Raw genomic sequence first — 142,340 nt, forward strand, 5'->3', positions numbered from 1 at the left:
GCACGGTGGGTCGGGACGCGATGCCGGGGGTCGGAGAAAGCGATGTCTTCCTCGTTAGTATAGGACCTGTCACCTGTCCTCACCTGTCACGCGGGAGACCGGGGTACATCAGGACGCGCATTGAAGTGAAAGCAGGATGCGCTGCGACATGCACTGTGCAGATCCCGCCACACTAAGAGGTGAGTGGGTCTGTTTGATCACAGCGCTAGGCGAATCCCCAATCCCCTTTTGTGCGTGGCGACAAAAGAAGTCTGTTTCCGCCCGGTTTCAAACCAGGGACCTTTCGCATGTGAGGCGAACGTGATAACCGCTGCACTACAGAAACAGTGGTCAGATGTGCCCAGCGGCCCAGCGCTGAGCTTCGCCAATGCGATTCGGCTGCTTCCAGTGCCTTTATTGGAGTGCGCTGATGGACCGTGCTCTCTCTCCAGAGACCAGCACGCCTGTCATGGATGGAGCAGGAAAGTCGGCGCCACATTCTACAGCCCTCTCCACACAATCGACGAAATCGGGCTACTGAAGTGGAGAAAATCGCCTCTCCAGAAAGTGCAAATATCATTTTGGAGAGTATAAATCGTATTGCCGAAGGTCAGCCCTGTCTACCAGAGTAACCCTCCCACCTCCTGCAGCGATTATCAGCTCGTCTCACAGGCCAGAAGTTTCGGTTGGAAACAAGCGCCCCCTCTTCTCGCACGTTTGAGTAGTTTTAATGCAGCTCCTTCGTACACGGTGCTGATCTTTCGGAAAGCAGGAGGCAAAACTGTCAAGTTTTCATACCGGGAGTCGAACCCGGTCCACCTGGGTGAAAACCAGGAATCCTAACCCCCAGACCATATGGCAGCGAACAGCCACAATGTTCCAGGCATCATGCAAGCAAACTACATAAATATGAGAAAACACGAAAGAGAGTTGTCACTCAGAGTGTCGAAGGGTCGAGGTATACTGGGGCTCAGTTGAAATGCAACGTCAGGACTTTTCCAAATTATGTCACACGAAGAGAGCGCAGCCTTTTCCGCTCTGCCACGTGTGTATCGGTAACTCGCCGTGATCGTATAGTGATCAGTACTTTGCATTGTGGCTGCAACAACCCCGGTTTGAATCCGGGTCACGGCAGAATAGGGGCGTCTGCTTTTACTACTTGCACGAATGAAGGCAAAAAAAAGCCAATCGATGTGAACGAACGGCGCTTTGCAGAGGAGTACTGCCTGACTGGATAGTTGATGAACGACAGAGGCCACTCCGACCTCTTCTCGGTTTTTTCAATGACTTACTAAGGATCTTCTTCACATTCGCCCATGCAGGGGAAGCCAGTTACACCAAAGCAAACGCAGGAAAGTGCAATTCAAGCAGAGACCAGGAGGGACTTGTTTACACCGAGAGTGGTCGGAGAATGGAACAATGCGCCGAGCCCTGTTGCTGGAGCCGATTCTTGATGAGATCTTGGGCTCACTAAGAGGCCCCCTCTGGATGCTAATCTTTCTGTTGTTCTTGCAGGTCCTGGGCTGCTTTTGATCCAACAGAGCTCGTCCTGGTCTGTCGGCACAGCCCAATTGCAAACGATCGGCTCCGCATACAGAAGAAACGTGCGTTTGGTACAAGAGTGCACGAAGGCACCGGAAATACATTGGGAACAAATGACCAGTTGCTCAAGACCTCTGTGAAGTAGGAGCGTGGAAAAAGAGGCAGTTTCCTGAATTCTAAAAGAGTGGTTCTACACATTCTACTGGGCCCAATTTCCCCGGTTTGAAACCGGGCGGAAACAGGCCCATTTCGTTTGTTGCCACGCACACTGTTTGGGGATTCGCCTAGCGCTGTGATCGAGCAGACCCACTCACCTCTTAGTGTGGCGGGATCAGCACAGTGCATGTCGCAGCGCATCCTGCTTTCACTTCAATGGGCGTCCTGATGTACCCCGGTCTCCCGCGTGACAGGTGGGGATACTCGCCACTATACTAACGAGGAAGACATCGCTTTCTGCTTAGTGTGCAAAACACTTGCAGCATTGTGGGTGCTGTGGTTTAAATGCTATTGGTTTGTGAACAGAATACCCCCATCCCAGTGCATTGTGCCACATTAAATAAACGCACGAGAAAAAGAGATTCAGAAAGCAAAGCTGTGTAAAAAATCAGTTTGAACATCATGGCAGCTGTTTTTAATAAGATGCTGAGTAAAGAATATTTTAATCTTCCTGCTGTCAGTAGTATTGTGAATATAGTTGACCCTTACCTGAATGAAAACAGGACGTAAAGGAAGGGTTTCAGAATTCAGGCAAAGCTTTATTCCCGTGCTTACAGTCTGAGTAATTGGAGACTGCACTATTCTGTTGCCTATGGTCATATACGGGTTTTTCGCATGAAGCCATATTGAACAGTATTTCTCGCGTTGTGAACTTGTTTATACAGCGGTCCCCCGGATTCCAGTTAGTGCGTAATTACGCATCGATGAAAAACCGGAGGTTTAAAAAAAGATAATTAGCTCACTGATACTTTGATGTAGAGGCTGTGGAAATATCCACATGCCGTGGTCTTTAAAATGCATTTGGTTTGAAGGCGTTCTGTGCTTCCATTGCGAAGATATGGACAAAAGAATATTCGTGCATGGTCAAAAAAATGTCATAAAAACGAAAAAGTAAAGGCTGAAAAAGCATTCACAATGTATTTTATACACAAACAAAGTATTCTCGCAACTCTAAGAGGTTTCGTGTAAACGCTACAGGCGTGCCAAAATCGTTTTCGAACTTCAAGCTAACTTTACCCCGGTCTCTCCAGCGCCCCCTGCCTAAAGTGACGGGTCCCTTTCTCAGCCCGGATCACAAGTGAGACACCAGCAGTGGTCCTTTGCAGGTTTCTGTAGTATAGCAGTTATTACGTACCCCTACCACACGAAAGGTCCCCGGTTTGAGACCAGGTAGAAATCTGTGCAAATATCATCTTGGAGAGTATAAATCCTATTGCCGAAGGTCAACACTGTCTACCTTAGGTAGGTAGGTAGATGATATTTGCACTTTCCGGCGAGGAGATTTTCTCCACTTCAGTAGCCCGATTTCATCGTTTGTGTGGAGAGGGCTGTAGAATGTGGCGCCGCCTTTCCTGCTCCGTCCATGACAGGCGTGCTGGTCTCTGGAGAGAGAGCACGGTCCATCAGCGCACTCCAATAAAGGCACTGGAAGCAGCTGAATGGACCTGCCTTTAGCACTCAGTAGTGATAACACTGTTGATATAGACAGAGAAGAAATGTAAAATGAATTGATGATCTAAGCTAAAATAGCTCTAACACCCCTCCTGTAACAGTGTTCGTATTCATAGCAAGTAATATTCTTTTTCAACCCCGAACGTAGCTTTTGCATTAAGTGTTATGTAACCATTATCAATTTTGGTAGCTTCTGGAGAGCGCACTTTTCCAAACTTAAGCTTATAAGAACTTTATTTAAGACGCACCATGGCCAAGAATCGTTCATCGGGACTAGGATTAACATCAAGTGAAAGTACTCCAAAATAAAAGATTTGACCGAAAAATTAAAAGAGTAGACAAGTATTAAAACAACACCATAACTTCTTGACTTCCAATCTCTTTCCTGGTTCAGGCCATGTAAAATGACATAATCAGTGGAGTCATGCCGAGGTTGTGAGTTTAAGCCTCACCTGGAGCAGCCAGGTTTTCTGTCTTGACAGGTAAACAGTGTTTTGTGTTATTTGCTAAATGGAGAGAGGATTCTGTGTTAATTGGATCCTCCTGGGAGAGGTCAAGATGAGAAGTTCACGAGGCTGGTGGTAAATATCCTGTCCAGGAATATCGTGGCTGCAGGGGGTCAGATCTATAGATGTAGTAAACACATTAGTGGAGACGCTGTGTCTGCTCTCTGTGTGAGAGCCGGGCAGGAAGAAGAATCTGTGGTCTGGGAAGAAGAGACACTCTTCAGAAGAGCGGCGCTTCTCACAGGAGAGAATGAAAACAAAATCTTTTTCAGGGACGCTGATTGTTCTCTTTGGGGGAATTTAAAAGGAGCTCATGATGCAACAGTAGCGCGTCTGACTCCAGATCAAAAGGTTGCATGTTCAAATCAAGTTGAGGTCAGCTGATGTGCTTACAGGTTCTGCTGGTGCTGAACCTGGAGATCACACCACATAGGAAATCTGAATGAAATAACAGAGCAGTACAGAACACGCAGTCAGGAGCTTATGCAGCGAATCATTTTGAAAAGGCACACTGCACATCCGCGGAACATGACGTTCGACTTTAGAGGCAGTAACATCAGAGATTGGAAGTTTCAGGCCTCTTTTTTATTACAGGTTCAAGCAAACCTGAAAGTTAGGGAGTGTTTGATCACTTTTGTATGAAAAAGTGTCTGAAGCCTGTAATTATTATTTGCCCTTTTTTAATTGTGTTTGAAAATCACTCCCATGTACCAAGACCCAGTATATTCATGTTTACTTAAATGACTAACGCTATTGTACATTAGCTGGTGTTTTTTGTAACGATTTGCTATTTCATGCAGGAAAGAAAGGGAACCAGACCCAACGTTTGCTTTCAGGTGCGGTCTATTTACATAACGGACATCTATTTCTGAGGAGCCTGATTTAAATCACACAACCCCGGTAGAAGTCGAATCGACAATCTTATAAACCGAAATCAGACGCGTTATCCATTAAACCACTAGCCCGTCACGTAAATGAATTGCGCTTTGGTGAGTTCAGTGCCGCTATTTGTACACTACCACATCTACATTTTCTAAGTGAGAAAAGTGTTTTCTATACTTTTATCAGTTTTAAAAAATCATCACTTTTAAACAGACAAAGCATTTATGTGTCGCTCTGAATTTCTAATTGATTTAGAATTCAAAGAAAATAGCGTTTTGTTCCACAACTGCGTGAAATTATCACGTCTTTCATTCTACTTCTCTCTTGTAGTAAAGCAGACCTTGCTAGGTGAGCATTTGCTCCGTTAAATTAGGTCACTTTTCATGTTAACTCACTTCTTTTAAACACAACATTTCCTGGTGCAAGTTTTCTCCATAAAAAAAGACATTTTCACTTACATGATTTCTGTTTTTTTTTCATCAAATAGTACAGAAAGTACAGAAAGAAGAAAGAAGAAAGAAGAAAGAAAGGAAACGTGTCGTAAATGAACTCTGTCACCCGTGGAAGATGTCAAGCGCATTGGACATGAAAAGTGCCCGATAAAAGCCATTTCTCGTCGTTTCTCTTACAGTCAGGGATCCTATTGCGTGTAAAGGAGGCAAGGTGCTCAGCGCTTACTGAACGCAGGCTCAGAGCGGTGTGTCCAAGCGGCAGTAAAAGAGGAGAATTCTGCCGGCGCCGTGGCTTAGTTGGTTAAAGCACCTGTCTAGTTAACGGAAATCCTGGCTCCAAATCCCAGCAGTCCATCGCCTGTGTTGCACTAGACACCCCGTAGATCATCAAAAGCGTACTGAGGTTCTTGGTAATGAAGTTGCCGCATAAAAGCCATTTCACATCCTTTCTCAACTTGCTCAGCGAGCAGGCTCACCACACACTGAAGGAAGATGTGACAGAGTGTCCAAGTGGCTGTAAAAGGACAACACTTTGCCGGCGCCGTGGCTTAGTTGGTTAAAGTGTCTGTCTAGTAAACAGGAGATTCTATGTTCAAATAACGGCGGGGCCTTTCTTCCTGTCTTCTCGCACCATTTATTGTTATAGACAACATGCTTCTGCATTATGTTTAAAGGAAGTGTTCATTTCATTTTTGGCACAACTTGTTTTTCAAGAAATCCACACATTGCAAAAGATAAAGTGCTCATCTTTCTTATCAATGCAAAAGAATTACTGCCAGCTGGCAAGAAAATGACAACGATTTGTTTTAACTTAAGCCAAAAATCTGTGAATGTAGAAAAAATACGACATGTGTCAGTTTCTATGCCACACTCAGTCAGGGTGTCCTTCAGTTAAACACAACGTTGGTAGATCAAACGCACCCAGAGACACACTTTGAATTAATCCGATCTAAACATTACCATCTCTAAATGTGATTGAGTTTCTTTCCACGTCCTTAGCCATCTTGATGTTTGCAGAGATTTTCAACTTTTGACACGAGTCAAACTACAAGTAAATAGTTGAGTACCTAAGTCAATATCACCGGGAATGTGAATATAAATGTAAACATCAATATTTCTGCTGTCTCCTGAGAAACACAAGTATAGAGTCAAAACATAATAAATAATGCTAAAAAATTATTCAGTTAACACCCAGATGTGACAAAACACATTTAAGACTTACAACCCCTTTAAATACAGATGCAGCCATTCAAAGTGTGCGGTACAGACACGTACCGCAGGTAATTGGCTGCGGTATCGCGTATCATGACGCAAGATGACGCGGTTCATGATTGGTTGACCGACAGGGGCACTCGTGGTCCATTGGTCTGTCGTAGAAAGACTTACTGTAAACGTCTTTACTGTGCCCGTTGTAGATATTGAATTTTACCACTGAAGGGAAAGCTTAGTAGCTGAGCATAAAAAGAATAGGAGCATACTGTAACGCGTGTGAAGGCCATAAACGATATTAATTTTGGAACATAAACATACAGTATATAGCTGGTCTTGGTACTTTAAAGAAAAAAATACACACCAGTATTCCATTTCTCCCTAAACATTTTAAGCTTCGAAGTCCTTAACTAACGTGATACCGGAGTCAACAAGCATTCTTTTAGAATTTGATTAAAAGGCAATATAATATGGAATCGCGTATCTCAAGAATTTAAAAACGGTATGATTATAGCCGTGTGCTGCGACAGGGCTGTGTAGGGCTGTTTCGCCTGCCTGATCATGCGAGCTGTCTTGTAGCCTACTGGTCTAGGTGCGTGACTAACAACGCACAGGTTGTTAGTCACACACTTTTCTTTTAACAAACATTTCTTCGAAAAAATAGAATAGCGATATTATGGACAATCAATTGACTTTTATATTTCAAAATATCGCAACATGATCGATATTTGCGATATTTTGAACATATCTTCCCTTCTGACAGCGGTTCCTGCTTCTATTGTGTGTGTGTGTGTGCAACAGAGTAAATTTTTATAGAAAAATGGAGGCTGGACAGTATGCGTTATAATATAAACATTTATATTGATTTAAATCGTGTTCTGATTTAAATCGCAAACGCGTGTTTAATTATGTGTCAGGTGGGTCTGTGCAAAGCTGTGCACCGCATCTGCTGCCGCAGGTCCCACTCGTAGTCCGGTCTAGCCAGCGGTGCCGACCCATCTCCGGGCGGTGGGCCAAAGACCAGGTCCACCGGGGTTCGCATTTCCCGGTCCAGCATGAGCGAGGCCGGGGTGCACCCGGTAGATTCCTGGACTGCGGTCCGATAAGCCCAGAGCTCGAGGGGGAGGTGGCAGTCCCAGTCGCGTTGGTGCTGGGACACCAGGGAGCCCAGCTGGATGGCGAGCATCCGATTAAACCGCTCCACAGACCCGTCACTCTGGGGATGCAGCGGGGTGGTCTGCGTCTTAGTGATCCCCAGGCGCTGGGACACTCTGGCGAAGACCTGGGACTCCAAGATACACCCCTGGTCACTGTGTAACTCCTCCGGCACCCCCAGTCTAGCAAACATCCCCTCCAGTAGTGCATTGGCCACCGTGGGGGCACTCTGGTCTGGGAGGGCAGTGGCCTCAGGCCACTTCGTGAAATAGTCCATTGCTACAAGGACATAGTGGTTTCTGGCCTCGGTGCACGGAAACAGGCCCAAAACGTCCACCCCCACCCACTCCATAGGAGCCCCCACCTGGTGTTGTTTTGGGGGGTCCCCGAGAGCGCTCAAGGGGACCTTTCTGCGCCACGCACACCGCACACATTTGACAATACTGCTCCACGTCCCGGTGGCAATGACCCCAATAAAAATGGCCTCGGAGACGCTGCAGGGTTTTTTTACAGCCGAAATGCCCCACGCCTGGCTGGCCATGCACCACTCTGAGGACAGCCCCCTGGAGCGACTGTGGCACCACCAGCTGCCACCGTATCTCACCACTGGAGAGTGCCTGCCACCCCCGGCGCAGCACCCCATCCTACAGGACGCAGAGGGCCTTGACGGACTTTGGGTGCTGGGGGAGCTCCTCTCGCGCAGGCCGCGCTCCTGCTGCCTTCCAGCGGAGCACTGGCCCCACGTCAGGATCAGCTGCCTGTCGCTGTGCCAGGTCTGACATGCCTACCCCCAGCAGCCCCTCCAGGGCTGTGGCCGAGGTGCTCGCCTCTGTCACTGTGCAGACGGCTCCCTCACGCTGCTCCTACCGGGCGCAGTAGTGGCAGTCCGCAACCTCACAGGGGCGCCGCGAGAGAAAGCCGACATTGAGATGGCGAGATCCAGCACGGTGCACTCCTTAAAGTGGAGCAGCCAGGTGAGGGACGCATGGACGGTCCTCAACCGGAATCGGGTCCTGAACAGGTACGGCCTGAAGTGGCGGACCGCCACCATCACCGCCAGCAGCTCACGACGGGTCACGCAGTAGTTCCGTTCAGCCTTATTCAAAGCCCGACTGTAGTAGGCAACTACCCGCTCCCCATCTGGCCCCTCCTGTGCCAACACCGCGCCCAACTCTGAGACACTCGCGTCAGTATCTAGGATATACTGTAACCACGGATTGGGGTAGGCTAGCACGGGGGCCCCCACCAGAGCTTCACGTAACCGACCGAAAGCCGTCTCGCAGCCCGAGTCCAAGTTAAAACGGCGGCCCTTGTCGGTGAGGCAGTGCAGCGGGGGAGAGATGCTGGCAAAGTCCTGAACGAACCTCCGACAATACAAAGCCAACGCCAGAAAGCTACGCAGCTCTGCGACGGTGCGGGGAGTCGGCAATCCCCTCACTGCAGCAACCTTACCTGGGTCTGTAGCCACCCCTCGCGGTCCAACAACATGTCCCAGGAAGCCCCCTCCCGCCGCAGGAGCTCTCACTTGTGGTGGTTGAGCCTCAGGCCAGCACCGCCTGGAGGTTCGTCAAGGCCTGGTCGAAACCCCGGGCATGAACCAGCAGATCGTCCAGATACAGCACACACTGGTTCCACGGGACCGATGCCAGCACCCTCTCCATCAGCCTCTTGAAAATCGCCGGGGCATTGCATAGGCCAAAGGGAATTACAGTAAAGTGCCAGAGGCCCTGGCCGATGGAAAAGGCCATCTTCGAGCGAGCATCGGGAGCGAGCGGTACCTGCCAGTAGCCGCAGCGGTGGTCCAGGGAGCTGAACCAGGTCGACCCTGTGATGTAGTCCAAGGCGTCGTCTATCCTCAGCAGTGGGTAGGAATCTTTCCGGGTTCAGCTTGCGATAGTTCACGCAGAACTTCCACGAGCCGTCTTTTTTTCAGAGCAGTATAGCTGGCGCCGACCACAGGCTCGCGGAGGGCTCAATCACCCCCGCTGCGGCCATCTCCCGGATCTTTTCCTCGGCGGCGGTAGAGGTCCTCAACGGCGCGCCTCGCTTCCACGCAATGCTCGGCCCCCACCACCGCCGACTTGTCAGGCCCCCCGGGTGATTCAGGGGCAGGATCCAGCTCGCAGGCCCGTTCCGCCCCGGCTACTGCCAACGCCACTGCCTCTTTTTCCCCCGGCTCCGGCAAGCCCGTGTCCCTCGGCCTTTGACAGGCCTGCCCTCCACCAGGTGAAGTCGCTCTCCCTGCCACACCAACTCCTGCCGGCCCAAGTCCAAACTGGCCCCCACTCGCTGCAGCAGGTCCAGCCCCAGGATGCAGTCCTCCTGGATGGGTGCAAGGTAGCAGGCACACCGTCGCTGTACCCAGACGGAAGGCAAGCACCTATTTCCCCCGGACTGCAGCGAGCTGTCCCGTCACGGTCCTTAGCCGCAGGCCAGAGGCCTCCCATCCTGGGGGGTTGGCGCCCTCGGTGTCGGGGAGGACGCCCGGCCGGAGTATGGTTACCGATGAACCGGTGTCGAGCAGGGCCAGGCAGGGTTGGTCCTCGATTCGGCAGTGGAGGTACAGGCCCCGGCTACAACTAACTCGCGTGCAGGGTGCCGGTCTTCACAGCGCTCTCCGGAGCTGGGGTTGAGGTGTTCCAAGGGCGGCCATCCCCGCGCTGAGCCACCCCGTTCCCGTTTCCCGATGCCGATCTAAGTGTGCGAGGCTTTGGGGCCCGGCAGTCCCGGGTTCGGTGTCCCCTCTTCCCACAGCGTTGGCAAAACCAAAACCGTTGGTCAGCCGGCAGGGCGCTCTGCATCCGTGTAGCAAGGGCCAATGCCTGCCCCAGCGAGGCCTGTGCCGCCAGCTGTACGTGGCGCCACAGCTCCTCAGGTGAGAGGGCCTTGAGAACAGCCTGGAGAGCCATCTCCCGCTGCGCCTCCTGGGGGAAAGCTGGGTATCCTCGGCGGGCGAGGAACATGACATCATGCAGGGCACCGGTCTTCACAGCGCTCTCCGGACCTGGTGTCGGGGAGGATGCCAGGCCAGAGTAGGGTTACTGATGAACCGGTGTCGAGCAGGGCCAGGCAGGGTTGAGCAGGGCCTCGAGGTACAGGCCCCGGCTACAGCCGACTCACCCCACGGTGGCGTGTGGGGGTTGAGGTGTTCCAAGGGCGGCCATCCCCGCGCTGAGCCACCCCGTTCCCGTTTCCCAAAGCCGATCTAGGTGTGCGAGGCTCTGGGGCCCGGGCTCGGTGTCCCCTCTTCCTGCAGCGTTGGCAAAACAGCTTGCGGGGCTGTTCCGCGGGGGTCGCTGTCCAGGCTGGCTCCTCTTCCCCCTCACTGGACTCCTCCGTCGCTGCCTCGGTCTGCTGGCAAAACAAACAAAACCACACAAAAACCAAACACAGGCTATACACATGAGGAGACCGACAGAACACTTACACATGACTAGGGTGGTAACTCGTTAACTTCGGGCTATACACTTATAGAGCTATACAGGACACTAAAACTACTATCACAATATTTACAGTGCCTTGCGAAAGTATTCGGCCCCCTTGAACTTTTCAACCTTTTGCCACATTTCAGGCTTCAAACATAAAGATATAAATTTTTTATTTTATGTGAAGAATCACCAACAAGTGGGACACAATTGTGAAGTGGAACGAAATCTATTGGATTTTTGAAACTTTTTTAACTAATAAAAAAATGAAAAGTGGGGCGTGCAAAATTATTCAGCCCCCTTGTGTTAATACTTTGTAGAGCCACCTTTTGCTGCGATTACAGCTGCAAGTCGCTTGGGGTATGTCTCTATCAGTTTTGCACATCGAGAGACTGAAATTCTTGCCCATTCTTCCTTGCAAAACAGCTCGAGCTCAGTGAGGTTGGATGGAGAGCGTTTGTGAACAGCAGTTTTCAGCTCTTTCCACAGATTCTCGATTGGATTCAGGTCTGGACTTTGACTTGGCCATTCAAACACCTGGATACGTTTATTTGTGAACCATTCCTTTGTAAATTTTGCTGTTTGTTTGGGATCATTGTCTTGTTGGAAGATATATCTCCGTCCCAGTTTCAGGTCTTTTGCAGACTCCAACAGGTTTTCATCCAGAATGGTCCTGTATTTGGCGGCATCCATCTTCCCCTCAATTTTAACCATCTTCCCTGTCCCTGCTGAAGAAAAGCAGGCCCAAACCATGATGCTGCCACCACCATGTTTGACAGTGGGGATGGTGTGTTGAGGGTGATGAGCTGTGTTGCTTTTACGCCAAACATATCGTTTTGCATTGTGGCCAAAAAGTTCGATTTTGGTTTCATCCGACCAGAGCACCTTCTTCCACATGTTTGGGGTGTCTCCCAGGTGGCTTGTGGCAAACTTTAGACGAGACTTTTTATGGATATCTTTGAGAAATGGCTTTCTTCTTGCCACTCTTCCATAAAGGCCAGATTTGTGCAGTGTAAGACTGATTGTTGTCCTATGGACAGACTCTCCCACCTCAGCTGTAGTTCTCTGCAGTTCATCCAGAGTGATCATGGGTCTCTTGGCTGCATCTCTAATCAGTCTTCTCCTTGTCTGAGCTGAAAGTTTAGAGGGACGGCCAGGTCTTGGTAGATTTGCAGTGGTCTGATACTCCTTCCATTTCAAGATGATCGCTTGCACAGTGCTCCTTGGGATGTTTGAAGCTTGGGAAATCTTTTTGTATCCAAATCCGGCTTTAAACTTCTCCACAACAGTATTACGGACCTGCCTGGTGTGTTCCTTGGTCTTCATGATGCTCTCTGCGCTTTCAACAGAACCTTGAGACTATCACAGAGCAGATGCATTTATACAGAGACTTGATTACACACAGGTGGATTCTATTTATCACCATCAGTCATTTAGGACAACATTGGATCATTCAGAGATCCTCGCTGAACTTCTGGAGTGAGTTTGCTGCACTGAAAGTAAAGGGGCCGAATAATTTTGCACGCCCCACTTTTCATTTTTTTATTAGTTAAAAAAGTTTCAAAAATCCAATAGATTTCGTTCCACTTCACAATTGTGTCCCACTTGTTGGTGATTCTTCACATAAAATAAAAAATTTATATCTTTATGTTTGAAGCCTGAAATGTGGCAAAAGGTTGAAAATTTCAAGGGGGCCGAATACTTTCGCAAGGCACTGTACATATGCAGATACATATCATCGTGCTGACCCTCAGACTCCCCCCGGCTACAACTCCCAGCCTGCTCCGCGGTACTATGAGCACCTAGGTGCGCTTCCTCCTCTCCACCGGGCGAGGGCGTTGAAGTATTATGCTATTGGCTTGTTTGTTTATTACCAAATAGATTCACCGCTGTAAAAACAAACTTTATAGTTGTGTTCAGAGGCTATTGGGAATCTTTTGCATTTGCAATGTTTTTTTAGGAATACGTATTTTGTTTGTGGCAATGTACACTTTTATTGTTAAACGGGGACTGCTGCCCCAGTGTCTCCGACCAGTTATTAAATCTCCGTCTCAGAAGAAATTATTGCGGGTACTGCAAAATGTGAGAAATTCTGAGACCTTCACAAATTCGTGAACATTGTGCAAGTCCTGTATGGTCGACATGTTTGTGGAGATCAGCGCAAGGCTGCTCTCATCACGGGTGAGAGCTCGCGAGAATTTTGATGTAGGGGCTGCCCTTCCTGCTGACTGGTCACGGTGGGGTCAGTTGTAATGAACTGAAAGCAGCGCCCCAAACTGGAGTTCAGCCTTAAGACCAGTAGCAACAAATGTGGCCACTAAAATTAGCTCCCTGTTTAACTTGAATTGCCTTTAGTGTTCACAGCATGAAGTCGGCAGAATAATTTCTTGGTTAGAATGTTTTTTCTTTCCAATTACAATGATTTTTTTTTCCTTTTGTCTGTTTGCATATCATACATCAGCTCCACTGTTATACTCCTGTTTTTTAAATTATTTCATATATTTTCTCCTGTGATTCCTCATATGGTTACATTAATTACGGGTTTTCTTATCCATTCAGCCCTGTTTGCTGGGTTTTTAGATGGTCTAATTTCCAGTTTCGTCTCCTATATGTTCCGATCATTTGATCGCAGCTCTTCTGAAAAAAGGTCTTTACACCCTGTATCATTCACACCACACTGTCTTGCAGACGGTAGCTGCGGTCACCCACTTTATCTATCTCTGGAGCTGTAATCGAGAGCATTATCAGATATGGTATTTCAGTGTGGTTCGGTCATCTATCAGTTCATTTTAAATGGCAAATGACCAGCCTCATCCAGACAGCTTTCAAGGTCAAGGGAGTGAAACAGCAGCCCTCCCTGCAGGCCATCTTTGAAAAATCCCTAATCAGACAGGCAGGAAAAATGATATCAGATCCTTCCCACATCCTCAACCCTGAATACCAACTTCTTCCTTCTGGCAAACATTTCAGGGCTCCCAAATCTAAGTGAAACGGATACAAACATTCCTTTGTTCCATTATGCATTACAGCTGTCAACACAAAAATGTCAAGGATAAACAATTTTGACTCTTACAACCCACTTGGGTGCAATATGTTCTGTGATGTGTTATAAACGTTACATGCCGTTATGTGTTCTACTGTACATATGCAATAGAATAATGGGCAATGTCTTTCTAATTTATTGTAATAGTGTAACGCTTACGGCCGACAGGCACTGTGTAAGAGCTGGCTTACCAGAGCGGTGACGTCGCCGCCCTTCCCTGTGATAGCAGGACTACAGCTAGTGGGCTGTAGAGAGATCTCTCTTTGGCTCACCGGGCTGGGTCCCTGCTGAGTGATGTTGGAATTCTGGGTTTGAGCCCCTGATGGTGGGGGGGCGACCTAAACCCCTGTTGTGTTACAATAGTGTAATGTGCAATGATTTCCTTTTCTTCTCTCTTTCTTATTTTGCATGCTATTTAAATGTACAGGAGTGCTGGTTGTCTATAAAAAAATTGCCTCAGGGGACAATAAAAGTCTTATCTCTTTGCTGGAATTTTTTTTCCCATCTGTTGAGAGAATTGAAGTGTGAAAGAGCGTGAGGTGTTAAAGTAGCTCCTGTCAGGTTTATTATATTGCTGTTGCTTTGTTTGAATATACTGTTATCTGTTGTGGGAATTTAAAAAAAATCATCTGTGTTAGTGTGGGCGTTGCTCTGTAAATGGCTGAATTAGCTTTTAACTCATCATTCTGTACGGTACAAAACAGAGCAGAAGATAGATAAGACTAAGATAAGATTGATCCCGAAGGGAAATTGATGTGTTACTGCAGTCCAAGACAAGCCAAAAAAAAACAGACACCAGAATAGACGAAAAATTAAAATGCGTACATCAATACAAAATAAATATAAAAAAATCACTTAAATAGAAATATAAAAGACTCTTTTCACAGATCCCAGGCTCTTACACAGTCGGGTCTCTCTAGGGGGGCGGCGTTTATTTGAACATCTCTCCAGGCTCCGTTCTTGCGCCTGTGTCTTTTGTAAGTCTCTTTTCAGCGAACTCAGAGCAAGAGCTGCTGCCCTCTAGTTTTTACTGAAGTAGGGGGACGAACTGACATCACCTCTTCATGTGGTTTAAGCAACTGGAGTCACATTAGAACGTCCCCAGATAGGGTGGACATAATATGGTCACTACTGTCATGAGTCTGTTATGCAGCTGTCGCTGGGAACATTTTAATATTTAACTGAAACTGCTTTCCAGTGAACATTAATACATGCATGAACTAATACGAATGTCATTTAGTAACGGCGAACTTCACTGTCTGTCTTTGTTCGTAGCCGTATTACAGCTGGTGAATGTAGAGCCATGTGCGATGTGAGGGCGTGGTGTGTGAGAGTGGGTTTTCAGAGATCGTGGGGAGCAGAGCGATCTGAAATGAAGAAAAGGCACGTTTAACTGGGGTGTAAACCTGAAATGTGTTCAGTTACCTCTGAGTGTCAGTTGAATAGATGTGTTGTCTTTTGTTATTTGGATGGGACTCCACCCTCTTGGCTCTCAGGGTAAAGCAGGGATATGGAGAAAAGGTTGTTTAGTCAAATGGAACGGTACGTTTCTGGAGAGAAGCCAGGGTCTCGGCTTCCACCACAGGGCTGGTCGGCTTGTTCCACACCCCTGCCCCCCTCTGTGTACAGAAGACCCTCCTGTCCTGACTGGAGAAGCTCACCAAGCTGTGGCTGGAGAGAAGCGAAGGAATAAGCTTCAACAACACGGCCGGGCAGCTTGTTCCCCAACCCCTACACCCTCTGTGTACAGAAGAGCTTCCTGTCCTGACTGGAGGAGCTCACCCAGCTGTGTCTGGAGAGAAGCCAGGGTCTCGGCTTCCACCACAGGGCGGGGCGGCTTGTTCCCCACCCCCGCCCCCCTCTGTGTACAGAAGACCCTCCTGTCCTGACTGGAGAAGCTCACCCAGCTGTGTCTGGCGAAGGAATAAGCTTCAACAACATGGCCGGGCAGCTTGTTAACCAACCCCACCACCCTCTGTGTACAGAAGAGCTTCTCTGAGTGGAGGAGCTCACCCAGCTGTGTCTGGAGGGAAGCCAGGGTATTGGCTTAAACCACAGGGCTGGGCAGCTCGTACCACAGACGGCAAAGGAATCAGACTGCTCCAATCGAGACCATTTTATTGTGCAGTTCCATTATTTCATGCCATACAGATGGGGATCAGGCACATGAATTACACCGTGTGTGGGGGATCCCAAGTATGACATTGTGGAGGTATGTGACAGTCACCCCCCTCACTTAAGCTGTCCAGTTTCCATTAATGAACATAGTCAAAAAGGTGCATTTGAAATGTTCTGCAGTCACACTAGAAACATGGACATAACCAAACCCCCCTGCTGTAGATTAGCAACACCCTAGCCTTGATCCTAGTCTGCATGATAACCCCTCACCAGAACCCCAGGGGCAGGGAAAAGCGATTCCCATCCTCCATGACATCATAAATCACCACATGACATCATCAAGAAACTAGACAGATGGCCAAGCAGGGACCCCATTATAATGCAGGAAGCGCAGAGGCCGTGAGAGAGCTCTTCCTGGTCCTTGTCCTCCTGCCTCAGACTCCGATGGCCATGTCCTGGGAAAGGCTCAGCTGCTCCAGTTCTTGCAGGGCCCGGTCGTACTCCCTCTGCAGCTGCTCCGCAGACAGACTGGAGGGGCGCAGGGCCAGGAAGCTGTAGGCGTCTTCGCAGTGAGAGAACTTCTCCCCCACACTGGAGCAGCAGGCACACAGCACCTGGAAGGACTGGGGTGTGCGTGTGCGTGTGCGTGCGCGCAGATCAATTGTGTGTATGTGTTGCATTGATGTACACAGTACAAATGTGTAGTGTGTATACAGTATAGTTGGGTGTAGAGTGTGGTTGTGTGTATTGTGTATACAGATCAGTGGTGTGTAAAGTGTGTATGCGTTGATGTATGTAGTACGAATGTGCATGCATGTGTAGTGTGTCGTTGTGTGTATTGTGAATACAGATCAGTTGTGTGTACAGTGGGTGTATGCGTTGCGACGATGTGTACAGTATCAATGTGTGTGTGTGTAGTGTGTATGCGTTGTGTTGATGGATATAGTACGAATGTGTGTGCGTGTGTAGTGTGTATACAGTATAGTAGGTTGTAGAGTGCGATTGTGTCAGATCAGTTGAGTGTATGCATTGTGTTGGTGTGTACGGTGTGATTGTAGTCAGAATGTGTGTAGTGTGCATTTGTGCACAGTGTGTAGATGTGTGGAGAAAAATGGCAGTTATTAACTCTAAAATGAATGACTGTCCTAAAATATCATAGTTTCCTTATTTCCAGCTACTGTAGACAGCTACCCGTCTGACTGACGGAGGCTCCCACTGAAATTCGGGAGAGAAAATCACACCACCGATCTGCCCCCCTGCCCCTCCACCCACCTGCTCTGCCTCATCCAGGCTCTTCAGGTACTCCTCCTTGAAGTCCTGGATGTAATCCAGGAAGCTCTCTCCCGCCTCTGTCTTCTGCCCCAGGCTGGCGATGGCCACCCGGGCCGTATCGCAGAAGTTGTGCAGCCTCAGCAGGATCTGCTGGACACGGGACAGGCAGCGCTGCACCTCCTGCAGCTGCTTGGGCTTCCCGAGCTTCCCTGAGGGAGAGGGAGAGAGGGAGACGGGTGGGCAGCAAGCAACAGGCACAAGGCAGGGTTCACCCTGGACAGGACAGCAGTCCATCACTCACACACCCTGGACAGGACACCAGTCCATCACAAAACACACACACACACTCACACACCCTGGACAGGACACCAGTCCATCACAGGACACACACACACACTCACACACCCTGGACAGGACGGCAGTCCATCACAGGACACACACACTCACACACCCTGGACAGGACGGCAGTCCATCACAGGACACACACACATTCACACACCCTGGACAGGACACCAGTCCATCACAGGACACACACACACACTCACACACCCTGGACAGGACACCAGTCCATCACAGGACACACACACACACACCATGGACAGGACGCAAGTCCATCACAGGACACACACACACACACTCACACACCCTGGACAGGACCCCAGTCCAGGACCAGGCATGGACACCCCCCTCAATCGGCACGCTTACCTATTTCCACCAGCACCTGGGAGTAGACGGCCTGCATGCGGTTGAGCTCAGCCGCGTTGTCCCAGATCTCCCGGGTGAGGCGGTTGTCCTGCCCATAGAGGTGGCGCAGCTCGCCCTCCAGGGCGCTCAGGCGGGCGTTGTTGCTCTTGTCACTGTAGGCCCAGCAGCCGCCCTGGCGCCGCCTCTTCTCCACCAGCTTGTCCTGGATCTGCCGGCCCACCCGGGCCTTTTCCTCGTTCAGGCGGGCCAGCCGGTCCTTCAGGGCGTGGGCCTGCGCCCGCAGTGCCTCCGCCTCCTGCGTCTTCTTCTCCCTCTCCTGCTGCTCGCTCTCGCGGACCGCCTTCACATCGCTGCAGGTGCTGGCCACGCTGCCGTTCAGGCTCTCGTACCTGCGGTCGAGAGAGAGAGAACAGGCAGGAGGAACTGAGTCTCTTTAGTCTGAAGGGAGGGTCCCACACTGACAGGCCGGAGAAACTGAGTCTCTTTAGTCTGAAGGGAGTGTAAAACTATCTGAAACCGTTTGAAAGCGGAGAACAGAAAACACCTCTTTGCACAAAGTGTGGTGGGGGTGTGGAACAACCTGCCCAGCTCTGTGGTTGAAAACTGGCTACTTTCACACCATTGCAGCCTCGGATCCATTAACCATTAAAACAGGCTAGACCGGTTAGAAATGAAAAAGATGACTTGGCCCTTCTTATGTTCTCACGACAGAGAAAAACGAGTGCCTTGGGGGGGAACGAACGTGAGACTTGACGTATCGTTCAATAGGCTTTATCCATTTGCACAGCTGTTCAGTTCAACCCTTCCATCTTGAGGCTGACTGAACTCCGATTAAAATGATGAGAATGAGATTTAACCCCCTTCCCCAAGAGAGCATCAACAGACCCAGCAGTCGCAGCTGGAATTCCCCAGAGAAAATAAAGATGCGTACTTGTCCACGACGTTCTGCACGTCGGAGCACATCTTCTGGATCAGGGTCTTGGACAGCTCCAGGCTGACCCGGGCCGACTGCATTTGCTGGTCCCTCACCGCCTGCCGAATTGCTGGGAACACTCGTTTCATGATGTCGGTCCCCACGTTGGCACACTTCGGGCGGGGGGGGGGAAGAACCGGAAATGAGAGAGAAAGGTAAAGTTACTTGTTCCCTACCCCCACCACCCTCTATGTACAGAAGAGCCTCCTGTCCTGACTGGACAGCTTGTTCCCCACCCCCGCACCCCTCTGTGTACAGAAGAGCCTCCTGTCCTGACTGGAGGAGCTCACCCAGCTGTGTCTGGAGAGGAGCCAGGGCATCGGCTTCAACCACATGGACTGGGCAGCTTGTTTCACACCCCCGTCCTTTGTGTACAGACGTGCTGCCCCCCCCCCATCAGTTTTAAATACACTTCCAGGCAGTGGTCCACTACACGAGCATTACTATTAGTGCTGATGGGCCAGCAATAATGATATTTAAAGGGTATGTTGCCTACCTGTAAAAACGTAGCCGCCGTGGAGATGCACAGCTTGCGCGACTCCGTCCCCCGCTGGTGGACTTTGGTCTCCAGATCCGGGTACTGGCAGAGGCTGAAGTAGGACACCTTGAACAGCATGGCCGCCTTCTGCACCACGGAGACCAGCTCCTGGAGCTGGATCACCGACTGCACCGCGTGGAAACCGGCCTGGACTGCGGCCGCGAGCCGGTGAAAACAGCCCGGCAGACGGATAAGACGGGAGGGGAGGAGAGCGTTCAAATGCAGCTGCCTCGGCCGCTGCAGGAAAAGCTCGTCCCAGCAACAGGGAGGAAAGAGCTGGGAGTTTGCGCCATTCCCGAAGGGGGAACCACAGCGCTGTTTTCACTTAAATCCAAAAATAAAAATTAATTTTCTAGAACATCGATGAGGAAATGGTGGTAACCGAGATCTAATAAGCGGGTCTTTTAGTAGTAACGAGTAACTTTTTTTACTAGTTGTTTGAGGACGCCTCATTGTTTAAGGCTGATAATTCGGCCCTTTTCCGCCAGAGGGCGCCCCAAGTCCTATCAGACTTCCATCATGTCTACGCGTTCCCACAGTTGAAGCCATTTGGACATAAGGAAGAGATTCCCGAGGATAATATAACCACCCGCGGCTGTTTTGGGGGGCATTCATCTTCGATTTTGTAAATTAGATCTCACTTGACGCTGCTCAAGAACGTCATCCTTGATTTTCTCAGACTTCCGTCCTTATAATATAACGGGATGAGAAGTTCCTTCGTTTAACAGCGTCTGATCTTTAAGCCGACTTGTCACGCACATGGCATGCAGTCGGTGATCCTTTTTTCAACCTCGGAGGTACCAACACACCTACCTTTGTTCTCCGCCATTTGTGTTGCTGATCTTCTTTACTTCTGGAAAAGAGAGAGACGGAGATCAAAATGTTTTTTTTTTTAAATAGCTTGGTTTCTCCCTCCCTCGTCTTTTTAAAAAATCTGTGGTCAGTATCTACTCTTCCTTTCCCTGCATCTCTGTCACCCTAAGCGTCAACCAGGCGGGGCTCCACACTGGTGGGGGGTGGAGGGGATCCCCTTGACCCGGAGAGAGCTGGAGAGTCCGGAAAGGCGCTATATAGGTGTAAGGGGGTTGAATAATATGACCTGTACCCCCCTTTTGGGTAAGAGGAAACTTTTTCCAGGGTCCTTCATTATAGGGGCAGCTCCAGCGTGCGTGTTTGCTTCTTCGCTGGCGAGTAGAGGGTCGCTGGTGTGTTTCTGCCGGTGCCTCGCTGTATCTAATGAATTAATTCCTTATATACAAAGGGGCGGAGCGCGGAGCAGTGACTCTGTGCCTCAGGGTCTGCCGGTTCCAATCCAGGGGCCGGCAGAGGAAGCCCTTCACCCCAACTGTTCCAGAGGTGCTGTATAAATGGCCGACCCTGCGCTCTGACCCCCAGCTCCCTGTCTGTGTATCTCACGGAGAAAAAGCTGGGGTCTGTGAAAAGACACATTCCTCATGCAAGAAATTGTATAGGGCTAGTTAAAGTAATCTCATCTTATTTTATAGCTGCTGCCTCTACCGCGTTTGCTGGGGATCGGAGTGAAGTTGCAAATTCTTACTGAATGACAGTTCTAGTGCTCTTCACGCCAGACAGGGGAACCCGAAAGAAAGCCACGCGCGTGTCCCTTTTTAATCCTTATTGCGTTACGCATCGGTCTTTAAAACCCCCCACAGACGCAGATCTGAACCTTTCTGATTGGAACAGGAACCCCGAGACACCCCACAGCCCTGCACCGTGAAAGAGTGCGGCGGGGATTCATTCCACGCAGAAAAGCAGAAACGGACACACAGGCTGGGTTTTTTTTTCTGTCCACGTTTTGACGTGGAATTAACTTTTAAGCCTGCTTAAAACACACACACACACACAGGACAGGACACCAGTCCATCACAGGACACACACACACACTCCGTGCTCGCGTAGGATCGGCGCGTCCGTGTGACCCTGGATCGTGGATTAATATCGGCGTACCCACCCCGACACACAATGCAGAGCAAAACCCGCAAACCCGCAGGCCAGCCCGATCAAACGCGGCAGGACCGGCAAGCTGATCGCGCGATGCAGCGGCCACGCAGAAGAGGACCGAGCTCAAATACGCACCGAGGAGCTGCTGGAAACGCGCGGAGCCGGCTGCGCTTCTGAAAAGGGTCTGATCTTCGCAGCGTGAAAGCAATAAAAGCGTGCGAGAGGAGGAGGAGGTGGGGCAGGTTGGTGATACAGACCTGTGTGCGCGCGGCCCCGCCTATCCCCTCCCCTCGAACCCCTCACCCCGCGCGACACTCAGCCTTTCCTGCTGAAACGGGTGATTTCTGAAGAGGTGGCAGTTTTCCAGACCAGTCAAGATAAGAAACAGACGCCGGCTTTCCTCAACCGTCCGCTGTCCAACCCGGCTGTGTCTCTCGGGGCGCGTTCCGCCTTTCGCTTGCGTGTGAACACACCTGCATCCACCTGGGGCCCGTTCAGCCCGTGGGACCCCTCCGCCCCCTGTTTGATGGTGAGGAATTAATTGTTCCGAGGAGCTCATCCAGCTGTGTCCCGAGAGAGGCTTCAACAACAGGTTGGGCAGCCTGTTAATAATAATTAATAACTCCTTACACTTCTATAGCGCTTTCCTGGACTCTCCAGCTCTTCCCAGGTCCGGGGATCCCCTGCAGCCCCACCTGGATGATGCTCCAGTCCGCTCAGCACACAGCAGCTCTCAGTGGGGAGGAGAGCAGAGGGATGAAGCTAGTTCAGAGAGGGGGGTTATTAGGAGGCCATGATGGGTAAAGACCAGGGGGGGAATTGGGCCAGGACACTGGGGTAACACCCCTACTCTTTCCCAGAAACACCGTGGGATTGTTAATGACCACAGAGAGTCAGGACCTCGGTTTGACGTCTCATCAGAAGGACAGTCCAGTGTCCCCGTCCGTCACTATACTGGGGCATCAGGACCCACACAGACCGCAGGGTGAGCGCCCCCTACTGTCCCCCCTCACACCTCTCCCAGCAGCAGCCTCAGCTTTCCCAGGAGTCTCCCCTCCAGGTACTGGCCAGGCTCACACCTCCTGAGCTCCAGTTGGGGGGGGGACTGCCAGCTGGCCACACCCCCACCAGCCTTTGTGTAAAGAAGCGCCTGCTGTCCAGTTTTAAACCCACTTTCGTGCAGTTTATACCCCAGCCCCGGGTTGTGCTTCACCATGAGCAGTATGATACTGGGGAAAAACTGAAACTGGACGCCAGCCAGACAAACTGAATCCTTATTTTTTAGATTGACTTCTGCACTCGCAAATGCTGACTGTTAACATACCCAAATGTGATTTTAAGAAGTTCCCCGATGGCCTGAGGCTATTTGGATGACATTTTGTTGAGATAAAGACGAATTTAATGGAGCAGGAAACAATGATCCGCAGACCTCAATTGAACCGAGCCTATAATATAAATTCAATCAGACTTTCACTCTTTTCCAGGATTCAGCACCATACGTACTGATGGAGTCTGTGAACAGAATCAGTGTGTAACCCTGTACCCAGATAGTGGCAGGAGCTGTGAACTCCTGCTGCATTCACATGCTAAGCTCTAACCTTCACGCTGGCTTGAGCACAGATGCTTCTCACTTCCTGTCCCAAATTCCCAAATGGGGAATGTTTACACTAAACTCCTGACAAGAAAGGAATGTTTTAAGTTCTTTCCGAGTCCTGGGAGTGTCCTGAGAAAGCTACCTCGAAGACAGGAGGGGGAGGGTGTAGAGAAACGTGTATAAATAAGCTGTGTTGAGGCATGTCCCCTCTGAGCTACTACAACTACTATAGTCCTTATTGTGGTTCCTTGTATGCCTACTATAAAGCTTGGCTGGACGAACGGACACTTCAGGCTCGAATCTCTTGGTTTCTACAATGCCAGCTGATCTGCTGGAATATCATCAAGTATAACAGTGGCTAGGACTTCAATGATCGTTTATGGTGCGTATTTTCATATCTGTACTTTGTTAAACACAACAATATGATCCTAATAAAGCTAAGAAGATCTGGTCTTTTCAGTATTTAGGAGTTAATTGATCAGAGGAGCTCATCAAGCTGTGTCCTGAGAGAAGCCGGGGTTACCGGCTCCCAGCAGCATAGCTGTTCCCCACCCCCACCCCCCTCAGTGTAAAGCAGTGTCTCTGTTTCTCAGTTCCATTTGCCCTTTCACGGAGCTCCTGTTTCTCTTATCTTTTTCAGACATCCGCTGGGTTGACGTCGTTCCCGGGGCCTCAAGGAAAGGCATGCTAAGAGCATCCTGCTAACAGGCCACTGCTGGAGGGGGTGGGAGTGTTGAAGGCCAGAGGCGTGTTCTGGCATGCCCCTTCAATAGCTTCAGATCACTCCAGATCATCTTACTGTGGCTACTGAGGTGGACACACCCCTCCTGCTCATGTCCTCTGGCGTTCTGTGAGTGTGTGAGCTCAGCCGTCTCCGTATTGAGAACAGGTTTTTGTTTTTTTACTGTCCTCCGGTTTGATATTTTCCCACGTTAGTATTAATTTAAAATGATGCCAAAAAAACTAACTTGATTTTTATTGTGTTCCAGATTCTTGTAAAGCAGAGTTTTTATGATTTAGTTATTTATGTTTATTATTGAGCCCACTCCTGAAAGGTAAAAGGACTTATCTTCTGTAGGACTTCTGTAGGACTTGTAATCCAAACCTCCAGACATCATGAATGTAGTAGATGATATCAGTCTGAAGTTGACTCCAGCTGTGGAAATCCTGATATTCAAACATACTGTACACTCATCCCTCAGGAAATGGGTACCTTGCTTACGAGTACTGAGTACTCTGTCACTGACAAAACATGAAACAAAACATTTTACTGTCAGTGTGGGACACCCCCTTCAGACTAAAGAGGCTCAGTTCCTCCAGCCTGTCAGAGTGGGACACCCCCTTCAGACTAAAGAGACTCAGTTCCTTCAGTCTGTCAGTGTAGGACACCCCCTCTGCACACACACACACACACACACACACACACACACACACACACACACACACACACACACACACACACACAGAGCAGTCCTTCCAGGTGCTGTGTGCCTGCTGCTCCAGTGTGGGGGAGAAGTTCTCTCACTGCGAAGACGCCTACAGCTTCCTGGCCCTGCGCCCCTCCAATCAGTCTGCGGAGCAGCAGCAGAGGGAGTACGACCGGGCCCTGCAAGAGCTGGACCAGCTGAGCATCTCCCAGGACATGGCCATCGGAGTGTGAGGCAGCCGGCTCCTTCCCCACTCTCCCGGCAGACTTTATTCATCCAGTAAAATTCAGGTGCTACAGCAGCCAGGCACAGTCAACACAGCACAGTACAGATGTAGTAATACAGTAATACAGTAATACAATACAATAACTAAATTAAATGGAATAAAGAATTACAAACAAGACAGAAAAGGCACACAAAGCAAAAAAATGAATGTACAGAACACAAGGAAGGTGTAATAGACAGTATAGATATTACAAACTCCCAAGCACATTGCAAAGAGTAGGTAACTATTGAACAGTTGTGAATAATAAATGAATTGCCCATTCCACTTCCACCTATTGCACTATAAACCAGATGTAGACAGAGCGCCAGTAACACAGAGCATCAGTTGTTACAGAGGAATCAGGTTTCAGGAGTACAGGTATGGTGTTGCAACAGGTCAGTGCCCCTGCCCCCGCCCAGACATACTGTAGTTGGGTTGTAAAGTCTTATGGCAGAAGGCACAAATGATCTTCTGTAATGGTCCCTGTCGCACCCTGAGTACCGGGAAAAGCTCTTTCACAGCTACAGCGCCTCTGCTGTTTCTGCAGGATAGTTAGTCACTTGGCCCTGCTAGGCAGTCTGTTTACTTTATTGATGTTAAACAATCAAGCAGTGTTAAACAACTGGAGGACCTCACCCAGTCTTTTCTCAGGACACAGCTGGACATCAGCTTCAATGATAGGGTTGAGCGAGCTTGTTCCCCACCCCCACCACTCTCTGTGTAATGAAGAGCCTCCTGGCCTGAATGGAGGAGCTCACCCAGCTGTGTCTGGAGAGAAGCCAGGGTATCGGCTTCAACAACAGGGCTGGGCAGCTTGTTCCCCACCCCCACCACCCTCTGTGTAATGAAGAGCCTCCTGTCCTGGCTGGAGGAGCTCACCTAGCTGTGTCTGGAGAGTAGCCAGGGTATCGGCTTCAACAACAGGGCTGGGCAGCTTGTTCCCCACCCCCACTACCCTCTGTGTAAAGTGGCGTCTCAGTCTCTGAGTTCCAAATGCCCTTTCAAGGAGCTCCTGTCTCTCTGCTCTTTTTCAGACGTCCGCTGGGTTGACTTCGTCCCCGGGCCGGAAGTAAAGACATTTTGAAAGTATAACAGAGGACAGTGCTGGAGGGGATGGGAGTGTAATAGACTGGGAACATGCTCTGTCAGACCTCTTCGACAACTGTAAATCATTTCCTGCCAAAATCGAAGCTCAAGTCTGCACAAGTCTCTGGCACTCTGTAAGTGAGTGAACCTAGTCGCTTCTATCATTAATTTCAACTGGTCAGGACCTGTATTCAAATATTGGGTCTTTTTTTTAACATGATTTTAGAACAGGTTTTGTATTTAATTGTCCTCCATTTTGGCATGTTTCTATGAATTTGAAATATGTTTTCATGTTGTACAAAAAAGTAACTGAATTATTTATTGGTCCCAATTCTCATGAGCGAGTTTTGTGTTTTTTTTTACTATTGCACCCACTCCTGAGCAAAGCGTTTATTTTCTGTAGCTTACAGTCGAAAGCTTCAGACATCATGAATCAAATAGGTGATATCATTCCGATGTTGACACTATGGCTGGAAATCCTGACATTAAAAGTCGGACTAAAGAGACTCAGTTCCTCCAGCCTGTCAGTGGGGGACCCTCCCTTTAGACTAAAGAGACTCAGTTTCTTCAACCTGTCAGTGTGGGACCCTCCCTTCAGACTAAAGAGACTCAGTCCCTCTGGCCTGGCAGTGTGGGACACTCCCTTCAGACTAAAGAGACTCAGTTCCTCCAGCCTGGCAGTGTGGGACACTCCCTTCAAACAAAAGAGACTCAGTCCCTCCAGCTGGCAGTGTGGGACATTCCCTCAGACCCTGACATGTACTCTGTCTGGTTGCTGAAATCGCCATACATTGCTGTTAACACACATGACTCTGGTGATTTCACTGACACTTCACAGAAAAGGCTCATGTGAGCCCCTGTCCACACAGCTGCGTACATTAGTGAGAGAAACACTGGGGGCTGCTTGTGTCAGAACACTGTAATAGGGTCTGCAGGAATGCCTCCTGGTAGAGGTGTCTGCCGAAGGGTGTGGGGGCAGAGCAGTCAAGACCCGGTGCATCGCCCCCTCGACTCAACTGTCCTGCCCCCTCAGTTTTGGACAAAAGGACTTTCACCTACTTAACTCGGGCCCTAAAAAAACAGATGTGCTTTGTCAATGGTCAGATAATGAACACGAACCCCCGATTTGCAGGTCCTGCATCGGGCTGTCTGATGTGCCGGAAGGGCTATCCGTCCATGAACAGCACCTATTCCATGGTGTCTGCATTCCTGGGTGTCAACATTATTATAAAGCAGCTCGAGAAGGTTTCCTCTAGGTAACAGGTAAGGACAGGTAACGTGAAGAAGGCTCCACGGCCCGAAACGTTGCCTTTCTTTCCTTTGTGGCAGGGAATAAGCCCATTACCCGTCCCTTTGCAGCATTATTACGATCTCGAGGGCTCGGGTGGACCGATGCCTTGCAAGAGTTTATCCTAATACTTAAGAGTTATTCTATAACGAGGACCGTAGTTATCGGAGTCTGTGCCTGCTGTTTTCTTAATCTGGAGGGGGGACTCCTGGGAAAGCTGAGGCTGCTGCTGGGAGAGGTGTTAGTGGGGCTGCACACTGGTGGGGCTGGAGGGGATCCCCATGACCTGGGAAGAGCTCTGAGTGGAGGGTCCAGCAAGGTGCTATATAAGTGTAAGCAATTATTAATTATTATTATTATACTTCAGGACATACAGCTCCACTTGCCATTATTATTATTATTATTATTAACGATTCAGAACGTCGGTGCATTTTGCTACTCCGGGCAATAATAACAATAATCGCGCGGGCGCTGGTGAACGTGAAACCGGGCTTCGTCGCTCAATGCCAGATGGCTCATCGGTATCTTGATCACGACCATCAGGGGCCTGGTTGTGAAATTCTGCTGGAGCAGTCACAGCGGCTCTGTTTCACTCCCCCCCTCCGAATTTCAGACGGCCCCCCTACAGATTTTTCCCCTGGAGCAGTCTGAGTAGGGGCGGGGTTCTGCAGCCCTGCGAGCCTTATATGGTGTTTCTTACCTGTTCGGAGCACTATAAAACAGGCTCAGAGAAGGGCACACTTTCAAAGTCCTCCGGGAAGAGCTGAGAGAGCTTCGTACAGCCATGAGTCTAAAGGCTTTTTTTATTAATATGCTCTAGGATGCCTTACTATATCCATTTAGGCTCCGTTGTCCCATCTGCTGCCTTTCCCATATTCTTTCGATTTGAACCAGTCAGGCTTGCAGTCCTCCTGTCTCTCCTGGTCTTAATGTGGGGGGAGGGGTGTGTGTGTTCTGTCCGCTGGTCAAAGAAAATGATTAGTTGTTAAGAGGAGACCAGATGCTCGTTTTATGAAAATTTGCACACCATTCCAGTGAGCTGTGAGGCCGCTAGAAAACGCGGCTGAAACTTGTGTAGACTTGAAATCGGTGTGTGCTTTCTCCACTTGATACCTCCCCAGTAGGGTATCTTAAGCAATTTGTTGGTCTCTCAGCTTGTATTGTAGTTCATCTCAAACCCAGCTGCTCTCCATCGGCGGTGTTCAGCTGGTGTTCTGGCATAGGAGCGGCATGGGGTGAGAGGGAAATAACTTTATTATTTTCTTGATATTTGCCTAAAAAAAAACATCCTCTTTCTCTTTGCAGGACAGACGTTTAAGTGCCTAACGTCGCCCACAAACCTGCTTCAAGATGTCTCAGTGTCGCAGTAAGCGTGTTCTGATCCGTTAACCCGATTCGGATATTGTGATTCTCCGACTTCAGCTGTGGTTTTTGACCCCTTGGTGTCTTATGGAGGTATAATGAGGCTTTAGGATTCACGAGCTGAACCACAGTGAACTGTCTTGATTTCAGTTACTGAAGGTGTTTGCACAAGGCAGATGTGCAGAAAGTTTTACACAGACTCAAGGGCTCAAGGTGTTCATGTTGGACACTCTGGTTTGGGAGGGTTTTGACATGGGGGACGTGGGGGTGAAGAAAATATTTAAAAAGCCTTTTTTTTCCTGAATGTCTCTCTCAGACCTAGTGCCTGCGGATCAGCAGCTGATGAATGACATGGAGATGTTCAGGGATATGCTCCCGGCCGCCGAGAAGACAGCTTTGCTCTTCCACCTGTCCTACCTGTGTCTGGCCACCCACCCTGAGCTGGAGAGGAAACTGAGGCTCAAGGCCACCGAGAGCCAGCAGCTGTTCGCCTCCTCCGAGGTCCTGCCGCTCCAGGTGGGTCTGTGTCTCTCTGTGTGTGTGTGTGTGTGTGTGTGTGTGTGTGTGTGTGTGTGTGTGTGTGTGTGTGTGTGTGTGTGTGTGTGAGTACCTGCTGCTCCAGGTGAGTCCGAGTACTTACAGCTCCCGGTTTGTGTGAGTGTGTGTACCTGTTGCTACAGGTGTGTGTGTCTCAGTTGTGTGTGTGTGTGTGGGCACCTGCTGCTACCGGTGTGTGTCTCAGTTGTGTATGTGTGTGCACACATGCTTTGACAGGTGTGTGTGTCTCAGTTGTGTATGTGTCTCAGTTGTGTGTGCAGAAAATTTAATGAAATTTAAAATCTGGAAAAAATATCATTTTCAAAGGGTTCTACAAATGAACTTGTATCCCATACATTTAGTTGGGTCTTGGGAGATCACTGGGAGGCTTCCATAGACTCCTACAAACTCCTACATGGACTTTGCATATTCTCCCTGTGTTCATGCAGGATTCCTCTGGGTGCTCCAGTTTCCTACCATAGTACAAAATCATACTGGCAGGTGCATTTTCCCTGGTGCATGTGTGCGTGTGTGTCCTGTGATGGACTAGTGTCCTGTCCTGTCCTGTCCAGTGTGTGTGTGTCTGTGTCTGTGTGTCCAGTGATGGACTGGTGTCCTGTCCAGGGTGAACCTGCCTTGTGCCTGTTGCTTGCTGGGATAGACCCCAGCTTCCCCCTGTGACCCTGTACTGGAGAGAGCTCTGAGAAAATGGATGGATAGTCTGCTGTAAAATACATCCCAATCCTAAAATCTAGATCCGGGGTGTCTTCCCTGTTGAAATAAAAGCGCTGGAGACTCTTGAGACAGCAGAGGGGTCAGGATTGCGAAACAGAGATAACGGTGCTGGCGCTTGATCTCGCTCACAGTGCGCCAGTACGGGGACCAACATCGTTGGCACCATGCTGCCGATGATCCGGATGGCCGTGAAGAAGAGGAACGTGGCGCTGGCCAAGAAGCTCCTGGACAAGTCGAAGGGCTGGATCGAGGACATCTGCCACCAAGTGGACCGATCGGTGGAGAAGTAAGACCCCCCCAGAGCTCCAGCTCTGCCATGGGGGAACCCATCATTGCAATTAGCCAGAGATCCTGGGATATCAGGATTCATTCCAACCGAGCGGCTTACTCCACCCTCCCACCACCCTTTGTGAAAAGCACTTCCTGTTAGGCTTGAATTATCCGCTCCCATACTGTCTCGGGAGCTGCCGTTTGCTTCATATTAGGCCCAGGGTGCCCGTTATCGTTGTTCTGACACCACTGAATACCTTATTTTACCAACTAGGAGAAAGTACTGCGGGATCCTCTTCTGCTGTTGGCATCAAATGCATGAGAATGCATCAACCCAGTCAAAACTCTTCATCGGTCACCCAGTAACCTCAAAGATCACAAACCAGAAGTAGCACAGGGGATGAGAGGCAGAGTAATTTATAAGATCACTTTATTAACCCTATACAGTTTCTTGCATTGGGAATTTGTCTTTTCACAGACTCCAGCTTGCTCTCCATGAGACACACAGATAGGGAGAGAGAAGCTGGGGGTCAAAGCGTAGGGTCGGCCATTTATACAGCACCACCTGGAGCAGCTGGGGTGCAGGGCCTCGCTTCTCACCAACAGAGTAGGATTGCCCTACAGTATGCACACATACAGTCCATAGGAATTCGTATTGGCCCCGTTCTCTCAGGAGGCACACAGTACAAAAAGACGGCACAGTGTGCATGGCACGTTACAAAACGGTAAATAACGACAGTCATGACAGCCCACCATCATGCACAACCCAACACCAACAACGGGCAGTGCTGGACAGTAAATGCGCAATAACTTCAGTAACGCCAGCAAGAAGAGCACCAGTGTGCAGCCCCACCTGGATTATGCGACAGCAGCCATAGTGCACCAGAATGCTCACCACACATCAGCTTTCAGTGAGGAGGAGAGCAGAGGGATGAAGCCAGTTCAGAGAGGGCGACTATTAGGAGGAAATTTGGCCAGGACACCGGGGTTACACCCCTACTCTTTTCGAGAAACACCCTGGGATTTCTAATGACCACAGAGAATCGGGACCTCAGTTTTACATCTCACATGAAAGACGGCGCCTGTTTACAGTATAGGGTCCCTGTCACTATACTGGAGCATCAGGACCCATACAGACTGCAGGGTGAGCGCCCCCCTGCTGGCCCCACTAACACCTCTTCCAGCAGCAACCTTAGTTTTTCAGCAGGAGGACATCTCCCCCCCCCCGTCTCTCGGCTCGCTGGCTCGGATTCTCCTGTCCCATATGGTCTCAGTGGTGGGGGGCTGCAGGCTTCCACACAAGAGGGGTCACAGTTCCCCACCCCATCTCCTCTTCCAGGTATGAGAATCTGAGCAAAGGCGTGGGCGACACCTGCAGCGACGTGGTCAAGACCAAGGCGGACAAGGATCAGCAGAAGAAGGAGAAGACTGCGGAGGTCCAGGCCCTGGAGGGACAGTGCAGCAAGCTAGAGGCCTCGGTCAAACAGCTACAGGGGGAGAGGAACCAGCTGGAGACGGACATCCAGGACAAGAACAAGGAGCTGCAGGGCCTCATCAACAGCATCGGGGAGCGGGACCGCAAGTTCGGCATCGTGGCGGCTGTGGTGCCCATCCTGGGCGCCATGATCAACACCATCCAGAAGGCCACCAACGACCCCAAGGACAAGGCGGCCGTTGAGTCCCTCAAGGTCCAGCTGGAGGAGCTGCGCAGCCGCAAGGACGCCAAGGTGTCGGAGCTGTGGCAGAAGGAGAAGGAGCTGATCCGGCTGCAGCTGGACTACGCCAAGGTCCAGATCGACATGGGTAGGCGGGCAGGTTGCCGGATCGTTGGGCCACTGGGACGTGTTTTATGCAGGGTTTTGGCTTCAACAACGTGGCTGGATGGCTTGTTCCACACCCCTACCACCCTTTGTGTGAAGAAGCTGCTCCTGTCCTGACCAAAGTCCCGCTCTCGGCTTCAAGTCCATAGTGAAGTCAGGATTTAGGGAAATGTGTTTTGTTTTTTTATGTGATTGTTTGCTTGTAACAGACCTGAGCTGTCACCAGAGTTGAAACCGGTAGGCGGGTGGGTTGCCGGACCATGGGGGGCCACTGGGATGAGGCTTGTCTGCCGGGGTGAGATCGCGGCCTTGGCAACCCCGATTCCCAATGGCAGTTTAGGACAGGCCTGTCCCGGTCCGGCAGCTCGGTGCACGAAAACGTCCTGTTTGTAACCTCCAGGCTCGGCTGGCAGATCGGTAACTGACTGAGAAGCAGATCTCAGCCAGCTGCGTCTTGACCGAATTCTTTGTGTTGGCTTCAGCAACATGGCTGGGCAGGGTGTTCCCCACTCCCCCCACCCTTTGAGTAAAAGAAGTGCCCCCTGTCCAGCTGCGTCTTGACCCAATTCTGGGTGTCTGCTTCAGCAACACGTCTGGGCGGGGTGTTCCCCACTCCCCCCACATTTTGTGTAAAGAAGAGCCTCCTGTCCTGACTGGAGGAGCTCATCCAGCTGTGTCTTGAGAGAAGCCAGGGTATGGGCTTCAACAACACAGCTGGGCAGCTTGTTCCCCACCCCCACCGCCCTCTATGTAAAGAATAGCCTCTTGGTTTTATCTGCACCCCTGCAGAGTTCTTCACTTTTCAAGGGATGGTTTTATCCCCAGGTAGCAACAAATCAATATGAACAACAAAGGCTAATGAAATGTAACTTTCTCTGCAGTAAGCTTAAAGGCCTTCAGCACTAGTCCTGTCCATAGCTAACCAGAGACTTGGAGAAATGCAGTAACGTTTGTAATAATGTGTAATAAACACTGTGATAACATGTTAATGAGTTGCTTATAACAGACCTGAAGTGTCACCAGAGTTAAACAGCTTCATTCTCGAAATCCGCTCTTTTTTTCCATCTAAAAATGACATCTGCCTCTTGATCCAGCCCCTCCAGTAATACCTGTTTTCCTCCTCTGCCTCCCAGGATCCATTGGAGATCCCAAGATGCTAGCGGAGGTCCAGAAGTGCCTGACCAAGATCCAGGAGATCCTGCTGCAGATGAAGAAGTTCTGGGAGACGACCGGCTTGGCGCTGAACAACCTCAAGCAGAGGACCTTCGCCGGAGAGGACATGCTGGACTTCCTGGAGGACTGCGAGATGGACTTCCTGTCCAGCCTGGATAAGGCCGAGCCGGTCAGTGTTGTTTTTTTTCCCAGAGTGATTCTGTAGATCAATCTCAGAGCGGGGGTGGACAGAGCTGTCCTGCCTGGCGGGTTGAGCTTCTCTGATCTGGTACCTGTTGGCCCAGATCTTTGTCCTGCACACCCCAGACACTCTGACTTGTCCAGACATTGTGCTGCAGCACCAACAATCCTACAGGCAGCCCCTGAGCTGCCGATGCAGTGGTTACTGTGGCTTCTGATGGGTGCAGTGCTTGTCCTGTATAGGCGCAGGTGGTGTCGTGGGGAGGCTGTTCTGTCATCACCCTGTCAAGTGGAATAAGAAAAACGAGAGTCAAAAGTGTAGCCTAAGGCGACGGAGACCAAAGGCTACGAGATTGAAGAGCAAGGTGGGAGGTTTCACAGGGGACGCAGGTGATCATGAGCTTTAGCTGTGGATCAGAGAGTAGTCATGTGCTAAACATCCAAAGGGCCCCCATTGCCTTCTCGGCTAGAATTCGGTCAGATCCTTTCAGTGGTCAGGGATAATCTTGCGGGTGGATTATCCCTGCAAGGGTTTGCGAGACATGTGGACCGCCCCCCAATGCCTTCTGGGATAGAGGTGCGCCCCCCCGAGCGAGCAGATGATTCCTGGCGGGCTGATGGGTGCGTTTTGATTCCGATTGGTCCACGTTATCTCCAGGCCTTGGTGCGGCAGGGATAAATCCTGTTGCTCTCAACTGCGCTTCACTGAACGGACTCAAACCCCCTCTTGCACCCAAGATGGCAACTGGCAACCCACTGAAGCTATGCATGTGTGAGCCTGGTCAGTACCTGGAGGGGAGACTTCTGGGAAAAACTGCTGCTGGAAGAAGTGGTAGTGGGGCCACCAGGGGGCACTCACCCTGCACTGGACTGTAAACAGGTGCCGTCCTTCTGATGAGACATAAAACCGAGTTCCTGACTCTCTGTGCTCATTAACAGTCCCAGGATGTTTCTCGAAAAGAGTAGGGGTGTAACCCCGGTGTCCTGGCCAAATTTCCCATTGGCCCTTACCAATCATGGCCTCCTAATAATCCCCATCTCTGAACTGGCTTCATCACTCTGTTCTCCTCCACACTGAGAGCTGATGTGTGGTGAGCGTTCTGGCGCACTATGGCTGCCGTCGCGTCATCCAGGTGAGGGCTGCACATTGGTGGTGGTAGTGGGATTCCCCATTACCTGTAAAGCTCTTTGAGTGAGGTGTCCAGAAAAGTGTTATATAAGTGTAAGCACTTATTAATTTTTATTATAAGATCTGCTGCTATTTATCCCAACCACGTGGGTCTGATTGGGGAAATGGAGTCACGTGGTTCAGACAACAGCGCACAGCAGAAGGATCGCCAGCAGCAGGAGCGTTTCTTCTCTGCCCCGCGGCAGTGAGATCTCATGTTTCCCCGCACCACTCGGCTCAGCCTCACGTCTGTGCTTCTCCTCCCCTTCCCCGCAGATCTGGAAGAGCTTCTGCAATGTCTGCATGCACGTCCGCGGGATGTTCATCCTGCAGTCCAAGGAGGCCTACAGGTTCCTGGAGGTCAGCCCCTCGGCCCTAAGCCAGGAGCAGTGGCAGCATGAGTACGACAGCGTGGTGGTGCAGCTGGACAAGCTGAACCCCCCCACCCTCCGGGAGCTGTCGGACCAAGATGCTGGGAAGGCTGTTGAGGGGCCGAAGTAGGGCGGTGCTTCAAGTCGGGGGGGCTGCTGGGATATCCACCGCTCTGAAGGGGTCGACTTCTCCCTTCGCCCCCACCATGGGGTTCTTGGGGCTCCGGCGATGCTCTTCACACGCAATAAAAAGTCGATCAGCACCTCTTTAGTAGTGGCTTTTTTTGCTGTGATTATCTGTACCAGAGGCTTGACCCCTTATTTCTGGGGGGGCGAGGAATGACGTGCCTTTCGTCGAACCTCTGTATGGTGAAGGCAGATGGGCCTCGAGGGGCCCCTGCTTTCAATCCCCTGCCCATCAGCGGGTCCTCTGCTGTCTCGATCGTGTGGTGCAAGAGGGGACGAAGGTCTGACAAAGATGGCAGCTCGTGTCTGAAACTACATTTCCCAGAATGCATTGGGGTGGGGTGTGGGGGTTGACCTGTGCCATCCTCCGTCACCTGACTGATTTGGAAGCAGACCATTGGTCAGGTGACTGCTTCAAGACAGGAAGCTGAGGACTCTAGGTCTGCTTTCTTCCCGCTGGTTGTACTTCAGATATATAGAACAGCATAGTGCCTTACAGCGCTGCGGCCCCAGTTCTGACTCCCGGAGTGCTCTATCTGTGTAGAATATGTATGATCTTTCTGTGTCCATGTGGGTTTCCTCCCACAGTCCAGAGACATGCTAGTGGGTTCATTGGCATCTAGGAAAATTGGCCCAGGTGTGTCACCTTAGTCTTTTTCTACATTTCTAAATCTCACAGTGTTTTCCTGCTTGCACAATAGTGGTAGAAACCATGAAGTTAATTCTTACGATGGGCTTTAATTCAGACCTCTGTCTGCTAATTAGACACCCCACCATCCCGATGCTCAGGGCATGACCATGACTCTCCCCCCCCCCAGCTGCCTGTAAAACACAGGAGGAGGAAAGAGGCTGGTTCTCTTTCGTCTGGAGTGATTCATGGGGGGTTTGACTGGATTTGGGGATGGGGATCGGGGTCCAGTCTGTTTACGGAAATAAGCAGCCATCACATTAATAATTCAGTAGATCACACATATTAAAAGAACATGGCATGCTGTAACCTTTCACAGAGAACATTTCAGCTCCCATGAGAAGGTCTGATGGTACCGGCTGCTCTGATGAAATCCGCCGACATTGTGAATACATCACGAGTATTCATACATACAGTACTAGTATTGAGAAGTAATTGTGAAGACATCCCCTGAGTTGGCTGTTCGTCGCATGAAATACTAGTATCAGGTGCCCTAGTAGTTTTCCCTATTTTGGGCAACAGCCATATAACTCCCAGCTGGCAGCCCCACTGAAGCTCAGCAGGTGTGAGCCTGGTCGGTACCTGGATGAGAGACCTCCTGGGAAAAACTAAGGTTGCTGCTGGAAGAGGTGTTAGTGGGGCAAGCAGAGGGTGCTCACCCTGCAGTCTATGTGGGTCCTAATGCCCCAGTATAGTGATGGGGGACACTATACTATAAACAAGCGCTGTTCTTCAGATGAGACGTAAAACCAAGGTCCTGACTCTGTGGTCATTAAAAATCCCAGGGCATTTCTGGAAAAGAGTAGGGGTGTTACCCCAGTGTCCTGGACAAGTTTCCCATTGGCTCTTACCAATCATGGCCTCCTAATAATCCCCATCTATGAATTGGCTTTATCACTCTGCTCTCCTCCCCAGTGAGCGTTCTGGAGCACTATGGCTGCAATCGCATCATCCAGGTGGATGCTGCACATTGGTGGTGCTTTGAGTGGAGTGTCCAGAAAAGTGCTATATAAGTGTAAGCAATTATTATTATCCCTACTGAAACGCACAGCCCTGCCGAGACCCTTACAGCCCAGAGTCTTAGCCCCTACTCAACAGAGCCACAAAGTCCAGCCCCAATCTCTTTACTTATCAATGTGCGACTGTCACTAAGGATTAAACTGAAAACCAGCTTGCACTCAGAAGCAGGATGTGATCCCCCCAGCCTCTGACACTGAGCCCACAGTCTTAAACTCCACACTACAGAGGCACACACTCCCAGACTCCCTCTCTTCACACTTATCAGTGTGTTGACATTTTAGGAAGAATTACACTGAAAAACCACAGGTCTCATGGAGGATTTGAGCCCACCACCAGTCAGCCACAAGCCCAGACTCTTAACCTCTGGACCATAAAGCTCAACCCCTAACTGTTGACTTAGCAATGTGTTACTGTTGCTATGAATTATACTGAAAAACAACATGCAATCACAGCCAGGACTTGAGCCCACAACCAGGTGACTGTGAGCCCACAGTTGTAACCGGTGAGGTACAGAAGCACACACTCACAGGACCAGTCTCTTTACTGATCAGTGTGTTGACATTTCAGGAGGAATTAAACTGAAAACAAATCATAAATCTCATGGACTGAGACTGAGCCATGACTCCATACTTCACCTCTACATTAGAGCTTCTGACAAGCAAATCTCTGTACTGATCACCGTGTTACTGTCACTAGGAACTAAATTGAAAGTTAACATGAGGACACAGCCAGGACTTGAACTCCTTACCCTCAGGCTGAGAGTCCTGCTCGACAGAGACAAAAGCCTTGTGACTGAGTCTCTTTACTTATCAATGTGTTACTCTCAGGAAGAATGTGATTGGGGTATTACATTCCCCTCAGTTTGAATCAGCTAGCTGTGTCAGTTTCCTTGTTCCTTGCCTTCCGGTATTAGAAGTCTCTGCACAGTACCTCCGTGCAGTTTCCCTTGTGCTGCCTGTGTCGTGTCCAGGGTCCAGTGGGAATCAGGAGCCCCCTCTGTTCTGTCTCAGGTCTTTTTATCCCACTCCTATCCAATCCCTTTCAGGGGGTTTTCTGCTGTCCCTGTCAGAATCGGGTTTGCTTAGTATTTTTCCAGGAGGAAGCTTGTGTTGTTTGAGGGGTGTGGGAGTGCCGAGCTAGGTGTCATGGGACCTTATCAGTTCACCCCTTGGTCTGGCTAAAACTGGCTCATCGATTCCTCACACCTCCAAGCCTTGATACCTAATTTCTTGGGTGTGACCGTTTTTACTGACTGTTCCTGCTAGACGGTATTCATTGGGACAACTGCAGTTGCCCCCCTTGTGTGAGAGGCAACATTGACACCATCCCGGAAATCAACATAATCTAATCAATCACAGCCTGTTTCTGCCTCCGTGGCCCACATCCTGCAACACTAATCAACATAACCCAATCAATCCCGGCCTGTTACTGCCTCAATGGCCCACATCCTGCGACACACACTTCGAATTAGCTTTGACCTAAATACTATCTACTCTAAATGTGATTGGGCTTATTTCAACATCCTGATATATGCAGAGAATACAAGCTTTTGGCACGAGTGAATATAAATGAAAACATAAATAATATTCAATATATCGCAATTTTGTTTTTTTTTTTTAATTACCTGGGGATACTCAAATCAGGAGTGTAGAAAAGAGCACTGTGCAGAACATGTGATAAAAGTATTCTTTAAACAAAAAGTGAAAATAGTGAATTTGTCTTTCACTTAGACGTTCATCGGAACCTCAGTAAACGATAAAGCAGAGGCTCATTTTCTGAATTCTCCTTGCATCTGATTGTCTTGCTTCAACCTTTAAATTGTACACTGTGTAGACGCTTCACTCTTCCTAACACAATTAAAGAACCACAGGCAAAAGTGCCTCTCAGGAGTTTAGTTCAATGGTAGAGCACTTGCATCGCATGTATAAGGCTTTGTTTTCTTTTGCCACTCTGGATTTATTTTTAAATGCTGTAGCGGCAATGCTTGTTAATAAGACAGAATTAAGTGTTGCTGTGCTTTCCCAAATGAGGCCTCATCTCTCCCTACATCACTGTGGTGCCGCCACAGAGAAGCTATTCATGCAGGCTGATTTAAATATGTTTTCTTTTGATAAGGGACAGCTCCCAAAGGGGGATGCACTTAGCTAAGCCTGGCTATCATGATCAATGGTCATCCATTGGCGCCTATCTGTCTAGGGAGTGCCAGATGGACATCTGGACTGCATTCCTAAGTGTCAGGAGTAAGTGACTCATATCTCACCTTGATCAACCAATCAGGGACTGGTAGGGCCGAGTAACCCACGTGGGACTCTAATGCCCATGGAACTTTCAGCCAATGAATGAGCTGAAGTTCCTCCAGGTAAAAACAGGCAACACAGAGCTCCAGGAGAATTCTGTGGACTTTTCTAAAGGGAATTCAAAGGAGAATTCCAGGGCAGGACGGCCCAGGAGCAGAAGGCTCCCAAGGGCAGGACATTCTCGCAGCGTGCCTCTTGACTATCCTGAGACTCAGCCCGGACAACCAAGGAACGGCCAGTGTGTCTGAGTGCCAGAACTTTCCTTTGTTCTAAGAGTCTAGAGCGGAGGTTGCCAGAGAGTAACCAGAGGATCCACCCAAGGTTAGCACCAGCAGCAAGCCCCGTGAACAGGTCAGAACTGTGGACAGCTGAATCACTATTCAGAACTAGCTCTTCATCAGGAACGAACCGGTCCTCTTCCTGACTTGCTGGGACCCACAGTCATCTTTTCTCCTGTGCACAAACTTTGCTAGTTAAAGCCAACAGTGAGCATCAGCAGCGCACCGTCGCAAGCTGCACAGCACAGCCTGGCACGAGCCAGAGAGCGCGGATTGGACAGCAACAGAGTGCAACTGTTTCTTTGTGCCCGCAGGAGATCTGAATCCCCAGAGATTGGATGAGTATTCAACTTCACTGCATTACTGCTCGAGAATTCAATTGTTATCCCAACCAGTTGATATCAATTTAATTCCTAAGGGTTATGTACTTGTTTTGAGTATCTAATGTAGAAGTTATAACCAAGTTCATTTACGACACAGTCTAAATGAATGATATACTGAACGTATGTCCTCTTGATATATGTAACACTTTGTAACTGACTGGATATATACCTTTTGTATTCTGATAACCCTCTCGATAAGATCTGTTAGGTTTATATGCATATTCTATGTATTAATAAATGTATCCTCGTGTATTAGTACCTGTGTGTGTGCGTTGTTTGAGTTATATCACATGGTTGGATTCTAAAGCCATCAAAAGAATCAATTTTGTGATTTACTGCTACAATTAATAATTGTCCCAGTAAATGCCCAAACCCTACAGAACTGGTGCCTTCAGAGAGCACACTACAACGTGATATCTTATCTTAAAGAGATGCTATTTTTTAAACAGACCAAATGAAAGACCTAGTAGCTAAATACAAGTAGAAAACATGTGAATTTAATTTAGAAAATGTGGACCAGAGCGATGTATAGTATTACTAATAGCAGCACAAAGTTCACAGTGGTGTCATTAGAGTATCAGGGTCAGTGGTGCAATGGATAATGCGTTTGACGTTGGATCAGAAGATTGTAAGTTCGACTCCTACCTGGCTCGTAAAGTTTTAAACCACACTTCTCAGCCGTTGTAGGGACATTGCCAATCAGCCACAAGAAAAAAAAAACATAATTTGTGCCTTTATTAAAAAAAAAGGAAAAACAGAGTAGTAGTTTATGTGGTAATTTCAGGTAGAATGTAAGAACTTAAGTTTACTAGTCCCACAAAATACTTGTAACCCAAAAACACAACAACCACAATGCAAGAAGCCTTCCGGGAACCTCGGTAAATCACTGTAGTAGTCTAACGACTACAGAAAATAAAATTAAAAAATACTAACGGAATAACTTCAAAACAAAAATAACATTAAAAACAAATCTGGGAAACAACAAAAAATCCAATGCGAGAGCTTTTTCAAGTCTTCGGTACCCCATTGTGCTCCCTTAGTCCCAGTAGACCTCTCGTCTAAGAAGATATCTCTCATCTATCTGTGTACAGATCAGCAGGGGGTCCACAACTGATGGGAAATTAAGTAGTGACCTGCGTCGGCATGCGTAAGCTGCAAAGGAAAAAGTATAGGTTTATTCCATGCTCAAAAGAGAAGGAAACACGACGTGGACCCTTCTTCGGGTGTGACGTGGAATAAACCTTTACCTGTTCCTTTGATGTTAATTTAGACCGGATCTCCAGCAAATACCTAACAGACTACAATCCCGTTAGATAAGGTGTTAAGGACGACCTATAAGTAGCAGTAGCTAAAGTGGACAGTTGCTAAAGACACGCCACACTGCTCCAGGTGAGGCTCGAACTCACAACCTCGGCATGACTCCGCTGTGCACTGCTGTATAAGTACCGCGAGCTGACCGATTGCGCCACTGGACTATTTGCCCTTCACACACTGACGTTGCACAAACACAGGGTGAAAACGATTTCGGTATGTTTTCCGTCTCTCCGTGGGAGAAAGGGACAGTAAAAGAGCGAGGAAACTACAAGGGAAGACAATGAAAAAATAGTGCTCACTGCAAAAGAGGGAGGAGAGAGATGGTCAGACACGTAAATCAGCCCGGCGGATTTACACTACAAATTTGTCATTTGTAGTGACATTTATGAGTCTTCATGTGTCTGAAACTGTCCAGTTTGTATTTTCGTTTCAAAAATCCAGTAAACTTGAATAAGACAAGAAGGCACACACTGCACATCTGCGGAACATCACGTCCGATGTTTACAGTGACATCAGAGATTGAAAGCGAAGTCGTTTTTTATTAAAAGTTCAAGGAAACCTGAATATGTTTGCTCGACATATTTCAGAATCACAGTAAAATGTAGTACGATTGCTGCACAGATCTGCAGTCTGCAATTAGAATACGGTTTGTGCGTTGTATAAAATATGTCATTCAAAACTTTTCTAAAACTGCAGAGATACATTTCGGATTGCGTCTTCATGTAAAAATAAAATATCTATTTTATTTGACGGGCGCTATAAGCAGAGTCTGAAGCCAGCTCCACAGAAGAACTATATTCAGTGTGCCAAAAAAGTGAGTATTTCACTAAGTGAACAATTACTGTACATCATAATCATATTTGTTTTACTTCTCCTGCCATTGCAATTTGTGCAGATTTTTTTTTATTTATTTTCAAAATGTATTAGCCTTGATGGGAAAGAAAATTAGACTGTGGGCGCGGTGGCCAAGTGGTGAGGCGTCGGTCTCGTCAACCAAAGAGCACGGGTTCAAACCCCGTCCGTGCCTGGTTTGCTTACCACGTCATACCTTTATCTAAATAGTCAATTGTCTTGCAATGTAGAAATCTCTGTAATAATAAGAAAAGAAAAGTAGTTAATAATCCTTTGACAAAGTAACGGGCATCCTCCACTGCTTGTCAGGATGGCTGAGTGGTCTTAGGTGCCAGACTCAAGAACTCAATCGTGTGTAGTGACAGTTGTTATTCACAACCCGGATTTCTATGGAAGCCCGTTTCCGCCAGGGAGTAAAAAAAAAACCGCTATGGTATCTCAGAATTCCGACTTAGCAACTCAGAATTGCGACTTAGTAATTCAGAATTCCGGCTTTATATCTCACATTTGCGACTTCGAAATAGCCCATATTCCAATGTCTTTCCTTTTGTTATTGTAACGGATTCGGGTTCTAGGGCTTGTGCCCTCGCAGCTCCCACCCTAGTTCGTGCCTCACTGCATTGGCTCGAATCCAGGTCTTGGCAGCTGAGCTAAAGAAGACCTTTTTTAAGCAAAAAAGCACATACAATGAGATACCATAGCGCGTTTTTTTTACTCCCTGGCGGATACGGGCTTCCATAGATTTCCCTTCATGTTCATTAAGATGTGTAATTTGTATGTTGCTTATATAAGAACAGTTTCTTCAAAAGTTCTGTCAATTAACAGTGGAGAGCTAGCCGATGTACGTTTTCATTAAAACTCTCTTTAAGGCGATTACAAGTATCTTGAGCAAATCTGCGTCATATTAAAAAAAAAAGTTTAGCTCAAGATGCAACAGGAGTATAAATGAATTCTCCCGCCCTACATTCCAAGATATGGAATCTTATTTTTCTTAAAGTTTCTGAAATTGGTCATTATTGGAAATTGCCCGGTGATATCGACTCAGGTAGTCAGTTGTTATGTGCTGTAATTCGATACATGCAAAGCATTTGTATTCCCTCAAATTATTAATAAGGTCAATAATGTATTAAACATTGCATGCCACTTTTTCTCTAGGTGATGTTCACGATGGAACTTGAACCATCACCTTACTATCATTTTAGTACCGACCTGACCGCAGTGAGCAATGGTACGACAGAGACTCCAACGGGTCGGTTTTCTCCTTTTACAGTTTTTGGGAAAAAAATAATCTGTACTGTGCCTTTGATGTCATTTTATTTTTACAGCAGCCGCATCCGGAAAGTTTTTTTTTTTAGGTTTAGGTTTAGGTTTTTTAGGTTTTCTGATTATATCTCTACTTTACTTAAATACCTTAGTGACAGGCGATTCTTTCCGATATTTGTTCCGGCGCGGTTATTGATCCCATACTAAAGATTATTTTTATAAAGAACATATCACCTGCAAACTGTTATCGGGAAAGTTTTATAATATTACTTTTTATTTTAAAAAAGTAAATTTATGATAATCCATATGATTTCTTACCAGCGTGGAGCTCGAATTCACAACCCCGAGATTAAGTGTTTGGTTATAGTTGCGCCACAGAAAAAAAATGAAATCTCTTATTTATATTAAATACTGCGGCTCCTGACCTTTTCTTCTCGTCAGAGAAGAGGTCTGTCTGGTCTCCAGATTATCAACTATAAAATCAGACCGTCCTCCTTTGTAAAGCAGTGTTGGTTCACATTGGTTATATACCGGGGTAAAGTTAGCTTGAAGTTCGAAAACGATTTTGGCACGCCTGTAGCGCATTCACGAAATCTCTTAGAGTTACAAAAACACTTGCTTTGTGTATAAAATACATTGTGAATGCTTTCTCAGCCTTTACTTTTTCGTTTTTATGACATTTTTTTGACCAAGCATAGCAAGGTTTCCTGTCTCCTTTTACAGTTGGACGATAACATACCAGATTCACACTCACCTTTTTTCTATACATACATTGTCATTGATCTCTACAGTACTAAACACATCATACTGAATTAAAGGTTCGGAAATATATGTTTCTTGTCTTCTTACGCAGCTCGACAATAACAAAGCAGATTTACACTCACCTGTTTTTATACAAACGGGATGTTTACAGTGTTAATTACAGTCCAGATTCAGAGCGAATTTTTACAAACCGATATTTTACACAGAAGATTGACACAGCTTTGCGTTGTGAATCTCTTTTTCTATTGGTTTTATTGAATGTGGCACTATTAGACAGGCAATGCACTGGGATAGGGGGAACTGTTCATGAGCCAATAGCATTTAAACACCCACACTGCTGCAACTAAGTGTGTTGGGTAGCGCACACACAAATCTTCATTTACAGAGCTCCTGTAGGCTTTTTTTAGTGTCAGCCAGTACTCAGGGAAGAGACATTTGCAACCCATTCGACAAGGGTTAAACACACACAAGGGCAGTAAAATGTATGACATTACATGGACAGATCTGAATGAAATTTCAGGCTATTGAAAAAAGTAAATTATTAAATAGCCCAGGACAGAAGACAAGACTGACAAGTAGCCCAAGTTTCTGTCCGTGAAGAAACAAACTTGCCACTGCCACCAAACAGAAGTAAAATCTTGGGTTCAGTTTAGTGTTTTGGGCTTTCATATGAAGGTAAACAGAGCTTTCACTGGGCGATTATATCAATTTATTATATCAATTTATTAGGAACTAAACATCTTACAAACTACAACTCCCATAAACACCCTGAGCCACTTTCTGATGGCATCCCAGTGCCTATTCCACCTGGCTGATGATGTCAGCGGGTCCCTCCCAGTTCAGGCAGCTTTACAGTCATCGGCGCGTGCAGGAGAGACTCACATGGGATTTCATTTTTAATTCATTTCAGTTTATTTTCTCAAAATTTGAAAAAAAAACACGAGAGGGTTTCCAGAGATATTTACAAGTCAGGAGTACAGCAGGCTGGTAGCGGGGAATATCTCCCTCTCTCGTAAATGTTATTTTCCTGTTTAAATCTTTTACTGTAATATAACATGTTTAAACATGACACAACATCGACATCATCTTAAATTACTATTAGATTTTTGACATCATCTCACTACCCACCGTTAAACCTGTCTCCCAGTATGAGCAGTGGGACAGAGAGCTGGGAGAGAGTCAGCCTGTGTTCATGAGTCAGTGACGGGTTTAATCTCCACACTGACAGCAGGGAGCAGCTCAAGGTCTTTATTACGATCCACAGTCCTGAAGACAGGATAGATCTTCTCTCCCTGAGTGAAGACCATGTCAGTGAAAGTGTAGAGATGAGCTCTGGACTCCACTGTGTAAAAGGAGACTTTCCTCTCCTCAATATCCACACACACCCCCACCTGCAGACTGCGGGGGAGATGGGTCACAGGGTCAGTAAGAGCAGATAAAACAGAGAGGTAAGAGCTCAGACACCAGTAACCCTGCTGGGGAGAGAAGCTGAACCCCCCTTGCCTCTCTGCAGACTCTCTGGTCACTCCTATTGTCCACCAGTCATTCACCTCCACCTCCCAGTAGTGTCTCCCTGAGGTGAAGGCCTCCCTGCTCATGACACAGGACCAGTGATCAAATCTGTGAGGATTGTCAGAGAGACTCTTCCTCTGTCCCTGTCTCACTCTCTTCCCATCCTCAGACAGGCTGAGAACACAGTGAGCTGTATCAGGGTCCAGAGTCACAGCAGCTGGGGAATAAAACAGCAAACATCACAACAGGCTCCTGCCGATTACATTCCAACTCAACTCCATTATACTGTGAAATGTCTTTATTTAGGAGTGCTGGGTCTTCAAAAGAGAAGTCTAAGATACCTCAATCGTATATATATGGTACTACAAAAAATCGATGGCAACTAAAGAGAAAAGTGAAGCAGCTGGAGGGGACGTGGAAAGAGTACTGGAGAAGCGCCTGTCTGTTAAAACGGTTTATTTCAAATCCCATTTTAGCAGCTCGTTCATCTTCTCTAAGACCATTTTCCTGATGACGCAGAATAAAACAGTGCTGAATTCAAAGACTGTATAATGCCCGTTTTTACACAAAAACAATATAATTACAAAACCACAATCTTGCTAAAATATAAGAAAACCTTCACACTTACTTTAAAAATGTGAAGAAATATCCAAAGTATTCAATTTAAACCAGAAATAACACATCCAGAAACCCAGAGAGAAACAGAGGCGCAGCATTCAAGATGGCATTCAGGTGGGAGGTAAAGTTTAGAGGCTGAGGAGTTTTTTTGAGTTTTTCATGACCTGAATGTTATTTTTTTGCTTTTTTTGACTACAGAAAAATAAGGACATTGTTGCAACAGTGAAGAGTATCTGTAAAAGGACCCTGCCGGACCAGGAGGGCGTGATATCGGCCATCAACACTGTTCACAGGCTCGGGAGAGCGAACATGTCTGGGCAAGTGTGCCCCAGATCGATTAAAATACAGTTCACCAAGAGGACGGCAAAGGATATACTGTGGCGAGCGGCGAGGGGGAATGAGTATTTGAATGAGAACAAACTGAGATTTGCAGAGGACCTGTCTGCCGCAGACAGGAGCACCAGGAACCAGCTGTGGCCCCAGGTTGAAGCTGCCAGAAGAGAGGGGAGGAGAGCCTACTTTGTGGGAGCGAGGTCCTTTGTGGAAGGGAAGGAGAAATGCTCCCAGTGACTGCTCAGTTAATGATTATGTTTGGTTTTATTTGTTATAGCAGTTTATACTAATGTTTATTTAGTGTTAGTTTGGAATGTTGTAGTTATGTATTAAGGACTGTTATAGTTCTGGTTCTTGAAAAACTCAATAATTTAGACAATCTTAGAGTTAGTTATCTGCATTTGTGTATGTGTTTTTCATGAATGCCAGAGGTACTCGAAGTGTTTTAAAAGAAAAGCTTTTTTTTTTGTTTTGTAAAAAAGTGAGTGCTGATTTTTATTTTATACAGGAAATGCATGCATGTTGAAACATTATTTAAATTCTATAAATAATTGAGAAATAATAAAGCAAGTAAAACATGGTATATGTAAAAAATAAAATTTGATCACATAATTTACTTCATTACCTCTGGTGGTTAAATGTTTTTTTCTGTTGTGTTTTTTATCTCTTGTACCTGTTTCTGATCCTCTGGTTGTAGATGTATTTGTAAATTCTATTCGTTTAATAAAAAAAAAGTTTTGCGAAAAAAAAGAAACAGAGGCGCTCATACTGACTTCAGACTGTTTGCGCTCAGCTGTCCGCCTCTCTGATAGGACACACCAGATGTCAATCAGTGAGCTCTGACCACTGAGAGACAGGGGGCGGGGCTTATACATGTTCATTGTGAATGGGGGTTTTGATCAATTCAATTCAAGAAGCTTTATTCGGATGACCAATGAACACTGACTTAATACTCTCCTGATATTTAATACTTAAATACAAACTCTTAATACTTAATACATATAATAAATACTCTCCTTCTATTGTCTGCTGATCAAAGAGATTCTTCTCAGTTCTTATGTTTTTAATCCTGGAGAATAGAAAGGCTGTAAAAAAGAGCCTATCCAGTATAAATAGTAGACATATATTGGGCATGGCCTGGAACAATAGGTATCTACATGTGCTATAATTTGAATAATCATTTTTGAAGAAATGAAATGTGTTTTTTTGGGGTGGCGGATATTTCTTTCTAGAGTGTGTACTGAGTACTGAGTAAGATATATATAAATCTGATGTTTCAGACTTAATGTCCAGATGGTCCCTTAAATTCAGACCCTGAACCAGGCCTGGACTTTCTTTACTGTCCAAGATATTGCAAGATGTTCAGGCTACAAACACTCCAGGTGGAAATGACCTTTGAGGAGCTGGGGGTTAAAGAGGTTCAACATCCTGACTGTATCATCATTTTAAACACAAAAAGCAACAACATGAGCTGTTTAGCAATAACGTTTATCTGCCTGATAATGTTTATTTTTCCCACAGCCTGAACGTACTCTATATAGAAGCCCATCCTGTCTGTACTCTGTTTGTATGAACATCCTAATAACACAGTCAGAGGAAAGAGGGAAACAGACGAAGAAAAGGTGATTTTATAAATATAAACTCTTATATGTTTCTTCTTGCTGACCGATCAGCCTGGTTGACATGTAAAGAGAAGCAGCCATTTCTCAGACAAGAGGGAGGCCTACAGGCCCCAGAGGAGCCCCTGTACCAGAGTCCCACTGCTGCCTCTCACAAGAGGGAAAGAATACTGTCATTATACCATCCTTTTTTCCACAACCTTTAACAGTGTTTCTCCTTAGGATTTGAATAGCTTGTTATTATGAGACTGGCTCTGCTCCTGAATTCTCCTGATATTCCACAGTTTTTCCAGTCACTGGTTCTGCCACATTCAGTCTGTAGACCCTTATTCAGGAGTGAGCAGAGACCAGAACACGTGGCCTTCAGGGAAAATTAGTTTTCTATACTATCAGTCCAGGAGAGACTCATACTGGCCATTAGATTGAAACACAGGACGGAGATAGAAATACCACCATGAAACTTTGATTGATCTTCACAGCCCACATGTAGGATGTTACAGAATTATGAGATTGAAATACATCTCCTTCTGTTTACAGACCATATCACACTAAAGAGACCTTCTGGACTCAAGACCTCAATAACCCCAGACACTAGGGCTTAAAACAACACCTCTTTCTTCAAGAAGAGACAGACCTACCTGCAGCACTGCACAACCACTGCCATTCTGAAACACAGAGATAAAGACACTGTTTATCACAGACACACACTGGAGCACAGAGATACAGACACTGTTAATCACAGTCACAAACTGGCCTCCATATTGAGACAAAGATGTCACTACAGTTTTCATTATGAATCTTATAGTACCAAAATTCAGGGGTCAGAGGTAATGAAATTCACTAGAGACCAGTAATGCTCTCTTGAACTGGTTTCTTTCAAGAGACTAAAAGTTAAAATTACAAGAGAACTTCAGACATACAGTATCAGTATTAAAAATCAGGAGTTCAGCTTCGTTCACACTGAAACCAGTGTGAAACATCCTTTTTATTGATCATGTTCTAAGAACTGAAAGAAAAACATTAGTAATATAGACGTTTTTCAGAATGGACTACTGTGATGTGTTATTTTAATGATACACTGTTAGTGTTGTCCAGGTCTTTCCTGATCCAACAGAATTGCCCTTTTGGGAGCTCCCCAGTTTAAATACCGCTCTGTCCTCCACACACACTCTTCCCCAGCACACTGGCAGGGTGAGAGCTGGAGCCCAGCAGGAGCTGTGATTTTACACACAGTGGACTTACGCAGGACAGGGATGGGGCTGCCTTCACCTGTACAGAAGAAAGGAGAGGGTCAGTACTGAGCTGTAGTGTCCTGGTGGAGAATAGACAATACTGGGGTTATACCCCAGACAGGTGAACAGGGCAAAGGTCATGTGAAGATATAGTTTATAGTGTTATAGTGCATGGGTTATCAGGCTGTGCTGTTCCCTGGATTTATGTCTAGTATCTCTGATGGAGATCGAGCACCAGTGTGAAAACAGCTCACAACCAGCAGCTCACTGAGACCCAGCAGTGTGAGCCTGGCCAGTACCTGGAGGGGAGACTCCTGGGAATGCTGAGGCTGCTGATGGAAGAGGTGTTAATGGGGCCAGTAGGGGGCACTCACCCTGCATGCCCCAGTACAGTGATTGGGACACATGATATTATTGTTATTATGCAAGATCACGAGGTCAGCAGTGAAATAGTGTTCTTACCATCAGTTGTGTTATTATTGTAAGAAAAGATTTTGTAATCTCTGTTTATTAAAATGCTTCATTGTGTAGGACTCATGATTTGTACCCATGACATGTAGTCTCCTACAGAGTGTGAGCTTTTTGTAGTAAAAAGGTTTTGATTTAGGTTGGGTGATTTTATAGCTTTATCAGTCCAGCACAGACATGACTCCACTGGCTGAAAGACATGATCACTGTGAAAGGAGATGAGGAATATGATGTGAACCTGCAGTGAAACTCAGTTTACACTGATTCGCATTCTCCTTACTCTTTTATTGGTGTATTTCTCACCAGGAATCAATATTCATTAATATTAGCGCTCAATAGCAGTACTGTGTCTGTAACTTCAACAGGAAACAGACCTATCTGCAGCACTGCACAGCCACTGCCATTCTGAAACATAGAAACACAGACAATCACAGTCACAAACTGGACCACAGAGATACAGACACTGTTAATCACAGTCACACACTGGAACACAGAGATCCAGACACTGTTAATCACAGACACACACTGGAACACAGAGACACAGACACTGTTAATCACAGTCACACACTGGAACACAGAGACACAGACACTGTTAATCACAGTCGCTCACTGGTAATAACACGTCAGTAAAGTCATTACTGTCAGTCAGCAGTTTCACACAGTGTACATACGTGATTTAGGGAAAAGAGCTCGCTTCACAGGATCTGCAGAGAGAGAGAGAGAGAGAGAGAGAGTAGATCTTTATTGTACTAAAGACTGTTATTGCTTCATACCTTTTATTATACCAGAGTTTATACTACAGTCTGCAGTCAGTTCATTTCAGGATCCCCAGTCTCCACTGCAGTGTGGATCAGAGTCAGTGAGGTGAGCAGCAGTGGCTGTAAGACTGGAGTCTCACTCAATAAAACTGAGCAGCACAAGGCAATAAGACACACAGACACATCACAGGACACCCTGGAGTCCGGAGCTTGAGCCATTGAGAAAGATAAGAAACACAGTCTGTCCACAGCAGTGAGCAGTGATTTCATAAAGAACCAGCAGTGATACTGAGAACTGATCAATGCTCAGTCATATGCTTCTCATTGTTGTGTGATCTCTCACAGCATGAGTGAGCTTTACCAACAGTGACCAGTAACATTGTCTGAGTGACCTGTTCCCACAGAAACCAGTATCACTGACTGAATGACCTGTACCCACAGTGACCAGTATCACTGACTGAGATACAGAGATGTCCTGTTCACTGGACACACTGCCTGATCTCTGGACATCAGCTAGACAGTGAGAGGTGTCAATGATCCTGTCCAAGCTACTAGCCAGCAGACTGAGGACCATCCAGCCCCACATCATCAATAGTGACCAGACATGTGGGGTGGGACAGCGATCCGTCAGCTGGAACCTCCAGCTCACGAAGCATAACGGAGGCATGTAGGATGAAGCTATTTAACTAGGTAGCCTGGTGGGGTTTCTCCACGGTAAAAGTGCACTGGACAGGACAGAGAGCCCTGTAAAGGGGCTGAAGAAAACCCAGAAAACCTGTTCCTTAGTGCTCCTGTTAAGAAATGGACAATCGCAGTTTCAGAGCCAGGACTGCAGCCAGTGGTAACACCCAGGAGGCTTGGAGGGGCTCTTATTGTGTGAACCAGCCTCACTGACCACTTGCAAAATGGAAAGATTGATAATGAACAATCAATCTCTTAGAGACTATTTAAATTCTGTTGAAGTGTTGTTGTTATAATTGTATTTTTTTGTATGAAGTGTGCTGTACACATTGTTGTAATTAAGTGCATTTTCTTAAAAAATGACCCCCACTGGATTTTCTGTCTCTGTCCATCTGTGTGTTTCTTACACAGAGTTTCTCTGATCCACACAGAGTGACTGTCTGCAAGCTTGACTTTCTGAATTCAGACGTGTATCAGCAAGTATCAGAGTGTGAACCAGTGTGTGTGTCAGAGTGTGTATCAGTTTATGTATCACTGTTTCTGCTTTGTGTTTGAGCTCCAGGTATATTTCAAGGGGGAGCTGTTGCGAAAACAGACTCACAGTGTAAAAGCTCTGCTCTGGACCTGGGTTCTGGAGTCAGCAGACTATAGACTTCAGTAACTGGGGAGACACACAGAGAAATGTCTCATCAGGGCTGCAGTAACAGATTAACAGGAATAACAGAGCTATTCTGCTTCACTTGGGCTGTAGCTCCTATTGTAACAGGACTGATCTACTGGACTGAGACTGTAGTCCCTATGGTAACAGGACTGATCTACTGGACTGAGACTGTAGCCCCTATGGTAACAGGACTGTTCTACTATACAGGGACTGTCGCTCCTATTAAAACATTCCTGTTGAACTACATACAGCACAATTTAACAATACAGTTACTCTCATAAAGACTTGTGAGACTAAAACTTTAAAGATATTTCACCTAGAATTTGAATCATTGACTGGTAAGCTGCTCTGATAAATACAATCACTGAACAGAAAATCCATTAACAATATAAGAGAAATTCATAGGCTATCCAGAAAGACATCAGTGTGTTTCACCACTAACCTGTCATGGAAATCTTTATTGATTCCTTCTTGCAGACGTCCTCCAGTCGTTCTTTCAGTCCAGAGACAGGTCTCCTCACTGCCTCAGGAGAGAAATGTGGACGGACAGGGATGCTGGGTGAGTGTCCAGCTCCAGGAGGGACACAGACAGACTGGAAATTCTGCAGCAGGGAAGAGAAAGAGGAGTTTCCAGTCAAACACAACACACATTCCTGGGGAGAAGCCAGGAGCAGCTCTGTGTGAGAGACACCCTTCTGTTCTGCAGAGTCACAGAGCAGTGATGTTACCTGGAGGAAATGGATGTGATCCTCTGTGTGTGAGAACTGGTTCAGCTCAGCATCTCTCCTCTTCAGCTCAGTGATCTCCTTCTCCAGTCGCTCTAGAAGTCCTTCAGCCTGACTCACAGCAGCCCTCTCTTGAGCTCTGATCAGCTCTGTAACCTCAGAGCGTGTTCTCTCAATGGAGCGGATCAGCTCAGTAAAGATCCTGTCAGTGTCCTGTACCGCGGTGTGTGCAGAGCTCTGAGGGAGGAGACACATTAGATTATTACACAAGAAAACACTCAAAGTACATTACGCTGTATGTTGTGTTTTCTAAGGGTTCTGTCCAGTGTCCAGCTTTGGAAATGTGTGTCAGTGCGTCCACTTCTCTGGTCAATACCCACTCCGAGTGACTCCACAGCCTGTCTCAGCTCCTGCAGCTCCTTCTCTCTCTCCTGAAGTCTCTGCTGGGTTTGTGTCTGTGTCGCGCACAGCTGCTTCTGTGGAAAAAAAAAAGAGACACTCTGGACATTTCTGCTGTAATAGAATCACATCACAGAGACACCCGTTAGAGTCACCCTGGAAAATTCACACTCTGTATTCCTGGTGTCTTATCCACACAAGGTGTGTTTCCTGGTCCTGTCTGACACACTCCTGTTCCAAGTCTAATCTACACCCGCAGCATGTGCAACGCAGCAGAGCACGAGTCTCCACCTCCTGCTCAAGTTTTACACCTCACACCTGGGTCTGCACATCAGTATGTGAAGTGAAATATAGAAACATATAAATTATATCTTAAACAGAATGTAGAAAATTCAGTTTTCATTCCAACAGCTCAATATTGTGTCCTAACTGCTCTCTGCACCTCAAAGCAGAGGATTTCAGCAGTGCTGATGAGCCCAGTTGCTACTAGTTTCCTCCTGCAGTCAGTGGAGACCCTGTGGCTGACATGCTAGACCACTGGATGAGGTTCTGGACCAGGCAGACCATGTGTCCGACCACATCTCACATCTTGTCTGCTTCTGGGGAAATTCAGATCATTTCAGAGGAGAAAAGGAAACGTTTGTGTCAGATCTGACTCCAGCAGAACCCAGCATGAGTCTTGTATTTAATAAAGTATTTGAAGGTAATATACCACAGTTAAGTGGTTTATGTGTTTAAGATCCACCACCTTCCTATTAAATCCCATTTCCAGCACTTTATTTCAATCCTGTTTCACTGCTTTCTGCCCCATAGTCCTCACTATAATAAATTAATCCTTGAGCACTAATGTGGTACCAGTGGCCTTCACAACTTCTGCTGTTACCCCTGTGTGAGAAAAAGAATCATGGCTCTGGACAACCTGAACAACTTTCACCCTGTATCATTTTTTGCAAAAAGTTTAGAATGTGCTGTTAAATTTCTTTTACTTAATCCTCTTTGACTCCAATGTGGTTTCAGACAACTTTACAGCACAGAAACTGGCCTGCTCAAAGTCACTAACGATCTTCTAATATCTCCCGATTCTTTCTGTCCTCATTCTTACTGAACGCAGTGCTGCTTTCGACATCTCATGACATCTCACTTTCTTGTCTTGAGACTGTGTTTGGAGTTTCTGTCACTGCTCTTAAATGGTTCCAGTCTTAACTCACTGATCACTTTCACTTTGTCTCTATTGGGGATTGTAGCTCTTAAATTGGACCTGTTAAGTCTGGTCTTCCTAAGGGGTTGACACTGGGCTCCCTACCCTTCAGCGTGTATGAGTTCTGATGATACTTAAATCTGCAGTACAGTACGTCCATACTAAACTGACACTGACATGTCTCTGCTCTAATTGCTTCTCTGACATAAACACATGGATGACTCACAATTTCCTTCATTTAAACTGCGACAAGACAGAAGTCATGCTTCTTGGCACACCAATGCAGTATCCTTATCTGTGGATGACACTGTACTGGAATCACAGTCAAAATTGAAGAACTTGGGGGTAATATCTGATCCAGGCTTGACATGTGCAACAAATTGTCAAAACATCATTCATCCGCCTCAGAAATACCACCAGGCTGTGTCCTATGTCAAAGCTAACTGTTGCTGAAAAGCTGGTCAACTCTTTCATCTTTACTCATATTGACTACTGTAATGCTCCACTTGCTGGGTATCTAAACCCACATTCAACAAACTACAAGTATGTCCTGAATTTGACAGCCAGAATCCTGACCAGGTCTAGTGCAAGTGGAGTCCTTGCACTGGCTTTCTATCAGGTTTCATGTCGACTTCAAATTCCTCATGCTCCCCTAAAAGTCTCTGCATGGCTTGACACCACCTCACCTCACAACCTTTACTCTTCTAATTCTGGTCTCCTGTCTGTCCCCCAAGCCAGCACTCTGGGTGACAGGGCTTCTCCTGCTGCAGCCCAGAGCTCTGGAATTCTATCCCTATGGATATCATAGAGTCACCTTCCCTGAGTTCTTTCAAATCCAGACTCACAATCTTCTATTCATTAAGAGTTTTAATTTAACTGGGTCTGTTTCTACCCCTTTGCTTTTCTGCTGTTTTTCCATCTCCCTTCTACCTTCTCCTCTCGCTGTGCATTTTTTGTGCTGTAAATTGCTTTGCCACTTTTAGGCAAAATAAAAATAAAGTTTATTATTAATCATACAGTTCTGGTGAAATTAAATTAGGACTTCATTAATGAGGGTGCAGTCTGTTCTAGAGGTGTTGAGTGTGCTGTGCATTAATGAGGGTGCAGTCTGCTCTAGAGGTGTTGAGTATGCTGTGCATTGATGAGGGTGCAGTCTGTTTTAGAGGTGTTGAGTGTGCTGTGCATTAATGAGGGTGCAGTCTGTTCTAGAGGTGTTGAGTGTGCTGTGTAGTTGTACAGGTTCATCGGTGCTAAATGAGGACAGTAAAGAGGGAGACAGTGAAAGTGAGGAGGAGGAGATCGTGAACAACAGACAGAAGAACAGGAGACACTTCAGAGATGCAACCAGTGTAGATCACAGCTGAGTACATGAGCAGGACTCAGCAGTGGAGAGATCCAACATTACAGATACAGTAAATACAGTCTGGAGATCACTTAGAGCCCCAAATATCCCAAATATCCTTTTTTCATTTTACTACACTTTAAAAACAGACTCAAAGTCTTCACCTGTTTCTCTGTCCTTCCTGCTGCAGCTGAGACAGTATCATGGCCTCTGTGTTCATCCATTACACAAAGATAACAAACACACTTCTGGTCAGTACGGCAATAGACCTTCAGCAATTTGTGATGAGTGCAGCAGATCTTGTGTTGTAGTTATCCTATGGCATCAGCCAGCTCCTGTCTGTGTCCAGGGTGGAGCTCATTGTGTAGATTGTGGTGAGTCTGACAGTAAGAGGCCAGACACATCAGACAGGATTTCACAGCTCCCCTCTCTCTCCCAGTGCAGACATCACACAGTACGTCTCCAGGGTCAGCAGGACTGTGAGCAGGAGGAGGACCACTGCACCCTGTCTCCTTCAGTTTCTCCACCACGTCAGCCAGGATGGTGTTTCTGTGAAGATCAGGTCTTGGGGTGAAGGTCTGTCTGCACTGGGGGCAGCTGTAGATCCCAGTCCGATCTTCCTGATCCCGGCAGTTCTTAATACAGCCCATACAGTAACTGTGTCCACAGAGCAGAGCCACTGGATTCTTCAGCAAATCCAGACACACTGAGCAGCTAAACTGGTCCTGAGAAAATGGGAAAGTGCCTTTTGCCATTTTTCTGACAAGTAAAAACTGCACAGAGAGGAGCAGTAGAGACGGAGCTGTAGTGAGGCTGTTTCAGTAAAACTAAACTGATCTCTGAGTTTCACTTCCTGGATCTGCACAGAGCAGCAGGTGTGTGAGTATTAGAGGGTGTGGTTGTTAGGGGTTGTGATTAGGTTTATTAGGGGAGTGGTTTAGAGCTGGAGTTATGAAACAGGTTTGGTGGTTGTTGTTTGAAAGAAGGTCTGGTGTTGTGGGGGAGGTGTCTTATGGCGTCATTTTGGACTCAGCCTGACAGATAAAAGGTTTTTAAATAAACTTGAATGTTAGTAGCTGCTCATGTGGAGTCAATCCAGTGGTTTGTGTTCCCAGTAATCAAAACAGTAAAATACTAACTCACTCACACACCATGAGAAGATCAGAGCATGATGGTGACAGACAAGAGGAGGCCAGCTGGCCCATCCAGCTGTTTAATCATTGGGAGTTATTTGGCTCCAGGATCTCCTCCAGCTGTGTTTTGACAGAGGGGTGTCACAGCTCCACATGGTGCAGAGGATTTCACTGTCCGGGTGTGAAAACTTACTGCGAGCAGTCCAGCCTGTTGTGTCTCTCTTTCCAGGCCACTGAGCCCAGCCTTCTGCCTGGCTCTGCCCTGCAGCTTGTGGGCCAGCAGGGTACGTCCAGGGCTTCAAGCTTCACCTGCGCATTGACCCCCTCTGTGAGCCGCACAGACCTGTGGAGCGCTGCAGAGAATCACGAGCCCATCGCTCCCCAATTAAAGAGCTCAGGAGTTTCAGAAATGGAGCAGGCGTTACTTTGAAATGAGCAAACAGAAAAAGCAAATCATGACCAGACATAGTGCAGAGGAAGAATGCAGGACTACCTGTTAAAGCTTAGGTATACAGAAAATCACAGAAAGCTGTGTTATAAAAGAACATGTGAACACTGTTCAGTGTTTACATAGATACTGAAATGAGATAAACATATTTTAGTTGTATTTTAATGGAAACCTATAGAATGTAAAAGTATTTTAAATGTTAGCATTGAACGGTGTGTTGGATGCACAGAAAGAGAAGCAGTAGGCAAACAGCCAGCATCTCAAGATGTTCATATTCAAAGGCAATATGTTTAAACAACAAACTAGCTGTGGATACTGATGTCCCAGAGAGGTGGAAAGGCTGTTTCTTTAAGCCAGCTCTTTAAAATTTATCCTCAGTGAGAAACTTCTGCCATCTCATAGTGAGTTTCTTTTTTATAATCTTTTCACGTGTGATGTCATTAAGTACAATAAGCTCCTGCTTTGTTTAAAGATGGAAAATAAAACTAACTTTTCAGGAAACGCTACTTAAGGATAATCAAAAGACGTGAATTTAAAAGAAATGATTTACTTTGCTTGGTTAATTTAAAAAAAAACTTAGTTATAAAGGGAGACGCGCTCCAGACTGCAGAACATTCATTCTGAACTGCTGAGCTCCACACCTCCTCTTTCTCTCTGTATTGCCTCTTCTCTGACGGACCTCAGTGGGTGGTGCGCTACTGTCTCAGCGACCTGCTGATCTGGAAAAGAGCTCAGACCACAGCTCTGAGTGTCCCTGTCCTGCTCACTGGACTTTTGTCAGTGTGACAGTGGGTGAACAGGAGTTTTGAGTGGCTGTTCTAATGATTGTTCTGAGCTGTGTTTGCAGATCTTGTCAGCACAGGGTCAGGATCTGTCAGAACAGAGTCACACAAGGTCCATTGTGTAGTGACATAAATAGCATCAATTTACAGATTAACTTCATGAGTTCAGGCACATGAAGATTAAACACAACTTTCATATAACTAAAATAATCAACAACTCTCTGGCCAAAATAAATAATAAAAACAATTAAAGAGACAGTAAAAGAAAACAGGTTTCAAACTCTGTTCCCACCTGCTCTGCTGCCCTCGTTCACTGCTCAGACACAGACTCAGCTCAGTGGGAATGTTGCTCTGCAGGCTGGGTGAGTCTGTGCTGAAAGAACAGGTCTGTGCTGAAAGTTTAAAAGAAGGAAGTGAACTGTGTCCCTGTAGCAGTGAACAGCAGTTACTGTGAATAAGATGGAGGATTAAACAGGAGAAAACACTTCACCTTACAGGTGTTAGTTGTACCTTGTACAACTTGTATTGGTTTTTTTACAGAACAGCTCTGAGATGACAAAGTGAGCAATCAGGTAAGAACTAAGTCTGAGAGACACTCCTCATGGAAAGCGGTATGTTTGCTCTGGATACAGATCTCAATGAAAATGTCTGCAAGATCAGGGCTTCTGTTAATGGGAACATGGCACAGTGACAAGTCAAGGTCATTATGTGTTTCAGTAAATTGTACTGCTCATGTCTTTCAGAGACATTTGATCTCTTTATTCATTTCAGAGATAAGAGTGTTTTTATACTTTACAGTGTTTCTTTGTTTCAGAGATGGAGTCTGACCAGTCACAGTGGCTCTTTTTGACTCTGCTTTTTCTCCACCAGTCCTGTGTCTCAGGATCAGGTACAGTGAGACTCTTATTGTTGTTTTAATCAATAACCTGACCAGAGCTCTGATTTCACATTGATTACTGAAAAGTTCAATACAGTTTTGAATTTCTGAAGATGTTAACATAAAGATTGTAACATTTAAAATCTGGTGTTCAATCTCTTAACTATTATTGTGTTGTAAGAATGTGATGCAGTATAGAATTACTATAATAGTGCTCTGGGATGGAAGGCCTGAAGTTGCAGGTGTGTCATGAGGTGGTGGGTTGCTGAATCATTAATATATTTTAGTAAATATCAGCAACATAGCTGGTAGGGAGAATTGTGTTTAGAGATGAGACATAAAATTAATGCAATAACATCAGAGCAATGACATCAGGAATGGTTGTATGACATGTACTGTCTAACCGGATGTATAAGTTGTTAAGACATTAAGCCACTTTGTTGTAATTATCACTCCTGAACTCTTATTACAAACCCCATTGATTTTCAAACATAATACACACAACATTAAGAATATAATATTTCAAATACAAATAACATCACATCTATAATATTTCCTCACCCTGCACAAACCGCAAACATGGCTGGAATGAACAGTCTGTTCTTGTCATCAGCCTTTCTTCTGCTCATGATGTTGTGTGCCAGTCTGGGATCAATGTCCTCCACTGAGTCACTCTGTCGTCAGACCCCTGAGCACCTGTGGGATGAGCTGAGAGACCCACAGTCAATCATGGCCAAGTCACACTGCTGACCTGAGAGCTGCTTCACACTCTCTGCCAGTCTGTGTCTCAGTGTGGGAGTTAATGTTGGCTACATCAGGTACTCATCACTTACAAAGGGAGTCCTGGAGTGACCCAAACCACACAGGACATTACAACATGTCAGAAGTGTGTTTATGAAAGATGGAGTGATGATACAGCCAACACTTGTAGAAGGAACCTGACTGGATCTTACCTGTTGTTCATCTTCATACTAGGTTGTATGTTTAGATGTTGGAGAATCTTATTTTATATTTATATTGTAACCTGAATCAACCATGAGTTGAATCATTCAGGTCCCTGTAGACTACATCCTGCTGAACCTCCTGTGTTTAAGGGTTCAGATTGTGTTGGAAGTATTAATTAATCAGCAGTTTAATCTGGGTTCTGTATGTGAAGAGTTTCAGTTTATAAAGGTGCAGAGAGCAGAGAGAAACACAGATAAAGAACTTGATTCAACCCCCTACTGTCACTGCAGAGTAACAGACCCTCAGTGAACACAGTCACAGCTCTTCTATCAGTGAGTGAAGGTGAGGATCTGAGGGTCCTGGGTGACAGATCCAGACTCCAGTTTGCAGCAGATGGTGAGATGAGACTCATTGATCTTCAGTGCTCCTCATTCACATGTGGGTCTGAATCAGTGATGAGCTGTTTGTAGAAAACACTGTGTGTCACTGAGCTGCTCTGCTTTATTCTGCCAGTGATCTACAGTTTGTCATATGTGTCTGTGTTGAGGCTGAAACTCATGTCAGCTGTGCTCTTTCTCTTTCAGAGAGGTTTCAGGTTCTCAGTCCAGCTGTTCCTGTGTTTGTTTTCCCTGGTGAAGATGCTGTCCTGCCCTGTTATCTCTCACCAGACATCAGTGCTAAGGATCTAGAAATCAGGTGGTTTAGAAAGGATTACAATGAACCCATTTGTTTGTATAAATTAGGCTTCTATAACTTTAATAGACAGAACCCAGCCTACAGGGACAGGGCTGGTCTATTCCTGGAGGAGCTCCACAGAGGCAATGTGTCTTTAACACTGAGAGATGTGAAACGCTCTGACCATGGGCAGTACAAATGCTTTATGGTGTCTGAACAGATGGATGATGAAGCTATTATTGACCTGGCTGTTAGAGGTGAGTGTCTTTCTCTCAGAATTACATTTATGTGAATCGCTGATCATTTCAATGATGATAGCTGTTAGTATTTCCGTAATTCACTTGCTTTGTAACCGTAAAAATGAGCAATTGCACATGATGAGTTATGATACCATAAATATAATAATGACTTAAGAGAACAGTACTAACATGTTGAGCTCAGTCAAGAGATCTGAGTTTCAGAGTCAAGTCCACATTGACAATTATATGTTAATTATATGTTAAATATAAATATATATTCTGTTTAATTGCTTCTTAATATTCTGTCTATTCCAAATATTTATCCATACATTTTAGGGGACTGACTATGTATGTTTATCTTCCATAGAGGAACTCCCTCATATCAGGATTGGTCTTTAGTAAAAAAAAAGATAAATCTACACAGACTGTGGTAGGTGATTGGCTGGACAAAATGACCGATAGGTGACACTTGGGTGCATTAGTTGTGAGTGAAATGATTGCTTCGTTTAATCTCTTTATCAAGCAGGTTTAAATCTGCTTAATATGGAATATGGAATATTAATATGGATTTTTACAGCTAAAGGGACATTTTGGTAGCTGAGCATAAAAACTTGTGGGAGCATAATGATAATTGACAATATTAATTTAGGAACATACTGTGGTTATTTTGGGAGTTTTGACATGCTCTTCTTGACTATATTAAGTTTATATACTTTATAAAAAGCAACATCAATATTGCATTGCTTTTCCATAATAATTGCGCTCGTTATCGCAGTAAAAAAATTGTACTTTTTAGAATCCACTAAACAAGAAATATACTGTAATATGGAATCGTCAATCTAAATATATAAGGCATCGCTGTGAGGATTTAAATATAATATATTTATTTATATAGCTGTTAGTATTTCCGTAATTCACTTGCTTTGTAACCGTGATTCATTTTTAATTTGACCCATTCACTTACTTTTGAAACACTTTTTAAGCTGTTCATTTTAGCTACAGCATGTTTCTGAGTGGTCTGGTGGTACAGTGGGTTTGTCATGTGACCTGAGTTCAATACCTGCTTAGAGCATACTCCTTTTTAAAAAATAAAATAATACATATTGTGTATTAACAATTATTTTATATATATATTACATTTATATTTGATGTTAAGTGATATTAACGTAAGCTGAGGTCCTGTTAGTGTTTAGTTCAGTTGAGAGGTTTGAAGTGTTTTTGAGTAGGAGTTCTGTGGTCTAATTGGTGGCAGGAGGGAGAACGTGATGAGGAAAGGGGGAGAGCAGGAAGTAGAGAGAGAGAGAGAACGCATCTGGTGGGGATGCAGAGTTGTAAGCTGTTCTCTAATAAACTGCCAAGAAAATGAATATCCATCTCCATCCCGCTCCATTCTGGACCGACAGAGTGTTGACCACTGTCATACGAATCCTACAGTTAATGGAGTTTTTAATGAAAGTTCGGGAGGAATGAAGGCAGCCGCGCTCATTCGACACAGCTGCTGCAATTCTCACTAATCCTGACGTAAGCAACCGGTCTCAATAAATATCAAACATCACCCTCTCCTCTTCCTCGTTCGTTTTCTGCATGGTTTGTTTTCGCCTAGCTCGAATCCGTGCTCCCTTCTCATGGATCTACAAATCCGCCGCTCCGATGAAGACCTTTTCTGCAGCGCAGGAGACTCTCCTACCCTTCTCGTCCAGTCCACCCCCCACAGCACCCCTCACCTCCGTCTCATCGCCTCCCTCAGCCGCCATGCCACATCAGCGCCGCTCATCTCCCAGCCAGTCCTCACAAGATCCAACTCCTCGCCGAAGACTGCGTTCCGCCGTCGTAGTCCCTCTCTCATTACAAACCCAGCCTTCCCATTCCTCCACGGCAAAATCTCCAAATAACCCCCGCTTCTCTCGAGGATGTCCCTGCCGCCGCGCTTCACGCACATCGGCTCCCCCTTCTCCTGGATCATCTCTCGCGACTTCCAACCGTGGCAAGCCTCCAGAGGATACTTCGAAAACATGGCGTCCATTTTAAAAGAAACGCTTCCAAAAAAAAAAAAAAAAAAGCTCTGTTTTTCCTGTACTTAACCGCAGTCTACACAAGGAAACATCAACTCCCCAGCTTCCCCCGGCGCCCTCTGATGACATCACCCGCGCCGCCGCCACTCATCCCAACGTGAGGACCCCAAGGCCGCCCGCGCCTCTGCCTGTCGCATCTTCTGTCTTGTCCTGATATATCCGTGTCTGTCTCTTCTCCCAAGCAATCCATTCCTCTGCTGAATAACTGCACCTAGCCTCTTCCACCCAGCCTCCTGCCCTAATCTCCTCGCTGCGGCTCGCTTTCCGTTACTCTCAAATCTTCTGACCCTCACTCCGCTTCAGTCCTTCGAATTTTCGACTTCTGTTTGGCTTTCAGCATTTTCCGCGACATCACGTGCTCCGCCTTTCCCCAACGTCGTCAGGAACTCGACGATTACACGCACAGCATCCCCGATCTATCTGTCCTTTTCGAGGGCTCCCTGTTCTACGATTACCATAAGCAGTTCTTGGCCGAGGCCGCTGCCCGCCTACTCCAATGGAACCAGCGCACCTACTGGGGAGCCCTTGACATTGAGCTTTATTGCCGCACTTTCACCGGTGTCCAAGCTCTTTCCTGCGACTTCCGTTCCTCTTGGACAAATTCATCAAATCTTTGCCCAGATACCGTCCGCAAGCCCAACCCTGACTTTGCCCCTTCTCCCCCACAGCATCTATTCTCCCGTCAGGTCTTCTTCAAACCTTCCCGGTCCAAAGACGTTCGCGGTTGCCCCATCGTGATGATCAGGGGCCAACAATTTCCAACATCTTCAATTCCTCTACATATACCTCTCTCCTTCGTCGCTTCTGCGGCGAAGCTCATGCTCGCTCGCTCTGCCTGCCCCCGCCGGCCCTTCCATGCTTGCTCCACCTTCAGCATTCCCAAAAGACTACTGGCTTTTCCGTCTACCCCAATCGACATCCCCACTCTTGCTTTCAGCCTGCTCCGTCACCCTGACCCCTCTTCCACCCACATCTTACTCGACGGCCTTTCCTTCGGATTCTCACCAGGCCCGTGCACACTTCCTTCCTTCGTCTTTTGCAAAAATTTGCAATCTGCCACCGCCGATCCCCAGTCCGTTGATTCCTTGATTCCTTGTTTCATGATCGGCCCACTTGACTCTTCCCCATTCCCTGCATACCACATCAATCCCATTGGTATAGCGGTCCATCTGGGCACCTAGCTCGCTAAGGCCAACATCTCCAGTGCTGTTTAAGTTATGCCTCCTGACCCAGACCTCTGGCACCTCTTCAGAGTTCATTGGCGGAACAAGTTCTTCGCAGTCCGCCTTACCTTCGGACGTAGGAGTAGCCCAAAACATTTTTGGTACCTTAGCCGAAGCTCTCGGCTGGATACCGTCGAATAACTATAAGTTTCCTTTTCTCGTCCACCTTCTCGACGATTTCCTTACCATAGACTTCCCTCACACCCCAGCTGCAAGAGCCTCCTCCACACTTATTTCCATTTTAGGAAACTAGGGGTACCCCTTGCCATGGACAAAACAACTGGCCCCTCTCATATAATCCAATTCCTCGGGATCACCCTCAATTCCATCAATTTCTCCGCTTCCCTGCCTCGCGACAAAATCGACAGGATCCAGATGTATATCTCTATCTATTCTTCCGCCAAATTTCGCACAAAGAGGGAACTTCTCTCTCCGCCCGGCCACCTCAATTACGCCATGCATATCATTCCTCAAGGACGGTCTACCTTCTCGACCTCGCCTCTTCCGTGCCCTCTCTTTACCACCACGTAAGCCCTTAGCCAACCGTAAATCCGAGCTCAGGCTTCGGAGCTTCTCTTGGCCAACTGGAATGGCATATCTCTCTTCTACGATGACCTCCTCTCTGACACTGAGGATATCCAGACGCAGCCCCCTCAGTCGGTTTCAGAGGCTATTACAAAGGCCAATGGTTTGCGGCCCCTTGGTCTCCTGATTTCTCTCCAATCCCTCTCGCCAACCAGTCATCAGCCTTGTTAGAAATATTTCCAATTGTCGTTGCTGCTTCTCTTTGGGGCCACAATTGGAAACAAAAACCGTCCTCATCCATTTGGCCATCCATGCAGTAGTTCATATAATCAACAAAGGAAGGTCTTCATCCCAATCCATCATGAAATTCCTCTGCCGCCTTAAATGGATTTCTCTCACATCAATTCATCCGCGCAGCTGCTCACATTACAGGCCACCTTAATGAGATAGCTGACTCTCTCTCTCGCTTTCAGTTCAGGAACTCGGCACAAGATGCAAGACCGAACCTCTGCACAGTACCTCCCTATTCGGAGCTCACGTTCCTCTGAATCATCCTTTCCATCGCTATCTCCAGCTGGCCCAGCAAACTATCCTCTTAGGGATCGCCCCTCGAACTCTCAATTCTTACTGCACTGCCTGGAAGGGCTTCCAATCCTTCCACCTCTCCGCGAACAAAAATTCCGTTCTTTCGATATTCTCACCGTATCATCCTTCGTTCGCTATCGTAGAAACTCACTCAAGGCACGAGCATCCACCACCAAAGTATACCTGTGCGGCATCCACTCCTTTTCGGCACGATCTGTCCATCCCTTATCTACCCTCAAATTACTCTCCTTAAAGGCTTTCGGTGGCTTGAAAAAACACTTCCAAACCTACGCGTACCACTTGCCTCAGACATCCTTGAATCCTGCATCTACGTTGTCAGGTCAGGTTACCACTCACCCTGGGTCGACCGCCCTCTTGAATCTTTATTCTTGTTAGCCTTCTTTATCTCCCTAAGGTGCTCCTAAATTACCGCTAATTCCACATCCTTCGATCCTTCTTCTCAACCCTGCTTGTCCAACATCTCCATCTTATCTTCCAAGACACTGACCTTCTATCTCAAGAAAAGCAAAACCAACCAACTCGCATCCGTCACTCTCATCTATTATTTCAAACTCTGTTCCTACATAAGCCCTTACGAGCCTCTATCCCATTACGCACATCTTCGCACCTCTGCCGGAGCTTCGCCTACTGTCCCTCTGTTTGCAAATGAGAAGGGCCGTATCATGATACCCTCCTAAACAATTCTCTGGGCACTCCTTTAGATCAGGGGCCGCATCCTCCGGCTGCGCTCGCAAAGGCATACCAGTATCTCATCAAGCAACTCGGCCGTCGATCCTCCAAGGCTTACCATGCATACATTAAAACTAACCCCGGTATCCTCAAGCAGGTACTTTCTCTCCTCAGCTGAATTGGCCCAATAATCTTTTGTTTTTGTTTTTCTGCACTGGTGACTGGGGGTCCCGCTTGGTTCTTTTGGGGGGTCCTATCCTCCCCGTCCAACGGCCGGGAGGTTGGCCCCCAGCCAAGCGGGTTACGCCAAATCTCCACATCACAATAAACAATTCTAATTTCTCCCAAGCTTTCGGCTGCTGTCATTCCTCGTAAACACAATAGTGAAATAAAAACAGGAATGAGCAAACTCAGTTGAATACTGTCAACATTGGAAGTAAAACCAGTTCAACCAGTTTAATTCAATTCAAAACACTTTACTCAGTGGGGCAATTTAACATAAACCTTTACAACAAGCCATAAAACAAAATTGTACATATTATAATTATAACTGAGAAGACCAAAGAGGCATTAAAAAGACCACTGAAACTATAATAATGAATCTGATCATTATTGACAATTTAATAATAATAATTATTCTTAAAATGCATAATTAGAGAAACGAAGTTTCAGATGTACTGTAAATAACTTTGCAAAAAAATAACGAGCCTTTAAACAACAGGCAAGATTGCAGTTTGTGAACATTTTCACAACTTTAACTTAAACAATATCTGGCACATGGTTTTAGAAACTTTAATTTGAATAAAGATGATCCCAGGTGTAAGTTATTTAGCATTATTTAACATGCATCAGTCAAAGCGTTCTGAAGTCTCTCAAAAATATAGAAATGTAACAAAATGGGCAACCGATTCTTTTAATGAAAGTAAAAAAATAAGCACCAATAGCATGTCCACAACTAACTTAGACGTTGCATGACTTTAAACACACGACAAAACGGGCTTTGATAATTATTTATGGGTTTAGATAGTTCTTAACACTTTTTATCCACAAAAAATGGGTGATTTTGGGTGAAACCCTGTGTAAGATGTACGTTTTTCTTTTACTTGATAATTAAACATTTTAAACACACTACCAGCACTCATATTACCCTGCAACTCACAAATGGTAGCATACTGAAGCTAAGCAGGTAGGAGCCTGGATAGTACCTGGATGGGAGACCTCCTGGGAAACACTAAGGTTGCTGCTGGAAGAGGTGTGAGTGGGGCCAGCAGGGGGTGCTCACCCTGCGGTCCATGTGGATCCTAATGCCCCAGTATAGTGACGGGGACGCTGTACTGTAAACAGGTGCCGTCCTTTGGATGAGATGTAAAACCGAGGTCCTGACTCTCTGTCGTCATTAAAAATCCCAGGGTGTTTCTTGAAAATAGTAGGGGTGTCACCCTGGTTTCCTAGCCAAAATTCTCCATTGGCCCTTATCAATCATGGCCTCCTAATAATTCCCATCTATGAATTGGCTTCATTACTCTGCTCTCCTCCCTACTGATAGCTGGTGAGTGTTCTGGTGCACTATGGCTGCTGTTTCATCATCCAGGTGGATGCTGCACATTGGTGTTAGTGGAGGGGAGTCTCCATTACCTGTAAAGTGCTTTGAGTGGAGTGTCCAGAAAAGTGCTATATAAGTGTAAGTAATTATTATTATTACTTTGATTTTGTAAACCAACACATACATTGTACAGATAAAAATGACATTTATTCTGCACTCTTCCTGTGGTGTGAAGCAATCAGCAGGTCATTGAGGAAACAGAGCACTAACACACTCTAATGATTAAAATGACAAAACATGGTGTCTGAAAACACAGACATAGACATAACACCATACGTCAGTGTAGACATTACAGGGCATACAGTCAGTGAGACGGTGTTGATAGTACAGCAGTGGGGGGTGGTCAGCAGGTGGCGATCAGTCCGTGTGCTGTCTGGAATTCAGTAATCTAATAGTCTGTGGGAAAAAAGTATTCCTGAGCCTGGTGGTGCTGGCTCGCAGGCTGCGATACCGTCTTCCAGAAAGCAGGGGTGTAAAAAGATTGTGAAAAGGGCGAGAGCGGTTTTTGATGCTGGTGTGTGCTCTCCTGACACACTGTTGTAGATGTTCTGGATTGTGGGCAGAGAAGTCTTGGTGATGGACTGGGCTGTCTTCTCCACATGCTGCAGAGCTCCCTGGTCAGAGACAGTGCAGGTCCCATACCAGATAGTCATGCACCATGTCAGGATGCTCTCGATGGCGCACCTATAGAAACTGGTGAGGATGGAGGGTGACATTCCGGCTCTTTTCAGTCTCCTCAAGAAGTGGAGACACTGTTGTGCCTTTTTGAATAAATGTGATGTACTGTGGGTCGAAGAGAGGTCTTTGTATATGTACACTCCCAGAAACGTGAAGCTGTGCACTAACTTCACCGCTGAACCATCCACACACAGTGGAGTGTGGACAGCCTGAGTCCTTCTGAGGTCAACAGTCATATCCTTGGTCTTGTCGACACTGCAAGCTGCTCCACTTCATCCCTGTAGGCTGATTCATAGCTGTTAGTGATGAGACCCACAACTGTGGTGTCATCAGCATACTTGATGATATGATTACTGCTGTATTTGCCAACAGAGTTGTGGGTTAGCAGAGTATGCAGCAGTGGGCTGAGCATGAAGCCTTGCAGTGCACCGGTGTTCAGAACGATGGTGCTGGAAGTGGATCCTTACAGCCTGGGGCCTGTCGGTGAGGAAGTCCAAGATCCAGTTGCACAGTGGAGTCTTCAGTCCCAGAGAGGACAGTTTGTGTACCAATTGTTGGGGGATGATTGTATTGAATGCTGAACTGGAGTCTATGAACAGCATTCTTACATAACAGTCTTTACCCTCCAGATTGATTAGGGCCAGATGTACTGCAATGTCAATGGCATCTTCGGTGGATCTGTTGTGGCATTAGGCATACTGGTGTTGGTCTAAAATGGTTGGGATAGAGGCCTTGATGTGTGACATTTCCCTCACGACTTTTCATCATGGTTGCAAATCTCGTTTTGGGCAGTGAAGGTACAGTGAGGTCGCCTCATTTTGGAAGCCAATCAAAGTGGAGCTCACCGGAATAAGAGGAGGAGCGCCGCACGAAAGTAAACAAACAAACCACAAGCAGGAAACATCGAACAAAGATCTGTGATAGCTCCAAAATTCGAAGAGCCTCTCCTTCATTTGCAAAGTCCAAAACACTCGGTTTCCTTCCTTCTTTGCAGCCTTAATTGCTCTTCAATGTTTGTGGGCATTGTATGCAGTGTACTTCCGGTTGAGCGCTCATTGGGGATTGACTGTGGCACACACAAGAGCCCACCCCTACAACTCGCGACTCGCTACGAGAAAATTAAACCCATTTGCTGCAGGCAGTCATAGGGGCTGTGAACTGAGCCGCTGGGGGGTGTCACTTTACATGACTGACAGTAACGGGCACGCACTGCAACTGCCTACAACTCACTGTGATTTCTTTAGGATTATGTAAATGGAGGCTACAACTTAAAATCGTAGGAAAAGTAGTGTAGTGTGACGTCGGCTTTAATAGCTCTGATGAGTCATTGCTTTGTGCTCGGTTTTTTTGTTTTTTTAAAAATAGTCTTTTAGTGAAAGCTGTACCATCTCTGTTGGATTTATGTCAGGGGATTCAGTTGAAGTTTTACCCAGTTTCCTCTCTCTGCTTTAAGCCTCGCTATTGCTGCTGTGTTTCAGATCGTTGTCCTGAAAGATGTGTTGCTCCTTGATGTTTAACCACCACTTCCTCGAAGAATTCACGATCCATGTGATGTAGGGCATTGTGAATGAGTTAGACTTTGATACAGTACAAATAAATGTACTGTATCAAATTCAATGTGCTGTAGTGGCTTTAAAAACTATACAGCATCAAGCTGTATGCATGTGGAACTTCTTTGTTAAAGTATACAAACTACAGTATGGAAAAACTTGTTTTGAAAAAACAGGACATTTGATTGATGATTGCCTTATGTTAAAGAGTGAGAAACAATGAGATCGGAGGGCATGCTATTGAAATTTCATCGCCACCCCTCAAGCAACACTGTCTATTCTACATAACCAACACAGGGCTGTGTAACACTCCTAACCTTTGTGATAACTGAAGAAGTATGGAGCTTCAAAGTGAAGTGTAAAGTGGCTGGAATACAGTAAGAGTTCAGTCCAAGCTGAAGAGAAAAGACTTGGTGCATCTCCTCTATCACATTTTAGCTTAGAGGTAATTGATTATTAAAGTTATTAATAATATCTTCCGTATAGCATTAAAAAAGAGGTGATACACAATGAAAAATTCCCCCAGAGCCACACAACATTGTCCATGCCCTTCTTGTGTCTAATAACCCTGTTACACAAGGAAACAGCACATAAGTCTTTGTTTAAAGTTAATCGGCACATACGATCTCTGATGGAGTATCAGAGGTCACTTCATGGACTTCCTTCTTTGAAATAAAAAGTGCTGTAATAATGTACATTTTATCACAGTCTTCAATGCTTCTAGTTCAGCAGGATTTTCACAACAAGCACATTGTTTAATGAGGGTGACATTACCCACTATAGGACACAAGTTTGAGTTGGAGTGTGTGTTAATAAAACAGAGTGTGTTTTATTAAAGGTGTAACCCGTCTGTCTTCACTGTTATGGTACAGTTTCAACATATTGATAAGCTTTTCACCTATTTCTGTCAATTGCAAAAATAACCCTTCTTCCTTATACAATATATACAGTTTGGTTTAAAGTTTTAAAATCAAGTTAAACTGTTGGCTGATTACTGGCTGCTGAAATTATGGATTAAGCCAAAATATAGATTTTCTCAATTCAGATGTAAACCTGAAGGAGGTACATTGTTTTTACAATAAGCTATAATAGTGGACTATTTTTATGTATTCAGCATATAAGAAACAAACCAAACATAAAGCTCTGATCGTGCTTTGAACCACCTGGCTACAGTGCACTACATTACAGTGCTTTGCCCATTATCACAAGGAGAATAAGATTTAAAAAAAAAAGAAACAAATGTCAAAATGTGATATTTTAGCTGTTCAGTTACACGATTCCATATAAATATAACTATCATGTCGTATTAAATCAGTACAACTTTTTTTATAATAACAGCAAGTGGTGTTCTTGCTACGTATTCTTTAAAAAGTATAAAACGTTATAACGTTTAATGAAGTACAATACGTTTTATAATGTTAGAACAAGCACGTTAAAACCAGAACCCACTGAAAATTACCAAGTTAAAGACTTTGATGCATAACATATTTATGAAGAGGGTAGAATAATATTGTGTACTTTTGTCCAACTGAGAAATCTTGCTTTTATACAATATACCTACTTTTTAATTAGTTTAATGTTTAATATGTTGTAATAGAGAGCTTTAAATGATTAAAAGTCTAAACACTATACAACTTAAGTTCTGTAATTAGAAAAAGATTGTCCCTCAGCAGTGACCAGGATTTGAAATATGGCATTTTCTGGCATCAGCCTAAATGCTGCCTATTACTTTAAACTTCCCCAGCTCCACCTGGCAGTGTTACAAGGTGTAACACCTTTATTTGACCTTTATTTCTCTAGACCTTGAGGAACACGCATTGTGATTTGTATTTTGAATGGCTGGATCTCTACAAAATAATACAGTTTTTATTTTTACACAGTAGTCCAGCTACACAATAATTCACTGGATAAGACTGAATTGAACAACTTTCTAAGTTCCTTAATTCTGATCAAATCACAGTGAGAAACATTGGAATGTATTGAAATTACAGTGGCAAATTACAGAGTCCTTAATAATCACTGACTTCAATCAGCTGATTTTTCAGTCCCAGTGTGTATCCATACGGGACTTTTCTAAAAGCCATCATGTTTCACAGTTATCACAGTAAATAAAAGAACTCAGAGTGTAGTGAAGAACCACACTACACTACACAAACCCCTGGTCTGCACAGGCAGGTGTCACGGACGTCCGAAGGGACAAACCGTGGGGAGCAGGAGAGCGGAAAAAGACCCATATGCGTAGCGGCGAGACGGGAAAAAGGCCCGGGCTCATTAATGCAAAGAGTTCAGGAATGCCGTATAGAAACCTATGCCCTCAGGGAGCGGATGTGGGGCGCCCTGGTGCTAGGCGGGTCTCAGGACATCCGAACATCAATGCTGAGCGAGGACAGAGTGCAAGACCCCGGAAATATATAGCCCAAGGGAAAGAGAGGGACAGGAAGGACAGCAGACTGGAAACTAGGGACAGGACAGAGAAGGAGCGCCCTCTGGCTGCAGAGGGCGTGACAGCAGGGACATGAGAGAGCACTGAGGTTCCTGTGTTGTGATGTCAGCTTAGTCCTTACATTAAGACACTCAGTGTGAATACAGAAAAACACAACACAGTACAACACTGCACTACACACACTCCAGTCTGCACAGGCAGGGACATGAGAGAGCACTGAGGTTCCTATAATGTGATGTCAGCTAAGTCCTCACATTAAACAGCTTACATTCGAAGCCAAAAAGATCAGTTTTGGTCTCATGATACCATGAATGTGTTTTTTGTCACTCTCCCATGAAGCCCACATTTGTGAAGCAATTATCGATTGTCATGTGCACAGTGTCTCCAATCTCAGCCGTGGTAGACTGATTCCTTCAGAGCTGTCACAGGCCTCTTGGTGGCCTTCTTGATAAGCGCTCTTCTATCCTAGATACTCAGTTTTTGAGGACACCAGGTTCTTCACAGTTTCAGAATTGTTCCATCTTTTCTACATTTCTTTGTAATGGACTCTGCTTTGTGGGATATGTGATCTCTCAGAAATTCTTATACCTTTCCCCTGGTTGGTGCTTTTCCACAACCCACACACACTTTGAAAGTCCCATTGTCTTCAGGTAGATTTGTTTGGAGCTGTACTTATCAGTTGTGGGAGCTGTATTTACATTTGTCCTGAACTCATGTGAAACACTGAAATTGCACACAGGTGAATTCTATTCAACAAATTATGTGACTTCAATAGACATCTAGTTGCACTACAGCCTATTTAGGTGAGTCATAGCAAAAGGGGTTGAATATTTAATATTCTTTTTCAATCACTTGATTTATGTTTTATTTTCAAATTTATGAGGATCTGTTGAATACACAAAACATTCCGACATTATGGAGTGTTTTGTGTCGATCAATGACAAACAATCACAAATAAATACATTGTGATTCTATATTATAATGGTTAAATGTGAAAAAGTCCAGAGTCAGCATGAATACTTTTGACAGCCATTTTAAATTGCAATGTACTTTGTGTTGAGTTGTATTGTACCACACTGAGCTCTTATTTGCTATGTAGAGCTGAGCTGTGTTTTATTGTGTTGTGTTGATAAGACACAGCAGTGAAATAATGTTGCTGCTTTTCTGGGAGCAAAGACAGGAGCTGAGACACTGAGTGTATAAATGTGAGGACTGAGCTGACATCACAACACAGGAACCTCAATGCTCTCTCATGTCCCTGCCTGTGCAGACCGGGGGTGTGTGTAATGTAGTGTAGTTGTGTGTTGTGTTGTTCTGTATTCACACTGAGTGTGTTAATGCAAGCAATAAAGTGTACATAATCCCGAGAACACTGCCCCTACTGTGAAGCATGGTGGTTGCAGTATCATGCTATATGCTTCACTGCATCATGGCCTGTGATCGCAGAAGGAAAACTGGATGCAGCAGAGTCCAGAAGAATCCTGGAATAAAACCTGCTGCAGTCTGAGACTTCAGAGGAGATTCATCTTTCAGTACGACAGTGACAAAAAACGTACAGCCAAAGACACACTGCAGTGGTTTAAAAAGAAAACAGGTCAATGTTCTGGAGTGGCCCAGTCAAATCCTGGACCTCAATCCAATCAAGAACCTGGAGTTGGCAGGAGTTGGAAACTGCTGTTGACCAACTTTTCCCATCCAACCTGGGAGAGTCTGAGCAGTTTTGCAAAGATGAATGGACAAAAATTGCAGTGTCCAAATGTGCAAAGCTGGTAGTAACTTTTCCAAGAAAACTCATGACTGTAATTTCTGCCAAATGTGCCACTATCAAATACTAACTCAAAGGTGATGAATACTTAGGCAATCATTTTCCATTTTAGGAACAAAAAATGGATTTATTCCATACAGGTTTAAGAGCCGAAACGTTGTTTCCTTTCTTCTCTCTTCAGCAGGGAATTAACCTTTACTTGTTCCTTTGCAGCCGACGCATGCTGACGCAGCTCTCTACTTGAACATGTTCCATTTTCTATTTATAATTAATTTAGGAGAATCTGAAGTATTTTGTTTTCACTTTGCCACTTTATAGTATATTTTCTGTCAATGACAATAATATCCAGGTAAGTACATTATGATTCCATACTGAACCACAATAAAATGTAAAGAAACGTCCAAGGGGGTGAGACAAGTACTTTTGATACTCACTGTACATGAATTACACACTTTATACCTGAATGTTAATGTGGTGTTGACTTTTTAACCTTTCTGTGTTTGTTATAAAAAAGTAGGCAGCTAAATTTACTCCAGTGTGCTTTTATCAGCTGTTAAATTTATTCTGTTGTGTTGAATCTACAGCCCTGGGCTCCCAGCCCTCAGTGTCTCTCCTCTCCCCTGGAGGAGATCAGGCCCAGCTGCTGTGCAGATCAGAGGGCTGGTTCCCTCAACCTGCAGTGATCTGGACAGACAGGGATGGAAACGAGGTGACATCACAGCTGCACACAGTGGACATGGACAGTCAGGGGCTCCTCAGTGTCAGCAGCTACATCCCAGTCAAACAGGAGTCCAACATCTTCTCCTGCCTGGTGAGAAGTGCTCTTCCTATGCCAGACTGGGGATCTCAGCTCCACATAGCCAGTGAGTATTAAACATGAAAACTGGAGCTCACCTGTAACACAGCTGAGGTATAACACACACCCAGGGCATAACACACCTGGGCCACCGAGCACATCTTGCACTAGGAGCTTATTATGAAAGAACTCCACTCTAAACCCATTATAAAATTCAGCACCATTAAACAATCTGTGAAACACAGTTAAATTAGGAAACAGAAAACTTTCTGTAAATGTTTTGTCTGATAATCAAGTAAAAATGAAAAATCTTGAAAAATACAAAACTAAATCAACTCTACAGCTGTGAGTGTTCCAGCACTGATCTGAAAGCATAAAAGTACATTGTGAACTAATTACTTACTATAATGGTGGTAAAAAAGAAGCGCAACTCTCTTTGTTGGACTGAAATTTCAACGTTCATTACTGAAATAACAATAAACAAATGAGAATAATAGGAAAACCAAACAGTACAACAACAAAAACAACAGGAGAACAATAGCAAGTGTGAACATTAACAACAGTTGTCTTGCAGCCCTTCAGTATCTTGTGTGACCGTCTCTTACAGCCCCACTGCTTGACACTGCTGGCACATAGAGCCAATGAGCCTCTGAACCTGCAGTTGCGGGATGGTATCCTATTCCTGCAGAAGGGCCTGACGAAGCTGCTGGCCACTGGCAGGCAGAGGGTCACGTCTCTGGATGGTGCGATCCAGGGCATCCCAAAGGTGCTCTATGGGGTTCTTGGACATTCAATGTCCTGTTGGTCTGCTGAAACCTTCTCTGCAGTCGGGACACAGTGGAGCGACTTACTCCATAGTGTCTGGCAACTCTGGCACTTGACATGCCTGCCTGCAGCAGTGTGGCCTTTTTCTTGCAGTGATCTGAAATTTGAATTAAGGCCTTTTTAAAGGCGACCTGAACAGGTATTGTTCCACCTGGACCTCGTTGGGTAAATGTGCACCTAACGAGCATTTGTGTGATTGACAAGTTGCAGTGCCTCACTGCACAAACTGTATTGCTGGTCAGAGGGCTTAAATCAAATTGACACATTTTTGTGAAAGTACACAAGCTATAACTATAGTATTCTTATTCCAGAAAATGTTGCGTTTCTTTTTTCCATCAATATATATGTGATGAAGGAGGAGCTCAGCACCAGTCTGTTCAGATGAAGTGAACCTGTGTGCAGGAGGGGAGCAGGCTGGAGAGGGAACAGGCGGCGTGGTGTGTGCAGTAAACACACAGGAGTGAGGACAGGCAGGCACAGTCCAGGGTCTTGGTCCAGTGAAACAAGGGTCAGATCCTGGAAACATACGAGTGAAGCAGGAGAATCCAAAGTCAAGGAGGCAAACCGCTAAGAGTAAAGTACAGGGGAAAATCCAGAAGATTAGATCAGGATGGAGCAGGGTTGAAGCTAAGTAAACACAGAGGAGTATAACAGGCACAGGCGTGATCTGGGAATGAGGTGTAGTCAAGCCAGATCAGGAATCCAGAGGGAAACAGGTACTGCAGACTTGAGAGTCCAGAAGACTGTCAGAGCAGACTTAAAATAACCTGACCCACCTGATGCAATCTGTCAGGTAATCCAGGTTTCCTGTCTGATTGCATATATACTGATTGACAGGAGGGGCATGGTCAGCTGCTATCACTCCATGACACTACGTTCATTTAGCTTATTCTGAATATCAATCCACTTATTTATCTGTTTTTCAGGGGACTTTTTCCCTCCACCCTCAGCATTTGGATGGATGGTGACATTCTTCCTAACAGTAGCTGTAACTATAGGAGCATCAGTACTTCTGCTGATCCAGTGGAGAAGAATGAACAGTATGTGCTCATTAAATATTCTGTATGTGTGTGTCTGAATATCTGTATTAGAATGAGTTTAAAATCCCACTATATGACAAAGTGTGAGCAACACAGGATACCTCCTCTTGGTTAAAGGGTCAGTGTACACTATATCTAGATCTGCAGACCCCAAGAGAGTGTCAGTGCAGAAGTTTGTGTCAGTCTGTGTCAGTGATACTGACTGTGCCTGTTTCTTACAGCAGAGGAGACACTGTGGGAATCTGAAATATATTATATCAATGCAGTAAATGGTGAGTAAATTAATGTGTTCTATGTATGCATTTTGAAGTGTGTCCAGATTAAATAATTTAAGTTTCTTCCTTTGTACCTTACTCACATTATGGAAAATAATTTTCTCAACATTACTTAATTTAATTTAAAAATGCACTGAAAGTAATTAAACAATTTAGTCAAACTGCAATTACAAAATGATAGTGTTAAAAGATTATATCAGTTTAATTATGTTTGTTTCATATTAGTGTGCTTTGATTGTTTAATTCATTCTTTATTATTTACAGGAATTCCTCTTCTTCAAGCAGAAATGGGTAAGAACCTCAGACTGGACTGACTGCAGTTTTCTCTACAGGACTGTGGTGTCAGTGTCTGAAAGGCATTGATCTACACGGTGCTGAAGAGCAAAGTACTGGACTGTCCTGTACTGAAATTAATTCAACTGAACTTGTACTTCCTACAGTATCTCATACAGGTGTCTCTTCCCCTGTAACACAATCAGACTGTTATAGTAAATACAGCTGCTGGAAATGGATCGACAGTGTGACAGATCCTGTGAATTAAAGTAGTGATGTGATGATTGTAAGGGACTCCAGTGCTGCTCACTCTGTCAGAGAAGTGAGCTCTATTAACACACAGACACAGTACAGCTGAGGGGCAGTGATGTGAACACAGAGAGTCCACCTCACTGAGCTGTTAGGTTTCATTTATTTCAACATGTCCCTCGTGTGAGCAATAGGGTGGCACAGTGGTCAGTTTTGGGTTAGGTTCTGGACCTGTTGTGCTATCCCTGTGGAGTTTGTATGTTCTCCCCATGATTGAGTGGGTTTCCTCTCACAGTCCAAAGACATGCTGGGATACTGGTTAACTGGCTTATGGGAAAGCTGGCCCTGTTGTGAGTGTGTCTGTTTCTGTCTGACCTGCGATGGACTGGGGTCATGTCAGGGGTACCCTGTCTTGTGCCCGATACTTGCCTGGTCAGGCTCTTTACTCTCCACTTCCCACACAGTGGATAGAGATGGGCAGATGGACGTTGCTTCCTGTGTCTGTTCTCCATTCTTGTCAATGAGATCATACGCTGCCCCTGAGCTGCTGTGAGGAACAATAGCAACAGGAAACAGACATCAGGAGTCACAACTGTAAAGAAATTGCAGTTCAAAGATCCCTTTTAACACTGGTCACCACAGATTCCCTGACAGTTCATACTGACATTGTCTAATTACAGTTATATCAGGTGTTCAGACTTACCTGTCAGGTCAGTCTGGTGTACAGTATACATATGCAGTGTCAGCATATCTGCGCCATCAGTTTCCTCACCACAAGGGTGTTTGTGTTTTACTGAGGCTCCTGAGAAGCACAGCTCAAGTACATGTGAAGGCCCAAACCTACTATCACTAATGGTCAGTCTTAAAGCCATTCCTGTCATCCTTATAGAACTGGGAAAGTGATCTTCTGTGTCTGTGTCTGTGTCTGTGATCCACAAATACAAACATTTATTAATTATATTATAATTCTATTTTACAGCAAAGAATTGCACTGATGTTTACTTGGCTCCACTGTATTAGAGCTTCAGTGCCCTGTCTGTATCAGACTGATACTGTCTGTGTGTTAGTCTTCCTGGATCAGGCCTGGTGTGGAGATGTGCTCACCATGGTGTGTGACTGGTCATCTCTCACCGTCCAGCTGATGTCCAGAGATATGGCAGTGTGATCGGTGAGCAGGACATCTCTGTATCATAGGCAGTGATACTTGTCACTGTGGGTACAGGACACTCAGACAGTGATACTGCTCACTGTGGGCATGGGTCAGTCAGACAGTGTGAGAGCAGTCAATACTGTAAATACAGAAAGTCAATGACAGCTCATCACTGTGGATAGCAGACTGTGTTTATGTTTTATTTTCTCTATAGTTCAAGCACCAGAGTCCTAGGTTGTCCTGTGATGTGTTTGTGTGTCTTATTGCCTTGTTCTGCTCAGTCTTATTGAGACTCCAGTCTTACAGCCACTGCTGCTCACACTCACTGACACTCTGATCCACACTGCAGTGGAGACTGGGGATCCTGAAATGGACTGACTGCAGACTGTAGTATAATTTCTGGTATAATAACAGATAAGAAGCAGTAATGTTCTTTAATACAATAAATAATTACTCTGTCTCTCTCTCTCTCTCTTCAGATGCTGTGAAGCGAGCTGCTATTCCTAAATCACGTATGTACACTTTGTGAAACTCTGCTGACTATCAGCACTGACTGTACTGACATCTTATTACCAGTGCGTGACTGTGATTAACAGTGTCTGTATCTCTGTGTTCCAGTGTGTGACTGTGATAAACAGTGTCTGTATCTCTGTGTTTTAGTGTGTGACTGTGATTAACAGTGCCTGTGTCTCTGTGTTCCACTGTGTGACTGTGATTAACAGTGTCTGTATCTCTGTGTTCCAGTATGTGACTGTAATTAAAAGTGTCTGTATCTCTGTGTTCCAGTGTGTTACTGTGATTAACAGCGTCTGTATCTGTGTTCCAGTGTGTGTCTGTGATTAACAGTGTCTGTATCTCTGCGTTCCAGTGTGTGACAGTGATTAAAAGTGTTTGTATCTCTGTGTTTCAGAATGGCAGTGGCTGTGCAGTGCTGCAGGTAGGTCTGTTTCCTGTTGAAGATACAGACACACTACTGCCATTGAGCACTTATATTAATGAGTATTGAGTCATAGTGAAATATATCTCTGATGAGAGAGGAAAGAGAAGGTTCACAGCAGGTTCAGATCATATTCATATAAAAAGCTTCAATTTCTTTCACAGTGATCATGTTGTCATTCAGCCAGTGGAACATGTCTGTAGTGACTGAGCTATAAAATCACATAACTTCATATATAAAAACCGTTTTACACCAAGAAAAGCTGGCAGTTTTTTGGGGGAACTGCATGTCTTGAGTACAGATTGTGACACAATGGAGAATACAGAACATTATTGAACATTATTGAAATAATCACACAACTAATGGTAACTGATCATCATGTACAGAGTAAGGGCTTGCAAAATCACAGTAACAACACTCTTGCACTGCTGGCCTGGCCTCATGCTCACACACCAACACCACCACATTATACCAGGAAACACATTTCAAATGTGTAGTAAAGCATTTGAACAGTGGTGTAGATATGTATTGTAATCAAACAAAGACAAACAAATATTCCACACTGAGATTCAGTTTTTACATTATAAAACCATAAACTGTATTTATGTGTGGCTTCAGACACAAGTCCAAAGTCACACCCCCTTTTCTGTTCTTTTTTAAGCTAAATAACCCTGAGTCACTCTAGATGAGACTAAATATAACTGAATAACCCTGATCTACTCTGAATTCAGCTGGAGTGCTCCTCAGTTACTCTGAGTACAGTGAATAACAGACTATCAGTGTCAGTGTGTTCGTCATTGTAAAAGAAACAAAGATATTTTGCAGTTAGAGACAGTGTACAATTAATGACACAACAGTGATAATTAATGTACTTCACAAATAAACTAGTACTAACGTGTGTGTGTCACTGTGTGTGTGCGAGAATATGTGTTAGAATCAGTGTCATTGTCAGTGTGACTTACCCATTGATTTATATATATAATTTATAAATCAGCTTTCACAATATTTGTCCTTCTCTCCTGTTCACAACACTACATCACACTACACTACAGGATTGTCTGTGCTGGACACAATGTCCACCAGGACACTACAGCTCAGTACTGACCCTCTCCTTTCTTCTGTACAGGTGAAGGCAGCCCCATCCCTGACCTGCGTAAGTCCACTGTGTGTAAAATCACAGCTCCTGATGGGCTCCAGCTCTCTACCTGTCAGTGTGCTGAGGAAGAGTGTGTATGTAGGAGATAAGGGGTATATGAGGTGTAAATGGTGGATGTTGCACATTGGTGGTGGTGGAGGAGAGTCCCCATTACCTGTAAAGCGCTTTGAGTGGAGTGTCCAGAAAAGCGCTATATAAGTGTAAGCAATTATTATTATTATTATTATTATTATTATTATTATTATTATTATTAAATGAGGGATGTGTGACTGTGATTAACAGTGACTGTATCTCTGATCCACTGTGTGTCTGTGATTAACAGTGTCTGTATCTCTGTTCCAGTGTGTGTCTGTGATTAACAGTGCCTGTGTCTCTGTGTTCCACTGTGTTACTGTGATTAACAGTGTCTTTATCTCTGTTGCAGTGTGTGTCTGTGATTAACAGTGTCTGTATCTCTGTGTTTCAGAATGGCAGTGGCTGTGCAGTGCTGCAGGTAGGTCTCCTCTTGATGACACAGACCCTGGTGTCTTTGGTTATTGAGTCAAATTTCAGAAGGTCACTTTTAGGTGATCATTCCTGATCTGTGAACAGAAATAGATGTATTTCTTTCCCATACAGTATCTGTGTAACATTCTACATGGATTCTTAGTGGTATGCTATGAAGATCAATTAAAACTTCAGGTTAGGAATTTCTGTCTCCATCCTGTGTTTCACTCCAGTTTCCTGTATAAGTCTCTCCTGAAGTGGCTGACAGTGTAGAAAACTCATTTTACCCAAAGGTCATGTGTTCTGCGGTCTCTTTTCACTCTTTCATGAGAGTCTACAAGTTGAATTTGGCAGAGCCAGTGATCCTTGACTACAAACAGTCTGGGAGCCCAGAGGGATTCCTTCTGCCAGAACACTCTGACAGTGTTACAGGACACTCAAATGTGCACATTTTAATGGATGTGTTTACTGAAAGCTGTAATTTACGGTTCATGGAATGGTGTCACCACAGCTCCCAAGGGCTCAGGGACAGATGCCTATAGCCCCTCAGTCAGAGGGTATTTATATATACCCCCTGAATAGGTTTTTTTTTTTTTACAGAAGCAGTGTTGGTGTATAGATGGACAGAATAAATAAATGAGAGGAACAACATACCTATACATATTTGGTCAAGTGTTAAGTCACAATATGGCTACGGGTATGAAAGAGAACTTGAATCTGTTGGTTTTGGAGTTGGGGAGTCAGTACCTGCGTTCCGATGGGAGTAATTGGATATTATTAAATAAGAGGTGTGAAGGATCATTACATATGGATCTTGCTTTACACAAAGCATGTGAATGCTAGAGAGGGCTGAAAGATCAGCACCAATGACCTTCTGACACATTTTCACAAGTCTCTCCAGTTTGTTCTTGCTTCTCAGATTTATGCTAAACCAGCAGATCAGGGTAAAAGTTAGAACAGATTCAAGGAGGGACCGACAGATCAAAACCAACAATGAATCATCAACTTTTAAGTTGAATCATCAACTTTTTAACCTTTTAAAGGTTCAGGTCAATATTGACTTTAAAGCTTAACTTGGAGTCCCCAAGGACTAGTACTCATGGACTTGCTCTACTAGATCTTCCCCAGTGTAGGTGAGGGTGGGAGTGTGGGTATATTTCCTATTAAGTCATATTAAGTCAAGACAATATCATGTCTTTGGTCTTGGACACATTCAGCGCGAGGAAGTTTTGTTCACACCAGGGGGTAAACTCATTAGCAGTTGGTTAACAATGACAAAGTCATCTGCAAATTTGATTATATGTCTAGAGTGGTGACGGCTCTTGCAATCGCACAAAGAGTAAGAGGGACAATGCACATCTGGGGACCCTGTAGAGGAATGCTTTTTGTTAGATTAAACATTGTTGATTCTCACCCTCCGAGTTCTGTCTGTTAGGAAATCAGTAATGAGACAATGAGGGGCTCTTCTCAGGGCAGGGGGCATATCTGTGTGTCCCAATAAAGCTCAGTCAATGCTGCTGCGCACAGGCCATATTATTGCTTATATTGCTTATATAATACCAGACATTAAAATATTAGGAAGTACTGTTCCCTTGCGGGCCGACCACATGCCCCAGGAAGGTAACCTCCTCCTCAGGAGCTCGCATTTCCAAGGGCTGAGCTTCAACCTGACCCGCCGGATGCAAGCCAACACCAACCGGAGGTTCGCCAGAGCCTGCTGGAAATCCCGGGCATGCACAAGAATACATTCACTCCGGAGACCGATGCCAGCACTCGCTCCATCAACCGCTCAAACATCGCCAGAGCATTACACAGACTGAACTGCCAGAGCCCTTGGCCAATGGGGAAGGCTGTCTTCGGGCGAGCCTCGGGGGCGAGCAGAACCTGTCAGTAACCGCAGCGGAGGTTGAGCAAGCTGAACCAGGAAATGTAATCCAAGGCATCATCTATCTGCGGCAGCAGATAGGAGTCCTCTGGGTGACCCCGTTCACCTTTTTGGAATTGCCACAAAACCTTCATGAGCCTTCTTCTGGACCACGACGACCGGAGTGGACCATGGGCCTGTGGAGGGATTGATGACACCCCCACCATGCCCATCTCCCGAACCTTCTGCTGCGCGGCTGCCCACTTGACCTGGGCCATCTGCCAGGTGTCAATTTCATACTGCATGAGAACTGTGCGGGTCCAGTCCTCCTCCCTTGCCGTGAGACCAAGAGACAGAGACCCGCCGCTGCTGGTCTTGCATGAGGCCCTCGCTGCAATTCCTCAACAGCTGCCCTACAGCACACTTTGTCTCCTCCCTGCATTGCCCCCAGTTGCTGCCCTATCAGATGCCCAGGCAGGCAGCTCGGAAGCCAGCCCCAGCATGCTCACCCCAGGACTCACAGCTCTTGCTAACCCTGGCCTCCGCTTCCCGCTCCGGGCAGCCCACGACCCCTGGACCCCTGGACACCCCCTGCCCTGCCCCCGCGAGACGGATTAGGTCCCCCTTCCCCACCAACTTGCTGGCCCACGTCAATGCCACCACCCACCTGCTGTAACCAGTCCAACCCCAGCATACAGCCCTCATGGAAGAAGGGGTGTTTCACCCTTGCAGCTCCAAACTGCACGGTGAGCAGCCACTTGCCGAGGACCTCTGCACACTGTCCTGTCACTGTTCTGAGACGCAGGTTGGTGGCTGCCCATCCAGCCTAGCAGGACAGCGGGCCGGGTCAGGGTGATTTTCAAGCTGACCAGGGACTAGCAGGGTCAGGAGAAACACACTCTGGCTGTGGCCACGGTAGCAGGTGGAGAGGGGTTAGTGTCGTTCAAGGTGGCCTGCCCCCCTTTAGGCTGCCCTGCTCCTGTTTCTTGACGGCTTCCAATGGCCCTGGGGCTCCGGGGCTCTGCACTCCTTCTCTCCGCAGCAGTGACAGGTGGCCCGCTGTCACTGTTCCGCTGGTGTCTCCTCCTCGATTCCTCCGATGTGGCTTCCAGCAATGCAGCTATCTTTCTCTGTAGGTATAGGAGAAAAGGAGAGAGATGTGTAGAATATAATAACTCTGACAAATGCAAAGGAATTATAGAAGGAATTCTGGACAGGTTATTGTTCATCCCCAGGATGGTTTCAAGTTCAGTTTCTAGGTGGCTCCATTTCTTTCACCTTTACTGGGTCCGGTTTGATGCCGTCACACACAACACTGTATTCCAGCAGATGAAGGAACTGATCACAAGGGAGCCAGGACCCATTTTTACTTACTACAACCCAGACAAAGAGCTGCTACATGTCAAAGAGCTTCCTGGATGCAGTACTCCTGCAACAGAGTAAGTCAATTGCCTGTGAATCAAATCACTGACAGCCACTGAGCAAAACTATGCTCAAATTGAGACGGAGCTGTTTGCTGTTCTCTTTGGAAGCTAATGCCTCCATCAATATGTGTACAGTAGAAGGGTCATCGTAGAGTCAGACCACAAACCCTAAGAGTCCATACTCAAAAATCCCCTCACAGCAGTCCCACCGTGCCTCCAAAGAATGATCTTACAGCTACAAAGATACGACTTTGTGATTCTGCATTGCCCAGGTAAAGACATTCCAGTAGCTGTCACACTATCCAGAAAGTCCATAGCCTTCAATGATGAATCACTGAATGAAGGCATGGAGGCTCAGGTAAGTGATGGAAAACAAGACCCAAAGTTCATCATGCTCAAACAGCTAGTCCAAACAGGTTGACCAAACAGGTGAAGAAAATGCCCGGTGCTCATCACTGAATACTGGAACCACAGAGAGAGGAGATCTCGCTGATCAATGGGATCCTATTCAAAGGGGAAACAATAATCGTGCCACACACTCTGAGACCCCGAAATGCTTCAGCTCATACAAATCGGTCATATGGACATGGAAAAGAGAAAACAACGAGCCAGAGACCTCCTTTTTTGGCTTGGAATGGGGAAACAGATAGAGGCCATTATGGATGAATGCCCCACCTGCCTACAGCACAGCAAGTCCAACCCAAAATAGCCAATGATTTCACATCAGATTCCTGAAAGGCCATGGCAAGTCATCGCTACAGATCTGTTTACGTGGAACAGAGAAGACAATATAGGAGCTGTCGATTACTACAGCAGATTTTCTGAGCTGGAAAGACTCCACTCCACCACTGCAGCAGCCATGAGCTGTAAACTCAAAGCAATGTTTACAAGACATGGAGTATCTGAGAAAGTAATATCAGACAACAGACCAAAGAACAGCTCACAAGAGTTTTATGACAGCATGGGATTTTGTGCACACTACAACAAGCTCCCACTACGCTCAAAGCAATGTATTTTCTGAAAAAAACAGTACAGACAGCAAGGTCAATACTTGAGGAAGAAGCTGAGAGGAAGGACCATATCTGAGTCTACTGAAGCACAGGAATGAACCAGTTGATGGCTTTAAGTCACCTACACAACTCCTTATGAGCCGAAGACTGCACTCAATCCTTCCTACCACAGGTAAGCACCTACAGACACAACTTGTCCATCCTGAATGAGTACGCACCAAGAGAGAACAAAGCCAAGTGAAGCAAAGGCTTTACTGCAAGCGGAATGCAAGACCCCTACCTGCACTGGAACAAGGCGCTACCATTCGTTTCCAACAGGAAACCGGACAGTGGAACCCTGCCACAGTCATCCAGCCTATGGGAGATGAACTGTCTTACCTCATACACACCAGTGAAGGACAAAGCTATCACCGCAACCGCCGTCACCTCCTGAGAGCAAAAGAGGATCAATCTACATCTGAGCAACAGCACCAGCCAGACGATGAGCCCACCACTGATCAGGAACCACATCGGAGCAGAGACGAGCCGGAAAAGAACCCTGCCAAAGCAGACACCCAAACACTTACTTACCTCCCTACCAGGTCTGGTCACAGAGTCAACCTGAACGTCATTCCTGACCTACTGTATGAAATGTAACAGGTGGAGGTGGATTGCTGCCCTCAATTAACACGTGTACAGTACACATTCATCTATTTTCCAAACCGCACCCAGGGTCACAGGGGAAGCTGGAGCCTCTCTAGGTATGCAATGGGTGCAAGGCATGGGATGGAGGGTCTGGCACCCGACATGAGACATAACCCCGCTGCCCCGAGATGATGAGCCTCATGCTCTACCAGCAGAGCTAGCCACAAACGTACGCGTTTTCTTTAAAAATATTGTGCTCAATGTTAACAGAAATGTACATGCATTCATTAAAATTGTTGTGCTGAATCTAAATAGTGAGACAAATATGCCAGAACATTGTTCTTGCCATGACGTACGATGCTCATAATGTACAAAATGTGTTGACTGTAACATGAGAATGTAAATAAGTGGAACAATTTGAAATACTTATAGAAATATTTAAAATACGAAATAAAGCTTTTGAAATATGAAGCATTTGAAATCTTTTATGTTCTTAATAGATAACATTATTCATATGTTGAAAGAGTACATTACAGGATGCTCACATTCCAGTTAATGTTGATTTAGTAATATTGTTTGCATTTTCTTATTTACAAAAAAAGGGAGAATGTAATATTTGCCATGTATGCCAATCTACATGTGTAGCTACATTACCCATAAGACCCTGAACTGTGTGACATCAGTTGAACTAAGATGGCGGTTAAGTAAAAGCATATCCATTCTCCAGGTCTCTTTATTGAACTATGAAAGTACAAGAACAGTACACAATAGAACATTACATGATGTTTGCTGTTTTATTCCCCAGCTGCTGTGACTCTGGACCCTTATACAGCTCACTGTGAGCTCATCCTGTCTGAGGATAGGAAGAGAGTGAGATGGGGAGAGAGGAAGAGTCTCTCTGACAATCCTCACAGATTTGATGCCAGGCGTTGTGTCGTGAGTAAGGAGGCCTTCACCTCAGGGAGACACTACTGGGAGGTGGAGGTGAATGACTGGTGGAGAATAGGAGTGACCAGAGAGTCTGCAGAGAGGAAAGGAGAGTTCAGATTGTCTCCACAGGACGGTTACTGGTGGCTGAACTCTTACCTCTCTGGCTTCTTTGATGAATTCTCCGCTGTCACTGACCCAGTGACTCATCTACCCCTTAGTCTACAGCCCAGAAAGCTGGGGGTGTGTGTGGATATTGAGGAGAAGAAGGTCACCTTTTACATAGTGGAGTCCAGAGCTCATATCTACACTTTCACTGACATGGTCTTCACTCAAGGGGAGAAGATCTATCCTGTCTTCTGTACTGGGGATCGTAATAAAGACCTTGTGTTGCTGTCTGCTGTTAGTGTGGAGATTAAACTTTTCATTTTGCCTGAAACTTGCCTAGCACCAGGTCGCCTCACGTCCGCTACCTGAGGGCATAGGTTTCTATACAGAATTTCCTGAACAGCCGAGTCCGGGCTAACCCGTCTTGCCGCTACGCACAGGGTCTTTTCACTCTCCTGTCATTCCACAGTTCATCCTTTCCAACATCCATGACAGAATGTTGAGCCATTTTCGACCCCGCGAGCGCCGTCTTTTGTTTTTTCCGCAGCTTTTTTCTTTTCTCTAGGCTTTTTTTTCAGTTCTTCTATTCTAATCGCGGGATGCTACTCCTCACTTCCGTGCCTGTGAGCTGGTCATTCTGTGTTATGCCTTCCGCACATACACTCCTGATTACCTGGCTTTCCTCGGGTTGTCTCCCCTGATTGAATGTTGAGCTGGCTCTCCCATCCTTATTGCTGGATATCACTCCGGTCTTCCGTGTCTGTGAGCAGGTCCTGTACCTGGCTTTCCACAGGTAGATCACTCCGATATCAGTGATAGGATGCTGAGCTTTTTTCCTCTCCCTTTCTAATTGCTGGATATCACTCTGGTCATCCGTGTCTGTGAGCGGATCCTGTGCCTGGCTTTCCTCGGGTTGTCCACTCCGAGATCAGCGGTAGTTTGGTGAGTTTTTGCAGTTCCTCCATTCTTTTTGCTGGATATCTGGCTGGATGTTTGTTGTGGTTTGTGCTTGTGTACTTGTCTTTTTGTTTTTAGTCTCCGGAGCTCTACTCGACCCCCCCTTCCTCTACCCAATAAAGGTTAATACCCTGGAGGAGGGGGCAGCTTTCAGCAGTGGACTCCCGGAGGTTTCCTTTCGGTTAAATTAGGTTTTTCCTCCCCCCAGTGCTGTGCAGCTCATTTATTTGTTTTGGCGTCAGGACCCGCCCATGAAGGGGGGGAGGGGATACTGTCACACCTTCTGCAGCCAGAGGGTGCTCCTTCTCTGTCCTGTCCCTCATTTCTTGTTCTTTGCTGTCCTTCTGGTGTTTCTCTCTCTCTGGTGCTATATATTTCTGGGTCTTTCATTTTGCCTTTGCTCAGCATTGACGTTCGGATGTCCTGAAACCCGCCTAGCACCAGGTCGCCCCAAGTCCTCTACCTGAGGGCATAGGTTTCTATACGGTGTAGCGGCAATGCTTGTTAATAAGACAGAATTAAGTGTTGCCGTGCTTTCCTAAATGAGGCCCCATCTCTCTCTTCATCTCTGTGGTGCAGCCACAGAGAAACTATTCATGCAGGCTGATTTAAAGATGTTTTCTTTTGATAAGGGACAGCTCCCAAGTGGGGATGCACTTAGCTAAGCCTGGCTATCATGATCAATGGTCATCCATTGGCGCCTATCTGTCTAGGGAGTGCCAGATGGACATCTGGACTGCATTCCTAGGTGTCAGGAGTAAGTGACTCATATCTCACCTTGATCAACCAATCAGGAACTGGTAGGGCTGAGTAACCCACATGGGACTCTGATGCCCATGAAACTTTCAGACAATGAACGAGCTGAAGTTCCTCCAGGTAAAAACAGGCAACACAGAGAGCCTGGAGAAAGACTATTGGAGAGACTATTCTGAAGGGAATTCAAAGGAAAATTCCAGGGGTGCGAGACAATTCCAGGGCAGGACGGCCCAGGAGCAGAAAGGATCCCAAGGGCAGGACATTCTCGCAGCGCACCTCTGTACCATCCTGAGACTCAGCCCGGACAACCACGTAACGGCCAGTGTATCCGAGTGCCAGAACTTTGCTTTGTTCTGAAAGTCGAGAGTGGAGGTTGCCACGAGTAACCAAAGGATCCACCCGAGGTTAGCATCAGCAGCAAGCCTCGTGAACAGGTCGGAACTGTGGACAACTGGATCACTATTCAGAACTAGCGCTTCATCAGGAACGAACAGGTCATCTTCCTGACCTGCTGGGACCCACAGTTATCTTTTCTCCTGTGCACAAACTGTGCTAGTTAAATCCAACACTAACTAGCCGGCCAGTGAGCATCAGCAGCGCACCTTTGCAAGCTGCACAGCACAGCCTGCCACCTAGCCAGAAAGCACGGATTGGACAGCAACAGCCTGCAACTGTTTCTTTGAGTCCTCAGGAGATCTGAATCCCCAGAGATTGGATGAGTATTCAACTTCACTGCATTACAGCTTGAGAATTCAATTGTTATCCCAACCAGTTGATATCAATTTAATTCCTAAGAGTAATGTACTTGTTTTGAGTATCTAGTGTAGAAGTTGTAAGCAAGTTCACTTACGAAACGGTCTAAATGAATGATATACCAAACGTATGTCCTCTTGATATATGTAACTCTTTGTAACTGATTGAATATATATCTTTTGTATTCTGATAACCCTCTCAATAAGATCTGTTAGATTTACATGCATATTCTATGTATTAATAAATGTATCCTCCTGTATTAGTACCTGTGTGTGTGCGTTGTTTGAGTTATATCGCATGGTTGGATTCTAAAGCCATCAAAAGAATCAATTTTGTGATTTACTGCTGCAAATAATAATTGTCCCAGTAAATGCCCAAACTCTACAGAACTGGTGGCTCGTGAGAGCACACTACACTTGTATATTTTTAATTTGTGATTCATAGTTTTTATTGCAGTAAAAGCATCACATGGAACGTGAGACTGGGCTCTTGTGGTGCTGCAGCCCTGGACCACTAGGTGTCGCTGTGCCCAAACCCTGTCTTTTTACAGCCATTCCTCTTCGCACTTTAGTCATAGAAGTTACATTTACAATCATGTTATATTTTTATGTTTTTTGAGAGACTTCAGAAGGCTTCAACTGATGCATAAAAATGTAGCATCGTGTGTTCTCACGTTATGAACTCACTTACACCTGGGATCTGCTTTATTCAAACTAAGGTTTCTAAATATGCAGCCAGGTACTGGATATTGTTTAAATAAAAGCTGCGACACTTTTCACAAATTGCGATCTCTTAAACGCGTGTGATTTGAAGGCTCTTTGTAATTTTCGCAAAGTTATTGACATCTGAAAAATCGTGGTCTCAAAAACAGTCATTTTAATAAGCGAAGGTTATGAAAACCGGAGAAAACAAATGACTCTGAACTACAGTATAGCAGGGTTTCCTGTCTCCTTTTACAGTTGGACGATAACATACCAGATTCACACTCACCTTTTTTCTATACATGCATTGTCATTGATCTCTGCAGTACTAAACACATCATACTGAATTAAAGGTTTGGAAATATATGTTTCTTGTCTTCTTACACAGCTCGACAATAACAAAGCAGATTTACACTCACCTGTTTTTATACAAACGGTATGTGTTAATTACAGTCCAGATTCAAAGCAAATTTTTACAAACCGATATTTAACACAGAAGATTGACACAGCTTTGCGTTGTGAATCTCTTTCTCTATTGGTTTTATTGAATGTGGCACTATTAGACAGACAGTGCACTGGGATAGGGGGATGCTGTTCATGAGCCAATAGCATTTAAACACCCACACTGCTGCAACTAAGTATGTTGGGTAGCGCGCACACAAATCTTCATTTACAGAGCTCCTGTAGCCTTTTTTCAGTGTCAGCCAGTACTCAGGGAAGAGACATTTACAACCCATTCGACAAGGGTTAAACACACACAAGGGCAGTAAAATGTATGACATTACATGGACAGATCTGAATGAAATTTCAGGCTATTGAAAAAAGTAAATTATTAAATAGCCCAGGACAGAAGACAAGACTGACAAGTAGCCCAAGTTTCTGTCCGTGAAGAAAAAAACTTGCCGCTGCCACCAAACAGATGTAAAATCTTGGGTTCAGTTTAGTGTTTTGGGCTTTCATATGAAGGTAAACAGAGCTTTCACTGGGCGATTATATCAATTTATTAGGAACTAAACATCTTAGAAACTACAACTCCCTTAAACACCCTGAGCCACTTTCTGATGGCATCACAGTGCCTATTCCGCCTGGCTGATGATGTCAGCGGGTCCCTCCCAGTTCAGGCAGCTTTACAGTCACCGGCACGTGCAGGAGAGACTCACACGGGATTTCATTTTTAATTCATTTCAAGTTTCATAATTTGAAAAAAAAACACGAGAGGGTTTCCAGAGATATTTTCAAGTCAGGAGGACAGCAGGCTGGTAGCAAGGAATATCTCCCTCTCTCATATATATTATTTTCCTGTTTAAATCTTTTACTGTAATATAACATGTTTAAACACGACACAACATCGACATCATCTTAAATTACTATTAGATTTTCTCACTACCCGCCGTTAAACCCGTCTCCCAGTATGAGCAGTGGGACAGAGAGCTGGGAGAGAGTCAGCCTGTGTTCATGAGTCAGTGACGGGTTTAATCTCCACACTGACAGCAGGCAGCAGCTCAAGGTCTTTATTACGATCCACAGTCCTGAAGACAGGATAGATCTTCTCTCCCTGAGTGAAAACCATGTCAGTGAAAGTGTAGAGATGAGCTCTGGACTCCACTGTGTAAAAGGAGACCTTCCTCTCCTCAATATCCACACACACCCCCAGCTTTCTGGGCTGCAGACTGCTGGGAAGATGGGTCACAGGGTCAGTGAGAGCAGATAAAACAGAGAGTTAAGAGCTCAGACACCAGTAACCCTGCTGGGGAGAGAAGCTGAACCCCCCTTGCCTCTCTGCAGACTCTCTGGTCACTCCTATTGTCCACCAGTCATTCACCTCCACCTCCCAGTAGTGTCTCCCTGAGATGAAGGCCTCCCTGCTCATGACACAGGACCAGTGATCAAATCTGTGAGGATTGTCAGAGAGGCTCTTCCCCTGTCCCTGTCTCACTCTCTTCCCATCCTCAGTCAGGCTGAGAACACAGTGAGCTGTATCAGGGTCCAGAGTCACAGCAGCTGGGGAATAAAACAGCAAACATCACAACAGGCTCCTGCCGATTACATTCCAACTCAACTCCATTATACTGTGAAATGTCTTTATTTAGGAGTGCTGGGTCTTCAAAGGAGAAGTCTAAGATACCTCAATCGTATATATATGGTACTACAAAAAATCGATGGCAACTAAAGAGAAAAGTGAAGCAGCTGGAGGGGACGTGGAAAGAGTACTGGAGATGCGCCCGTCTGTTAAAACAGTTTATTTCAAATCCCAGTTTAGCAGCTTGTTCATCTTCTCTAAGACCATTTTCCTGATAACGCAGAATAAAACAGTGCTGAATTCAAAGACTGTATAATGCCCATTTTTACACAAAAACAATATAATTACAAAACCAAAATCTTGCTAAAATATAAGAAAACCTTCACACTTACTTTGAAAATGTGAAGAAATATCCAAAGTATTCAATTTAAACCAGAAATAACACATCCAGAAACCCAGAGAGAAACAGAGGCGCAGCATTCAAGATGGCATTCAGGTGGGAGGTAAAGTTTAGAGGCTGAGGAGTTTTTTTGAGTTTTTCATGACCTTAATGTTATTTTTTTGCTTTTTTTGACTACAGAAAAATAAGGACATTGTTGCAACAGTGAAGAGTATCTGTAAAAGGACCCTGCCGGACCAGGAGGGCATGATATCGGCCATCAACACTGTTCACAGGCTCGAGAGAGCGAACATGTCTGGGCAAGTGCGCCCTAGAACGATTATAATACAGTTCACCAAGAGGACGGCGAGGGACACGCTGTGGCGAGCGGCAAGAGGGAATGAGTATTTGAATGAGAACAAACTGAGGTTTGCAGAGGACCTGTCCGCCGCAGACAGGAGCACCAGGAACCAGCTGTGGCCCCAGGTTGAAGCTGCCAGAAGAGAGGGGAGGAGAGCCTACTTTGTGGGAGCGAGGGCCTTTGTAGAGGGGAAGGAGATTCGCTCCCATTGACTGCTCAGTTAATGATTATGTTTGGTTTTATTTGTTATAGCAGTATGTAGATTAAGCCGGCCCAGGGACGCCAAATAATGTAGGGAAAACGGGTTCAGGGACGCCAAATATGTAATCATAGTGGCTCTCTGAAGGCACCAGTTTTGTAGGGTTTGGGCATTTACTGAGACAATTATTAATTGTAGCAGTAAATCACAAAGTTGATTCTTTTGATGGCTTTAGAATCCAACCATGCGACATAACTCAAACAACGCGCACACACAGGTACTAATACACGAGGATACATTTATTAATACATAAAATATGCATGTAAATCTAACAGATCTTATCGAGAGGGTTATCAGAATACAAAAGGTATATTCGATCAGTTACAAAGAGTTACACATATCAAGAGGACATACGTTCAGTATATCATTCATTTATACCGTTTCGTAAAGTGAACTTGGTTACAACTTCTACATTAGATACTCAAACAAGTACATAACTCTTAGGAATTAAATTGATATCAACTGGTTTGGATAACAATTGAATTCTCGAGCTGTAATGCATTGAAGTTGAATACTCATCCAATCTCTGGGGATTCAGATCTCCTGCGGGCACAAAGAAACAGTTGCAGGCCGTTGCTGTCCAATCCGCGCTCTCTGGCTCGGTGCCAGGCTGTGCTGTGCGGCTTGCGACGGTGCGCTGCTGATGCTCATTGTTGGCTTTAACTAGCAAAGTTTGTGCACAGGAGAAAAGATGACTGTGGGTCCCAGCAAGTCAGGAAGAGGACCAGTTCGTTTATGATGAAGAGCTAGTTCTGAATAGTGATTCAGCTGTCCACAGTTCCGACCTGTTCACGAGGCCTGCTGCTGGTTACTCTCTGGCAACCTCCACTCTAGACTCTTAGAACAAAGGAAAGTTCTGGCACTCGGACACACTGGCCGTTCCGTGGTTGTCTGGGCTGAGTCTCAGGATGGTCAGGAGGCGCGCTGCGAGAATGTCCTGCCCTTGGGAGCCTTCTGCTCCTGGGCCGTCCTGCCCTGGAATTCTCCTTTGAATTCCCTTTAGAATTGTTGAATCTGAATCTGAATCTGAATCTCAATCTCAATCTCAATCTCCCAGGCTCTCTGTGTTGCCTGTTTTTACCTGGAGGAACTTTAGCTCATTGATTGGCTGAAAGTTCCATGGGCATCAGAGTCCCACGTGGGTTACTCGGCCCTACCAGTCCCTGATTGGTTGATCAAGGTGAGATATGAGTCACTTAGTCCTGACACTTAGTAATGCAGTCCAGATGTTCAACTGGCACTCCCTAAACAGATAGGCGCCAATGGATGACCATTGATCATGATAGCCAGGCTTAGCTAAGTGCATCCCCCTGTGGGAGCTGTCCTTATCAAAAGAAAACATCTTGCATGAATGGTTTCTCTGTGGCTGCACCACAGAGATGAACAGAGAAATGGGGCCTCATTTGGGAAGCTCAGAAACACTTAGTTCTGCCTTATTATTAAGCCTCGCCGCTACAAGTATATACTAATGTTTATTTAGTGTTAGTTTGGAATGTTGTAGTTATGTATTAAGGACTGTTATAGTTCTGGTTCTTGAAAAACTCAATAACTTAGACAATCTTAGAGTTAGTTATCTGCTTTTGTGTATGTCTTTTTCATGAATGCCATGAAAAAGGTGAAGTGTTTAAAAAGAAAAGCGTTTTTTTTGTTTTGTAAAAAAGTGAGTGCTGATTTTTATTTTATACAGGAAACGCATCCATGTTGAAACACTATTTAAATTCTAGCAAGGAAAACATGGTATATGTAAAAAATACAATTTGATCACATAATTTACTTAATTACCTCTGGTGGTTAAATGTTTTTTTCTGTTGTGTTTTTTTTCCCTTCTACCTGTTTCTGATCCTCTGGTTGCAGTTGTATTTGTCAATTCTATTCGTTTAATAAAAAAAAAAACTTTTGCGGAAAAAAAGAAACAGAGGCTCTCATACTGACTTCAGACTGTCAGCGCTCAGCTGTCCGCCTCTCTGATAGGAGACACCAGCTGTCAATCAGTGAGCTCTGACCACTGAGAGACGGGGGGCGGGGCTTATACATGTTCATTGTGAATGGGGGTTTTGATCAATTCAATTCAAGAAGTCTTATTCGCATGACCAATGAGCACTGACTTAATACTCTCCTGATATTTAATACTTAAATACAAACTCATAATACTTAATAAATACTCTCCTTCTATTGTCTGCTGGTCAGTCCAGTGAAGATCAAAGAGATTCTTCTCATTTCTTATTTTTTTACTCCTGGAGAATAGAAAGGCTGTAAAAAAGAGCCTATCCAGTATAAATAGTAGACATATATTGGGCATGGCCTGGAACAATAGGTATCTACATGTGCTATAATTTGAATAATCATTTTTGAAGAAATAAAATGTGTTTTTTTGGGGTGGTGAATATTTCTTCCTAGAGTGTGTACTGAGTAAGATATATATGAATCTGATGTTTCAGACTTGATGTCCAGATGGTCCCTTGAATTCAGACCCCGAACCAGGCCTGGACTTGCTATACTGTCCAAGATATTGCAAGATGTTCAGGCCACAAACACTCCAGGTGGAAATTACCTGGGGGTTAAAGAGGTTCAACATCCTGACTGTATCATGATTTTAAACACAAAAAGCAGCAACATGAGCTGTTTAGCAATAACGTTTATCTGCCTGATAATGTTTATTATTCCCTCAGCCTGAACGTACTCTGTATAGAAGCCCATCCTGTCTGTACTGTGTTTGTATGAACATCCTAATAACACAGTCAGAGGAAAGAGGGAAACAGACGAAGAAAAGGTGATTTTATAAATATAAACTCTAATATGTTTCTTCTTGCTGACCCATCAGCTTGTTTGACATGTGAAGAGAAGCAGCCATTTCTCAGACAAGAGAGAGGCCTACAGGCCCCAGAGGAGCCCCTGTACCAGAGTCGCACTGCTGCCTCTCACAAGAGGCTGTGTGTCTGTGAAACTGGAGGGGGTGAATACTGTCATTATACCATCCTTTTTTCCACAACCTTTAACAGTGTTTCTCCTTAGGATTTGAATAGCTTGTTATTATGAGACTGGCTCTGCTCCTGAATTCTCCTGATATTCCACAGTTTTTCCAGTCACTGGTTCTGCCACATTCAGTCTGTAGACCCTCATTCAGGAGTGAACAGAGACCAGAGCACGTGGCCTTCAGGGAAAATGAGTTTTCTATACTGTCAGTCCAGGAGAAACTCATACTGACCATTAGATTGAAACACAGGACGGAGATAGAAATTCCCACCATGAAACTTTGATTGATCTTCCTTCTGGACTCAAGACCTCAATAACCCCAGACACTAGGGCTTAAAACAACACCTCTGTCTTCAAGAAGAGACAGACCTACCTGCAGCACTGCACACCCACTCCCATTCTGAAACACAGAGATACAGACACTGTTAATCACAGTCACACACTTTAACACAGAGACACAGACACTGTTAATCACAGTCACACACTGGAACACAGAGACACAGACACTGTTAATCACAGACACACACTGGGACACAGAGATACAGACACTGTTAATCACAGACACACACTGGAACACAGAGATACAGACACTGTTAATCACAGACACACACTGGAACACAGAGATACAGACACTGTTAATCACAATCAGGCACTGGAACACAGAGATACAGACACTGTTAATCACAGTCACAAACTGGCCTCCATATTGAGACAAAGATGTCACTACAGTTTTCATTATGAATCTCAAAGTACCAAAATTCAGGGGTCAGAGGTAATGAAATTCACTAGAGACCAGTAATGCTCTCTTGAACTGGTTTCTTTCAAGAGACTAACAGTTAAAATTACAAGAGAACTTCAGACATACAGTATCAGTATTAAAAATCAGGAGCTCAGCTTCATTCACACTGAATCCAGTGTGAAACATCCTTTTTATTGACCATGTTCTAAGAATTGAAAGAAAAACATTAGTAATATAGAAGTTTTTAAGAATGGACTACTGTGATGTGTTATTTTAATGATACACTGTTAGTGTTGTCCAGGTCTTTCCTGATCCAACAGAATTGCCCTTTTGGGAGCTCCCTGGCCCCAGTTCCCCAGTTTAAATACCCCTCTGTCCTCCACACACACTCTTCGCCAGCACACTGGCAGGGTGAGAGCTGGAGCCCAGTAGGAGCTGTGATTTTACACACAGTGGACTTACGCAGGTCAGGGATGGGGCTGCCTTCACCTGTACAGAAGAAAGGAGAGGGTCAGTACTGAGCTGTAGTGTCCTGGTGGACACTGTGTCCAGCACAGACAATACTGGGGTTATACCCCAGACAGGTGAACAGGGCAAAGGTCATGTAAAGATATAGTTTATAGTGTGACAGTGCATGGGTTATCAGGCTGTGCTGTTCCCTGGATTTATGTCTAGTATCTCTGATGGAGATCGAGCACCAGTGTGAGAACAGCTCACAACCAGCAGCCCACTGAGACCCAGCAGTGTGGGCCTGGCCAGTACCTGGAGCGGAGACTCCTGGGAATGCTGAGGCTGCTGCTGGAAGAGGTGTTCATTGGGCCAGTAGGGGGCGCTCACCCTGCATGCCCCAGTACAGTGATTGGGACACATGATATTATTGTTATTATGCAAGATCACGAGGTCAGCAGTGAAATAGTGTTCTTACCATCAGTTGTGTTATTATTGTAAGAAAAGATTTTGTAATCTCTGTTTATTAAAATGCTTCATTGTGTAGGACTCATGATTTGTACCCATGACATGTAGTCTCCTACAGACTGTGAGGTTTTCATAGTAAAAAGGTTTTGATTTAGTTTGGGTGATTTTATAGCTTTATCAGTCCAGCACAGACATGACTTCACTGGCTGAATGACATGATCACTGTGAAAGGAGATGAGGAATATGATGTGAACCTGCAGTGAAACTCAGTTTACACTGATTCGCATTCGCCTTACTCTTTTATTGGTGCATTCCTCACCAGGAATCAATACTCATTAATATTAGCGCTCAATAGCAGTACTGTGTCTGTAACTTCAACAGGAAACAGACCTATCTCCACGCACTGCACAGCCACTGCCATTCTGAAACATAGAAACACAGACACTGTTAATCACAGTCACTAACTGGACCACAGAGATACAGACACTGTTAATCACAGACACACACTGGAACACAGAGATACAGACACTGTTAATCACAGTCACACACTGGTACACAGAGATATAGACACTGTTAATCACAGACACACACTGTAACACAGAGATACAGACACTGTTAATCACAGTCGCTCACTGGTAATAACACGTCAGTAAAGTCATTACTGTCAGTCAGCAGAGTTTCACACAGTGTACATACGTGATTTAGGGATAGGAGCTCTCTTCACAGCATCTGCAGAGAGAGAGACAGAGAGAGAGAGAGAGAGAGGGGGGAGAGAGAGAGAGAGAGTAATTATTTATTGTATTAAAGAACATTACTGCTTCTTATCTGTTATTATACCAGAAATTATACTACTGTCTGCAGTCAGTCCATTTCAGGATCCCCAGTCTCCACTGCAGTGTGGATCAGAGTCAGTGAGTGTGAGCATCAGTGGCTGTAAGACTGGAGTCTCACTCAATAAGACTGAGCAGCACAAGGCAATAAGACACACAGACACGTCACAGGACACCCTGGAGTCCGGTGCTTGAGCCATTGAGAAAGATAAGAAACACAGTCTGTCCACAGCAGTGAGCAGTGATTTCATAAAGAACCAGCAGTGATACTGAGAACTGATCAATGGTCAGTCAAATGCTCCTCATTATTGTGTGATCTCTCACAGCATGAGTGACCTGTCCCAACAGTGACCAGTAACATTGTCTGAGTGACCTGTTCCCACAGTAACCAGTATCACTGACTGAGTGACCTGTACCCAGAGTGACCAGTATCACTGACTGAGTGACCTGTACCCACAGTGACCAGTATCACTGACTAAGATACAGAGATGTCCCGCTCACTGGTCACACTGCCTGATCTCTGCACATCAGCTAGACAGTGAGAGGTGTCAATGATCCTGTCCAAGCTACTGGCCAGCAGACTGAGGACCATCCTGCTCCACATCCTCAATAGCGACCAGACGCGTGGGGTGGAACAGCGATCCGTCAGCTGGAACCTCCAGCTCACGAAGCATAACGGAGCCATGTAGGATGAAGCTATTTAACTAGGTAGCCTGGTGGGGATTCTCCACGGTAAAAGTGCACTGGACAGGACAGAGAGCTCTGTAAAGGGGCTGAAGAAAACCCAGAAAACCTGTTCCTTAGTGCTCCTGTTGAGAAATGGACAATCGCAGTTTCAGAGCCAGGACTGCAGCCAGTGGTAACACCCAGGAGGCTTGGAGGGGCTCTTATTGTGTGAACCAGCCTCACTGACCACTTGCAAAATGGAAAGATTGATAATGAACAATCACTCTCTTAGAGACAATTTAAATTCTGTTAAAGTGTTGTTGTTATAATTGTATTTTTTGTAAGAAGTGTGCTGTACACATTGTTGTAATAAAGTGCATTTTCTTAAAAAATGACCCCCACTGGATTTTCTGTCTCTGTCCATCTGTGTGTTTCTTACACAGTGTGACTGTGATGCACACAGAGTGACTGTCTGCAAGCTTGACTTTCTGAATTCAGACGTGTATCAGCAAGTATCAGAGTGTGAAGCAGTGTGTGTCAGAGTGTGTATCAGTTTATGTATCACTGTTTCTGCTTTGTGTTTGAGCTCAAATACAGCCAGGAGATCAGTTATCCTAAATATCCATTTTACATCTTGTACTAGACACTCAATACAGACTGAAATTCCTCACCTGTTTCTCTGTCCTTCCTGCTGCAGCTGAGACGGTATCATGGCTTCTGTGTTCATCCATTACACAAAGATAACAAACACACTTCTGGTCAGTACGGCAATAGAACTCCAGCAGTTTGTGATGAGTGCAGCAGATCTTCTCCTGCGGTTGCCCTGTGGCATCAGCCAGCTTGTGTCTCTTCAATGAAACAGCTTCATAGTGAGGCTGGAGGCGAGTCTGACAGTAAGAGGCCAGACACACCAGACAGAATTTCACAGCTCCCCTCTTTCTCCCAGTGCAGACATCACACAGCACATCTCCAGGGCCAGCAGGACTGTGAGCAGGAGGAGGATCACTGAGTTCTTTCTCCTTCAGTTTCTCTACCACTTCAGCCAGGATGGTGTTTCTGTGAAGATCAGGTCTTGGGGTGAAGGTCTGTCTGCACTGGGGGCAGCTGTAGATCCCAGTCTGATCTTCCTGATCCCAGCAGTTATTAATACAGCCCGTACAGTAACTGTGTCCACAGAGCAGAGTCACTGGATCCTTCAGCAAATCCAGACACACTGAGCAACTGAACTGGTCCTGAGAAACTGAAATATTGCCTTCTGCCATTTTTCTGACAAGTAAAAACTGCACAGAGAGGAGCAGTAGAGACAGAGCTGCAGTGAGGCTGTTTCAAGTGAAACGAAACTAATCTCTGAGTTTCACTTCCTGGATCTGCACAGAGCTGCGGGGCTGTGAGTGCTAGGGGGTGTCGTTGTTAGGGGTGTGATTAAGATTATTAGGGGGAGTGGTTTAGAAACAGCTGTGATTTCTTTGGTGGTTGTTGTTTAAAAGAAGGAGGTGGTGTTGTAGGGGAGGTGACTTTTGGTGTCATTTTGGACTCATGCTGACAGAGAGAAGTTTTTTTTATGATTTTTTAAGATGTCAGTAGCTGCTCATGTACAGAGATTAATGTGAAGTCAATCTAGTGGTTTGTGTTCCCAATAATTAAAACAATAAAATACTAACTCACTCACACAGCATGAGAAGTTCAGACCATGATGGTGACAGACAAGAGGAGGCCAGCTGGCCCATCCAGCTGTTTTAACAAACCCCTGATCTCTGTGTGACATTGACAGCACCCTGTGTGTCTGATTATTATTAGAAACTAATTAATCTAACTATCTCATCTCATGTTACTCTAAAATGTTGTGGAACCTGTTTCGCACTCCCACCACTGTTTGTGTAAAGTAGTAATCCTGTGCTGTGATGGAAACCCACTTTCTTGTCAACACCTCTGAGATACAGTAAGTCTGTATCTGTATCAGTCTGGATACAGTAAGTCCCTCCTGAATCTCCTGCAGCTGAGATTCACTGGTGTTCAGTGTGACATTTTCAGAGGTTGTCTGGTCACAACCAACTGGAATCTCAAGGCTGTACTTCTGGAGAAAAGCCAGGATTTTGTCCTTAAGTCTTTTATATCAAAAGCATCCAAAAACACAGGCAAGCTCCCTCTTTTAAGAAGAAAAATACAATAAAATGGGATTTTTAATACAAACACCAAACTGCAGGACTCACTTTGTCCTTTTTAAGAGTCCAAGACAAGCCATCACAAAAACCAGACTTTCAAATCACAGACAAAAGACCCCTGACTCCAGATGCAGGCACTCAAAACGTGCAGTATTTCTTCCTAATACAGTAAAGGTCGTGTGGTGTGTTGCGGTATGCATTTCGCTGGCCAAAGATGATCAATAAGTGGCACTTGTGCTGCATTAGATGTTAGTGAAACGATTTCATCATTTAATTTGTATCTCTACTGTGCATGTTTAAATCCACTTCATATGGAATATTAATGTGGAATTTACAACTTAAGGGAAATTTTGGTGGATGAACATAAAAAGTATAACATAATATATACCTAATGTAATGCAAATTTCAGCAACAAGTAATCAGGAAACAATTTAACTTTTTTATTTTTATTATAAAAATCAATTTCACATATACAGTACCTTTTTTACTATTGGGTGGTATAGGAAAATCTTTGTTTTCACAGCTCCATTATAAATTATTTGTCAATGTTCTAACACCCGTGTGCGTTTACAAGGCATGTCTCAAAAGGACATATTAAATAAGAACACAATTCTTCCTGTTACCATTCCTCTGGTTGGTGCTGTTGTTTCGCCCTTTATAATTCTCGTACAATATTCACAGGCAGGGCTTTATCACTAGAGTTCTACAGAACAAGTGTGCATCGGCCCATGAAAATCAGCAGTGATGATTTTCTATGTGTGGTTTAAGCGAGAGCGCTTAAAAGATGTAAAAAGCTTTCAAAGAAGACAGAATTGAACGACAGTCTAGTAAGAAGGTAGAGAAACAACACATCCCCATCGGCGAATCAACCCGTCTCCTGTGTGACTGGATATAGAAATAGCTGATTCATTCGTGCCAAGTAACTGGAAACTTTAATGTGATATTTTTTCTTTCCATTTCTCTTCATTCCTATGAATTTACTCTGTAGTAAAGGAAACGCATAAGTGGCAGACTGCAGGCAATTTTCATTTAAGGTGGATTGCTTGTGTGCAGAGAGGTTCAGCGTTTCCTAGGTAATCTCCACAGACACACTGCTGTGTACAAGTAATTTTCTTATTAGTTTAGGTTTTTAAAAACCACACACACCAGGAGCTACTGAAACTGGTAAGGCTCATATAATGTACAACGTTTACATTAGCAATAGCAACGTTTACACAAGCAATAGCAACGTTTAGGGGGGAGAAATATGCCTTGCTATGAATCCTAACACTTTACAGGAGGTATTTTAATCATTATCGGCTCAGATATAGCTGTCAATAAATACATCATGCATTTCAACTCCATCAATATCAGCAGTGCCAAATGTAGATCCTGGTAATACTTCATGAGTTCTTACATCCACATTACAGTATTAAACAAAATGTCGGAAGAATCAATTGCATGCTGCTGATAAAATCTCTCTTCGATGGAAGTTATAGCCTAGAGATGCAAGGAGTCACAGCAGAGTGAGTTGTACTATAGTTTAGACTTGAAATAGTGTATTGCACACTGTAATGCAACTGTATTGTTTGTACTCAGTTCAACTTTAAGCAAAATGATACTGCACGTGAATTCTCTCTAGGTTTCTGACACATACTGTACACGCTTTTATAACTTTCCCTATTAGGTTCTCCTGTAAAATAGTAAAGATTTCATCTAAATGTATTCTTATGTTGTGTTAGACCATTGCAAAAGTCTTATTTCATTGTTTTGGTTCTTCTTTGTCTAGGCTTCTCCTAGTTTGATTAAGGGTTATAACATGACCAGGGGAAGGGTCATTCATAACAGGTAATTTCGGAATGACCTACTTTAAATACTAGATATGGACCTTAGCAAAATGGCTGCCAAAAAGAATCAGCTGACCGGTAAATGGAAAGGGTCTACCCTGAGAAACAATGAGACACAGCTGAGCTGCATCAGGAATCGAAATATAAGTGCCCCGGAGGCAGTGAACAGGGCGGAAGCCGATAAGTGAATGCGGTTTGGAGGAAAAGAGAGGAAAGAGGTGTATGTTAAAGATCTCTGTTTAACTCTGGGAGCCTCACTTTCATGTTGCTCTTTATAAACTCACCTGTCTCTTCACTTTACAATATAAAATTGTTGTCTAATTTTCAGTTGTTGTATAATTTCTATTCCAAATGTCAGAAAAGTTTTATTTTTTCACTATCCCATGTATTGTTTGCATATTATTTTGTTTTTTCAACATAAGTAGTTTTTAACTTTACATAATCATGTTCTCAGAAATATTAAATATATAGTATTCTAATGGTTCATTAACTAATGATTTTCTCGTTTTTCCTTTTGAGTGATACATTTCCTTTTCCTTAATTTTATATTTTAGATATATGTAATATACATTCCCCCAACTACCAATATAGTAGTATTTTCTTAGGGTTATCATAAAGCTGCTCTTATTATCACTCGTAATTATATATTTACACTGATTCCTTCCTCTCAGCGAGAATATGATGATAAAAGTGGTTGGCTTTTATAATTTTTATATATACAGCTACAGCCATTGAAAATGCACAGTACAACCCCGTACTGTGGAAATTTTCTACAGTTCACCGAGTTGTACCGCAGTAAGTGATTGGCTGGCCAAAATGACTGACAGGCAGCACTCATGATGAATTGGTTGTTAGTGAAACGATTGCTTCATTTGATCTCTTTACTGTGTATGTTTAAATCCGCTTAATATTGAATATTAATATGGACACTTTACAACTAAAGGGACATTTTAGTAGCTGAGCATTAAAAGAAGAGGAGTATAACGCGTCTGAAGGTCATAAATGATATTAATTTAGGAACATAAACATATTATGTAAAATGTATATGTCTGGTTTTGGTAATTTAAATAAAAAATACACACCAGTATTCCACTTTCTTCATAAACATTTTAAGCATCAGTCTTTTATTCGGTTACATACTGTGGTTATTTTGGAAAAGGTTTTACGTACTTCTGACTGTATTAAGTTTATATACAGAACTTCATAAAAAGTATATAAAAGTATATACTAAGTAAAAGTACTAACTTCATTAATATTTATTCATATTTAATTGGGCTCGATATCACAGTAAAAAAATGCATACTTTTTATAATTTGATTAATAGGGATTATAATATGGAACTGTGTATCTAAATAAATTAATAATGATATTATTTTATTCATATAGCTCAAAATATTACAGTAGTAGACATTCTTTGTAAACATCTGCATCAATTTGACTCATTCACCTGCGATTACTTGGAAACTTTTGGCCTGCCCTGTTCAGTTATAACTTGAACTGTCAAGCAGTGTCTTGGTACAATGGCTTAGGCATCTGACTTGTATGCTGTAAACTGGGGGATTGAACCCAGCTCTTGCCATGAGTTTTCTTTTAACAGATAAACATTTCTTTGAAAAACTAAAATAGTAAAATATTATTGACAATATATTGAATTTGATGGTATTTCTAAATATCACAACACATTCAAAGTTAACTGAGTTAACTGATTAACCTTTTCTATGAATACTTGTGCTCGTTATCGCAGTAAAAAACCTCATACTTTTTAGAATCCGTTAAATAGGAAATATAAGATGGAATCGCTTATCTAAATAAATTAATAATGATATTAATTTACTGTACTCTACATTCTTTGTAAACATGGTTTATTTTTAATTTGACTCAATCGCGCATGATTACTTTCAAAACATTTTAAAACTGTTCGTCTCAGCTGTGTTTTCGAGCAGCCCTTGACAATCCAAGTTCAATACCTGCTTACGGCACAAGTTTTTCTTCTAACAAATACTTTAAAAAAATAGTAAGTATAATGGACACTATATTAACATGTTTTTATATATGTATTTATCATAACATATTCAATGTTAATTTATATTAATAATGAAATAAAAACGTGAATTATCAAACGGGAATACTGTCAACTGTTCAACCGATTTGATTCAAAACACTTTATTCAGTTGGGCAGTTTAAAAGACGCCTCAAGCCTTAAAACAAAGTTGTATATATTGTAATTAGAATCGAGAATAACAAATTAAAAATACCACTGAAACTATAATAATGTGTCTGGTCATTATTTTCTCAATTTGGGTGTAAACCTGAAAAAGACACATCATGTTCACAATAAGCTATAGTGGACTATAGTAGTAGTAGTAGTAGACTATAATAAAGGAATATCTTTATGCATTCGGCTCTGATCGTGCCTAGGTGCGCCTAGGTACATTACTGTCATGATCGCAAACCCCTCCTCCAGCCCTTCCTTGTTTGCCTTATTCCCCGCACCTGTCCCTTGTTCCAGCCCCTTTTCAGTTCCCCCTTATAAGCGAGACACAGACGCCAATCTGGGCTCTGCATTGGTTCCTGTATCATGCGAGCCCGGGTCCTGGATGTGTCTGGCTCTGTCATGGTTTTAAGTTTCTGTTCCTGTTCCCCTTGCCGGTCCCGACCCGGTTCTGGTTTCTAATCTCCTGTCTTGGATGGATCTCCTGGCCATGGACTTTTGCCTTGTTTTTGGACTTCTCTTTGGACTCGTCCCCAGATTGTTTGCCTTCCTACACCTTCCCTGACCACCAGCACTCCATGGACACGCCCCCCTGTTTTTATTCCCGTATCCTGCATGACTTTTTCCCTGTGTTTCCTCACTCAACCCCGGATTGTGTCGTCCGCATAGGGTCTGGAAAGAAAGCTTTCGTGCCAATTACAGTGCTCATTACCACTACAATGACAATAGAAGTTTTTTTTAAAAGAAACGAAGATCAAAATGTTTCCAAAACGTCCACTTGTGATATTTTAGCTGCTTAGTTACACGATCCCATATTAATATAACTATCAAGTGATGTTAAATCACTACAACATGTATTTTTTTTACAATAACAGCAAGTGGTGTTTTTACTACGTATTCTTAGAAAAGGATAAAACGTTATAACTTTTTATGAATTACAGAATAGAAGCTTAATAATGTTAGAACAAGCATGTTTAAACCAGAACCCATGTTAGTTACCAAGTTAAAGATTTTGATGCATAAAATATTTATGCATAATTAAAATATTTATGATGAAGGTGGAAGGTTGTGTACTTTTGTCCACAAGAGCAATCTTTCTTTTATAAAATATACCTACTTTTTAATGTTTAATGATTGACATTCTGTAATACACAGTTTCAAATTATTAAAAATCTAGAGTATGCAATTTAAATTCTTAATTGTAAAAAGACTGTCCCTCAGCAGTGACTGGGAGTCAAAACAAGGCGTTTTCTGGTGACAGCTCAAGTGCTGTATATGAGATGTTAAGCTTTATTAGCTCCACCTGGTGATTTTACAAGGTGCTTCCAGATACTATTATCATATTTCAATTCAAATGTGGTATGAGTCGCCATGCCCACCGCGTTTTTCCGCCATGTACTCCACACATTTTGAATGGCTGGATCTCTAGGTGCCATTGCTCCAGGTGAGGCGTAAACACACAACATCGCCATGACTCTGCTGACTGATTGTGCCACTGGGGCTTCGCAAGTCGCAAGTCAGTCCAAAGACTTTGAACAAACAAATGGTGAAGCAGGGTTTCGTCTGTGGATCTATCTCCACATGGGGGAAGGGGACAGTGAAACAGTAAGGAAAATACAAGAGAAGAAACTGAAAGAATTATAATCACTGCAAAATAGGAAGAGGTGGTTGGACATGTTAAACAGTTTGGCGGTTAATTTGTGACATTTTTGGTGACAATCAGCACACGGATTTCTCTTCATTTTCCTTAAGATGTGCAGTATATATTTTCATTGTAGATTGGTTACTTCAAAAGTCCAGTAAAGTGACAGTGGACAGCTATCCGATACACATCTTAAAGAAGACTCCCTGTAAGTCGATTAAACATTTCATTTTCAAGTCAAATCCTTTACATGAAATAGACACCAACAATAGAAGGGGATGAGAAATCTCTTTTATCAAAATAAACCTACTATTCACAGACCTCGGCCACAACATCTCCCAGGTACTTCTGCAGGATAAGGTCAAGCTCGGCTGCAGCCTGGCGGAAGCACTTGTCCACCTCAGATAAGTCACACCTGACCATTGTATTTTCGAAGTAGTATTTCAGCGCCTCTTTCACCTCCTCATAGTTGTCCTGCTTCATGATTCCTGTGCCCTGGGAGAACAAGAAAGGTAAATATTCATCATCATCCCTCAACGATTCTCCAAATTGCCTGACTGCAGACACCACCATGAGGAGGAGCTTGAGTGACATAACATCATCAGTAGTCAGTGATTCAAGAGAGGGGGAGTCATCCCACTGTTATCCTTATCCATGATCAAGAGTCTCACCCCCTGCTTTACGCTGTCCCTAGTGGTGATCTGTAGACAGTGTGTCTTCCACCTCACCCACCTCCTGAGGCAATAATCTTGAATAAACAGAGGGCTGGAGGCCCAGCCCGGCTCCTGTCTCTCTCCCCTTGGGGACGGGAGATTTTCTCAGAACCATGTTGAGGTGAAATGGGAGTGGGATGACGCAGGTGTCTTGGAGAGGTGAGTCGCCCCAGCCCCCGCATACCTCAGTGTGATTCAAGCAAGGGGGAGGGGTTTAAGGGACTTACCAATCCCACGTATGCACCCTCTGATTCAAAGTCAGGCAGGACTTCATTGTACAGCGCCAGGCAGTCCAGCTGGATAGATGATATCATGTTCTGAGCCCAGGTCCGCACCAGTATCTCCTCCTCCTGGAGCAGCCCCTCCAGCTCGACCTGCAGGCCCTCCCTGAGCCGCCACAGGGCCGCTGGGGTCAGGCCCGGGTGAGCGGGTGTACCAGGGGGTGGGTGAGGGGGTGTTTGAGGGGGCGAGCAATGGGGTATGTGGGCTGCCAAGGAGGAGGTCCATGCCCTGTCCTTCTGCAGATCCCTCTCCGGGCCCTTAAGGTAGTTCCACAGCTGGGTCTCGGTCTCCTGCCTGGTGATTGGCTGGCTGGCCTGAGGGGACAGGGGCACAGAGAGGACATGAGGAGGACAGAGAAAAAACTGAGAGGGTCTCCAGGAAGACCAAGCCCTGCCCCTGGTCTCCCAGCAATCACAGTCACCATCATCAACACCTCCACAATTATAATCTCCACTATCTTCGTCACCATCATCTTCATCACGCTTCTAATAAATGATCTCCACCATCTTCATCCCCATATCCTTCTTCATGTCCACCATCATCATCATCAACACCTTTCCATCAACATCATCATAATAACCACCTTCATTATCTACACTACCATCTGCATCACCATCATCATCCTGAGCAGAACACATGGGTTGTCTTACACTGGACGAATCTTTGCTCAGAGCCTCAGTATCGGTTCCCCCTCTCCGGCCTTTCAGGGTCACGTCCACCTTTGTCTAGATCTGTCAGCATGTTGACTGCTTTAGTCTCACCAGCAGAAGCTAACCAAGTTTGTGTCTCAGTACAGGTTTATTCTTTGTCTAACAGTATTAATACAGTATTCTTTACATAGAGGAGGGTGGGGGTGTGGAACAAGCTATCCAACCATGTTGTTGAAGCCACTACTCACATTCCGGTGGGATCTGCCCCAGGTCTCGGTGTGACACCCTTCTCTCTGCTCGGCCATTCCTCTCTCGACTTGAGCGAGTTTCTCCAGGCGGTGCTGGGGAGGAGAAAACAGAGTTACCAGCCAGTCACACAAACACACATCATCATCATGGGCCAAGATGACCCTACATGACAGTGGCCTGTCGTCCTCGATCCAGAAGCAGTGTCCAGCTCTCAGCTATCCAGCTTCATGATCCCCAACATCCCTGTCGAGACCTGTTGAGGGGCCAGTTCTGCTAGACCAGGGGTCTCAAGCCCAATCACAATCCCTGGAGAGCCAGGTGCATCTTCAGGTTTTCTTTCCAAATGGGGCTAGCCAATTAAACAATTAATCTAATTATTTTCATAAGAAGATATGGAAATAATGTGTTTAATAATATATTTTGATGTCTCTCACTGTTGAAGACTCAAAATATTCAAGGCACAGTTGGCTATTTAAGGTCTGGATAAAGGTACAGTATTAGAAGATTTTTTGTTTAATTAAAAAAATTAGATCAACTTTGTAACCAAGACCTCTGGGCAGGAAACCAGATGATTCACCAGACCCTCTAGGAATGGAGTTTGAGACATGCTCACCCTCTCTCACACACAACCTCACACACATTCACCCTCTCACTACTACTACTACTACTACTACTACTACTACTACTACTACTACTACTAATGCAGACTCGCTGTTCTTGGGTCTTGGGTCTGGCTCCACAACCTGTGTTGGCTGAGTATCCTGTTACCTCCTTCCTGATATGAGGAAGTCAGACACAGTTCTGTTACAGACACGGGCTGGACTAGACTCACAAGCACACACACCCACAGACACACACTCCCACACACTAACACACACGCAGATGCACGCACTGTCAGGTAGAGTCTTTCTCCTCCTCAAGATAAGACAACAGAGCCCTGCTACTGCGATGAGCTTTAATTTCAGGAGGAGGAAGAAGAGGAAGAATCACAATATGAAAAAGACCAGCAGTGGACTCACAGCTCTCTGGGTCTGGGGCCTGACTCTCAAACTTTTCTCCAGTCTCTGGTGGGTTTGGACATCTTCTCTGTTCACCTCTGTTGACATCTGTGGACAGGATAGTTCAGTTAGACAAACAAGTTTGACCAGACTTCACTCTCATAGTTAATCAATCAATCAATCAATTTTTTTCTTATATTTTGCCTTTTAATCCAGAACATCAAAGCACTGTACGAAACATGCCTGGAAAATAGAGTATAAATGTGTAATACTGTAGTTCCTGGAGTAAGTGCTTGGATAATCCAACTACCACTGTTGTTACTTCTGCTGCTACTACAATGACCATGGCTACAAATTCTAATACTAATTCTGATATTAATACTACTACTGCTGTCATTACTAGTAATAGTGATAAAAACAGAGCACTCACAGCTCTCTGGACGTTGGTCTGGAATCTAGAAAGTGGTTCCATTCTCAGGCGACTCTGGACCTCAACACCTGTCGATGGGTCACCTTTGTCAGACACAGCAGTGGAGGCCAAGCCCACCTACACACACACTCACACACACTGACAGATATACACCCACACATATTCACACACAGACATTACACACACACACAGACACTCACACACACTCACAGACACACATTCTTACACTGACAGACACACACACATACACTACACACACTCACAGACACACACACAGACACAACACACACTCACAGACACGACTTACATTTATACACACAATCAGACACTCACACACATACGCGCACACATTCACAGACACACACATAGACTACAAATACTTATAGACACACACCAACACACACACACTCATAACTACAAATACAGTATAACTAACACTAACACAAATGCCACTAACATTAAAACAGTAACACTATCACTATGAATTACACTGTCATTATAACTGACACAAACTACTACTAATACTAATAATAACAGTAATGCTATCACTAAAACTAACATGACTACTAGTGTAAATACTCTAACAGTAACTCTATAATTATAACTAATATTAACATGAATACTGGCATCAAAACTATCAGTAGCGCAATCACCATTACTACTGACATGAACACTAGCATTAATATTAAAGCTACCGATTGAACTCTCACTAATATTAAATATGAATACACTCGCATTAGTATTAGTCCGTGACGTCAAACCACTCTTTGTGACGAAGGCGAGACACCTAGCTGGGCACAGTGATGTGGCACGTGTCGCCGTGGTTACCATACTTATAATTTGTAAACAGTAGAAAAATGCATTTAAACTGTTACCTACACAAATTTATCAACTTGGAATATAATTTTCAAGCTCTAGAATACAATTTCTTAACAATCATTTGAATAATCATTCTTTAATTTGGGATTGAACATTATGAACACTAAACGCATTATGGTATTTGATCAATACAGGCTGTATTGACTGTTTTCTAGATATTTAAAGAATTTAAAGAAAGAAAAGAATCAGTACTCACCAATCGGTGAAGTTAATCGATGATTCTAAGGTTTTTTAGTTGAATTAATTGGTTGTCGACAGATAAGTGATCACTATCTCTCCTCCGTGCTCTCAGCGCTCCTCCCGCGGTCTCGCTCTCTGATCCCGGCGCTCTGGCTGGTGTCTGTGACGTCACAGCGCTCTTTCTGACAGAGCAGAGCGCGCGTCTCCGCTGGAGGAGACTCCTGTCCGGAGCCCGGGGGGCTTTTCTTACAGATATAACATCTCCAAAACAAAAAACACCAGGCTGTGAAGAGAGGCGATTCATAACAGCTGGAGAAGGAGACCGACAAACCGAGAAATAAAATTTATTAACAAAAAAAATAGTTTACTTCGCAGACTAATGCGTTGTAAAACATACTCCCGTAGAGCAGAAGAGAAAAGGCACAAGTCCCCGTAATGAGCGCTTTTAAGCGTTTTACACGAATCTCCACAGAACAGAATCCAGGAGGATCAGACTCCTGATCCTGGTGGTTGAAGAGCATCTCCTGGTTTTATTTCCACTCGAGCTCTCAGTTCCTCAGCCAGTTTGGTGATTTAATTAACTGTATAACTGTTATCAGACTCTGTTTAACTGTATACAGTATTTATAAGACTCCGTGAGAGACGTGTGGGAGACGCTGTATCCCAGGTCTGGTGTGGAATAACACACAGACAGGTCTTCTGTGTGATCTGAGTCTCACTGCTCAGAGCTACAGAATGGTCAACTGGTCACTATTGTAGACAAGACCATCATTCTGCTGCTGCTGATAATCATATTACACTTATAAGAGTGGCAATACTGCTGTTCATTAAATCAGTAAAAATAATAATAAGAGATAAACACATATTGCTCAATTTTCAGTAAAACACTTCTGACAGAGGGTTGGAGGAGTGACTTTAAGTAAAGACAATGAATCAGGGCAGTAATACTGAGGGTCTGGAGGTCCTAGAAAGGGTTAATAGAAGCTTCTTGCTTCTGACCTGGAACAGAGCCCACAGCTGCCAGATCAGTGACCCCTGAGCCCAGTTCACAGAGAGGAGAACCAGGAGCTCCTCTCTGTCTCTAAGTGGCTGTGAGGAAGGAGAAAAAAGGGAGATGTGACCTGAGTCCAGGCTGTTCTGTGTGATATTGTTCATGTAGCAGCACTGATTGTCTGAATGTCCTCTGGTTCTGAATTGTCAGGATAAAGAGAAGGATGGAGATGAGCTTCTGTCTGTTCAGGAGGTAGGAATTTGGGTAAAGAACTGAGGGACCCAGAGCTCTGTGTGTGAGTCTGAGCTGTGAATCTGACTGAGAGGAGAAAATTTTTTTTTGTTTAATTCTTCCTCTGAAAAGACTTTTCCTTTGCCAAGCAATGTTCCATCCCCTTCAGATACTCTGCACAGACTGTCAGAGTAAGCAGAGAGGAGAGAGAGAGATGGACAGATAAGAGCACACACTGCTAGAGAGACAGAAAGGGGGAGAGAGAGGAGAAGGAGCAAGAAGACAGTGCAGGTGTTCAACCACACTGTGAGCTTTTCTCAGCTGCTGAAGAGCTCAGTGCTCATGGCCACTCAGGCTCAGAGGCTCTGGCAGCAGTCAGGTCTGAGAGCTTCTCCTCATACTGACACTGGAGCTCTGAGAATCAGCCTCCATTCTGACAGGAACAGCCCCTCCTGTTCAGCCCTGAGAGACACACTGAGAGAGCTGTGTAGGGAGAGGACCTGTCACCCTGTAGAGCTCTGAACACTGGACTCTCCTGTGTCTCCTTGTGCAGCACTAGAGCTCTGAACATTGGGCTCTCCTGTGTCTCCCTGTGCAGCTCAGCTCTCAGCTGCCTCATCACACTGACACCCACACCCTCACAGTACAGCCTGGCTTCCTGTGCTGGAAGAGCTCGGAGGAGCAAAAACCACAGACTCACTGAGTCTGACCTGCAGCTCCAGTGAAGCTCTGCCTTAAATCACTGTTGTTTTAACAAGGACTGAACTTTTTTTTTTCATTATTTTGTTGCTTTTTCAAATTTGAAACTGACTCCTGCTCTGTGGCTCCTGCTGCTGCAGCTATTATGGTGAAGCTGTAACACAAGAACTCTGCTATATTGAACAGGAGAGTTTAAATACAGCATAACTGCTAATACTACTACTGCTACCACAACTGCTGCTGCCACTGATACTACTGCTACTACTAATATTTTACTGCTGCTCCTACTGCTGCTCCTACTACCTATAATAATAAGGAAGAGGATGTGAGCTGTGCCCTCACACTGTTCAGCCCAGTGGTGTATCAGTGTATCAGTATCAGTTCAGCTCCACTGTGCTGTTAGAAAGTCTCAGTAATGCAGTCGGCTCCACACAGAGAGACACTGGGGGCACAGCTGGAGGGGTTGGAACATCTGTGTGGACTGGAGCTGCGCAGGGACAGACTCAGGGTCTGAGGGACTCAACTGGAAGAGCTTCTGTCCAACAGGCTCAGTACATAGGGGACAATCACTGCTGAGCTTTTCTTTCTTTTTCATTTAAATTATTGATCACAGTTACAGGACAGCCAGTTCTTATTCAGTCCACCTTGTCTCTGTATTCCTGTGCTGACCTGAATGACCTCACTGCCACCTTGAGCACAGGCTCTCCTCACACTGCCCTTGACCAGGACCAGAAGACATTACTGTCTGGAGACACAACAACTCTGTGAGTCACTGCAGGACACCAGTCATTGGACACTGCCTGACACAGACAGCAAGACAGGACCATATTCAGGACACCAGTCACTGGACACTGCCTGACACAGACAGCAAGACAGGACCACGTTCTAGACACTTCCTGATACAGACAGCAAGAATTACAGGACCATATATGCATAATTAATTATCTTGATACTGATTTAAAAATATAATACTTGTCTACAATTTTTTTAGTTTAATATCTGATCTCTTCCTGCCCCTGCAGCACCTGCAGCCCTGCTGTCTGTATCTGTATCTGTGTTTCCTCCAGTGAGACACAGAGCTGCTCCTGTCTCTCCTCTCCTCAGCGCTGCTGGGAGTGTCTTCAGGGAGAGGAAACAGTGATGTGTCTCTGATATATATGGAGAAGACTGAAAGGTCCCTGTCTTATTGGCCATCCCGCCTGTGTGAGAGGTTCCTGCTGTCAGTCTGAAAAGGCAGTGCTGTGTGTGATTGGCGGGGCGAGGGGCTGTGTTGTTACTGGGGGTCTGGGGTGCGGAGCAGCAGCTCAGTTGCCCTGTGGGCTCAGGGGTGAAGACAGGGGTCTCGGCTGCGCTCTGTCCTGATGACAATGGAGAGCTGCCTGTCCATCTTCTCTCTCGCTGTCCTGGTGCTGCACAGCTCAGCCAGTAAGTGACCAGTCTTCTCCTGTCCAGACAGACAGACAACAACTGGAATTAAATTAAGTAAAGTTTTGATGGAAATGGAGCAATAAGTGGGTTGAACATTTTTTAAATGTTCATTTTACATTCAGCTTTGTGGGTATTCATCAAAAATATTATAACTGTATTTTATCTTGGTCTGTAAATAAGGAAATATAATTAGCTGTGTCTAAATTGAATTAGTTGCTTTTAATTTTTATTAGATTTTTAAAAAATATTCTTAAGATTTCTAAACATTATATAACAATAATGTTATATATGGATAGAGCAGAAGCTGGCCATTATCACCCTCTATTGATAATTTGTGAAAACATGGAGTGTATAAAATCTTTAAAAAGTTATTTAACTTACTTGTTACTGTAATAATAAACTTTATATATAAGTGATAATTTGAGTGATATGCTGTGACATGTGAAAAAGTCTTCCTTTACTCGAAAACAAAAAAAGTGTGAGCAATACAAAATGTTTCTAGAATAATATCGTATTATACAGGATGATTCAGAAATACCCTGGGTTGTTTATTGTTTTATTGTGTTCAATTCTGACTCCTCTGTATTGTCTTATTACAGGCTGGTGCATTAATAGAGATACACGTGTTTTTAAATAGTGAATTATTATTGTGACTGATATTAATTTATTACAGACTGATTTATTAATAGATATACAGTAAATATGTTATTACCACCTAAAATGTTTATGCTAGAGAATTAAGACTGGAGTTTTAATGCTGCCATTATATCTTTGGTGTATTCAGACAGTCCAGGTTTCTATCGTTAGGCTGTGTGATATTCAGTTGCTGTGAAAACAAATAGTTCCTCTAGGTGTTATAAGAATATGTGTTCCAATATGATAGGAAGTTATGAGTGTGAATTCTTCATTTTAAAGACTTACAATTACATTTTGAAAATGTAAAACATTTTCAGTCATAGGACAATTAGCTCTTGTATTTTTATAGTATTAAAATAAAACTGATATATGTATTACCTGGTTCATAAAGACCAGGTTTGCTTGTTTTCACATTGAAAAGGACAGGCTGATAAAAGTTACATTCTTTATTGCTTTATAAGTTATAAAATGAAAAATATTAACACAATTGTGGAAATTCTTAGTATTGTAGGTGTATTATTATTAACTGGGGTCTCATCAGAAACTGAGGTGTAACATTAATAATTTAACAACTACAAGACATTGTGGCATTACAGCAAGAATTAAAAAATGGTAGTTGTGTTTTGTGTTTATATAGGATTTGTCTATTATTTAACAGCTAAATAACTTATTTTGTGTTTTTAGGTTAGTTATCTAATGACAGTTTTTTTTTGTAAATTGTGAAGTTTTAATAAGAATGCTTTATTGTTTTTGACTACATTCGAAATCTGAAATTATTATCAAATGCAATTATATAAGTAGGAGTTATACAAATTAAATATTTAATTACATGTTATCATACAAATGCAATATTTAAAAATTAATTTGTAATCACAGGACTCAAGTTTAGATTTTTGAGCAAGTTTGCTCAGGACAACATCATAATAAATGTATCTGTGCCTATATGTTAAACCTGTCTGGTATTATTGAAAAATGTTGTTCTTTAATATAATTTAATCTGATGATCATGTGTTAAGTTTAGATGTTGGCAGGTAAAGGCTAGAAAATCATTGTCAACAATTCACATACAGACAATGGGAATATACACCTCACACACATTTCAGTACAACATGTGAAGTACCTGTCAGCCTCTGACCACTGTTGTGACCACAGGTCCTAGTAACACAGAAACACTGGTCCCAGGACTTGGAAACCACAGAGTTAGTACAGCCAATGTCCAGTATAGTGACCACAGTCTCCTGGAACCCAGGACCAGCTATCTGAGGTTCTAAAGTCATTACAGCCACTGCCCGCCGTAGTGACCAGAGCATGCAGAAGTGCTTTTCTGTTTAATTTAAAACTCAGCTTTATGGATATTCCTTAAAATTATAATTGATTTTATTCTGGTGCTATAAATAAGGAAAAATAATAGACATTTTGCAGTATTAACAAGAATTTCACCTCCACGATTAATCATAATATTAATTCAGCTTATATGTTTTTTAAACTATTTTCTATTAATGCTGAATTAATAGTTTTATATTCAGTTATACACTATTACACACAACACGGACTAAGGATAATGTTTTTTAAATACTAACATATAATTATTATAACTATTAATATTGTAGATATTTAGCAACCTTATCAAAAATGTTGTACAACTTGACAATCCCTTATCTATTACCATAATCATAAAATAAAAAATTTTGGCTGTAATTTGGGTCATGTGCTAGGACTTGTGGAAATTTTCCCATTTGCAAACAAAAAGGAATACAAATGTTTTAACAATAATACAACATCTTCAAAATATTTACCAGGAGTTGTTTATTTCATTGTGCTCAATTCTGCCCTCTCTAACAGGTATAAAAACAGACTAGTGTATTAACAGAGATCAGTGTGTTTTAAAACACTGTTGTATTGATCGGACTGATATTTTATTTTACACACTGATGAATTAATATGTTTTAACATATTAATTAAGTAATTAACGGATGTGTTATTAAACACTGGAGTATTTTAGACTAATATTTTAACTGAGATAAGTGTGTTATTAAATACTAGAGTATTATTGAGACTCCAGTATTATTACTATTGATACATTTTATATTTACTGTATTATTAAAGTAACATTAATAATAATAACATTATAACATTATGAAAATGTTATAAAAAATAGTATATTTTGAGAGAAGGTGACAATTTTAGTGCAAAGAACTATTACAGACAGGCGATCAGAGATAAAGGTATTTTTAAGGCACGTTTCCGATTAACAAATAATATTAGTAACTATTGCAGGTGAATGTGCTAATACAAATAAGAGTACTGAAGGTAAATGTATTAAAATATTTTTGATCCATGGTTATTTTTGAGAATGATTACAGTAGTTTTAGATACTATGGTAATTATATTGCAGAAGGATCTAACATTGTAACATGATTGAGGACAAGACATATAGTTGTGTTTATTTGTTATAACAGTCACATTCAGGTGGTACTGTAGGTATTTGTATTGCAGTGTGTTGTAGTTTTCTGACCTGAATCCATACTGGGTGCTTTTAGACAACAATGTCCAGTTTCAGAGTCCTGAGGCAAATCTTGTAGTTTTTTCAACTTTAAACAAAAGTTTGGGATCTGTTCAGACTGGAGTTTTATTTGAGAAATGTGTCTATTATGCTGGAAGAAATGTGTATTTGACCCGGAAGTCCTTCATTTTGAAGAGATAAAATTTTAATTCTTGTTCCATGTTTATTCTGCATTTGACTGATACTTCACAGCTAAATGAATTGTTGTTTGTAAGTCTTAGATAACTAATGATAGGGATAATTTTTCTTACATTATGGAATTGTTTTTAAAAAAGAGTAATAAAAACAACCTGTGCACTGTGATCCTAGAATATATTATTAAGTGCAACTATAATTCAATCTCTGAATTATGTACTAAGATCTTGAGAGGTAAAAGCTAAAACACATTGTTCACATATTTATCATGTAAGCATAGCAAAAAAATATATGAATAAAAAGTAGTATTTGAATGAATTGTAGCATACAGTGTGTAATGGAAAAAAATATTTCACACTCCAAACTGAAGGTGATTGAAAATTTAATCAAAAAGAACAAATCTAGTTACTGTAAATGTGCCCTGGACAGTAAGTATACACACTTCACATACAGTCTGGGCTGGGACTGACTCACGTCAACAGCAACATTCCCTCGAGCGCTCACCCTGTCATTCAGACTGGGTCAGGACGTCTTTCAATTAAACCTTCAGTCTTTCATTCAGGATCCCAGTCACACTAATCACCTCTTTATTTGAAACTGTTCAGAACACCGAATCTCCATCATTAGAGCCAAACCTTGTGAACCTAGCGATCGCATTCCTCTCATAGTCAAGTTTATCACTTGGTTATTTTAATTTCTCACTACTCCTGCTCTTCGATCCTGAAATATTTTCTCTGTTTTAATTCTTTCTTTTTCCTTGCTGACTCTCCAGCCTTTTTTTTCTTTATTTCAGCTGGGAGACGGGCTTCCCTCTTTAGTTTTTCTTTCTGCTCACCTTTTTCATTCAGCCCAGCAGCCTGCATTCGATCTGTTACTCCCTGATCATTCAAACTCTGAAAGAGCTCAAAGTCCCGCGCCTGGGTTTCAATTATATCTCCTGCTGCAGATTTTCCATCTTTCTGCAGCATTACATTTCACATATTTCAGCACAAGTTGTGAAGCACCCATCTATTAAGAAAATATTTCTATTGATTCTGTTTTGGATTTTATAACTTATTTTCAAAGTAGAATGTTGAAAAGACTTATTAGTGTTTAAGTCTCTTATTTGATACAGACATGCAGTCAGTGTCCACTGTTAAGTACATGTGGGGCCTGAGACCCAGATACACCAAACCAGGTTTCAGTGATTCAGCCTTCTGACACCACAGCCACTGTCCACTGTATTGACCACAGCTTCTAGAAACACAGGAACATGGTCATTACAGCCAATGTCCACTGTACTGACCACAGCTTCCAGAAACACAGGAACATGGTCATTACAGCCACTGTCCAATGTACTGACCACAGCTCCCAGAAACACAGGAACACAATCATTACAGCCACTGACCACTATACAGACCACATTTTCTAGAAACACAGGAACACCATCATTACAGCCACTGACCACTGTAGTAACCACAGCAGAACAGCCCTCTGCAGTCACACAGTGATATGGACAGAGAGATATATAACAGGATCTGGACACAGGTGTGTGGAGGGAGAGGTGAGATGGCTGCTGGTGGACTTCCTGTCACTCCACTGTCTCTTGTTCACCATTGGAGGGACTAGCAATCCAATCAAACAGGTAAAACAAAATAAAAAAACCAAGTGTGTTTCTAAAATGTCTTAATATAAAAATATTCTGTAGACGTGGTGATAGGTATTGTTTCTCTCTCTCTGCAGGCAGTGCTGATGTGAGGCTGGTGAATGGTGTCAGTCCCTGTGAGGGGACAGTGGAGGTGTATCATGGTGGAGAGTGGGGGACAGTACGTCACTCTGGCTGGGATCTGGATGCTGCTGCAGTGGTGTGCAGACAGCTGGGCTGTGGATCTGCTGTTTCAGCACCAGGAGGAGCTCACTTCGGCCCAGGGTCTGGATCAGTCCTGCTGAGTGGGGTTTCCTGCATGGGGTCAGAGGCTGCGCTGAGGGACTGTGGAAAACGTGGAGTGAAACAGTATGGCTCCTCTCATGCCTATGATGCTGGAGTGAGGTGTTCAGGTAAGAGACAGAGACTCTCTCCAGTCTCCAGCTTGAGGACAATGAAAACTCCTCCACTGATCTAGAGTCCATCTTCATGATCAATTAAATTAAAATTAATGTAATTAAAATCTAGTATTGATAATATGATGATAAAAATAATTCAAAGCAATATACGTTATAAACATAATATATTTAATATGATTGATGTGTCTTGTTTCTGTGTTTCCTCTGTGTTTATGCAGTCTCACTGAGCCTGTAGCTCATCCTCTGTCTCCAGGCACTTCAGTGTTGTTCGGTTTAAACAGGCAGGCTGTGCTCAGTGAGTCTGTATCTACTTCACTGCGCCTTTACTGTTTTAGCACTGGTGAAGTAACAATCTACTGTGGTTCCACTGTGCTGTTGGGTGAAATGCCTTTTCATTTTCAGGTGTTTTAATGGTATTTTGGTGTCAGTATCAGTGGATCTGGTCAGTCTCAGGTGTGTTTAAATGGTATGTTGGTGTCAGTGTCAGTGGATCTGGTCAGTCTCAAGTGTGTTTTAATGGTATGTTGGTGTCAGTGTCAGTGGATCTGGTCAGTTTCAGGTGTGTTTTAATGGTATGTTGGTGTCAGAGTCAGTGGATCTGGTCAGTCTCAAGTGTGTTTTAATGGTATGTTGGTGTCAGTGTCAGTGGATCTGGTCAGTCTCAAATGTGTTTTAATGGTATTTTGGTGTCAGTGTCAGTGGATCTGGTCAGTCTCAGGTGTGTTTAAATGGTATGTTGGTGTCAGTGTCAGTGGATCTGGTCAGTTTCAGATGTGTTTAAATGGTATGTTGGTGTCAGTGTCAGTGGATCTGGTCAGTTTCAGGTGTGTTTTAATGGTATGTTGGTGTCAGAGTCAGTGGATCTGGTCAGTCTCAAGTGTGTTTTAATGGTATGTTGGTGTCAGTGTCAGTGGATCTGGTCAGTCTCAAGTGTGTTTTAATGGTATTTTGGTGTCAGTGTCAGTGGATCTGGTCAGTTTCAGGTGTGTTTTAATGGTATTTTGGTGTCAGTGTCAGTGGATCTGGTCAGTCTCAGGTGTGTTTTAATGGTATGTTGGTGTCAGTGTCAGTGGATCTGGTCAGTTTCAGGTGTGTTTTAATTGTATTTTGGTGTCGGTGTCAGTGGATCTGGTCAGTCTCAGGTGTGTTTTAATGGTATGTTGGTGTCAGTGTCAGTGGATCTGGTCAGTTTCAGGTGTGTTTTAATGGTATGTTGGTGTCAGAGTCAGTGGATCTGGTCAGTCTCAAGTGTGTTTTAATGGTATGTTGGTGTCAGTGTCAGTGGATCTGGTCAGTCTCAAGTGTGTTTTAATGGTATTTTGGTGTCAGTGTCAGTGGATCTGGTCAGTTTCAGGTGTATTTAAAAGGTATGTTTGTGTCAGTGTCAGTGGATCTGGTCAGTTTCAGGTGTGTTTAAATGGTATGTTGGTGTCAGTGTCAGTGGATCTGGTCAGTTTAAGGTGTTTAAATGGTATGTTGGTGTCAGTGTCAGTGGATTTGGTCAGTTTCAGGTGTGTTTTAATGGTATTTTGGTGTCAGTGTCAGTGGATCTGGTCAGTTTCAGGTGTATTTAAATGGTATGTTTGTGTCAGTGTCAGTGGATCTGGTCAGTTTCAGGTGTATTTAAATGGTATGTTTGTGTCAGTGTCAGTGGATCTGGTCAGTTTCAGGTGTGTTTTAATGGTATTTTGGTGTCAGTGTCAGTGGATCTGGTCAGTTTCAGGTGTGTTTAAATGGTATGTTGGTGTCAGTGTCAGTGGATCTGGTCAGTCTCAAGTGTGTTTTAATGGTATTTTGGTGTCAGTGTCAGTGGATCTGGTCAGTCTCAGGTGTATTTAAATGGTATGTTGGTGTCAGTGTCAGTGGATCTGGTCAGTTTCAGGTGTATTTAAATGGTATGTTGGTGTCAGTGTCAGTGGATCTGGTCAGTTTCAGGTGTGTTTAAATGGTATGTTGGTGTCAGTGTCAGTGGATCTGGACAGTTTCAGGTGTGTTTAAATGGTATGTTGGTGTCAGTGTCAGTGGATCTGGTCAGTTTCAGGTGTGTTTAAATGGTATGTTGGTGTCAGTGTCAGTGGATCTGGTCAGTCTCAGGTGTGTTTAAATGGTATGTTGGTGTCAGTGTCAGTGGATCTGGTCAGTTTAAGGTGTTTAAATTGTATGTTGGTGTCAGTGTCAGTGGATTTGGTCAGTTTCAGGTGTGTTTTAATGGTATTTTGGTGTCAGTGTCAGTGGATCTGGTCAGTTTCAGGTGTATTTAAATGGTATGTTTGTGTCAGTGTCAGTGGATCTGGTCAGTTTCAGGTGTATTTAAATGGTATGTTTGTGTCAGTGTCAGTGGATCTGGTCAGTTTCAGGTGTGTTTTAATGGTATTTTGGTGTCAGTGTCAGTGGATCTGGTCAGTTTCAGGTGTGTTTAAATGGTATGTTGGTGTCAGTGTCAGTGGATCTGGTCAGTCTCAAGTGTGTTTTAATGGTATTTTGGTGTCAGTGTCAGTGGATCTGGTCAGTCTCAGGTGTATTTAAATGGTATGTTGGTGTCAGTGTCAGTGGATCTGGTCAGTTTCAGGTGTATTTAAATGGTATGTTGGTGTCAGTGTCAGTGGATCTGGTCAGTTTCAGGTGTGTTTAAATGGTATGTTGGTGTCAGTGTCAGTGGATCTGGACAGTTTCAGGTGTGTTTAAATGGTATGTTGGTGTCAGTGTCAGTGGATCTGGTCAGTTTCAGGTGTGTTTAAATGGTATGTTGGTGTCAGTGTCAGTGGATCTGGTCAGTTTCAGGTGTGTTTAAATGGTATGTTGGTGTCAGTGTCAGTGGATCTGGTCAGTCTCAGGTGTGTTTTAATGGTATGTTGGTGTCAGTGTCAGTGGATCTGGTCAGTTTCAGGTGTGTTTGAATGGTATGTTGGTGTCAGTGTCAGTGGATCTGGTCAGTTTCAGGTGTGTTTAAACGTTATGTTGGTGTCAGTTGATCTGGTCAGTTTCAGGTGTGTTTTAATGGTATTTTGGTGTCAGTGTCAGTGGATCTGGTCAGTTTCAGGTGTGTTTAAATGGTATGTTGATGTCAGTGTCAGTGGATCTGGTCAGTTTCAGGTGTGTTTAAATGGTATGTTGGTGTCAGTGTCAGTGGATCTGGTCAGTTTCAGGTGTGTTTTAATGGTATTTTGGTGTCAGTGTCAGTGGATCTGGTCAGTCTCAGGTGTGTTTAAATGGTATGTTGGTGTCAGTGTCAGTGGATCTGGTCAGTTTCAGGTGTGTTTAAACGGTATGTTGGTGTCAGTTGATCTGGTCAGTTTCAGGTGTGTTTTAATGGTATTTTGGTGTCAGTGTCAGTGGATCTGGTCAGTCTCAGGTGTGTTTAAATGGTATGTTGGTGTCAGTGTCAGTGGAACTGGTCAGTTTCAGGTGTGTTTTAATGGTATTTTGGTGTCAGTGTCAGTGGATCTGGTCAGTCTCAGGTGTGTTTAAATGGTATTTTGGTGTCAGTGTCAGTGGATCTGGTCAGTCTCAGGTGTGTTTTAATGGTATGTTTGTGTCAGTGTAAGTGGATCTGGTCAGTTTCAGATGTGTTTTAATGGTATGTTGGTGTCAGTGTCAGTGGATCTGGACAGTCTCAGGTGTGTTTGAATGGTATGTTGGTGTCAGTGTCAGTGGATCTGGTCAGTCTCAGGTGTGTTTTAATGGTATGTTGGTGTCAGTGTCAGTGGATCTGGACAGTCTCAGGTGTCTTATAATGGTCTTGTGGGGCTCAGTGCTGTAGTGGAGTTCAGCTGCACTACCAGCTGTCCAAGGGGCTGATCCTTGGTGGTGGAGTGACTGTCAGTCTGATTCTGATGAGCCCAGAATTAAAGAATTCAAGAAACCAATGCAGCTTTGGATATAATTAGAGAAGAAACAGTTCTGTTGGCTCATTTATGTAAATTTATAATTTCAGGTTTGATATTTCAGACTAGACCTCTAACATCTAAACTGCTCTGCCATATTTTGTCTTCTTTAAGGCACTGGTGGTCATGTATTTTCTTATGATGCACTGTAGCCTGTAACAATCCCTGCCTCCCGGCAACAGAGGAGGCAGAAGAAGGCGTAGCCTTACTTCATCAGTCTACCTATAAGTTTACTTATTCACCACTACACCCCCGTCTCATCCTGTACTTAAACACCTGTCTGTTCCTACCTCCTGGCTCAGTATTGGTTTTCCTTTCGAGCTTCCTAGTTGCACTACTCCTTCTTCTGCTTTGTGTCTTTCTTGGTTTTCGGATTATGGTTTTTCCCCCTTTGATGACGGTTTTTCGGATCACGGCTTGGCTTCGGTACTCACTCTCTGTTTTGAATCTCTGGCTTCCCCTGGACTCCCGGATTGCTCTATTGTCTACGGTTTCGGATCACGGTTTGGCTTTATCAGCTCCTCCAGTGGGCTCATTCACTGGTTTCTCTTACCGAATCTCTAACATAGCCAGGAGCTGACTGCTAGACCCAGCTGTGTGTACGTGGAGCTGAACTCCATGAGAGTGTGTCATTCTCTGAGATCTGCTTTCATGTGGAGAAGCACAACCCTGGATGTGTCCAGAGCGTCTGTCAGTGCCCAGGTCAGACAGTCCTGCTCCAGCAGTGCCAGGCTGTGACAGTCCTGGTCTTGTCCAGAGTGTCTGTCAGTGCCCAGGTCAGACAGTCCTGCTCCAGCAGTGCCAGGCTGTGACAGTCCTGATCTTGTCCAGAGTGTGTGTCAGTTTCCAGGTCAGACAGTCCTGCCCCAGTAGTGCCAGGTTGTGACAGTCCTGTTCAGAGTTTTTGTCAGGGGGCAGGTCAGGCAGTCCAGCTGCAACAGTAGCTGGACTGGGTGTGATAGGCTTGGTTTTCTATAACCTCTGCACCACTTTTGACGTGACGTCTAAAACAACTTTATTTTTTATGTAAGTGTTCATTTCTGCTTTATATTGAAGGACATTGTTTAGTTCCCAGGTTTTCTCCAGGTTTATCAGGAAGCTTTGGAAAAGAATGTGTTCTTCATCTTGGTTCAGGGTCTCAGATATCTGCAGGTCAATTACTTGTGTTTCATAACCAAATTCCCACTTTGAAGCCCAGAGTTCTAGGATGTCAGCTCCTATGACACAGTGGGGTGTCCAGAGGGTCTGGTCATTTTACTTATTTTTCATTGATCTCTCAGTGTTTCTATGACAGTGACTTGATCTGCAGTGAATGTGTGCTTGATAATTTACAGATTAATTTTTGGCTGAGCAATTTCCCAAAATTCCAAAACAGTGTATAGTTTTAGTATTCTTTAGAATTCCTCACAATTTTGTTAAAATAATGAATACTCACTCTCTATTCCTGCTCTCTCTTCCTATCTTTTCTTATATTCAAGCATATCGAGTGGTCAGGGACAGTGATCTCTGTTATTGTTCTGAAATTCCAGCTCATCGAGGGGTCAGAGTGGTTGGAGGCAGTGATCTCTGCTCTGGGAGACTGGAAGTGCAGCACGGAGAGACCTGGGGCTCAGTGTGTGACTCTGACTTTGACTGGCAGGACGCAGAAGTTGTCTGTCGAGAGCTGGACTGTGGGGTTCCCTCACAGGTGCTGAAGGGGGCTCATTTCGGGAAGGGGGAGGGACAGGTCTGAACAGAGGAGTTTCAGTGCCAGGGAAGTGAATCGCACCTGTCCTTCTGTCCAAAGTCCTCCACAAAGACACAGAGCTGCACCCATGAGAACGATGTGGGACTGGAGTGTTTTGGTAAGAGGGGGATAATTCATTTCATTTTGTTTTTAATGGAGCTCAAAACTGAAGCTTAGAAGAGAAACAAATAAGTGTTGCTATAGCTCTGATTCAATACTGGGGATTGGTGTTTAACCATGAAAACTCAATACGATGATCTTCTGATCAACAGTAACTTAATTAAACCATAAATTACCAGCCTTGCTGATGAAGAAAGTATTTCAGATTGAATTGGATTGAACAGTAACACGTTAGTGAGATACTTATATGACAGTAATTTAAAGCTCAGTATTGTAAGGATACTTGAAGGGTTATTGCTGGTTGTTGTGTTGTGACACTTTGTCTCTGCTCTCTCCCCTGTCCTATCTGCAGGATACACAGGGTTCAGGCTGGTGAATGGCTCTGACTCCTGCTCTGGCCGAGTGGAGTTACAGTGGCTCTTCACGGACTGGGGGACAGTGTGTGACCTGTACTGGGACCTGAGAGATACCAGTGTTCTCTGCCAGCAGCTGGGCTGTGGGGAGGCTGTAGCAGCACCTGGACAGGCCTGGTTTGAGTGCCGGGGCTGATGTGTTTGAGTGCCGGGGCAATGAGAGCCGTCTCTCAAACTGTGCTGTCTCTTCACGGGGGAGAGCAGTGTGCCCTCATGGACAGGACGCAGGAGTCATCTGCTCTGGTGAGAATTATGTTTAAAAATCATGTGCTTACACACAGCAGCACACTGTCTTCATGATTTACTGAATACCTGCTCTGTTACACGCTGCCAGTAAAAATATATTCCTTAAAGCATGTGAGCGTATTTGAATCATATCATATATAACTCAAATATTAACTAAAGGGGTAATCATTTAGGTACAACAATTCACTGTGGACAAAAATCTGTTTTACATTTATATTGAGATCACTGTCCTAAAAATGAAAGAAAGTATTGGATCTCAGTATCCCGTAATTAACACCTGAACTGTTTAATTAGTTTAATTAATGGAGCCCTATTTAACAGGAGGCTGAAAAGAAAGTGAGTCTCAGAAAGTCAATATATACAGATGTTATGTACAGTTGAGCCCCACACACAGCTGACCCTGCACTGGTGAAACATCACTCCTGTGGACAGAAATGAGCTCCTTTCTTCTGTTTTACAGACTCAAATATGACCAGAGATTCACCTGGAGCAAGTAAAGAGAGATTGAAGACTGTCTTAATCACATCAGTGCTGTTTTAATTCTAGTTTCATTTCTGGTGCTAAACTGCACCTCTCACACATGGTTCACAGTCTGTTTTCTCTCTCTCTGTTTCACAGGTTTCCCTTCTTCAGCTGTTCCCTTTTCCAAAACACCAGGTATGAATTAGCCCCTGTTCTGTATCTCCAGGGCTCTCAGTGTGTGTTGATGTCTCTGTTGCTCAGTGGAATCCCAGATCAGTCAGTGAGGCAACAGCTGTGTGTGTGCAGTTTTTTCTGTGTGTCACAAACACACTAGGGTCTTTGGAATCTACAGCAAACGCATCTATCTGAATACTGCAATTTGTCACCGGTGAAGCTATTGTCTCTGTGCCCAGCAGTGGGTCAGAAAAGTAACTTATCTGGTATACTGCTTATGAACAATCTGTTACAATAAGTATATATTAAATTAATCAAAAGTCAAGAAACATTGTACTTGAACTGTATCTGCTGTGCCTTGTGGGCCGAGATAATCTTCAACATGTAACAGCAGGTCATGGTGATCTCTTAGTACTGCACTGACCTCTGGACCCCTAACCTCTAATTCTCTGCTCCTAGATCAGCTGTCCCTCAGGCTGGTTGGTGCAGGAGGTGCTGGGAGGCTGGAGGCATATCACAATGGTTCCTGGGGGACAGTCTGCGATGACTCCTGGGACCTGGCAGACTCTCAGGTGGTATGCAGACAGCTCCAGTGTGGGATGGCCCTCAGTGCCCCAGTGCCAGCCTCCTTCAGCCAGGGAACTGGACCCATCTGGCTGGATGAGGTGGGCTGTCTGGGGAACGAGTCGTCTCTGTGGGATTGTCCCTCAGCAGGGTGGGGACGGCATGACTGTGGACACAAGGAGGATGTGAGAATCCTGTGTTCAGGTAGGGGAGATAATTAAAATTACAATGATTCAGATTCTTTAATCCCACATTGTGGATATGGCTTGCATCTAGAGTGCCTAAATATGTTTGACTTGTGAGAATGTGAGAATCTTGTGTTCAGTAAGTTAACTAAATAAAATAATCCACATACTGGAATTCCACATTGTGGATATGGTTTGCATCTGGAGTGCTTAAATGCATCTTGTTGAGGAAAAGACTGAGCTGGATGCAGAATTAATTTTAAAATAAATATTTATATTTATGATACAGTTGTGAATGCACATATTCACATCCCAGCAAAAATAAATAAAGAGAGAAAGAAACTCAAGAGAAATTCCCCTCCACTAGTGAATGGGGATATATTCATCTCAGTCCTCCAGTAAAATCTAGGGTCCAAACTTTAAAATTCTCACATCAATAAGACCTGTTGTCTGTTTGGGTGTATTTGTCTTGGCCATTATCTTTCATGATTTTCTGCCTCAAATGTTTCATTTTGATTTGTTCCAAGAATGGCTTCTGGTCAGATCCTGATGACCCACACAGTGTTAAATGTCACCCTGAGCCACGTTTTCTCCATTCATAACGCTGCACCGCTCATCCTGAGCCAAGAGTTCTACTTTCATGCCTCAGTCTCTTAGTTGTGCTGCTGCTGAATAGCCAAGCTGATCAGAATGATGTTTTGGGTCAGAACCTGATCATGTAATGGGATTTTAAAGTTCTGTGTGATGCACTGTCCAGATTCTGAATGAACAGAACCACACAGTCCTGCCTGTCACCTTCATGTCAACTGTGTTATTGTACAGCTGTCATTGTTTCATTACATGTTCATTTCATTTCATTGCTAGTTGTTTCTTACCAGTTCAGAATGAAACGTTGGGCTGTCTTGTCAGGGTTTGTTTCCTTTAACTTTCCCTGCTGTCTTGACAGATTACACTCTGCTGAGACTGTCTGCAGGCTGTTCAGGACAGGCAGAGGTTTACTACAATGGCACCTGGGGCAGTGTGTGTCAGAACGGCATGACTGACTCCACAGCTGCAGTGATCTGTAAACAGCTGGGCTGTGGAGACAAGGGCACCATCAGAGAGACAAACTCCAGGATGAGCCCAGATCCCAAATGGCTGGACTTTGTCTGCTGTCGCAAACATGACTCTTCCCTGTGGCAGTGTCCCTCCTCCCCCTGGGGTCAGAATGACTGCACAGACCAAGAAGTGGCTAATATCACCTGCTCAGGTAGAGAGTGAAGAGTAATGCTGCCTTCCTCTTAAACAGCTCTGCAGTGATTGTCTTTATCTCGAGCAGCTCTGTGGATTAGTGTTTTGCCAAGTTCAGAACATAATAAGAGCTTTCAATTGAATTATTATAAATTTATATCCAAACATGTATAAAAATGAAAGCAATGTCATTGTTATTCATTTTATAATAATAATGTTTTTATATGACTATTAATTCTTGAAGGTCTTAGAAAAGAAGCTGACAGAAGCACTCCAGCCCCTCAGGAAGAGCAGCCTCAGCTGTACTGCCCAGGTGAGTTCAGTGTGTAAAACAGTCAGAGACACTGCAGCCCTGAGCTGAGGAACAGTAACCATACAGCTCTCTTCTAGGGTCACTCTATACCTCACTAATCTTTACTACAGTCACTGAGCTGAAGACACTCAGTAACCTCTCCACTCTCGTCTACAGTCACAGATCTAATGACACTGAATAACCTTTCTGTTGACTTTCAGTCCCCCTGGCTCTGCGCCTGGCTGGAGGCACTAACTGCTCTGGCCGGGTGGAGCAGCGGTACGAGGGCTCCTGGGGGACAGTCTGTGACGACTCCTGGGACCTGCAGGATGCCCAGGTGGTCTGCAGACAGCTGGGCTGTGGGGATGTAATGAGCGCAGAGATAGAGGCCTCATTCGGACCAGGGAGTGACACCATCTGGCTGGACGAGGTGAACTGCACAGGCAGTGAGCTTCACCTGTGGGACTGCTGTCACTCTGGACTGAATCAAGCTGAGGAAAGGTAGGGAGGGAACTCTCCATCCACATAATAACCTCTAGTGGTCAGTTCTGTCACTCACATGGAACTTATATTTACATAATTACCCTGAGGAATAAACCTGCTTTAAAATCACAATTGCCTGAGGTAAAACCTGTCTAATTTAAAGGTGTGCTGGATGTGAGCAATTTTAATAGGGTAGAGAAATCCATTTGAAGTTTAAGAAAGATTATTTGAAAAAGATTAGCAACAATTACAGGTGGAGATATCAGGAAATTTGCAAATCCAGAATCATAACATTTGTGTGCTCAAATGTCCAAAATAGGTTTAGGAGTGACATTTTTTATCTTGTACTCCTCTCCCTGCATGTTAACCCTGAGTGTCTGTTTCCTCACACAGCCCTATCTAAGGGAGCACTCGCCCCCTATCATGATGCCGTCTACGAGGATATAGAATACAAACTGGCCAGAGAGGGAACCTACAGCGCCCCCAGGAGAGGTGAGTGGAGACAGTCTTCAGGTGTGATTAGTCTCCACCCTCTAAGGAAAATCTGAGGACTTACACTTGTAGAAAATCTCACTCAACTGGTTTCTGACAAAAAGGGTATTTTTTAGTTTTAAACCTGTAGGATTTTTTCTCAACTGGTGTCAAACTAAGTGAAGAAAATTAACACAGCACGATTCTGGATCTGCCTTATAAACACAAACTCACACATTGGCTTCTCTTCCAGTAGAGGACAGTGAGGCTGCTGTCTGACTGCAGGTAATACTGATCTGTCCTCCTGTTCACAGGGAGATTCCTCTCTGATGAGCTGCCCTCTGGATATGATGATGTGGAGGACAGTGAGGGAGACCCAGTACCAGGTGAGGGGAGGTTGAGTCAGGGGGCTCAGTGTGGGAGTGAGGAGGTCTTCAGTTCAGTACTCACTCTCACCTCAAACCACGCTGATTAGAGAACTTATGTAGAAAATCCTGAATTATATAAATATAACCACACGTGTTTGATACTTTATAAAGTCTGTTTTTCAGTGTTGCCTCACACTAGCATTATCTCAGCAAATCATAGATGCTGAGCAAAACTAGACCTGGTCAATACTGGGGTGGTAAACAGGGTGCTGCTCTCATTGGTTTTGATAGAAAAGGAGACTGCGGAACAGCATGCTGCCTTTCAGATCAGATAAATCAGCGACCCTAGAGTTTTGGCTTAACTATACTCCATAAAACATTTAAAATCACACTTTCCAATTACTTTGCAGCTCTATGGTCAAAGTAAGTCTGAGTACTGAAGTGTAAATTCTCTGTCTCTCTGTGTGGTTCAGGAGACTCGATAACTCCTCTGAAAGAAGAGATCCCAGAGTACTATGATGATGCTGTAACTGTACCTCAGAGTCCAGATGCCTTGTCAGGTGGGTTATTTCAGTCCAATCACATAGGGAAACTCTGCACCAATCCCACAGAGTCTGAATCTCTCTACTCTTTCTTGGATCTCAGCCTCTGAATACGGAGTCTGTACTACTCTGCACCAGTTACATGAATCTGACTCTCTCCCTGTGATCTCAGCCCTGCACACTCAGTCTGGGTCACTGCTGCCAGTGTCCGGCTCCTCTTCAGTATCTCATAGGGTTCACATCACCACCCTCTCTGTCCAAATACAGCCAAACTTTCTCTGCCTTGTTTTCCTTCAACGTCTTATTTGAAAATCTAGGAATTGTTTTACATTTATTACAGTTGTGAATAGGACTGGAAATCAGGTTCCCCCTGATCTCCTGTACTTAGAGCCTGGAGTTTTAGATCCTGTGTGATGTTCAGTTAAACAGTGTGTTCTGATGAGCTCCAGCAGTCCTGTGCTCTAGATAACTCAGTGTGCTGATGTGTGACAGTGAAGCTGTGCTCTGTGTGCTTTAGGAAAGCTGATGTCCTCTGTGAAAGAAGAGGCCCCTGAGTACTATGATGATGCCATCACTGTGCCCCAGAGTCCAGACACTGTGTCAGGTGAGTTATTATAAATAAGACTAAGGAGTACCCCCTGTACCAGCCCACAGTAGCCTTTGTCATTAGAAATTAGTCTCAACCTAATTTCATATCTGCAAATAAACACTACCTAGAAGAGAAGAGGTCTCTGACAGGCCGATCTGTGTCAGAATGACAGAGCCATTACTGGCCTGCTCTTCTGTTCACAGGGAGACTCCTCTCTGATGAGACACCCTCTGGGTACAGTGATGTGTTCAGCAGTGAGGAAGACCCCACTTCAGGTAAAAGGGGCTACAGCCAGGCGGCTCAGTGTGGGTTAGGTAGTTCAGGGATGGGAAAGATAACCTCCAGTAATCCATCTCTGTTGCACTGTCATCCAAGACAGGGGGGAATCAGTCATTTTGCAGTAGCGGTAGCTTCACTCTATCATGTCCTACCAGGATCAATAACAGCCAATAAAGACTGAGTGACCTGAATTGTACAAAGTTAGATCACAAAGATCAGAGTGTCATTGAAACCCTGACACACCTAGCCAATCAGATAGCCAAATTGATTTAAACTGATCAGCAGCTGATTAATTATGAGGGAATGAGGTCTGGGCAGAACAAAGCTTTAGATTCCCCAAGACCAGGAATTATGTTCTCTGACTGCAGAGAGAATTACTAGGCTCAGAAATTACTAGGTCTTCCTCACTGTGGTTTTAGTGCATTGATACTCCATAAGTATAAGTGAATTCTACACTGAATCATCAGTTCTTCCAAAAATATACAATTTAATTTTTAAACAATCCTATTAAACACTTTTGACTACAATATTGTAACATCTATTCTGTATACTATAACTGTTAGTCCACTAATAGCCATTGATATCAAAGCAGATTACTTCTCAGATATGTTCTCTTATGCTTATTTTTTGTTATGAAAATTATGATTATATCAATAAATTGTATATTGTTTGGTTAGAATACGTGTGAGACTATAGATTATGATGTTTGATTAGTTCCTAAAAGTCTACAAGTACTCTCAAAATATACTGCTATAATTTCTGATTCCTACAGAAAATTAAAATCCCCATTCACTACACAATTGTGACTATGTAAGTGTTTTAAAAATTCTAGGTACACCTGGCTAATGTAATCAATTCCAATTCCAATTACAGTATATGGTTAGGGGCTGTCAAGCAAGGAGATGTTTGCTGAAATGTTGAGGTGTGAGATTCAGTGATCAAAGCAACAATGAAATGTAGTTAAGTTCTGGGTAAATGATTGTCAATCAACCGCCCAGGAATGATAGAAGGCGAGAGCTACTTCTTGCTTCTACTTGTCCAGATCAACTGGAAAGACCAGATTGGAGTTTTGTCTGACCCTCATAAAGAAAGCTTGCCTTTCTGTTGTTTTTAGAAACTTTTATTTCTTCTTTAGATAATCCCTTAGTTAAAGAGTGCCTCTCTTGGCTAGTGGGAGCATCTTTAGAACAGGGAGATAGGATCCCATTCATTTTGTAACAGTTGGGTTCACAAAGAGAGAGATTTAACTGTAGGTTGTAATGTCTTTGGTTTAGAAGGTTTGATTTATCTCTTTCTTTTATGTAGGTGATCTGTAAAAGTTGAATACTAGGTAGCAGTTTGAGAATTTTCTGGGTGGTTAGGATGTAGGTGTCTAAAACACCTTGTCAGCAAATTTGTAATTGTGTGCTGTATGTTTGTTGTGTGTAATTTCATGTGTGTAGTGTCGTTAATAACACATATTTAACAAATTGTGTCTCAACTATTACTTTTTTCAATAAAGCTGTTCCAAAGAACAAATCTCTTATGTGCCTCTAACTATACCAAACTTGGGTTTGTTCTTGACAAAATCTTTACAAGTTGGGAGCTTATACAGATGCAGCCATTCAAAGTGCGCGGTACAGACACGTACCGGAGGTAATTGGCTACGGCGTCGTGCATCGTGACGCGCGATGACGCAAAATACCACGGTGCGTGATTGGTTGACCGACAAGGGCACTCGTGGTCCGTTGGTCTGTCGTAGAAAGACTTACTGTATATAGCTGGTCTTGGTACTTTAAAGAAAAAAATACACACCAGTATTCCATTTCTCCCTAAACATTGTAAGCTTCGAAGTCTTTAACTAACGTGATACCGGAGTCAACAAGCATACTTTTAGAATTTGATTAAAAGGGAATATAATATGGAATCGCGTATCTCAAGAATTTAATAACGGTATGATTATATCCGTGTACTGCGACAGGGCTGTGTAGGGCTGTTTCGCCTCCCTGTCCATGCGAGCTGCCTTGTAGCCGACTGGTCTAGGTGCGTGACTACCAACTGGCAGGTTGTGTGTTTGAATCCAGCTGGTGCTGGACTTTTCTTTTAACAAACATTTCTTCGAAAAAATAGGTAAGCGATATTATGGACAATCAATTGACTTTTATATTACAAAATATCGCAACATGATCGATATTTGCGATATTTTGAACATATCTTCCCTTCTGACAGCGGTTCCTGCTTCTATTGTGTGTGTGTGTGCAACAGAGTAAATTTTTATAGAGAAATGGAGGCTGGACAGTATGCGTTACAATATAAACATTTATTTTGATTTAAATCGTGTTCTGATTTAAATCGCAAATGCGTGTTTAATTATATGTGTTTTTTAATCATAATCAGGCTAATGCATTTCTACATTTTCTGTATGAACCAGCTTAGAGGTTCATACAGAAAGACAGCTTGTGTTTAAATTGAGTGTAAGGTAATTTATGCTTCTAAAGTCATGGTCAGCATTTATTATTGTGCTGTGCTGTAAACTTTTTCTGTGCCTAGTCACATTATTTTATAGCGTTTTTATTGCGTTATTAAATCCGGTGGCGCTGTGTGTTAGTTTCCTGACTCCCATTATTTAAACTGCGACACTGATCATTCATCTCTAAATAAACTTTATTTTATATAGCGTTTTAAGCGAATAGGTAAATAGATTGCTCATAAACCCAATCGCTTTTTCTACAGTGCCTTGCGAAAGTATTCGGCCCCCTTGAACTTTTCAACCTTTTGCCACATTTCAGGCTTCAAACATAAAGATATAAATTTTTTATTTTATGTGAAGAATCACCAACAAGTGGGACACATATGTGAAGTGGAACGAAATCTATTGGATTTTTGAAACTTTTTTAACTAATAAAAAAATGAAAAGTGGGGCGTGCAAAATTATTCGGCCCCTTTACTTTCAGTGCAGCAAACTCACTCCAGAAGTTCAGCGAGGATCTCTGAATGATCCAATGTTGTCCTAAATGACTGATGGTGATAAATAGAATCCACCTGTGTGTAATCAAGTCTCTGTATAAATGCACCTGCTCTGTGATAGTCTCAAGGTTCTGTTGAAAGTGCAGAGAGCATCATGAAGACCAAGGAACACACCAGGCAGGTCCGTAATACTGTTGTGGAGAAGTTTAAAGCCGGATTTGGATACAAAAAGATTTCCCAAGCTTCAAACATCCCAAGGAGCACTGTGCAAGCGATCATCTTGAAATGGAAGGAGTATCAGACCACTGCAAATCTACCAAGACCTGGCCGTCCCTCTAAACTTTCAGCTCAGACAAGGAGAAGACTGATCAGAGATGCAGCCAAGAGGCCCATGATCACTCTGGATGAACTGCAGAGAACTACAGCTGAGGTGGGAGAGTCTGTCCATAGGACAACAATCAGTCTTACACTGCACAAATCTGGCCTTTATGGAAGAGTGGCAAGAAGAAAGCCATTTCTCAAAGATATCCATAAAAAGTCTCGTCTAAAGTTTGCCACAAGCCACCTGGGAGACACCCCAAACATGTGGAAGAAGGTGCTCTGGTCAGATGAAACCAAAATCGAACTTTTTGGCCACAATGCAAAACGATATGTTTGGCGTAAAAGCAACACAGCTCATCACCCTCAACACACCATCCCCACTGTCAAACATGGTGGTGGCAGCATCATGGTTTGGGCCTGCTTTTCTTCAGCAGGGACAGGGAAGATGGTTAAAATTGAGGGGAAGATGGATGCAGCCAAATACAGGACCATTCTGGATGAAAACCTGTTGGAGTCTGCAAAAGACCTGAAACTGGGACGGAGATTTATCTTCCAACAAGACAATGATCCCAAACATACAGCAAAATCTACAAAGGAATGGTTCACAAATAAACGTATCCAGGTGTTTGAATGGCCAAGTCAAAGTCCAGACCTGAATCCAATCGAGAATCTGTGGAAAGAGCTGAAAACTGCTGTTCACAAACGCTCTCCATCCAACCTCACTGAGCTCGAGCTGTTTTGCAAGGAAGATTGGGCAAGAATTTCAGTCTCTCGATGTGCAAAACTGATAGAGACATACCCCAAGCGACTTGCAGCTGTAATCGCAGCAAAAGGTGGCTCTACAAAGTATTAACGCAAGGGGGCCGAATAATTTTGCACGCCCCACTTTTCATTTTTTTCTTAGTTAAAAAAGTTTCAAAAATCCAATAGGTTTCGTTCCACTTCACAATTGTGTCCCACTTGTTGGTGATTCTTCACATAAAATAAAAAATTTATATCTTTATGTTTGAAGCCTGAAATGTGGCAAAAGGTTGAAAAGTTCAAGGGGGCCGAATACTTTCGCAAGGCACTGTACATAAACACAGCGTGATTGCTCTCTGAAAATGCCTTTCCTTTATTTCTAAGCTCAGATTTCAACTATAGATCGTATTATTATAAACTTTCTTGGAAAAATGTATTTTATGTAAACCATGTTTGCTATTAATTCATTTAGGGCTAAAATACGTTCATTGTCTTCCAATCGAGTCGAGTTGACATTGGAAGCCTGCCACACCCGGACTGTGCATTAGCACGTCGCCAGTATTGGCTTTAGTATTCCCCCACTTTCCCCTCAATTCAATTCAATTCAAGGTGTTTTATTTGCATGACAGATGGGTACAAGCAGTGTTAGGTATGTATATTGTAACACTTACGGCAGACAGGTACTGTGTAAGAGCCAGAGCACCAGAGCAGCGCACCGAGGGAGCGTCTGCATTTATAACTTAGTTTTTAAAATTAGTCAAGCAATATGAAGCATCTCCTTTTACTTAGTGCCTGAGCATAAAAAGAATAGGAGCATACTGCAACGCGTGTGAAGTCCAAGAAGTTAAAGCCTTCGATGCTTAAAATGTATAGGGAGAAATATAATACTGGTGTGTATGTTGTCTTTAAAGTACCGAGACCAGCCATATACTGTATGTTTAAGTTCCAAAATTAATATCGTTTATAGACTTCACACAGCGCCACCGGATTTAATAACGCAATAAAAATGCTATAAAATAATGTGACTAGGCACAGAAAAAGTTTACAGCACAGCACAATAATAAATGCTGACCATGACTTTAGAAGCATAAATTACCTTACACTCAATTTAAACACAAGCTGTCTTTCTGTATGAACCTCTAAGCTGGTTCATACAAAAAATGTAGAAATGCATTAGCCTGATTATGATTAAAAAACACATATAATTAAACACGCATTTGCGATTTAAATCAGAACACGGTTTAAATCAATATAAATGTTTATATTGTAACGCATACTGTCCAGCCTTCATTTCTCTATAAAAATTTACTCTGTTGCACACACACACACAATAGAAGAAGGAACCGCTGTCAGAAGGGAAGATATGTTCAAAATATCACAAATATCGATCATGTTGCGATATTTTGAAATATAAAAGTCAATTGATTGTCCATAATATCGCTTACCTATTTTTTCGAAGAAATGTTTGTTAAAAGAAAAGTCCAGCACCAGCTGGATTAGAACACACAACCTGCCAGTTGGTAGTCACGCACCTAGACCAGTCGGCTACAAGGCAGCTCGCATGAACAGGGAGGCGAAACAGCCCTACACAGCCCTGTCGCAGTACACGGATATAATCATACCGTTATTAAATTCTTGAGATACGCGATTCCATATTATATTCCCTTTTAATCAAATTCTAAAAGTATGCTTGTTGACTCCGGTATCACGTTAGTTAAAGACTTCGAAGCTTACAATGTTTAGGGAGAAATGGAATACCGGTGTGTATTTTTCCTTTAAAGTGCCGATTCCTGGAATCTGACTGGCTGACACCCCTCTGAAGTGGTTCCATAAAATCTGGTATACGGAAAAGAAAGCGTTGATAAATACAAGTGTCTTTTAATACACTCTTTGCTGTGCTCTTGAGGATCCTTGTGATATTTTAAGCTCTAGTTGAATGATAGGTGTCGCATTTTAAATCATTTTCGTAGTTAGAAATTATGAAACGCCCTGTTAAAAGCAAGGAAGTTTTTATGCCCGTTGAAGTAAAACAAAATGCCTGACAAAGTATGGCTTGGACAGATTCCAAGTGCTTGTACAAATGTGCTAAAGAAATTATACTTTGAGTATACAGCTTGTCCAAAGTCATCCATTATTAATACTATTAGTAATATCTTCAGTAAAGGCTTTGATGCATAAATATTTCTGATAAAGGTAGTTTGTGTACTTTTGTCCAACTGAGCAATCTTGCTTTCATAAAATATACCAACATTTGAATGACTGATGATTAACATGCTGTAATACACAGTTCAAAATTAAAGGCTCAAATGCTGTACATGAGAGGTTAAGCTCCCCCTGGCGGTTTTACAAGGCGACGCCGGATAGTTAGCCACGTGACACACATGAACTGCGTGATACCGCGACATGCCCACCGGGGTATGCCGCGAAATACCTCACCCATTTTGAATGGCTGCATCTTTAATTAATTTAATTATTAATTTATCTACTCAGTCATTTCTGATATTGACCATTTTCATAATACTTATTTGTATCAATATTATGTTAATAACTGAGTTATTTGTAAAAATATGAGTCTGTGTCTCTCTGTCAGGTGTCCTCCAAACTGGCCCTGGAGTGGACAGGGTCCTGCCCACACTGCCCCCTGAAGAAGGAGTCCCAGCCCCTGACAGGGCTGACTACGATGATGTTGGGGAAGAGGATGTCAGGGAGAGGATGGGTGGTGCGGGACTGACAGGGCTGTCTGGGAGAAACTCCTCCTGCAGGTCTAGACACAGAAGAGCTTCACCAACAGAGTCACACAGTCTTACAACAGTTCTGAGCACTGAGACTGTCTGACACTGTCTGTGACCTGAGTCCACTTCACTCCACTGTTTCCACACTGTCACTGTCTGTGACCTGAGTCCACTTCACTCCACTGTTCCCACACTGACACTGTCTGTGACCTGAGTCCACTTCACTCCACTGTTTCCATATTGTCCTCAGTGTCTGTGTCTACAGGACCTGCAGCTTGTGTTTTGCAAAACTGAGGCTTGAACATCCCATTTCTGCTCAGTCTTTCTTTTTCTACCATTTGATGTTCCAGATATAGGAAATAAAATTGTTGATTGATGTACAGTTCTGAATGTACCAGTTTTGATGGGAATATTTTTTAATACATTTTATTAAAGTTTTGCTTTGCAATAATCTTTGGTTTTGTTATGTTATGTATGACATTAAAGGTATCATTAAAAATTAAGGAGCCCTTGGTCACTTGGAATGATAAAATCAAGAGAAAGAAGAAAGTTACTTGTTTCAAATCATAAGTATCAGTAGATCCACACAAAGGACAAAAAACACTGTACACAAAGTCAGACACAACATAATAAAACCTAAATGTTATTTAAATTTCCCTACAAATCAAGAGAAATCAAGGGTCCTGCAAGAAGACACTGTATATATAGCATGACTAATCCTAAACCTACAGAAATTGTATAGCTACAGAGAGTTACAAAAGCATCTGGATTTAAATAACAGGAACACAGGAAAGTTAAAACTATAAACAGGAGTGACAAACTGACATTGTAAAACTCATGATCATAAAGGGTCAGGCCTTTTTAAACTAACTTGCTAAATAATATCAATAACTGTGGCAATAATAATATAATTAATAATTCCTTACACTTATATAGCACTTTTCTGGACACTCCACTCAAAGCGCTTTACAGGTAATGGGGACTCCCCTCCACCACCACCAATGCGCAACCTGGATGATGGGACAGCAGCCATAGCGCACCAGAATACTTACCACACCAGCTATCAGAGGGGAGGAGAGCAGACTAATGAAGCCTATTCATAGATGAGGATTAGATTGAGTGGTGGCTCTGTGGCTAAGGAACTGTGCCTGGAAAGTTGCTGGTTCACATCTTGCAGCTGGCAGAGGAATCCTACTCTGTTGGGCTCCTGAGCAAGGCCCTTAACCCCCAGCTGCTCCAGGGGTGCTGTACAATGGCAGACCCTGCACTCTGACCCCAAGCTTCTCTCTCCCCGCCTGTGTGTCTTATGGAGAGAAAGTTGGGGTATGTGAAAAGATAATTCCTAATGCAAGAAATTGTAAAGGGTTAATAAAGTGATGTTACTGTATTAGGAGGCAATGATTGGTAAGGGCCAATGGGAAATTTGACACATCTATGTAGAACAGAGGGACAGTTAGTCCTCAGTAATACCCATTAGCATGCATGGGTTTTTATTGTTTAGCCTCTAGTCTTTTTGAAAAAAAGCCCTGGGATTTTTAATAACACAGAGAGTCAGAACCTCAGTTTCACATCTTACTTGAAGGATAGAGCCTGTTTACAGTATAGTGCCCCCCTCACTATACTGGGGTATTAGCACCCCCTGCTGATCCCACTAACATCTCTTCAAGCAGCAACCTTAGTTTTTCCTAGGAGGTCTTCCATCCAGGTACTGACCAGGCTCACCTGTGCTCAGCTTTAGTGGGCTGCCACTTGTGAGTTGCAGAGTGATATGGCTGCCGGCGATAAACTAGAGCACCTGGAGGAAACTTATGCGAACATGGGGAGAAACCACTCGGCTCTACTCAAGGACAATTGTTATCTTCCACCTGCGATTTCAACATTTTCCTTGGAGGATGTCAAACCACAGAGCCTCTGCTGCGCTTCAGTGCCGGCTGTAGTGGACATCCTGTTGAACATAAAAAGCATATTGGGTTCCTTGGACTTGAAATTACCAGATAAAAGCCATTTCTCGTCACTTGCTCAGTGAGCAGGCTCAGCGCAAACAGAACGCCGGTGTCTCATAGCAGTGCGTCCAGGTAACTGTAAAAGGGCAGTGCCGCAGCTTAGCTGGTTAAAGTGCCTGTCTAGTAAATTGGTGATCCTGAATTCAAATCCCACCAGTGCCTTTCTTTCTCTCTCGTCGTGTAGAGTTTATCATTATGGGCAGCAGCAGGCGTCTGCCTTAAGTTTAATGTAAGTGTTCATTTCTGGAACAACTTGTTTTTCATAAACTACACACAAATTGCGATAGATAAAATACTAATCTCCCCTGTCAGTGCAGAAGAATTACTACCAGCTGGCAAGAAAATGATAACTATTTTTTTGTCTTTAGTCTTAAACCTATGAATGTAGAACAAAAGATGATATGGAAGATAACCCTTAGACGTTAATCGAAAGCTCAGTAAACGATAAAGCAGAGGCTCGTGTTCTGAATTCTGATCTGATTGTCTTGCTTCGACCTTTAAATTGTACACTGTGTAGACGCGTCAGTCTTCCTAACACAATTAAAGAGCCGCAGGCAAAAGTGCCTGTCAGGAGTTCAGTTCAGCTGCAGAGCACTTGTATCGCGTGTATAAGGCTTTGTTTTCTATCGCCACTCTGGATTTCTTTTTAAACGCGACATCTTATCTGTGATTATCTTTCGTGTGACTTCCCCCGTGTGTGAATATTCAGCGCGACACATAAAACCGTTTGTCTGTTTTAAAGAGATGCTATTTTTAAAACAGACAAAATGAAAGACCTAGTAGCTAAATACAAGTAGAAAACACGTGAATATAATTGAGAAAATTTGGACTGGAGCGATGTACAGAATTACTAATAGCAGCGCAAAGCTCACAGTGGTGTTGTTAGGGTGTCAGGGCCAGAGGCGCAAAAGATAAAGCGTCCGATTTCGGATCGGAAAATTGTAGGTTCGACGCGTACCTAGCTCGTAAAGTTTTTAAACCACATTTCTCAGCGTGAGTCTCCCGTTACGTCTCCAATTCTTTCCACACATTCTGCTTGTTTCACCGCCGATATTGTTGGACCACAGCCACAGAATCGAGAAGAGATACGGTTCTGATAAACTGTCTTAAATAATCACGTTGAAAAAGGTGACAAAGTTTTTTTTTCTTTAACATCACCTTACATTTGCCTGTTCAGTTCAAGTTATTTTCTGTACGCGCAAATTCCACCATTTTTCTGCTGTCTCCTGAGAAATGTGTCAAATCACAATAAGTAATACAATCTATTCAGTTAACACCCAGACGTGACTGAACACATTTAAGACTTACACCCCCTTTAAATATGTATTTCCTTCATTTCAGTTTTCTTCCCTTCATAGGAAACCTGAAAATTCACTATTGCATATTAAAGGCTGTACATGCATTACCTGTAATACAGCTACTAATAAAGATATACATTAATCTTAATAATACATTACACTTTTATTAATAAAGACATATTGATAAAAATCATTGTGAATATTTGTGGTGTCTAGAAAACAATCTTAGCTAAATATTTCAAGCGATAGGTGCATATGTTCGTTATTGTGACTATATTATTTCCATTACATTCAGAACAGTTCAAATGCGATCACCTGTTCCACTATTGAGTTACTTAAACC

The 142,340-nt window shown here is 44.3% G+C and overlaps 7 protein-coding genes and 1 non-coding gene across 19 annotated transcripts in view; 4 read left to right on the plus strand and 4 right to left on the minus strand.

Annotated features, from left to right (window-relative positions):
* Positions 1-15,962: 15,962 nt before the first annotated feature.
* Positions 15,963-21,710, minus strand: LOC148665557 (uncharacterized). Of its 3 annotated transcripts, none has more exons than XM_088632373.1 (7): positions 21,565-21,710; positions 20,281-20,320; positions 19,426-19,619; positions 18,888-19,042; positions 17,957-18,345; positions 17,252-17,460; positions 15,963-16,602 (listed from the first exon to the last, which is right to left on the minus strand). In XM_088632373.1, exons 2-7 carry the CDS (start codon positions 20,294-20,296, stop codon positions 16,414-16,416), a joined length of 1,152 nt encoding a protein of 383 aa, XP_088488499.1. In that variant the 5' UTR covers positions 20,297-20,320; positions 21,565-21,710; the 3' UTR covers positions 15,963-16,413. The 3 variants fall into 3 exon arrangements, with proteins under 3 accessions (XP_088488499.1, XP_088488501.1, XP_088488500.1); XM_088632375.1 differs by having other exon boundaries at positions 20,281-20,317; positions 21,565-21,692; XM_088632374.1 differs by having other exon boundaries at positions 21,440-21,577.
* A 4,046-nt stretch (positions 21,711-25,756) lies between these two features.
* On the plus strand, positions 25,757-34,968 carry LOC148665558 (uncharacterized). The gene is made up of 8 exons (XM_088632367.1): positions 25,757-25,935; positions 26,934-27,064; positions 28,395-28,455; positions 28,768-28,967; positions 29,855-30,009; positions 31,333-31,796; positions 32,947-33,155; positions 34,611-34,968. The coding sequence occupies exons 3-8, from the start codon at positions 28,440-28,442 to the stop codon at positions 34,833-34,835; spliced, it is 1,269 nt and encodes a 422-aa protein (XP_088488493.1). The 5' UTR covers positions 25,757-25,935; positions 26,934-27,064; positions 28,395-28,439; the 3' UTR covers positions 34,836-34,968.
* A 6,858-nt stretch (positions 34,969-41,826) lies between these two features.
* Positions 41,827-41,898, plus strand: trnat-cgu (transfer RNA threonine (anticodon CGU)). Its single transcript has one exon. It is a non-coding gene; the product is annotated as a tRNA-Thr (tRNA).
* A 2,070-nt stretch (positions 41,899-43,968) lies between these two features.
* On the minus strand, positions 43,969-56,161 carry LOC148665560 (butyrophilin subfamily 2 member A2-like). 4 transcript variants are annotated; one of them, XM_088632350.1, is made up of 9 exons: positions 55,459-56,161; positions 52,736-52,831; positions 52,359-52,592; positions 52,073-52,232; positions 51,571-51,630; positions 50,202-50,234; positions 49,073-49,099; positions 48,469-48,495; positions 43,969-45,477 (listed from the first exon to the last, which is right to left on the minus strand). In XM_088632350.1, the coding sequence occupies exons 1-9, from the start codon at positions 55,516-55,518 to the stop codon at positions 44,939-44,941; spliced, it is 1,236 nt and encodes a 411-aa protein (XP_088488476.1). In that variant the 5' UTR covers positions 55,519-56,161; the 3' UTR covers positions 43,969-44,938. The 4 variants fall into 4 exon arrangements, with proteins under 4 accessions (XP_088488476.1, XP_088488478.1, XP_088488477.1 ...); XM_088632352.1 differs by lacking the exon at positions 50,202-50,234; XM_088632351.1 differs by lacking the exon at positions 49,073-49,099.
* LOC148665561 (E3 ubiquitin/ISG15 ligase TRIM25-like) lies at positions 48,469-100,390 on the minus strand. Of its 4 annotated transcripts, none has more exons than XR_015936884.1 (4): positions 99,652-100,390; positions 98,181-98,213; positions 97,032-97,058; positions 48,469-48,495 (listed from the first exon to the last, which is right to left on the minus strand). XR_015936884.1 is itself a non-coding variant. In XM_088632387.1 (3 exons), exons 1-2 carry the CDS (start codon positions 100,240-100,242, stop codon positions 98,205-98,207), a joined length of 600 nt encoding a protein of 199 aa, XP_088488513.1. In that variant the 5' UTR covers positions 100,243-100,390; the 3' UTR covers positions 95,144-97,058; positions 98,181-98,204. The 4 variants fall into 4 exon arrangements, 2 of the variants coding, with proteins under 2 accessions (XP_088488513.1, XP_088488512.1); XR_015936883.1 differs by lacking the exon at positions 48,469-48,495 and adding an exon at positions 95,144-96,230; XM_088632387.1 differs by lacking the exon at positions 48,469-48,495 and having other exon boundaries at positions 95,144-97,058.
* LOC148665562 (butyrophilin subfamily 2 member A2-like) lies at positions 58,040-89,402 on the plus strand. 2 transcript variants are annotated; one of them, XM_088632357.1, is made up of 12 exons: positions 58,040-58,229; positions 58,472-58,546; positions 60,064-60,411; positions 74,112-74,390; positions 76,075-76,188; positions 76,413-76,460; positions 76,728-76,754; positions 78,615-78,647; positions 79,046-79,072; positions 80,199-80,225; positions 80,695-80,721; positions 86,442-89,402. In XM_088632357.1, exons 2-12 carry the CDS (start codon positions 58,474-58,476, stop codon positions 87,038-87,040), a joined length of 1,602 nt encoding a protein of 533 aa, XP_088488483.1. In that variant the 5' UTR covers positions 58,040-58,229; positions 58,472-58,473; the 3' UTR covers positions 87,041-89,402. The 2 variants fall into 2 exon arrangements, with proteins under 2 accessions (XP_088488483.1, XP_088488482.1); XM_088632356.1 differs by having other exon boundaries at positions 58,041-58,229; positions 76,410-76,460.
* A 6,707-nt stretch (positions 100,391-107,097) lies between the features above and the next one.
* LOC148665563 (uncharacterized) lies at positions 107,098-111,341 on the minus strand. Of its 3 annotated transcripts, XM_088631631.1 has the most exons (6): positions 111,220-111,341; positions 110,145-110,212; positions 109,736-109,822; positions 108,716-108,808; positions 107,763-108,131; positions 107,098-107,317 (listed from the first exon to the last, which is right to left on the minus strand). In XM_088631631.1, the coding sequence occupies exons 2-6, from the start codon at positions 110,184-110,186 to the stop codon at positions 107,132-107,134; spliced, it is 777 nt and encodes a 258-aa protein (XP_088487757.1). In that variant the 5' UTR covers positions 110,187-110,212; positions 111,220-111,341; the 3' UTR covers positions 107,098-107,131. The 3 variants fall into 3 exon arrangements, with proteins under 3 accessions (XP_088487757.1, XP_088487759.1, XP_088487758.1); XM_088631633.1 differs by lacking the exon at positions 110,145-110,212; XM_088631632.1 differs by lacking the exon at positions 111,220-111,341 and having other exon boundaries at positions 110,145-110,808.
* A 16,157-nt stretch (positions 111,342-127,498) lies between these two features.
* Positions 127,499-142,340, plus strand: part of LOC148665564 (antigen WC1.1-like) — a 589,159-nt gene continuing 574,317 nt past the window's right edge. Inside the window, exons 1-6 of the mRNA XM_088630949.1 lie at positions 127,499-127,722; positions 128,650-128,952; positions 129,447-129,530; positions 130,102-130,200; positions 130,494-130,565; positions 131,607-131,693. Coding sequence (XP_088487075.1) covers positions 127,554-127,722; positions 128,650-128,952; positions 129,447-129,530; positions 130,102-130,200; positions 130,494-130,565; positions 131,607-131,693 — 814 coding nt within the window. The 5' untranslated portion in view covers positions 127,499-127,553. The remainder of the gene's footprint in view (positions 127,723-128,649; positions 128,953-129,446; positions 129,531-130,101; positions 130,201-130,493; positions 130,566-131,606; positions 131,694-142,340) is intronic.

This window comes from Lepisosteus platostomus, chromosome 5 (genome assembly GCF_059453375.1).
Source record: "Lepisosteus platostomus isolate fLepPlt1 chromosome 5, fLepPlt1.hap1, whole genome shotgun sequence".
Lineage (NCBI taxonomy): Eukaryota > Metazoa > Chordata > Actinopteri > Semionotiformes > Lepisosteidae > Lepisosteus > Lepisosteus platostomus.

Coding starts and splice junctions, on each gene's coding strand:
- LOC148665557 (XM_088632373.1), bottom strand. Junction 17,461..17,956: donor CCAGGTGCTGGTGGAAATAG/GTAAGCGTGCCG, acceptor CCTCTCCCTCAG/GGAAGCTCGGGAAGCCCAAG. Junction 16,603..17,251: donor GCCTGGATGAGGCAGAGCAG/GTGGGTGGAGGG, acceptor CGCACACCCCAG/TCCTTCCAGGTGCTGTGTGC.
- LOC148665561 (XM_088632387.1), bottom strand. CDS start 100,242: ATGGCAGAAGGCAATATTTCAGTTTCTCAGGACCAGTTCAGTTGCTCA.
- LOC148665562 (XM_088632356.1), top strand. CDS start 58,474: ATGGAGTCTGACCAGTCACAGTGGCTCTTTTTGACTCTGCTTTTTCTC. Junction 74,391..76,074: donor ATCTCAGCTCCACATAGCCA/GTGAGTATTAAA, acceptor TCTGTTTTTCAG/GGGACTTTTTCCCTCCACCC. Junction 79,073..80,198: donor GTGGCTGTGCAGTGCTGCAG/GTAGGTCTGTTT, acceptor TCTTCTGTACAG/GTGAAGGCAGCCCCATCCCT.
- LOC148665560 (XM_088632350.1), bottom strand. CDS start 55,518: ATGGATGAACACAGAGGCCATGATACTGTCTCAGCTGCAGCAGGAAGG. Junction 52,832..55,458: donor CAGGAAGGACAGAGAAACAG/GTGAAGACTTTG, acceptor TTTTTTCCACAG/AAGCAGCTGTGCGCGACACA. Junction 50,235..51,570: donor CAGAGCAGAGCTTTTACACT/GTGAGTCTGTTT, acceptor CTCTCTCTGCAG/ATCCTGTGAAGCGAGCTCTT.
- LOC148665563 (XM_088631631.1), bottom strand. CDS start 110,186: ATGGAACCACTTTCTAGATTCCAGACCAACGTCCAGAGAGCT. Junction 109,823..110,144: donor AGACCAACGTCCAGAGAGCT/GTGAGTGCTCTG, acceptor TCCTGTCCACAG/ATGTCAACAGAGGTGAACAG. Junction 107,318..107,762: donor AGGGTGCATACGTGGGATTG/GTAAGTCCCTTA, acceptor TTGTTCTCCCAG/GGCACAGGAATCATGAAGCA.
- LOC148665558 (XM_088632367.1), top strand. Junction 30,010..31,332: donor GTGGACCGATCGGTGGAGAA/GTAAGACCCCCC, acceptor CTCCTCTTCCAG/GTATGAGAATCTGAGCAAAG. Junction 33,156..34,610: donor GCCTGGATAAGGCCGAGCCG/GTCAGTGTTGTT, acceptor CCTTCCCCGCAG/ATCTGGAAGAGCTTCTGCAA.